Source organism: Sinohyriopsis cumingii, chromosome 12 (assembly GCF_028554795.1).
Source record: "Sinohyriopsis cumingii isolate HCF-2022 chromosome 12, ASM2855479v2, whole genome shotgun sequence".
Classification (NCBI taxonomy): Eukaryota; Metazoa; Mollusca; class Bivalvia; order Unionida; family Unionidae; genus Sinohyriopsis; species Sinohyriopsis cumingii.
The window spans coordinates 107,596,479-107,699,108 of record NC_142972.1 but is presented as its reverse complement, the minus strand read 5'-3'; the positions used below and the strand labels follow the sequence as shown (position 1 = coordinate 107,699,108).

At 34.7% G+C, this 102,630-nt stretch overlaps 2 protein-coding genes across 2 annotated transcripts; one reads left to right on the top strand and one right to left on the bottom strand.

The window, feature by feature from the left end:
• Positions 1 to 16,716: 16,716 nt before the first annotated feature.
• LOC149787215 (zinc finger protein 704-like) lies at positions 16,717 to 63,888 on the bottom strand. Its single transcript, XM_089977714.1, has 7 exons — positions 63,232 to 63,888; positions 55,398 to 55,558; positions 54,850 to 55,040; positions 24,171 to 24,271; positions 22,066 to 22,243; positions 21,356 to 21,517; positions 16,717 to 17,594 (listed from the first exon to the last, which is right to left on the bottom strand). The coding sequence occupies exons 1-7, from the start codon at positions 63,744 to 63,746 to the stop codon at positions 17,358 to 17,360; spliced, it is 1,545 nt and encodes a 514-aa protein (XP_089833840.1). The 5' UTR covers positions 63,747 to 63,888; the 3' UTR covers positions 16,717 to 17,357.
• Positions 63,889 to 64,561: 673 nt separating this feature from the next.
• On the top strand, positions 64,562 to 99,933 carry LOC149787214 (protein cereblon-like). The gene is made up of 6 exons (XM_089977713.1): positions 64,562 to 64,689; positions 78,102 to 78,245; positions 82,388 to 82,443; positions 83,303 to 83,382; positions 89,275 to 89,360; positions 96,481 to 99,933. The coding sequence occupies exons 1-6, from the start codon at positions 64,575 to 64,577 to the stop codon at positions 96,522 to 96,524; spliced, it is 525 nt and encodes a 174-aa protein (XP_089833839.1). The 5' UTR covers positions 64,562 to 64,574; the 3' UTR covers positions 96,525 to 99,933.
• The last annotated feature ends 2,697 nt before the right edge of the window (positions 99,934 to 102,630 follow it).

The following is a 102,630-nucleotide window of genomic DNA, read 5'->3' as shown; positions in this document are numbered from 1 at the left end:
CTCGGCCACTCGGTACTACATAATGAATTATCTCCATGTCTTCACTCCAAGTACACATAAGATTGCATCTCTCAAATGGTTGGTATATACACTACAGTTGAGATGACTACAATCTCTAAGGACACAGAGCACGTAATAAGCAACAACTGAAGAATAACAAGAGCAGAAGAATAATCATAAAGACAGTAATGACTGAACATGCACGCTGTGGACAAACATAAAATCAAGTAATTTCTAAATAATTCCATCACAAAACAGGTCCCTGGGTGGCCAAGTGGTCTAAAGAGCTGGTCATTGCTGATCATTGTCGTTTCAACCCGTGGATTCGGGTCTTTGGTTCAGTCAATGTGGGTATGTGAGAATGTTTTCCGTGGGTCGGTGGTTCTTACCTGGGTTTTCTTAGTTCCTCCTCCACCTGTTGTACTGAATGTCATGTATAGCCTATCATGCACTGAAATGAAGCTTTAAACCAACACATAGTAGTATGTATAGTGTCTTTGAACTCGTAAAATAAATCATAATGCAACATGTGCACATTTGGAATAACAGATAACCTACAGACAAATATGGAGGCTACACACTGACATCAAGCTTATAATTAGATCATAGTGATTTACGTTTGGTGTGGTTGAGTTCCATACCAATTATCGGTTGTGTGCATGTGTGTGTGATATGGATTTTAAACGTAGCTTTAAAAAAATTCAGTCACATCGCTGTGATGTCTGCAGTGTGGCAGTTTATAGAGGAGGTTAAACAAGACGTAATATATTAAATATATTAAAGTTATAGCTGAAAAATGATCTAGTTTTATACAGTAGGTTTACTCGCTTTGATATGCATCCACATAACCACCTTTCTAAGTGAACATAAAAAGGATCAAATATACTGAGTGTGAAGCAAATGAATATGTAACAATACAAAAGTCACTCAGAAAAGAAAATTAAATCACGCTGACGTAGTGTTTGTACGGTTAAGTTCCTCTCCCTGAGATGCATCCTTGTACCAATTGCTATGGTTGAAGCCAAAATAAGGTATAAGACGTTGATGGCATACAGAAAAGACGGCGGAAACAAAAGGTAACTGAAAACTGGGTTACATCAACTACATTATAGCATGACCAAGTTAAACTCCTTGAGACGTGGCCACAAATCTATATGTAGAATACGGAGTATTTAACATAAAGCTAACACTCAAAACTATCTCGGTGTGAAAATTAGGTCAAATTGATTTAATTTTTAGAATGGGTGAATTAATTTCATTCAAGTGCCTTCACATGCTGATTTTCATTAATGCAAGTAAGATGGGGTCCAAGATAATGTGGATGTTATTAACAGTTAGGTGAAATACAAACATAACTGGATTGTGAAAATTGGGTCATGCTGAATTAACTTTTATATGAATTAATTTCTGAGATTCATATACATACTAATTTCCAGGACAGTTGGTGAAACAGAATTCAAGATAATAAAGCTGTAATGACCAAACAGCTGAAGTTGCAAACGTCACTCAACAACCGAGAATATACAAGTCATTCAAATCTGAAAACTGGGTCATAATGACCCATTATTTTATGGTTTAGCTATTTTTGCTGAAGCGTATATCACATACCAATTTCAGGAATGTAGAGGAAATATGTTGCAAAATATACAGAGTGTGATGAATATGTGAACACACAAAAGTTACGGAAATGCACAAATTACATCACAGTAACTAGTCGGGTGCGGCAAAGTTATATGGTATACATGTAATACGGTTCAATTCGTTGAGGAGAGAATGAACAAAAAACGAACAAGTCATACTCCGTATTTTGTCATATGTTTACATTATCTATGAAGGAAAGGTTGTATTAAAATGTTGTTTTGCATGGCCCGTGATTTTCTATGAAATAGCAATACAACATGATACATTGTTTTCTGTGAAAAGGCAATATATCTTAGACCATGATTATCTGTGCAAATGCAGTATATGATATCACAGTCCACGATTTTCTTTGGAAAAAGGTAATACATGATGGCCCATGCTTTTATGTGAAAAGGCAATATATATTGGAAAATGGTTTTCTGTGCAAATGCAATACATGATATCATGGTCCATGACATTCTGTGCAAAAAGGCAATACAACATGGCCCATGCTTTTCTACAAAAAGGCAATATATCTTGGGCCATGATTTTCTGTGCAAATGCAATACATGATATCATAGTCTTTGATTTTCTGTGAAAAAGGCAATACAACATGGTTCATGATTTCCTGTGAAAATGCAATACATTATGGCCCATTATTTTTTTGTGAAAAAGCAATAAAACATGGCCCATGATTTTCTGAGAGAAAAAAAACCCAGTAACTCAGTTTCTCATAACGAAACGGTATTTATTTGGAAGAGATTATCCATTGACTTGCGCATCCTTGCAATGATCTATTTTCCCCTTTGCAAACTTTTTAAGAAATTCACTTGGATACTTGTGCTGAGTAAAATGCAAAACTAAATTGACAAGTCTGGGAAATCCCATGAAAACATACAACAGCAGTGGATCTTTTCATCAAGAAAAATGGTTGCCATTGGATTGCAAAACTATCATTATTCATGTAAATGTGAAGAAAATAATATCCGTTTAAAAGAAAAATTTTATTCGAATAAATTAAATCTAATTAGAGATGTATTGGAAAATGATCATTCAAACTACAACCATTTCTTTTTAGAGTTCAGCTATGTTGATGTCATTACTGCCATTGAAACATTACCGTAAAAATAAATGTGTAAATAGATGCTTATAAAACATAATGATGTGTACATAGACAAAGATGTGTGAATAGATGTTTATAAAACATAAAAATGTGTAAATAGATGTTTATAGAACAAAAGACGTGTAAATAGATAAAGATGTGTAAATGGATGTTTATAAAACATAAAGATGTTTAAATAGATGTTTATAAAACATAAAGATGTGTAAATAGATGTTTATAAAACATAACAATGTGTAAATAAATATTTATAAAACATAAAGATATGTAAATAGATGATTACAAAACATAAAGATGTTTAAATAGATGTTTATAAAACATAAAGATGTGTAAATATATGTTTATAAAACATAAGATGTGTAAATAGATAAAGATGTGTAAATAGATGATTACAAAACATATTGTTTAAATAGATGCTTATAAAACAAAAAGATGTGTAAATAGATGTTTATAAAACAATGTGTAAATAGATGTCTATAAAATATAATGGTGTGTAAGTAGATGTTTGTAAAACATAAAGATGTGTAAATAGATATTTATAAAACCTAAAGATGTATAAATAGATGTTTATAAAACCATGATGTGTAAATAGATATTTATAAAACATAATGATGCATAAATAGATGTTTATAAAACAATGATGTGTAAACAGATTTTTATAAAACAATGTGTAAATATATGTTTATAAAACATAATGGTGTGTAAATATATGTTTATAAAAGATAAAGATGTGTAAATAGATGTTTATAAAACATAAAGATGTTTAAATAGATGTTTATAAAACATAAAGATGTGTAAATAAATAAAGATATGTAAATAGATGATTACAAAACATGATGTTGTGTAAATAAAGATGTGTAAATAGATGTTTATAAAACATATTGATGTGTAAATAGATAAAGGTGTGTAAATAGATGATTACAAAACATGATGATGTGTAAATAGATGTTTATAAAACATAATGATGTGTAAATAGATATTCATAAAAGATAAAGATGTGTAAGTAGATGTTTATAAAACATAAAGCATAAAGATATGTAAATAGATGTTTCTAAGGCATAATGATGCATTTCCCCTAGAAGTGAATAATGTCATTTTATTATTTATCATTAAAAATTGAATATTTTACACAACCATGTATCTATATACACACATATGTGTGTATATAAATCTATGTACTTAAAATATGCAACAGAAATAAGTGAAACCTACAATTTAAGTAAATTCAACAAGCAATTTAATTCTCTACATTACAAAGTGAAAATTCAAGAGACACTTAGTTCATTGTGTTGTTGTTGTTGTTGTGGGGTTTAACGCCATTTTTCAGCACACGATAGGCCATATATGGCGGCCAGTATTAATGGTGGAGGAAGAACCCGGGAAAACCCCGGAAAGAACCACCGACCCACGAGAAGCTACTGGCATACTTTCTCACATATCTACATTGGCTGAATCTGAGACTCGAACCGGCGCAGACAGAGGTGAGATGGCAGTGATCCGTAACGGCGAACGCTTTAGACCACTCGGCCACTCGGGGCCCCTTAGTTCATTGTGAATAAATTCCAAAATAATAGAATGTTCTATCACATGTCAAAGACATATAGAATGCTCAAAATGAATTCCAATAGTCTTGAATGTCATGATGCACCACAATGATGAAATATGGAATATCTTTGAATGAAGTCACAATAATTCAATAATAGTGTGATAGTCCAAAATTAATAAGCGCTTCATAATTCCAATGAAAAATTTAAATAAATACTTCACGGATCACAACACAACTCTTAAGGATTCCCATACTGATCCTTAAAACAGGAATGAATTATTATTCTATCAATTCCATATTTATACACATTTTCACTTGACCACTTTTCCAATGGAAAGTTCCAGCCTACATATAACCTATAATCATGAACAAAAATTAGCCAAATAAGTATCCTGTTCACATTATCTAATTTACAATCATGGTCAAGAGTTATGCACACAATATATGTGTTATGTATGTATGTATGTATGTATGGATGCATGGATGGATGGATGTGTGTGTGTGTGTGTATATGTATGTATGGATATATGTATGTATGTATGTTTGTGTATGTATGTTTATATGTATGTACATAGTTATGTATGTATATATGTATGTATGTATGTAGGTTTTGTTTTTTATATTTTCTATTGATTTTGCCTTTATTACTCTAATAGATGGCCAGTAATCTTTATCATGTCAGTGCTGTGCATATATGTGACCATTATAGGTCGGTCATTTGAAATTGCATTTGCAAGATATCACTAATATTCCTCATGTTTGATGGGCAGAGATGCTCCACATCGAATCATCATAGGTCTGCCATAGCAACATGAAAAACAGTCATTAAGTTGTGAAGCAATCGCAAAGAACTGATGGGCACCACAACAATGCCTGTTGGATTTAAATTACACTTTCATTTGTTTTCCTCCCTCCTTTCTTCAAGGGAGCCATTTAAACTAAGTTGGTAGAAGGTAAGGCTCATTCCCTAAGGGGCAGATTTTACACCTGCCAATGCCACCCTGAATTCACTGCCTCAGTGTTATTACAAAGGTCCTTAACTCCAATTTTCTTGGCATGATAGAGTCAAATCAAGTGTTGAGAGTAACATGAAGAAAAAAAACCAAAGCCACCAACCAACCAATTAGTGTTCATTCTTTAGAATGTTTTCTTTTCTCCAAAAAGTTAGTCCAAACAAACAAGTACTGAAGTAATGAAGAGTAAGAAATAAATATAAAAGTCATCAGTAAGTATTATAGATTTTATTTTATGATAAAATTTCTACTGAGGACAAATAATGCTTTTTTCTGTAATATTTACAATATAAACAAAATACAACAAAATATATTCCTTCAAAAAGGAAAAAAAATGATCAATCGTATGTATCCTTTCACACAGAATAACAATATTTTGTGAAGAGGACAACATACAAACACACAGAAAATACTGACCTCTTAATCTACTGCTTTTTGTCAACATTTCAAGGCACAAAAGATTCTGTAAAACAGATATGTACTTGCCATGTTTATTTCTTTATTTGTAATTGCTGAGTTTATTTCTTTCTTTCTTTGTTTTGATGTTTAATGGCATTTCAACACTTGAAAGTTACAGTCATGAGGCAAATGGCATAAAAGCAAGCACTGTCGCACCCAAAGACATGGCCAAATTAAAAAATTCATACACCTTTCTTTTGTTTATTGGGTATTTTAAAAGGTAAAAATGTGATTCCCTAATGTTATTTATTTAGAATAAAAATTATTTTCAAACCCATTCTTGCAAAAGTTTCAGAATTGAAATTTAAACATTCCAGCAAAATAGACCTAATTACATAGTAATATCTGATAATTAGATACAATACAAATCCTGAAAATTTCCAACTCTGATTTAAGTTCCACAGAAACAATACAAGCTGTTCAGATCATTTTTTCTTTAATGAGATCAATAGTTTTCGATTTTTTATTTATGAAAAAATTATTCCTTTAACAAGAATTGTCTGAAATTCAGTTTTCTCCTTTTCATGTAGGCAATATATTGTTGCTCACACTCACACACACACACACACACACTTGCTTACATGTGCTACAATTATGGGTTTATTTGTTTCTTTTTTGCACTTGAGATCTATAACAAATTTCCAGTAAGCAACTTGTGGTGCTTTTATATCCAATGACCACCTATTATAAATGTTCAAAAGAAAAAGAATTCACAAGTAAGATTACAAGTTGTTTTAACACCAAATAAATGAAAATACACAGGAAAAACAAAAAGGAAATTATTGCACAAACATGTTACTTGAACTGCAACCTTTCACACATGACTGTGAATTACTCGAAAGATTATCCTATCTTTCGTGAATGTGTTTATATCAGTTGTACTCACTTATGTCAAGTCAAACTGAAAACTGTATTGATTCAGAACCACTATTGCATAATGAGCAAGCTGATCTGGGTTTATTGAGGTGTAATCAGCTAAACAAACAACATAGACTCTGATCTTGCTAGCACATTATGCCATGGTAGTGTCTATGTTTTTGGAAGTTCAGATCTGACTCCAGAGTCTACACAGGAGTCTTCAGTCTCCAATCACATGAAAAATTACCTAAAATTACCAGATTACCTTTATTACAATCACACTAAATGTTGATAGCATACACCTGGATCTGCCATTACATAAACCACCAGCAGATCTGGATCAACGAAATCATCATCACAAGCCATTATTCTGATCGTAGACATACAAACATAACAGGCTAGGATCTGAGAGTACATGTTACGGCAGATCTTGGTGTGGTTTGTTCAAAACTATATGTGACCATACGTGGTAGTGAAGTAAAAATTAGTTTACCACTGTAAAGTCCAAATTCCTTTTACTATATGATTCAATGTAACACAAGGAAGCGATTATTTCTGTCAGAAAAGAACTCTCAAAATATCAACAAATTAAAATCAATATTTTATATTTTCCCTCATGTATGTGGAGAGACTTATAAAACCCAGTCACGGTCAAAATATCACAAGATGTGCCTCCTGTCCAAAATGAAAATATTTAATAGGATCTACAATAGCTAGCTATTCCAGCTAATAACAACAAAAAAGGACCGTCATGCAAATTTGTACATGAGAATAAAATGCAGGCATCCTTCTTAAATAATTTGCTAAAACATCTTAAAATATTTAATACATATTTTGTCTTGATGGATTTTTGGATAAAAATATTTTGATAAGAATGCTGTTTAACATTTGATAAACACCTGTACATGTCAACTAAACCATTCATGAATATTCATGTTAAAATACGGCCCATTTTCTAAGTAAAAGACAGTCTACAGTCATTGAATGAATCTGAAAGACAAGCTAATGTAAATGGGGCTTTTTACCTGGCAAGTAGATGTTTTGAGATGGCTTAAAAAAGACTGACAATTTAAAAATATATGTGTGCTTATTTCGGATGATGTCTTATGTAAGAAATACCAAGTAAATAACAACAAAAATTAAATCTATACTAATTTGTAGAATCAACATTCTGTCCATTTAGTTTCTGTTTCAGTGATGTCTTCAGCAATGAACGGCATTAAAAAAAATTATGTTTATTATTCAAGAATAATTTGCCCAGTCTATTGTAATAGTAACTGTAAGCGATTTAAAGTAACTGATGTTTCTGTGGGGGTGGAAGGGGTTGGGCTATAACAATAGTTTTAAGACCAACTAAAGGATATATATTTTATGTATTAACAATAAATATTTCCATATTTTCAATGTAATGAAGAAAATACTTGTACTAAAACTAAACTAGTAGTACTAACTATAACGGATAAAAGAAACAGCTCCATAAAACAATGCTAAAACATCCTATCTACAGTATACCCTCATTATAATGTTCTCAATAAGAGCAAAAATATAAGTCCTTAAAGTGAGGACCTTCTTATAAGGAAATACATGATATCTATACAGTATTCCCTCATTACAACACTGTCCATGAGACTCAGAGTACACTACCCAATAGTCAGGCAACCCTACCATTAGGTATATGATACAGTACTCCCTTGTTATAATGCTGTCAATGCTAGTCATGTAGAACTCCACTTTATAGGAAGAATATCTTGTAATGAAGAATATGATACAGTACTCCCTTGTTACAGTTCTGCCAGTGGGAGCCCTGTAGTATTCTATTTGACAGTGAGACCACCTTATAATTAAGTACATGATACAGTACTCCCCTGTTAAATGCTGTTGAAGGGAGCCATGTAGTATTCAACTTTATAGTGAGTCCACTGTATAATTAAGTACATGATACAGTACTCCCCTGTTATAATGCTGCTGAAAGGAGCCATGTAGTATTTTATAGTAAGTCCACCATATAATTAAGTACATGATACAGTACTCCCCTGTTATAATGGGTCCATGGGAATAATAAATACTGTCTTATAGCTAGACCACTGTATCATGAAGTTAAATTCTGCGGTACATAATATGGTATTCATGCCCATACTCCAATATAATATGGTGTTATAATGAGGGGCATTATAGCAAGGCAGTGCTGCACTATTAAAAAAATTAATCAGTACACTACAAATTATTTACATTAATTAGCCTGAGGTTACTATGCTAATTGCAGTGATGTCATACAAAATATGAAGCGCCTTACTAGGGTGGGGTGAAGCGGGATGGGGTATGGTGAGAAGTACAGAATTTAGGACTATATCATGCACCAACTCAAAAAAGAACCAATTTAAGAATAAAATGTTCTAGATTTTTGCATTAATTTGATATGAAAATATGATGAAACCTGAGTTAATATTTCAGAGGACCATGTTTCCTACAATTTATCTGGCCTTTCACGCTTAAACAGACAAAGTAGAATAAACCCATCAAAGCCATATTTAAGTCTATGAAACAATGTTCGTATCAACTTGTATCAGAGTATGTTGAATGCTTACACACACACACACACACACACACACACACACAGATATATATATATATATATATATATATATATATATATATATATATATATATTAACTATAATGAACCTCAGGAACAACATGAATAAGAAACTTTGATGCTAAGTTTAATCATAAATGGCTAAAAAAATTGATGACGTTGAAAATGGATTTTCCATATGTTTACAAGGGGAGCCATGTTACTAACAATTTATATATAACATGTCCTTAAAGACACTGCTACCAAACTGGCTTCAATATTCTAGACAATTAGCAGAGAATAGAATTTGTCATTTTGCGAAGAAAGTCATATGGTTAATAGGGAAATTAACCCAAATACAATATTGATAGAGAATGTCTTAACAAATACATTCCTACCAAGTTTCGTTAGTGATTACGCATTTCTAGGTAAGAAGTCAATAACAGGAATTCCAAGTACTTGATATAAAAGTGAAACCATTGTGAAGGGATACAACTCTGAAAGAAACATTCCTACCAAGCTTAATCAAAACTGACTATGCCATTCTAACAAAAGTTGAAAATGTTTTTCCAAATAATTGCTGAAGAAGCCACACTGTTGCTAGGGGAATGATCCAAGAAATGTTTTTTATAGAACATACAACATGTATGAAGGACTAGATCAGTTAATAATTACTAACTTGATCTTAAGGTGAGGAGAGTTCAAATTACTCACATGGTCTTAAGACCAGATGAATTCAAATTACTCACTTGGTCTTAGGACCAGATGAGTTAATATTACTCACTTGGTCTTAAGACTAGACAAGTTTAAATTGTTTGTTTGGTCTTAGGGCCAGAAAAGTTAAAGTACACAAATGGCCAGATAAGTTAAATTTACTTCATGATTTTCAGTTTTAATTTTCAAATAAATTGCATTCTGCCATTTTCTATGCAGGCTGCAGCTATAGTCTAATAGTTTTTCATGGAATACAACCTGAACTGTCCTGTATATCTTTGGGGTGGGTTGGGTGGGGGCAAAAAGAGACATGGTGTTAAAAAATAATACAAGACAGTATTACAGCCAAGATATTCAATATAGAAATAATTAAGTTATGGATCTATTTTGTAATGACATTAAATAAAATCTATTAATTACCCCAAAATAAATGGGTACCTTTGATTTTGAAACTTTATGAGGTAAGCAGATGGGAGGTTTACTTTACCATATACATTATCAATAGATGCAAATAAAGCTGTATAAAATGCTGTAAGCTGACCATTATAATAGACTGGCACAAATGTGACATAATCCGTCTCAAGTAATATTATGACTCTACAGTTACCATATATACTCTGATCCTACTGCACACTACACAGACCAAGACCTGTCATCGCATAATGTGTCAGCAGATCTGAATCTATGCAGTTTGCTAGGAATAATCAAAGGAATGAACAATACAGACTTCGGTCTGCCAGTGCACTATGCAATGGCAGATCAGGATCTGTGTTTTCTACAGTTGGGCCAGACTTATAATAGAGTATATATTGTTGTAACATTTAGGCATTTGGTAGCAATGTATATAGGCAGAGTGCAAATGACAATTAGAAACTGAAAGAATTGATATTTTAGTGAGAGAAACAAAAACATTTTAATCCTGCATAAAAAAGAAATGTGTTTTAATGCTGATACAATATTTTTTTAAATTTCTGAAGACAATATGCATTAAAAACCTTTTTTTACACACAATCTGGGTCATCATGAGAAACAATGTCTAAAAATTTGCGTCATAAAGATCTTCAGAATATATCGTCCAACTGACTTTAAATTTTGTCTGAATATGCTGTCCATTTGACATTAAGTTGTCTGAATATGTTGTCCATTTGACATTAAAGTCGTCTGAATATGCTGTCCAAGTGACAAAAAGGCTGTCTGAATATGCCATTAAATTGACATAAAGACTATATGAATATGCTATCAAACTGACATAAAGGTTGTTTGAATAAGCTGTCAAATGGACAAAAAGGCTGTATAAATATGATGTCCAACTTACACAAAGTTTGTTTTAATATGTACTTTAACTGACATAAAATCATTAAAGTGTAGATATCATCTTTCAGCATAAAAACGTTTTTGTTTACATTTTGTGTCAAATTAACAATTTTTTCAGGGAAAAAACTTTGTATATTTCAAAATGCAGTATGTCGGATGTTATTAAGGAAAAGAACACAAAATGTAGAGCTTGAAACCCTTCTACAAATACAGCGGAGATAATGTGCCACATTTATCCACATTCCATGTATGCTTCACTGGTTTCTTACATCTCCACTGGGTCAATTGGTGACAACATTAACTCTGATGAATAACTGTGATATGAACTTACTCCTGAGTTCTCAAAGTGTTTATGATCAAATAGCTTTGCTATACAGCAATTGATGAAATGCAAGCTCCCATCTTCATTAAGTCTACTTTATTTCCCTCCTTCAAAAATTGTGCAAATTTTCAAAAGAATGATACATTCTCTGATGTTTATCATTACGTGTACTGAGCTAAACTCAGAAACATTTATTTCAAGGAAAATCAAGTACAGTAATACCCTTTATCAGACTCCACTGAAATGGAAGACCTTCAAATCTTGAGGCTGCAGTATGACTCCATGATAAAATGGGCTTTAGTTATGGTCTGTATACAAATTTATGCATCATATATGTATCAGTTTAAATTTTTTAAATCTATGTTCTGTTAGATTAACTAACAGAAATTCTAGTCTTGCTATAAAAAATTTGATATCCAATTATTTATTCATAATTTTTGCAGCAATATCAAAAGATGACCATTACTATAAAAGTCTGTAAGTTTTTAAAAGTGTACATTTATGACCATGTACAAACTGTAGCTTCCACTTTACAATATGATGGAACATTCCAGATTCAATCTACATCCAATAATCAGTAGATCCTACCTAAGGTAGCCACTAGGGGCAAATATTGTCCCCTATAAACTAGTTTCCTTTATATAAAAGTTGCATATATAGGTTCTCTTCAGCAAATGGGTTTATACATGTCATGTATGAGTTTCCCTTTATGTTCACAATGTTTGCAATACACTGCATCAACAAGATGGCCATTTACAATGATTGGAAGCCCTGGAATAGTAATACATATAAACTTACATGCAAGTTTATAGTGACTGTGATCTCTCACTCACTAACGAAAATATGAATTACATATATGATGGGTTTCAACTTTGAATATATACTCATCTAAAGGAAAAGTGAATACTCCATATGCAATGGATTAATATGCATAAAATACATGCTTAAATGGTCTGTAATTATAATGGGATTTAAACTTGAGAAATCTGCTAAATAAATTGCATAATAAAAGGTCTTCATCGGGTCTGAATCATAATCTGATCAAGAAGTCTATACTAGTATGGTATGTGTACTTTATGTCAGGATTGCCCCTGTACTGCATAAGTTACCTCCCTGTAGTGGATATAAAAATATATATATATATATATATATGTATGTATGTATGTATGTATGTATATATATATAATCAAGTACATAACTGACATCATTTTAAAATTGAATATTTACATAAAAGACCAAAACTATGTAGATTTTTATGTCGTAAATATATCAGCCAGAACTGAATCCAGATATTACATATTTCCAATAGCTGTATTTAATATGTACATCTACTGAAGGGGAGGTAATTCCTTGACAGACTGGGAAACATGGCGAAATACTAGAACAATAAGTTATTGAGGAAAGGTTTCAATGCTTTGTGACTCAAACTCTGTTAACTAATCAACATAATTATTTTTGACAGTTTGAGGAAAATCCATCAATGTGTATATAAGATAGAAGAGCATGAAAAAATTTCAACCAAAACCCTAACAAACTTGATGCTGTTGCTATGGAAATGTACACTATAACTTGCTGCCAACTCATGGCTTGTGGGGGGTTACTGGAGACAAATAAGATATTCATGAGATTATTAGGCATTAAAAAGTAATATATACACATTTCTAATGACGGGCAATAGAATATAGTATGTATATATGAAATATACTTTGTTAGAAATTTGAAACAGAACATATCACAAAATGAACCAATCACCTACAGTAGTTTATTTTCTGTGGAAACCATTGAATGTTGTACATTACGAATTGAGCTCTATTTACAACACATAATTTTACCGACTGAGCTATATTTACAAGGTGTTAATTAACCAACTGAGCTTTATTTACATGGGTTAATTATAAACTTCACTCTTAATTATGTCTCAATTATCAACTGTCAGATATTAAAAAGTTGTCAATCACTATCTAACTAAACTACTATAAAAATTCAATCACCGTTTAAATGTAGAACTTTAAAAAATCACCATATAACTGTAAAACCATAAAAATGACATAAAACTTTTTTAAAATCTCAACATTTTGATAAACATCTGACACTCTTAACCATAAAGTCACTAATAGATATTCTACATTACAGAATAATTTTAAATATGGAAAAATGACATCATCACTGTATAGATGCTAAACAAATCTATTTCACAGGATGCAAAGAAATTATAGAATAAACAGAATCAGAAATGTTATTGTTACTTTTGGGCACATTCAAATACTTTATAGAGTTCTAATTTAGACTGGTTTGAATTTATAGAGAAAGAACTGTAATGCTTATTTAGACTGGTTTGAATTTATAGAGAAAGAACTGTAATGCTTATTTAGACTGGTTTGAATTTATAGAGAAAGAGCTGTAATGCATATTTAGACTGGTTTGAATTTACAAATGGCAATATTCAATATTAGTAAATACTAGTCAAATTTAACTTAAGGGATTTTCTAAGCCTTGTAAAAAGTCTGCATAAAAAGGGATACAAACTATTTATAATTGCCACATACAAACTCTGTACATGAAGTCTTCAAGAAAAATAGATGACACAAAATTTCCTGTCATACAGAAATTTAGGTGAGTTCTGACTTCAGAATAAGCCAGCAAAACAGCCCTAAAAGTAAACAAACTGGCCCCAAAAGAGGCAATAATGAATGTCAAGCCTATGCTTGTCTGTCTGTTCAAGGCTTGGGCCAATCCCATACAGTTGGACACAATCTTGAATTGAACCCAGGGCTATCAGAATACTCGGTCTCATGTTACCAGTGTTTTCCCCAGACCACTAAGAAGAGCGGAGATGCTTGTGAGAGCATTTTATATGTGGTAAAGTTTCTTCTGAGAGCAATATCTCCACAAAAGCAAGCATTTATAAGCAAACAACATAAATCAAGGACAAAAATTGCATTGCAAGTGAAACCAATTTGGTTAATGATTCCAAGTTTATGTTCCAAATAAACATACTGAATGCTACCACATTACATTTAATTTCTTCTGTAGATATTTAATTAAAGTCAGACCCAAATAGGACAGAGCACTACCTAGGAGGAGAATGTCTCACTAAAACAGTATGGAGACAACACTGGCTACAATATGTTGAATTCAGCTATTACATGTGATTTTTTTTACATTTGTTTGAAAAATGTCACTAATATGGTATTTAACAAAGGTTTATAATTAATATATTGGACCAGTCTTATAAGGCCACTCCATCAAGAGTGAAAAGGTGACTTTATAAAAGGGATTGCTCCCATCACAAGGTGGATAACATCATATACAAGTGCCTTCTATGTTCAATGAAATTAAGATGGAAACAAAGTTCTTTTACGGGTAGCCCACTGGGGCTAATATAATAAGCTGGAAGTTAGTCACACCCATGAATGAGTATTTACAATGTATAATAACAAGTACTGGCCATGTCAAACAACAATAGAGTTCTTCTCTCATATATGACTTCTATTATTCAGGTCCCAGTTTCATACATGCTTAATATTTCTCCCGTTATCAACATTGTATGTTATCTTAGTCACCATAATGAGAGCAAACTTTCACAGACATATATTATGTCTCCTTAGTTATGAAACTGTATAAATGGGAATCTGTTATTTCTTGGAAAAATCATTGATGTCATTTTCAGATCTGTCGAAATGCTGAAATTCTGCTCATGTATAAAACAAGAATCTTTTAAGAAAAAATCAAAGCATACAAATGGTACTCTGATTCATTCTGACTGTTGAATGTTCAGTGGAAAATTAATTTGAACCAATCGATATTTTTTTTTAAATATGTGGGGAAAAAATATGCTTCATTTAGTGAAACTGAGACCCGATTATTGCTTTAATAAAATCACACGAGTGGAGAATTATTTTTGTTAATTAAAAATTATTTACAATAAATTACAAAGTGTATTGACCATTTCCCACTCATATCTGTAGTACCAACTCTAGTACACTCAACTACACAATGAAATCATCATGATATATTGGTGGAGGCAGTCCAGAGCTGCAGTGTGCTGTTAAATAATTGACTTAATTTCTGACCCATGATGCTACCATTTGCAATAAGCACATTAAGGATTTAGTCACTGTGTGATCCACAAACTGGCCTGGTAGAAATCAACTCATCAAGTGGAGATGAGTGAAAGCTACACTCAGAAATTTCACAGGCATGATTCACTCAACTACACTCACAGACAAGGCTGTACACTGTATTTATTGTATTCCAAATTTCAGGCAGCACATTAAACATTGCTGTTTACCAAGTTAGCTTTGTTGTTGTTGTTGTGGGTTTTAACGCCATTTTTCAGCACACGATAGGGTAAGTATGGCGGCCAGTATTAATGGTGGAGGAAGAACCCGGGAAAAACCCCAGAAGAACCACCGACCCACGAGAAGCTACTGGCAAGCTTTCTCACATACCCACATTGTGTCGAATCCTAGACTCGAACCCACGTAGACAGAGGTGAGATGGCAGTGATCTGTAACGGAGAGTGCTTTAGTCCACTCGGCCACTCGGAGCCCCACCAAGTTAGCTAACTGAAAGGGAAGTAGGGTTCAATAAAACACTTTCCAAACACTCATACTTCTGTGTTGAGTGATGGGAAACCAAGATTTATTTAAACATATGCCAAAATATACACTTCCATGACACAAATATTATTTCACAGCATTTTAATTTGAGTATGCAATGTTTATCTGTGTAAAATCCGAAATCTGGTATAATCTACTTGTATCTAAATTTTCAAAGGGTTCTTCTCAACACATCATCACTGATTTGTGGTGGAACTGAATGTTCTTATTACAAGACTGGTTCTCTTCTGTATTCACTGTTGACTGGTCTGGAATAATATACAAATCAGAAAGATTTTGGGATGGAATTCCTCTACTCAACACTAAGTCACATAACTGACCAACAGTTATGTAAATATATTCAACAAATAACAGTATGGCATATATAAATTCTTAGTATGACCCATCAAATGACCATACAATCAAATCACAAATTTGTCCTATGTATTTTGATTCAAGAAATTCATGGCTATTTAACAGGCAAGATTTATAATACAGGTACCTTCTTTCAAACAGTTATTTAAAAGCACCAGCAATACTCATGACAAATAATGAACCAGTCTGCAACAGTCTGGACTGGTTCTATAGGTATTCTCCAAACGATTAACCAGTCAGCCAAGCTAAATATGGGATTAATAAGATTATCAGAGATGGTGACATTACATCACTATGCAGCATCTCTTGCATGAAAACAGAGACTTGCAAATGTGATGACTGCATTACTTAAGGAACTCCTATTGGATTTGAAACACTAACATCCTGACAGTATTAGGGACACACTAGCAACAGTTAGAAATTATAAATTGATGAATAAAATGACTATGCTATATAGACATGTTTTAATGCTTTTTGTTTTTAAAATCAGTTGGGGGATAGAAAAGAAATGGGAGGATATGCAAATACTACAGAACCTGCCTTTCAGTTTTATCATCGGTCATTAACATATTTACATCACATATGAAAAATGTAAAATTATGAGCTTCCTGAAATGTTTTGAACAGATATGCCTGTTAATACTATCAAGGCACAGGCTGCAGTTTTAGAAGGCTATCACCCAAAATGTACACTCTGAAAACCAGAACACTCCAAATCTCAAGTTTCAAACTGCTGATAATCAACATAAAATGGCCGTTGTTCGGTCCTGTTCACAATTCCAAAATCACCATTCCAAACGGAATGGTATCAGTCCAGTTTTAAAATCTGTGTCACATTAAATTACTTAGTCCAAAAATCGTGTGCAGGCTTTCTTCCATTTGCATTGCGTGCACCACATGTCCCTATTCTCCATGCCATAAACTTTGCGACACTTTCGAACCTCACTGCGTGATTTCTTGTGGATTCCTGATGACTTGGGTGGGGAGGAGAGCATGTGATTTTTGGGAGACTGGGCTTGATGTTGTTGGAGTCTCTCTTGAGGTGATGGTCGTGCAGGCATTCTTATTGGTGGTGAAGTTGGCTGGATAATAATAATAATAATAATAATAATAACAATTATGATGATGATGATGATGATGAGAATAAAATTCTAGCAAAGAATTACAACATGATGATAGTCATGAAAGTAAAGTAGGGTATTTGACAAGACATTAATGTTAATACACATACTCAGTACTTTGTCTTCTGTCTACTGTCTGGAGTAAGTAATCACTCCACTGGATATAAACTGTAAAGCTGTGTAAGGAGGTTATAAACTGCAGTAATAAATAAACTTGATTATATTTTAATTATTTCAAATCAATTTAAGAAGCTAATAATATACTGATGTACCTGTATAAATAGGCCAAATCGTACTGCATTTAAACTGCCTCATGTATAAATAGGCCAAATCGTACTGCATTTAATCTGTCTCATGTATAAATAGGCCAAATCGTACTGCATTTAAACTGCCTCATGTATAAATAGGCCAAATCGTGCTGCATTTAAACTGCCTCATATATAAATAGGCCAAATCGTGCTGCATTTAAACTGCCTCATATATAAATAGGCCAAATCGTACTGCATTTAAACTGCCTCTTGTATAAATAGGCCAAATCGTACTGCATTTAAACTGCCTCATGTATAAATAGGCCAAATCGTACTGCATTTAAACTGCCTCATGTATAAATAGGCCAAATCGTACTGCATTTAAACTGCCTCATGTATAAATAGGCCAAATCGTGCTGCATTTAAACTGCCTCATATATAAATAGGCCAAATCGTACTGCATTTAAACTGCCTCATATATAAATAGGCCAAATCGTACTGCATTTAAACTGCCTCTTGTATAAATAGGCCAAATCGTACTGCATTTAAACTGCCTCATGTATAAATAGGCCAAATCGTGCTGCATTTAAACTGCCTCATCTATAAATAGGCGACATTTTACTGCATTTAAGCTACCTCCTATATTGTATGAACAGGCCAAATCATACTGCGTTTAAACTGCCTCATGTATTGTATAAATAGGCCAAATCATAGTCCATTTAAGCTGCTTCTTATATTGCATGGACAGGCCAAATCATACAGCATTTAAGCTACCTCCTATATTGTATGGACATGCCAAATCATGCAGCATTTAAGCTGCCTCCTATATTGTATGAACAGACCAAATCATACTGCATTTAAGCTGCCCAGTATAATGTATGAACAGGCCAAATCATACTGCATTTAAGCTGCCCAGTACAATGTATGAACAGACCAAATCATACTGCATTTAAGCTGCCCAATATAATGTATGAACAGATCAAATCATACTGCATTTAAGCCGCCTAGTATAATGTATGAACAGGCCAAATCATACTGCATTTAAGCTGCCTCCTATATTGTATGGACATGCCAAATCATGCAGCATTTAAGCTGCCTCCTATATTGTATGGACATGCCAAATCATGCAGCATTTAAGCTGCCTCCTATATTGTATGAACAGACCAAATCATACTGCATTTAAGCTGCCCAGTATAATGTATGAACAGGCCAAATCATACTGTATTTAAGCTGCCCAATATAATGTATGAACAGGCCAAATCATACTGCATTTAAGCTGCCCAGTATAATGTATGAACAGACCAAATCATACTGCATTTAAGCTGCCCAGTATAATGTATGAACAGACCAAATCATACTGCATTTAAGCTGCCCAGTATAATGTATGAACAGGCCAAATCATACTGCATTTAAGCTGCCTAGCACACTATATGAACAGGCCAAATCATATTATAATTAAGCTGCCTCATGTGCTGTAAAAATAGGTCAAATCTTACTACATAAAAATATAATATTGGGAGAACATAAATAAATCCATAAATAAAATAAATTTAACCAGGCTTTTGTGATGATAAAATAAATCCTTTGCATAGTAAATAATGTAAAAGCCTTTAAACAAAGAACAAAAAGGGGGGTATTAAGGGCATAGGCACTTATGAGGCTGTGTATGTTAAATGTAAACTGTGACCCTCAAGAATATGGAAAACTTGTTGGCATTTATCCAGACAGGCAAACAAAGAATGTGATAATTTCTCAAACCTACCTACACTTGAGGTTATAATAGATATCAAGAGCCATATAACCTGGGCAATACAGGAATCTCAACCATCTGAACAGTTCAGTCACTTCACTCCATTTCACACTAGAATGATGTAGGTTTTACATATCACCTTTCCTGTCTTGTAACGAATGTTTGGCAGGTGAGCAGGGGTTGGGTGGATGGGAGAGGGTGTGTCTCTGATTTAATTAGCAACTTGTGTCTTTCACTGATGCTAGTTTCATCTGACATCACAGATCCAAACTGTGGTCTATTTGGCCCAATGGGGGACTACCTTGTGTATCTGACTCCATTTTCAATGGCCTCGTGGCAACTGATATCCGATCTTGCGGTAAAACGATCACAGGTTAATAGGCACACCACAACTGTGCACAGCTTCACTTCACCCTTAACACCTGCATGCTGTTCTGTGTGTGTGTGCATGTGCGTGTGTGAGAGAGAGATTTGGATTTCTAGCATAGCTTTAACAATTTTCTGTCATATTGCTATCATGTCTGCAGTGTGATAATTTATAGTAATATCTAGCACTGAGGCATCATGCAGCAGACATGTTGCCTCATGTCCTACCCAGTAACATGATCCTGACACCAGGCTGACCAGTCCTAACACTAACCTCTTAATGCTGAGCACCTAGCAAGGCAGCTGCTAGTACCATTTTTACATCTTTGGCATGACACAGACAGGGTTCAAACCTGCAACCTCCCGCATCCATGGCAGATGCTCTAACTACTAGGCCACTAAAGTAGTTACATGCTGTACTTTACAGTGGGGTCTAATCAGATGACAACTAAACTGCCAGTGACTGCTGGTCACTACTTTCTGTGCTTATGGTGTATATTTATCTTTTCAAATCTAAGTCACAGCTGAATGAATATTACATGTATCTCCCTATCTCGTAAAACAGACAAGACTAAGATAATCCATTTTAACCATGCAATGATTTGGGAAATCCCAACACAGTGTTAGAATGTTTGGACATCAACAATACTTTGCCAAGTTCCTGGCTTTCTGACCCCAAAGGTGGGAATTTCCAATCCCATGTGACAGGTTATATTCTCTCAATTCCCATTTTAATACAGTATTGGACTGACAGATCATGTATCATTAGTAAATATGTAGAAATACTGAGAATTGTATATGTTTTTACATCAGTGGTAGGACATATTTTTCTTGATTCCTGGGTTGCAATACTTTAATGGAGTCACGCCAATCATGTAAAACAGTACATATCATATGCAGTACATCAGTTACTATGGTAGATATATTATATTTAGCTGCTGTATCCAATGGTTTTATTTCTCTCAACATCTTCATCTGCATGGTTTAATATACAGGTCATGTTTCAACTATGGCAGAATCCATCAGACTTTTTGAGGGTACAAATAGAAGAGTTCAAAGGTCAAAGACCTAATCATAAGAAAGGTAGCAAAACATGTTTAAATTTTTGTTGTAATGAATGGTTATATTTGAAATGTTGATACTGCTAAACTAATGGAAACATTACAAGTGTTGACAGGGCAAATTCACCTATGGTACTAATGAGCACACTCATGTGGGAAACTCCTATCTCACATCATTTCTCACATGGGTAAATTGTATCATGCATATCTATCTCAAATGGATAAACTTAATCACACATGTATTGGACACAATAAAATCATCGAGTTGTAACATGCCAGCATAAGGTCATTACTTACACTAGAGGAGAATGTTGGTATGATGCTGTTGTTGTTGTTGTTGTTGTTTTGCAATGAGACAGAACGCTTCATTTGAGGAATGTTCATTTGGGTAGAGCTGTCATACTGGATATGAAACAATCCTGTCCCTGAAGGCACAGACGATACCAACAGCTTGTTCTCCTAAACAAATACGAGAAATATAAATGACAAAATTTCAACCTTCCATGTACATAAGTCTATTACGTAGGTGCTTAAACATGCTATATTCAACCTTCCCTGTACAAAATATCCTGTGTAAGTGCTTACAAACACTAAATTCAGTGTGTTGAAACTGTTATTTTCTTATCAGATTTACCATGACTGTGACCTCTGCATAATCTGCACATCTCTTTATTAAATTAAATGCCACCCATCCACAAATTTGCAATATCCCATTTTGTAAGCAAGAATCAACACAGTCAAGAGGCCTCTTCCATTCTTAAGTGCAAGTGGCCCACAAACTTGGGTCAAGGTACATGGTCTAGACTAAATAAAAATCTGCAGGAAAGAATTTTTCTTCGTTCAGTCACACTGACCTTAGCCTTTGACCTTTTGACCACAAAATAGGCACGCATCTTTGTTTTCATAACTACAAGCCCATATTTTGATGAAAATAACACTTGATTAAAATAAAGCTGGAGAATAACTCATTGGCCTCTGGACTCTTTACAGAAAATGGTAATATTTACCTTCTTCTGATAATCATGATCTGGTATGGTGGACCCATTGACAGGCATGTAGCTGTCAGCTGGGTGGGAGGGTATGTACATATCTGAGATACCCTGAGCCACAGCATCGACATTCACCTCAATTTCTGTGTAATAAAATTCCTCCTCACCGTCAGATCCCGAGTCATTTTCCCTCAACCTGTGACAGATAAAACTGTAGTAAAACTGAAATCAAAGTATTAAAAATACCAATGGTTTGGAGGATGAAAGTGATATAACTTTATATATGGAGGACACAACTCTAGAGATGTCACTTTTCACGGTTGCCTTTAATAATGTGTACACACTCTACTGTATAATCACTATATTCTTCAAAATTTTCTTTTCTTTATATGTCTCTATATGATTTATATCAACATTCAAAGCATTACTTGCCAAAATATTGTACTTTTTCTATTAAAACCACATTCTGCTATTGTTTCAAATATTACCATCAAAAGAATATCCAAGGGAGATAACTATCAAGTATAATCATTTTCCTAACTTTAAGTTGCATCCCTTGGCATAGATCAACATGAATGGCTTGCTGATGTATACTTTGTTAACTATTTTCAGTAAGACCATAAAGTGAGTTATTTAGATTCTACAGTACCCAGATGTAATTAACTAGATCGTTAATAAAATCAAAATAGGAAAGAGTTAAATGTCATTCAGTTCAGTAATACCATAAAATCTGTTAATACAACGATACAGCCATTCAAAAATGGGGAATGGCTTGAGCTGTACAAACGTGAAATGCCTAGCTTATTAAAAAGCACATAAAAATACCTCACTAAAACCTACATCAGATCCAATTATCAGAAATGTAAACCCATGGACATGCTTATCTGCTATCAGTGTACGCCATTTAGAATCTAAGCAGCTCATCAGAAAGTGATAACACATTCATTAAAAGCGACATACCGCTGTAGAGTCATACCACATATTCATAAATATCTTTATGAACCTTTAAACATGCAAAATTACCAATTAACAGCCAATCAGAATAAAAGGTGTACTCATTCCTCTAAGTCTAGGGCCTAGAAATATTCCAATAACAATATCAAAACAATACCATATATATTCACTTATAAGACAAATCCAACTACAAATTGCACAGAACTAAATTTGACATCACGTAATGCACTGTAGATCTGGTCTGCGCAGATTGTTAGGAGAAATCAATAGAACAAACAACATATACCCTTACCTGCCAGAGCATTATGGGATGGCAGATGAGGAGTTTTGTTGTTTGCAGTTTGATTAAACTTATAAGTGAATATAATTGGTAATATACATTCTCATTTTCTGTCTCTGATTATATGTATTTATGTTTTTAAGTTAACTTAAATTTATAAGCAGCCCATCATCATGTTGCTTGAGCAATTTCCTCCAAACCTTTGTCCATGTAAAATCTCATAAATCATAATCTTTTGTAATTTAAAGACTCTGTAATCCAAACAGCATGTTTCATTAATAAATATGCAAATTAATCTTGAAACTTTAGGCAAATGAAGAACTCAAAATTACATCAGTGTAAAAAGATTTGTGGACTGATATTTGATGAAAATGACGAGAGCTAGTCAACTTCATTACTCAGTTAGCAAACTCCACGATACAAATCTAAATGTAAAAACTTAAGTCTTTTCATTGGAGCATCAAACATCACCTATTTTTAGCAGTGTTAAACAGCAGTCTCAAAATAAAAATGAATTCATACAGTTTTATTATTATATGCATCTTAAAACAGTGTACAGAAGGATATAGATTTTGGCTAATATTTGTTGGTTCATTCTTAAAAATACATTAATGGACACATCATGCTGAAAAAATGGGAGCTAAAAGCCTTTTCCCAAAAACACACTGATTCAGTCCACCTCTGTTGGCCTATGTGGGTATCAAACATGTGACCCTCAACCAAATGAACTAATGTGCTTCCCCACTAAGAATACAAAGCTAAACTTTAAAAAAAAGGAATGACCATGCTCTTGCCAACACAACCATGAAAGATCAGGACAATGCCAAAAAGTGACATGCTGGTCAGGCAATAAAGGGACAAATGAGTAACTATGACAACAGGAACCTACCCAAGATGTTGAGTGCGAACATGTGCCTCGATGCTGGAGTTTGTACTGCAGATTTTCCCACATTTTTTCCAGGTACACTTATACATTGTCTTGATCTGTTTCTGTAATAATAATAATAATAATAATAACAATGAGGAGGAGGAGAAAGAATAGGTTGGGGAAGAAAAGGAAGGTAAAGTGAGCGAGTACAAAGACTTTAATGTTATGTACAAATTGTAAGAAATATAAGACAAAAATAGATGATCAAAACCTAGAAATATGTTTATAAATAGCAAGGCCCATCACATCTACACTATTGGTAAATCAACAAATGTCTCACCAGAGGGTCAGCATGTTAGAATTGACAGAAATGGCATTCCAAGACTTTAGGTCCTAAAATCATTTTAAAAAATGCTGCTGTCATTTTTGGATCTGCTTTAAGGATGAAAAGTAGGTCAAAATAAATGAAATTAGGTCAAAGTCTTATTCTCTATATTCTGAGTCTTGGTGTCAATGTACTTCAGGTTATAACACTGAAAACTTAGCTTTTAAAAAGAAAATGTCCTCTGGCTGCAATTGAGCAAATATTCAAAATATTTATATTTCCGTATGCTTACATATGGGTCAACTGACAGCTTAAAAAAAAAAATCATGTGCCTTTCAATTTTTTTGTGTGAAAATGAAATATTGATACTGAATATGTTGATAACTGAATAAGTCTTGAGTAATCTGGAGATATTATTTTGTAACAATTTAACTGGCTTGATACTAGAAAAGTTTCAAAAACTTTTGAAAAGTGTCAGTCAGCAGTTTTTATAAAACCCAGAGCAACACTTATCTTTGACAGAGGGGTTGACTGTGAATTGAAATCTTTGACTTTGTTTTGAGGGAATGGAGTAAATGTGTGACCATATATATATATATATATATATATATATATATATATATATATATATATATATATATATATATATAAAACAGGATTTTAATGTCGTTACCTATTTTATTTTTGTTTTGTTTCATATCTGTATTTATTTGAAAAGCTACATCTTCCTGGCGTTCTGTTATGTTTCATTTTTGCATTTATTGAAAAAGGTACATCGTCCTGGCATTTTTATGCAATCATTTTTTTGTAGTTTTTTTTTTTAAGTTTGCTTTTCATTTTTATCAAAAAATATAACTAATATGAGGACTGATTGCCATTAGATGTTGAACTGTGGTTAGTATGCTGGACTCACGACCGAAAGGGTGTGGGTTCGAATCCTACCATCTGACCTGCCTGGGGCAACTACCGTGGTGTGTTTTAGGGCTTTACTAGGTACCTTACTCCAATTGTCTCATCTATAACCTACTTGTGTTGCTGTACCGTAAAACACCAAACCAAAACCAAGCCATACAATTGGTAATATATATTTATTACCCGATCAAATACTCACTATTATTACTGTCAGTACCAATAAAGCAAGAATTTGTCAGGTGTTTTCATTACCGTATATACCCTCATATACATCGAATCCAACTGCAAAAGCTGAGACCCAGATCGGTTTTTGCACTGTACATCGAGTTAACATCTGATGGCAGGTTATATTTATTACAGGTGAAAGTACAGCTACAGGTGGAAGTACAGCTACAGGTGAAAGTACAGCTATAGGTGAAAGTACAGCTACAGGTGAAAGTACAGCTATAGGTGAAAGCACAGCTACAGGTGAAAGTACAGCTATAGGTGAAAGTACAGCTATAGGTGAAAGTACAGCTATAGGTGAAAGTACAGCTACAGGTGAAAGTACAGCTATAGGTGAAAGTACAGCTACAGGTGATAGTACAGCTACAGGTGAAAGTACAGCTATAGGTGAAAGCACAGCTACAGGTGAAAGTACAGCTATAGGTGAAAGTACAGCTACAGGTGATAGTACAGCTATAGGTGGAAGTACATCTACAGGTGGAAGTACAGCTACAGGTGGAAGTACAGCTATAGATAAGCATTCCATGTCTTATTCTCTTTTAATTGGAAAAATTAATGCAAAGCTGAGAACCGCCCGCATTGGAACCTTTTTATCTCGAGATCAGTGGTGTCTCCCGTCCCTCCATTAACTCAACGAATCCCTGAGCACGCAAAATTATTATTGACTTCTATTTTATTTATATTTATTCACATATTGATTCTATCACAGTATTGTATATCTACGGTAATATTGCCTGTGATGACGTAACTGTACACTGGTTGAAACGGACAAGGCCATGTGGTTGCTAATTTCACCCTTTGATTCTGTCGGCATGGTGTTGTTTGAAGTTAGTCGTCGTGGACTGAACTGTGTACGAGAGTGATTCCGAAGGATTAAAGATGCTAATTGATTATGTCTGAGTTACGATGGAGCTCAGTCCGTGTAAAACAATAATCATTATTTTGATTCTCTCAGCAAGATATGTTCTGCTTCAGTGCATAAAGTTGTTGAGATGGATTAGAGTCTACGCTATTTATGATTACAATAAACCAGGATTATTCCCCAAAGCCAAAACTCTAAGCCACCGAATGTCACACGAAATTCAGGGCTAGATGGAAACGGGAGTTTCAGTGTTTACAATCAAGCTCAAAAAGGGACGTGAATAAGTATTCCGCTTTTCCAGTAAAGATTAAAATCTGCTTCGGTGGCAAGAACGACAGACAGCGTCGGGCAGAAACCATTTTCATATTAACCATAACAAAAAATATTATCTGAGCAATGCATATTCGCGGAATTTGCATCAAATGTGGATCAAGTTACACTTGCCGAGACACCATTTGCCAACTTTATAGCTAAACACAGTCTCTTGTTTCTGGTAACAGATCATTTTTTAGATCTAGTCAGACTAATGTTCCCGGACTTGAAAATCGCACAGAAGTTATCATGCAAACTGATAAGAACTTCTCACTTACTTAGCCTGTTGTTGCTCATACGAAATCAAAATCTTAACTGTATGATAATAATCGGAAGAAAAATAATAATTGATCAAATAAACTCACAATTATGAGCAAATGATGAAAAACACCAGACTTCTCATTTAAATGTTTGTAAATTTGAACGTAAATCAGACTTTAAGTACATGTCACTAACTGACAATGTAAGCCGTAAGGCCTGGGATATATGTGGTCTTTGCGTTTGTCTGTAATATTAGCAAGTGACAGTCGTTTTTCAGATTTGACTGTTATTAAAGCTTGATGATAGTGCTATAGATTACAACGTAAATGTCTGCAAATCAGGCTTAAAATTAGAGGGTGTAATGGTATAATGTACGGGGTGGGGTGGGTGGGTTCAAGTGAAGGATCCTTCTGAAATAAAACAACATTTGGCCCAGACAATACCACTCTTGAACAGTACTGGCAGGTTATCAGCAAACCTAATCTACACACAGGTGGGAAACAATATTTAAATTTCTTCATGGATTCGGTAGGGTTGTACTAACATTGCTTTATTGCAATGCTGACAAAGAAAGGACATTTTCCATTCGGAGAAAACTTCATGCTGACTCCAGTGGAAAACTTGATCCAATATCTAAATTTTGTTAAACAGTTGTAATTTTGTCTGTTTAACTTGATAAAAATCCTCCCTCTTTTGAGTTTAAAACTCGTGACAAAATTTTGGAAATCTGATCTGTCCTGACTTATCTCTTTTTTTCACAATCTGTATGCTGGTGTAATTTTTACATGTATGACCGTTTTTTTTCTGTTTTTACTTCCAGTTAACTAAACCAGGTTTAAATTTGTGATATGGCAGTCACCATCTGACACGCCAGTTCTTCTAATCAGTTTTATTCCGTGGCAAATCTCCCTCTTTAAAACCTCATTTTGGACACCCGCTGATTCACTCTTCTTACCTATAAATACATATTCCAAAATTAAAAATCTGAACCGGTCTAATTATGATTTTGTCCACTGCATATTTTTAAGGGCAATAATCACCATAATTGAAGTTTTAGCATCAAGATTTAACTTTAAACATTTTAAAAGGAGAAGATGGGCTATCTTTATGATTTTGTTTCGGTGGTAAGATAATTTGAACAGATGCATATATATTTAAAGTGATCTATTTTGTTACTGAAGATCTCTACATTATGAAACAGTATATGATGTGGGTCACATTCATGGAAAATTTCGAGCAAGACTTTGCAGCAGTGGCACTACATGTACATAATGAACAGACTCAGAGTTTAAGAAGCAAAAACAAGAGTCCATTGAAGTGACTGATGCTCTTTTGAAACAGATTCCTGGGAAAACTAGATAACTAGATAAGACCATTTGTTCCTGTTAACTGTTGACCATTGAAAACACCTCCGGTATTCTTTAGCAATAACAAAATTGCTGCTTAGCACCATTTTCATTCGGACAAAAGCAGGCATCATTAGAATTCCTTTGGTGAAAAAACCGATGTCATAGTGATCATCCATTTAGAGGGATTAGTGAAAATAATATTTTTAAGCGTCATTGTGGCAGCCATATTGGAAGTAAGACTGCCACCATTTCCATTTAGGTTCAACTAGATATCACTAGAAATCTTTTAAGGAAAACACCATGTTGATATAACCATCCCTTCAAGAGGAGTAGTGATAAGTTTGTCAATGATTCTGATGGTGGCCATTTTGGATATCCGATCAGCACCAATCTGGTTGTCAGATCAGCCATTTTGAATGTCAGATCAGCTCCATTTTTAATTTAGACTCGTCTAAGGTGGCGCTATACAGTTTCGCATTTTGCATAGGGTTAGGATTTTAAAGAAAAAGAATTTCCCCGGCTCTCCTCACTGGTTATACTGGCTATTTAAAAAAGACCTTGTATATCTTAGGTATAATGCAAAGAACCTTTAATTCCCTTTATTTTGGTGTATGACTGATGGGTGTACTATGGGTTATAGAGGATACAGCTTGGCCTTACTTCAAATGTGCACCTTTCAAAAAAGTGCTAGCTCTACTTGGTCATTTTCACTTCCTGAACTTCAGAGGTCAATTGTATAAAAAAGAGCCGATAACTTTTTTTACATTTTATGTATTTGGTAATTCATTCATTGTGCTTTCAGAAGCTGGTATTGTCTAGTCTGGCAAAATTCATTTTCCCTATTTTAATAGCTGCTATGTATAGTGCACTTTAGACTAAATCAGACTGATTTTTTAACACAAGGGAGCAGTCATTTTAGTTAGCAGTGTACTTAAATCGTGTAAAATTTCCAAAAGTACAATATCCAAAAGAAATATCATCCACATTACATTAATGTAGCATAGAGATATGCCAACATTCTCTCCACTGTGCATGTTTTAAATGCGAACTACTTCACCTTACATACATCACTCTCTCAAAAGTATATATTATCTGGTGAGCGCCACCTAAACATTACAAGTCTTTTGGTGAACCATCTGTGTAGGAGGTGTAGAGATAAGTTTCAAGATTTCTCATGTGGTGGCCATATTTGATCTAAGATCAAAATCATTTATATTTAGGATCAAGTAGAGATCATAACAAGTCTTTAAGTAAAACAAACCCATGTTCATATCACCATCCATGAAGGAAGAGTAGTGATAATTAGATTTTCAAGTTGGTTGCCATAGTGATCCTTGAAGCAGTTTAGGAGGAGTAATGATAATAAACTCAGGCAAACATACAGACTGACAGATGATACATGATGGACAAAAGACCATCCCATAGGTTCTATTGGTCATATTGGCTTCAGATTTATTAAGGACCAACTAGACATTTTAAGAAGTACTTTTGAAAATAACACATGTTGATAAGACTATACATTCAGCAGGAACTATGATAACAAGGTTTTCAAAATGGCTGCTGTGGTGGCCCTAATGGATGTCAGATCAGCACCAACTGGACATCACAAGAAGTTACCTAATGAAAACAACATTGGAAAGACTTGTGATAACATTTTATGGTGGCTGCTATGGTAGCCATGATGGATGTCAGATTGGTACCATGTTTGTTCAGCTGCACAGCATAGGAAATCTTTCAGTTAAAGTCCCGTATTAATATGGCCATCCATGTCGGAGGTGTAGCAATAAAGAGAGTTTCAAACTGGTTACTGTGTTGGCTATATTAGATGCTGGATTGGTAACATTTCATTTATCGCTAAGTAGATGTGATCAGCTCTCTTTTTGTGAAAAGCCTATGTTTATATGACCAACCATTAAGGAGTAGTGATAATATAGTTTCAAGATGGCTGCCATGGTGGCCATTTTGGACATCTGAGCAGTGCCATTTTCATTCAAAACCAGGCAAACATCTAACAAGTCATTTAGAGAAACATGGCGATACTGGATGTCAGATCACCACCATTTTTATTTATGACCAACTAAACTTCGTAAGAAGCATTTCATTGAAAACCCCATGTTCGTATGTCCATCAATGTAAAAGCAGTAGCAATAACAAGATTTTCAAGATGAATGTCTGAGCAGCTGCAGTTTTATTTAGGACTATCTGGACATCATAAGAAATACTTCGTTGAAAATCCCATGTTCATACGATCATCCATGTAGAATCAATAGCAGTAATAAGAGTTTCAAGATGGATGGTTTATCATCATTTATTCTGTGTGTGCTGTTGACTGACTTTTTTAATTGTCAGTGAGACTACCTATAAATCGGCAGTCCATACAGAGTTGGTAGAATATTCATTTGGAACATCACAGCCTTTCAGTGATGAAGCTTTCTATTTTAATTACTCTGATAAGAACAGTGGATCAAAGTTTGCTTGGCTGTCCAGTATGACAATAATCAGACATGATGTGTCTAGTTTATGAGTATCATAGCTGTTAATTTACCAATAACATATAATGATCAGTGACTGCTCCCCTCTTCTTAACCTTTTCTCCCATCTTATTATTGACTGCAAAATAATCACATAGAGTCCAATAAATATAAAAGAAACAAACCTCTCTCTGCAAAATTGTATATGAAAACTCCAATCATCTATATTACTACATTTTGCTTTTTGCTTGTGCCAATCTTTTGTTGGTAATTACATACGATGAAGAATTGTTAAATTTATGTGCATGTTAATGGGGAATTCTAATTCTGAAAATAAATGACATCAAAAATTTCAACTGAAAATGTACAAATCAAAAATCCTAATTGCAAGTCCTGCCATGTTTACTTCATTAAATCTCTCCCATTATTTTTAACAATCCACCCCTTTTTTATTCAAATGGAGGAGGCCGAGTCCCCCCACCCTTGCATTTTTTTTTATAGTTTAAGAATAGATACTGGTTGTTGCTTCAAAGTGTTGAGAGAGATGTGCTTTCTTTTCAAGGGCTTGAAATATGGTTGCATTGTCTTATTAGAGGATCATATTTTCCACTGGCTAAATACATGTTTTTAGGTTCATTTCATGCCCTCCATCTCTTTTATGAACAATTTCTATAGGATTTTGAGATCAGACTAAATTATTAACTTTAGATTCATGCTACTATTTGAGTATATGTATGGTACATGTTGAGTGTATGCATGGCACATACTGAGTATATGTATGGTACATGTTGAGTATATGTATGGTACATGTTGAGTATATATATGGTACATGTTGAGTGTATGTATGGTACATGTTGAGTGTATGTATGGTATGTCTTGAGTATATGTATGGTACATGTTGAGTATATGTATGGTATGTGTTGAGTATATGTATGGTACATGTTGAGGGCATGCATGGCACATATTGAGTATATCTATGGTACATATTGAGTGTATGTATGGTACATGTTGAGTATATGTATGGTACATGTCAAGTGTATGCATGGCACATATTGAGTATGTATGGTATGTGTTGAGTATATGTATGGTACATGTTGAGTATATGTATGGTACATATTGACTATGCATGGTATGTGTGAGTATATTTATGGTACATGTTGAGTGTATATATGGTATGGTACATGTTGAATGTATGTATGGTACATGCTGAATATATGTATGGTACATATTGAGTGGGGGCCCCGAGTGGCCGAGTGGTCTAAAGCGCTCTTCGTTACGGATCACTGCCATCTCACCTCTGTCTGCGGCGGTTCGAGTCTAAGATTCAGCCAATGTGGGCATGTGAGAAAGCCTGCCAGTAGCTTCTCGTGGGTCGGTGGTTCTTTCCGGGGTTTTCCGGGTTCTTCCTCCACCATTAATACTGGCCGCCATGTATAGCCTATCGTGCTGAAAAATGGCGTTAAACCCCACAACAACAACAACAACAACAACAACATATTGAGTGTATGTATGGCACATGTCGTGTGTATGTATAGTACATGTTGAGTGTTTGCATGGTACATGTTGAATATATGTATGGTATGGTACATGTTGAATGTATGTATGGTACATGCTGAATATATGAATGGTATGGTACATGTTGAATGTATGTATGGTACATGAGGAATATATGAATGGTATGGTACATGCTGAATATATGTATGGTACATGCTGAATATATGTATGGTACATACTGAGTGTATGTATGGCACATGTTGAATATATGTATGGTACATGCTGAATATATGTATGGTACATGCACTGCAAAGCAAATGGTTTAACATCTTTCATGTTCACAATAAAAACCTGTTTTTCTTATTTATTGGAACAAACTATCTACTATGGTAATGGGTTCGACTTACCACAGTATAGTTACAGCTGGATGAAAAAAATAAGAGTTATAGCCTGATTTTATTTTCAAAAGTACTCTTGCATTTTAACCAGGTTTTATTTTTTTAAAAACATTAATGAGTTTTAATGTTTTTATTTTTAATATGATATGTACAGGTGAGCTCAACCAGATTCTACCTTTTGTCAAAATGTGTGATAACAAAGACAGCAGCTTTGCCAGTAGAAAATAGCATACTTTCATAACTTGTGTAAAGACGGCAAATGAAACAATCACAAGCTAACTGAGGTACCGAATGCCCATTTATAATGGCTTGCATATAAGCAGCTGTAAACCACACATGCAAAATATGGATAAAGTTGAGGTTCAATTTTGCTTGATTAAATGGCATTGATTTTGTTATAGTATATTTCGTACATGTTTAGACATTTTGGTAAATGTTGTTGCCTTACATTTTAGTGATCTTAAAAAAAGAACAAGTTAGCTACCAAGCAAACGATGACATCTAATTGTTAACTTAAGAAGTACTTCTGTCAATTCTTAAATTGAAATGCACTTCTGTCAAATCTTAAATGTGCTTCAATTAATTCTTAAATAAAAATGCACAAATTCTTAAATTAAAATTCATTTCCATCAATTCATAAATCAGAATGCACTTATGTCAAGTCTTAAATTAAAATGCATTACAATCAATTCTAAACTTAAAATGTGCTTCAGTCAGTTCTTAAATTAAAATGCACGTCTGTCAATTCCTGTTAAGTGATTACAGACTATAATAAATCAACAAGCAATGAATCACCTCAAACAAAATAACATCAGATCTAAATATACACATTTCAAAATAAATGAAGTGTAAATGTGAGGTCACCCTAAAATGTGTGAGGCAGTGACAACCAAGACTAGTCTATAAAATAGGCACCAACAGCACATGTGTATGGAGGGAAATGTGGGCATTGACTGCCAAGTCTGGTCAATGACCCCAAATAGGTACAACCAGTTACTGTATATGTAAATATAAGTGTACTTGATAACCCCATAACACATATATCAGTATACTTCTTTGTGCATGTATGATCTTGCATGGAAAATGTCCATGTCCATGAACAATGTTGAAATATTGAGCCTTTTCCCGTCTGTAGGACCTACAAATTTCAAACTTCCCTGAGTTTTTCCTCCACCATTAATACTGGCTGCCATGTATAGCCTATCGTGTGCTGAAAAATGGCATTTAAACCCTACAACAACAACAACAACAAATTTCCAGACTTTTCCAATGTATAGTACATAAAGAAGTCCATCATATTTTTCCCTGCTTATGACCTGAAAATGAAAGGCCTATTCAATAGACAACACAGTTCTCTCATTTCCATGGATTTACTATGGCAAGATGCTGTAAATTTTTCTACATATTACAACCATTTAACATTATTATCATGCAATATAACCTAGAATCTGCATGGAAACTATGAAAATTACAGCAAGGTCAGTAATTGCTTCTACACTTTACAGTCAACATAGGTATGCAAAAGAACAACTGTTTAATTGGAAAAAGGGGACCAAGGATTTTAGCAACATTAATGATAGATGCCACCCAAATTGCTTGAAAAACAATTATCATAATTGTAAATAAAATTGCAGCCCCCCTCCCCCCATCTAGTTAAAAATGTAAATGATCCACTGCCAACCAATCAAAGGTCAGATATGTAAGACTGCCAAGAGAACTTGAATCAAATGCTTCAACATGGTCTCTACTAATGTTGGGGTGAGTCACACCTAATTCTCATCTATGCTGTAATATAAAGGTCACAGTGACTTGCATATTAAATGTAATTATTGTAATACTTCTCCCTTTCAGAAATAGCAAATGTATTTCAGGGCACATATATGGTAAAATACTGGATGGATACAATCGTATTCCAGTATATCCTGCAGCTTTTCCAGATAGAGGAATTGTTTACTCCTCTTGGGCCTCTTTATTATCTGTCTGTGTCATTAGACCAAAGGCCTTATTACCTGACTGTCACTAGACTAAAGGCCTTGTTATCTGACATTGCCACTTAACTAGAAACCTTATTATCTAACTGCCACAAAGTGGCCTTATTATCTGATTGTAACTAGGTAAAAAGCCTTGTTATCTGTGTTGCTTAGGGGGCACTCACCAATTAATATGTACTTTAGAGAGAGTGATGTATGTAAGGTGAAGTAGTTCGCATTTAAAACATGCACAATGGAGAGAATGTTGGCATACCTATATGCTACAGTAATGTAATGTGGATGATATTTCTTTGGAAATTGTACTTTTGGAAATTTACATGATTTAAGCACGCTGCTAACTAAAATGACTGCTCCCTTGTGTTAAAAAATCAGCCTGAATTAGTCTAAAGTACAATATACATAGCAGCTATTAAAATAGGGAAAATGAATTTTGCCAAACTAGACAATACCAGCTTCTGAAAGTGCAATGAATGAATTACCAAATATACAAAATGTAAAAAAAAGTTATTGGCTCTTTTTTATAGAATTTACCTCTTAAGCTCAGGAAGTGAAAATGACCAAGTAGAGCTAGCACTTTTTTGAAAGGTGCACATTTGAAGTAAGGCCAAGCTGTATCCTCTATAACCCATAGTACACCCATCAATAATACACCAAAATAAAGGGAATTAAAAGTTCTTTTAATTATACCTAAGATATACAAGGTCTTTTTTAAATAGTATAACCAGTGAGGAAAGCTGGGGAAATTATTTTTCTTTAAAATCCTAACCCTATGGAAAATACGAAACTGTAGAGCGCCACCTTAACCAGAAACCTTATTATCTGACTGCCACAAAAAGGCCTTATTATCTGACTGATACAAAATGCCTTATTGTCTGACTGCCACAGAAGGCCTTATTATCTGACTGCCACAAACAGGCCTTATTGTTTACTCCTCTTGGGCCTCTTTATTATCTGTCTGTGTCATTAGACCAAAGGCCTTATAATCTGATTGCAACTAGGCTAAAGGCCTTGTTATCTGTGTCACTTAACCATAAACCTTATTATCTGACTGCCACAAAAGGCCTTATTATCTGACTGCCACAAAACCCTTTAATAATATTTACAAGATGGCTGATGTGGCATATTTTATAATGGAACAGCAACATTTTCATTTAGACCAACTAGACCATGACATGAATGTCTGTGCAAAGATTCATGGCAATGCCCCAAGTAATTCAGGATGAGGGAGTAGTGATAAGAATCTTAGACTTGCAGATGGAGAGACACTGGATAATGAAGAACTGACAATAAGCATCCCATACCATTTTCTGGTCTATGATCAGTAAAGCTAACAATGGACTGAATATAATATACTTTGCCAAACAGTGGGCAATGATACCAATACTTTTTCCTTGTTGTGTATACAATTTTAGAATCCATGTAATTAATATTTATATAAGTGGAATACAAAATTTGTTTATTTATTTATTTATTTATTTATTTATTTATATGTCTTGTTAAAAAGAAAATGACTTCTACAATGATGCAAAGTGGGCATTCTCATTGGAGAGCTTTACTGTTGGTAAGAATCAAGTATTTACGTTTTTGATAAGTGCTGTCACTGATCATACAAACTGGACTGAAGAGTTCTCTACTTAACACTATAAGAACATTTTTGCACTATATATATATATATATATATATATATATATATATATATATATATATATATACACACACACACACACACATTCATACATCAGCTACTCCAGTTTCATCAGTGTATTAGGGGCAAAACATATACATATACATATATATATATAATTTTGCCATGATATTAAATCTAATGGTCACTATTGTTAGTAGCCAGTACCTAACTACCCCTTTTTCAAGGTGCTTACTTGGACATGAATGTCTCCCCAACATGAGTGTATTTTGAGTAACCAATAATATAGACAATGGTAACTGGAAGACAGATGCTGAGGCAATGGAAGTCATGATCCCAACAAAGAGATAACCACGGCAGCTGACCATATCTGTCCTGGACAGGAATCAAGCCAATTACCTGCCTGTTGTAAAGCTAAGCTACAAAAAAGTGATCTGTAATGTGGAGACAAAAACCTTCTACTACAACATCAGCTACTGATATTTCATCAGTGAACTAGTCCAGGGTCAAGACAACAGTAAATTAATCTAGGTGAAACACAGTTAAAAATAAAATTAAACCAGTCTCAATAAAATCTGAGATCTACTTATCTGCTTAATAACTAGATTTGACAGGCATCAATAAATGATTATGTTCTCATCACATTTGGAATTCCTCTTATTTTTAGCATATTATTAGATGCAGTTTTGCACATCCTGTTCAGGGAAAGTTATTGTTAGCAGCCATATTGTTTCAAATGACAGCCATATGGAAGCTCTAACTTTATCTGGAAATCCAATGGTTAACATACCATTACCAAAGAGTGGTGCCTAGCAAATCTACTTACTGCTAAGTATATCCTGACTTTAATCACAACTGAGGATGAAACAAATAAATGGCTCAAGAAACCTGACATTACTTGTGCACAAAAACTAGGTCAAACTGACCTAATTTTTATATGGTTGAGTTAAACTTCATGAAATGCGTCATAATAATTTACGCAAGTCTCTAACATTATGAGTGTGACAAATGCAAACCTGCCACCCCTTTCTTTTGCCATTAAGTATGACCTCCCTCTGCAATTGCTATCAAAAGCTGTCAGATGCTTTCACACAACTGATCTGAAGCATTAATGGAAGTAACCGTTTACAAGTTTAGAAGATGAAATCACCTTAGATAGACTCTAAATTGATCCTTCAAGATTAACAATAAAAACATTATTTAAATATATTTAAATATGATACTGAAGTGGTATTTTTATTACAAAGGAAACATGAACAAATTTGTACTCTTTTCTGTTGTTGACACTATATGTACTTGTGCATTATATTTGTGTACCACTGAAGGAAAGTAATGATATATCGACTTGTACACGTGTATTTGTGTGCCACTGAAGGAAGGTAATGTTATATGGAATTGTTCATTCTCATCATTCTTCCTTTGAGCTTAATGCCATTTTTGAGCAAAATATGCCATTTTAATGCCATTTTTGAGCACAAGACAGGCTATGCATTGCAGCCAGTATAACTGGTGCAAAAGAACCCAGAAAAACCCTGGCTACTGGCAACCTTTCTTGAATACCCGCATTGGCTGAATCTGAAGCTTGAACCAACATGGACAAAAGTGAGATGGCAGTAAAATGTTGGACACTTGAGTCCCCTCAGCCATCCAGGACCCTGACTTGTACATTGTATATGTGTACTACTGAATGAAGAGAACAGCAAATGGACAATAATGGTGTATGGACTTCACCCTGATAATTTATGTGTCACTGGTCTTGCCACACATCTGACAGGACTGAGTTTTGATAGACAAACCCCAAATGAGATACTGAGAGTTCCTCATACAAAACTGAGTTATTATTAGGTATTAAAATGTATGTTTTGCTGAGAAATCACAAGGAGGGTATTGACCTCTCCCTTATACCTTGAGTGTACATTATAACAGGTGTGGTATAGCCCTAGGGCTTTTAGCACATGGTACAATGTAACCTCTGCCGGCAACAGACTTATCTGACCTGTCAATCATCTTAACTTAACACCTTATTTTATTACTTAGGACCAGTGCAGGACTATAATAATAATAATAATATTAATAATAATAGTAATGCTTTTTTTATAGAGGTTGACTCATTAGTCAAGGACATTCTCTCGCGTTCCTCATAAGGAGAGTATAACAATGCACATTAGATGAAGATAGCAATAATTACTGCCTATTTTAACATGTTTAGTATTAAAATACTAAATTTCACTATCTGTTAGAAACACATACATGCTCATGATATCTCTTCTCAAATACTCTAATATTTTCAGCAGTGGTGGAAGCTTATTCCACAGAACTGTACCAGAGTATTGGAAGCTCTTTTTAAACTGCTCTTTTCTTCGTTTTGGTGCGAGGTTTCCATGTGATACTGATCTCAACTGGTAATATGTTGAAAAAGGCCTGAATAAGTCCTGAAGATACTCTGGTGCAGTTCCATGTAGACATTTATATAAAAGAACTGCCTTATGAAAATCTATCTTCTCGTATATTGTGAACCATTTGAGTTCTGTAAATAATACTTTTGAGGGATATTCAATAGATACATCTAAAATTACACATGCTGCTCGTTCCTGAAGTTTATAAATCCTGTTGAGCCCAGATTTAGAACAATAACCCATTGTTGGAAGAATATATCACTTGTAGTATAGACTGTGAGTTTCCATGGGTAAATATTTCTTGATTCTGCTGAGTAGGGCAATTTTGGATGACAGTGTTTTACAAAGCTTATCAATATGGTCATTCCATAATAAATTATTATCTATGGTCACACCCACAAGCTTTTCATATATGAACTTTTTCTAATGGATGATTATTTATTGCAAGAGATAGTTCTGGGTTCCCTGACTTTTTGTGATGTCCCCAAAATCATACATTTTGTTTTACCATCATTAATTACCATCCTATTTTGATGTGCCCAGTTTTAGACTCTAATAAGGTCTGAGTTTAATCTCATTTGGATAACTTCAGTATTAGAGCTAGACAATGTTGCATCTTCTGCAAACAAATCTGTATTTGTGGATTTATTACTTAATGGCAGATGATTGGTTTAGATAAGGAAGAGGAGAAGGCCTAAAACTGAGCCTTGAGGGACCCCTGAATGAATAGTGCGAGTTTGAGAGCTAATATTGGCAATGCTTACCTGTTGAGACCTTTGGTTTAGGTATGATCCAAATCAGTTTAAAGATGGATTATCAAACCTGTAACAGTTCAACTTTTGCAGCAGAATGTCATGATCAACAAGATCAAAGGCTTTCTTGAAGTCAAGGAAAACAATCCCAGTCATATGTCCATTATCCATTTCCTTCAGCCAAAGATCATATAATTTGGTAAGTTCTGTTTGAACTACCAGAATATGGTTCTGGTATTTGTAGCTGGGGTCATGTTACACAATGGGGGTCAAACATACCCTCAGCATGGGCTGATGTAGAAAATATACAGTAACTCCGAGTCATAATATTTAGTAATTACTGCTATAATTTTTCTCAAATTTTAAACCTTAAGTTATATACTACAATTAACAAGCAGGTGAAAGTTTATATATTTCAATGCATTTAAAAAAAATTGTGTAAAGGAGCACAATGCTGGGTTCAGAACAAATTTCAGAGCGGGCACTCTGTGTCTCAAATATTTCTGGGAGTAAACCATTTGATTACATAGATAAAGTTGGCTCACAAACAGGTGATTTAATTTCTAAAAGACAGACTGAATAATAACTAAATTAGGATCTTTAAATATGGAAAATGAAAATGATGGCTCTGCAATAATAATAATAATAATAAAAATACACGCATCAAATTTGACTGGTTCATGTCTCTATACCAGGAGTAGCAAACTGGACTGGCTCATGTGTGTGTGTATATATATATATATATATATATATATATATATATATATATATATATATATATGAAGAAGCAAAATTAGTGAAATGATTACCACTTGTTTGCATCAGCAAATGCTCTGAAGAGTGTGTACGCATGGAACCAGGGTGTTGCCACATAAGTAGTACATTCCCATCAGGCAACTTAACATTTACAATACTGATATATGCCTGTCAAATGAGTGCATGTTCCAATACCCACTGGTTCAGAATATCCATGATTTGCGGGTTGTCATAGCCTGGTACTGAGGTGTCATCAGGTGTGTGGCTCTTTTACAACTTGAAGACTAAGTAGTGTGATTTGTACACAATAAAAGTGATGGGTGGTTGCATTAATTTGACACCATCCATCTAGAAACTAAGTAGTCTGCATTGCAGACATAAATTAGTCACAAATGCCCAAATGGGCAAACAAAACTAATTTTTTTTTAAAAATAAAAAAATTGGACTGGTTCATGTATATATAGGGGGCAGCAAAATTGGACTGGCTCATGAATACATGCAGGTTGTAGCTAAATCGTCATCATTTAAATTATAGACATTTTCACCCATACGGGCATGTACATCTGGTTAGTGTCTACAAGCGGACTATTTAATTGATCCTGGGGGGAAGAAATAAGAACCTCATCCCCCAGGCATAGATGGCACTATTTAATTGAGCCGTCAGGTCATAGGTCAATATGACTGGCTTCATAGACCCTAGTGACCTGAATGTAAGACTATACTCGAGTGGAGATAAACCCAGCACACACTCGAGTTAAAGGTAGCAATTCAATCTGCATTAGCTGCGCTAGGTGTCAACCAAGTAGTATGTGATGCCAGTAGCGACTGGTCGCCACTATGACGTCACATCGGGACACATAGGTTTTTATTCCCATGTGGAAGGTTAATTAATTGTTCATGAGGAGAAGAAAAAGTGCCTCTCCCTTCATGTACTTAATATGTGATATGCACGTTTATTAATTTAATGTCCAGTGAGGGCAAGGAGGAAGGTTCGGTCAGAGAGGAGCTTGTTCACTAGGAAGGTACCTTGGTTTATCCAGGGTATACATTTTTTGACTCCCTTGCCAAATGGTTAATGAATTGTCATCTTGACAGATTTCTGGAGATATATTCTGTGCCATTTTTATTAACGACAGTACCGCACCAGTGACCACTTAGTGTATGGTCATGTAAACTTTTCAAGGCTTAATGGTGCACCGCTTTGTGCAGCTGGGCCTGATGGTCCTTGGGGTTTGGACCACATCATGTTTTCTGAAGTTTAGGGTCCTAACTAGTTTCGCTAGGTATTTGGTTGCCACATTGTGCAGCCGGGCCTGATGGTCCTTGGGTTTGGACCACCTTATAGGTATTAATTTTGGGGTTATAGTAAGGTTTTCTATCCTGATAGACTTTACCGACTTGTACAGTGGGGCCTGATGGTCTTGGGCTTTTTAGACCACGTTATATATTCCAGTTTTTTTGGTCTTATCTAGGTGTTCTAATTGTTTTTAGTGCCTTGAGGAGAGGCTGTGCCTTAATGCAGTTGCATTTGTTGTACTACAGATAATCTGTGGTCACCTTGCAGTAGGAAAAGATGTTAGTGTCCTTAATTTCATGTTGTAGGATTGTGATGCCCTAGAAAAATTATTAATTAAAAAAATTTGAAAGAAAGAATTTTCTTTTTTTTAAATTTAGATGAAGGGTTATTTGTTTATATGTGTGGGTTTAGGGTTGGGTTAAGTACTTGCTAATCTATATTTATGTTGGATTTATTTTCCTAGTTTTTTGGATGAAGCTGTTAGTATGTTGTTATTTTATTTTCAGGCTATGTATATTTGATTAAGACGGATATCTTTGTCAAATACTCAAAGACATCTGATCATATTTATTCAATAATTTTAAGTTTATTAGCATGTCTACTAGCTATGATAATTGTTCCTATTTTGTTTTATTTATGTGAAGTTATTTTATTTTCAGGCTAAACCTATTTTGATAAGACATATCTTTGCCGAATACTCAGGTCGCTAACACTTGTCAAAGACATCTGTTCTTATTTATTCCCTAATTTTAAGTTTGTTAGCCTGTCTACTAGTTTTGGTAGCTTTGGACTTATTTTGTTTTGATTATTATCCGAGCTTGTGGACAGTGTTATTTATGTGATGTTATTTTCAGGCTAAATCTATTTTGATAAGACAGATATCTGGTCTTGTTGTACCTTACATTTAGTTTGTTAGTATGTCCACTAGTTTGTAACTAATTGAATGGTATTTATTTATCGTTTAGCAGGTAGCTAAATTGGACTGGCTTATGTATAAATACAGGAAGTAGCAACATTGGACTGGTTCATGTATATATACAAGGAGTAGCAAATTTGGACTGGTTCATGTATATATACAAGGAGTAGCAACATTAACTGGCTTCTGTGTATATAAAGGGAGTAGCAAATTTTGACTGGCTCACGTATATATATATATACAGGAAGAAGCAAATTTGGACTGGTTCATGTATATATACAAGGAGTAGCAACATTAACTGGCTTCTGTGTATATAAAGGGAGTAGCAAATTTTGACTGGCTCATGTATATATATACAGGAAGAAGCAAATTTGGACTGGTTCATGTATATATACAGAGTAGCAAATTTAGACTGGCACACACACACACACACACACACACACACACATATATATATATATATACTCTGGGAGTAGCAAATTTAGATGTAAATAAATATAAAGGGAGTAGCAAATTTAGACTGGCTCTTGACTCATGTATGAATACACAGATTAGAAAAATTGGACACGTGTAGATGTAGAGTAAGTAGCAAAATCGAACTGGCTCGTGTATATACATGTACAGGTGTAACAAATATGAATACTTTACACCTACTTCTTCAACCGTTTAGTGTCCAACCACAGTACTTGTAGCCTAGGATGGCATCAAAATGAGGACTGGCTGATGTATATTTAAAGCAGACAACATAATTTCTGTTTTTATGGGGAAAGGGGTAGATTTTACTTGATTTTAAGCACAGTTTAAAGTACATAATTGTATAATGATTTCAAAGCATACATGACAAACAAAATGGAGATGCACTTGAATCAGCTTTCAGAGGTTAAATGGATGGATGCAAGCATATGTTGTTTTGAAATGCTTTATGCCACTGACAGAATATCTAGTAAAAACTCATGAAGTTTCTTGACCTCTGATATGTGTGTAGGCGGTTGTATTTGTTTTAATGTCATGTCATCACAATCCTGGCCATCATATAGTGTTGATAAAAATATAGGATGCAAAAGTTGTATAGTGTTGATAACAAATTAGGACGTAAAATGGCATAGGTAAATATTGGTAAAATCTAAGATAACAAATTATTAATCAAAGGTAAGCAGGTAAGATATTTAGACTTGGATTAAAGGTAAAGATGCATACACATTTTTGCAATATAAAGAAGACAATGGATAATACAAATCATGAATGAAAAACACAAAACAAAATATCTTAAGATAAAATCTGCATTGTGATACCATAAATAAATAAGTGCATGATGTTTTATTTTTGTACCTCAAACTGTTAACATATTAAGCAGAAACAATAAAAGCAGTACTGAGCTATGACTTTGACCTTAAGAATAAAACCTCAAATAAGCAATGTAACATGTCTTGTATAAAAATATTAAAGTTCATAAAGTTTCGTCCATTTATTTTAAATAGCTGTTGAGCAAGATCATAGAATGGTAATGAAGAGTGAAACATAAATAACTTGCATTTGACCTTGACCCTAAACATAAGACAATAAGCCCACCCTCAGTGGTACACCAAAATTGTATCCCTTCATCTCAAACAGCATCAGTGTAAAAGTGGAACACAAAGTGCAATGGAAAATTATATACATATATTGAGTTGTCACCATTGATGTGAGGATAAAACCTCAACTGGATATATTACATACTAGTGAACAAATATACCAAGTTTTATCTGATAATTAAAAAATGGCATTACTGTTACAAAGTGGAAGGAAGTGTGATGGAGAATGTAAAATATATTGAGCCACAACCTTCACCTTGAATATAAGACAAACACACCCCCACTTAGCAAGGAATACATATTCTACTGATTTTGTACAAGTACAATACCAAACTTCCTCCTTAATCTCAAATGGCTTTTAAATTCTACAGCAAATGAGAATGCTTAATAGTAAACAAAAATATTGAGCCACAGTGATGACCTTTGAGTTAGATCGCCCAAGATCATACATGACTTACCTTCAAGAGATGGTGTACAAAACAAAACAAATTATCATCCCTCACTTTAAAATAATTTTCAGGTTATCAAGTGGAAGGGAGAAAGTTAGTGAAATGCTAAATACTGAGACATGACCTTGAACTTGATTATATAACCCCAACTGTGGTATGCAACATGCCTTCAAGTGATGGCATATTAATATATAAATTTACTAAGTTTCATTTCTTAACAGCAAATGGCTTTAAAGTTATAGAATAGAAGGACAAAGTGATGAAAAGAAAAACAGTGAGCAGTGAACATGTTCTTGAAGAATCCCCAGATGTGATACATGACACACCTTTTAGTGATGACACAACATTTCTTCCTTCAATCCTGCAACAGCTTTCCAGTTGCAGTGAATGGAAATGTGTGACATATGGGTGGACAGACAGACAAACAGATTTTTGGAAGACAAAATAATTTATCCATTTTTCTTTGAAAAGATGGGAAATAATAATTATAATTACCATATACATACCTCACATGGTATTGTTATATATCAGGTAAACTGTAAAACCTTTTTCTATTTTAAGGATAAAATACAAATTTTGAGGTTTTGTCTACAATAAAATTTTCTTAAACATTAACAAAAATTGGCTTTCCTCTTCTTACTATATGTATATAGAAAACAGGGCAAGCAAAATTTCCTAGCAAAATTTTCAAATTTGTCTTTGGCTGCCAGAGTGAACATCGTTCCAACATTATGTACACAAATTAAGAAATGAGATTACCATATTTTATTTACCAATATTCCCCTACACACACTCCCAGACTAAGAGATGCTGGACATCCCTATTGTGTCCTCCACCATGTCCTAGAAGACAACAAATTAAAACAGTCTTTGTTTTGTTTTTGATAATCCCATGATGATATTCCAGCTGAGATCTTGGACTTTTTGAAAGTGTAGATCTAAAGATTCAAGCTCTCTATTTTAAGGATTTTATTCATGTTTACCTTCTTCATTGTTTTGTGTGACATTTTGTATGGACACCTAAACTTACTTCCCGGACCTTAAAGTCCTTAATCCCACTTAAATGTCCAAAAGACTCATTCCCAACCATGGATATAATAGCTATATATTTCTTCTAAAATTCCACTGGACTCAGTCCCTTCCAGTCATACTGAACTATGCAGATATACAGAATTAAATGTAAGAGAAATGAAATGGCTAATATGATCCAATATAAAAAGGGTAACAGACAAAATCTCCCTAGGACATAACCACATCGTAAGATGAAAGTAAGTACATGTACTACTAATCCCCTCTCCCTTTTTAGCCCTTTTTAATTGATCACAAATATAGATCTTTCTGAGTCCACTTGGTCCCTTTTAAGTTTTCTGACAGCCTCCCTTTTGCATATTAAAGACATATATTGTACATATTTCATGTTATATCTTAATAGACTTTTGATCTAAAGACTAACTGCATATGCATCTGTTAAGTCATTTCAATTTCATAAGTACATAGTTTATTGTATTTTACTATTATTATTCTAGGTAGTACTTTTAAAGCTAAACGATAATTTTATTGGATAAATACGAAATTCCATATTTAAATTAAACATGAGGTATACTGATGGTATGCCCCATTTCTTTTTTTTTTTTGTTCTCCATCCCATTTAAAAATAGACCAGTATATTTGTCACAGTTTAAAAAGTTTTAAAATGTTTAACTGGGGGAGGGGGTCTATGTCCAATGTTTCAGTGATTAAATCAGTTTGGGATTATGGCACTGGTATCACACTATGTTGCCAATATCATGCTAATGTGACATCAGACTAAAAATACATACATACATACATACATACATACATACATACATACATACATACATACATACAATAAGTGGTTTAAGCGTCCACCTCGGATACGGCAGGTCGCGGGTTCGAACCCCGCCCGGGTCATAACAAAAACTTATAAAAAAAATTGTACTAACAGTTGCCTCGCTATGCGCTCATCATTAAGACAGGTTAGCGTTAAGGACTGGTCAGCCTTGTGTCAGGACAATATGACTGGGTGGGACATGATAGATGTCTGCGGCATGACGTCCAAGTGCTAGACATCCATAAACTGCCACACTGCAGACATCGTAGCGATATGACTTTAAAAAAAATTAAAGCGACGTTAAAAATCCAAATCAGACCCACACATACATACAAAAAAGAACACCTGCAATAACAGGTAAGCAAATGGTGATTGCACTGCTTTACCTCTGATACGTCAGTACCCTACATATTTTGCAAGGTCAAGCTAACTTGTTGCGATGTTGTTGTTTCTATTTTTTTTTTTTTCCTTTTTGTTCACCACAAGCTTTCCTAACATGAATAGATTTTAACGTGTATTCAGTATACCTGAACATCAATACTTAAAACTGATGTTCACGTTCGTCACGTAACAAAAGTTACATGTACAGAAACATTTATATGCGTCAATTATTTGTATACCGGCTAGTAAATGTGATCACGTGATACATCGTGCGTGATACCGTGAATATACAGAACTGACCTAGTTTTCTACCTATCATGTATGAGAGCAATGACAAACTACATATAAATAATTTCATAAAATGCGTAATATTTTTAAATATGTCAACATCACGTGCCAGATTTGCACAACTGACTGCAATGAATAAGAGAATCATAAACGTCATATAGTTACTGAGTGATCTAAAAATAGAACTACTAGAGAAATCCAGTGATCAGCTGATACAAACTGGGTCAGTCCAATCTCTTTGTTTACCTCGGTCCAACCTTGTGACGTTATACATCTACTTGTGTTTACCCTGTTCCATTTTTGTGACGTCTGGAACTGGCCCATGTGCAAATGCCATTGACGGAATCCCAAAATCGCAACAATTATTCAGTGTACAGAGAGACTGATATAAATCAGCCAAATCGGAGACCGAGCTTAATAAAAACAAGTTCCAAGTACAGACATAACTCGTTGTGGTGTTCCATATTATTGTTGTTTTAACTGTACTAGTTCTCGTGACCAATTCAACATTGAATATCATGATGTATGGCGACTACAAAGTGCAAAATCAATTGTAATGTAATAATAGTACAACCAGTATGGAAGGGGTGGGGGTGCAATTCCTAGCATACATAACCTGGAAAACTAACAGATATTGTTCAGAAAAGAAACGCTGCAACAGATAACTAATTAAATGCTTATTTATTTTATTAAAAAATGTGTTTAAAAGTGATACATGTATGTATTAAAATGTTAAATATGTTTTTTTAGAAGTTGTAAATATGCTATCCTAAACTCATAATTAAAATAAGACTAGTGCATTTAACATTGGGATATACTGTCTATATATGGAAATAAAAATGTAGTCATAAATCCCATTTTCCCCAATTACATTTTTAAACAAATTTAGATCATTTTAAATTTGATGACATTGCAGCTATTTATTAGAAATAATGAATGACATGTATACTGAATATATAAAAGCAGGTGTTGCAGCAGTGTTTCAATATTGCACACATGGTCTGACCTATCAATTATACAAATGCTATGACGTGAAGAAACTTTCTAACTTACATAAACTAATATCATTTTTATGTTTCACTGTTGGTTTATTTATTCCCTCCCCATCCCCGCCCCCACCTGACACACATACACTCATTTATCAAATTTTATTCTCGCTACACTGCAGTTTAGTACATAACGCCATGTTCAACCACAGTGACTGCGTTATAGCTGGGTGGAGCTGGATTTATACTTGGTGTTAAATGATTTTATATCTCTTTAAGAAAAACCCTTGTAGGTAGTATGTTTTGAACTGCAGAATGAATATGAACTCACCATCATGTATTCAACTGAACTCACACTAGAGACATTGATCCATGATCCAGAGCCAATGGGTCTTTGTGTAAAGAAATTGTCACAAATGTTGTTTGTTGTAACATTTTTGTTGATACTAATATTTTGAAAACATAAATAAATAAATCTTTAAACATAATCCAGGGATAGAAGGACATTTATATACTGATTTCATTAAAATCTTCGAAATAAGTACTTTACTGATACATAGTTATACATGATTATGCAGTTTTAGAGTACATGATTAGTACAAATTCTGCTACCACTAATGGCGAAGACAGCCAGCCACAAATATGGAAACATAAGTCAGGACAATTCCAGACTTTTATAATAAAATTGATAAGATTGGAAATATGAATATTTTCGAATGAGGATGATAGTAATGGATATACATGTAGCTCTCTCTCTCTAGCTCTCTCTCTCTATATATATATATTGTTTACTTTTATTCATGATTGCAGGTTGTAGTTTAAGCTAATGGTCATTTGTTAAAAAAATTTTTTAGATACCTAACTTTTGGCCAAGGGTGTGGGTTGTATTTTAAAGCAATATTTGTGAACATGTTGATGTGACCATTTGATCGTAGAAGGTTCTTGAAGTGAACTTTTGACCCACATCCTGGTTATATTATTATACAAGTTTCTTATAAGCAGAATTATGTTATTCCTATGTTTTAGTTCAGTCTCAACAATCACTATTAGTTGTGTTCAAATACAAACAGGTAATTTGAGAGGAATCATTTATTTAAAAACGTTTTCATTGTTATTACAAAGTGCTGATTTAAATTCATTTTACTAAATCACTATTTTGGGATTATTTTGAATAATTTCAATGACATTCTGGATTATAGCACTGTAATACAACAAGATTGTCGGCACATCAGCAAATTAAATAATGGAATTCATTCAGAACACTATGTTTCTGGACCTGTGATACAGTAATGTCAGGTCATATTTTGTCAATTAAATATCTCATCTTCCATTATTACATGCTGATTGGCAACTAAATGTGATCATACAAAGTGCAGCACATCTTGTGCAATTCTGAAGCACAAAATACAAAAAAAAAATTTTAAGCATGAACGTAGCCTCATTTGAAATTCAGTGATGACAAAAAGTAAGAACATTTTTTCACTAAAGGTACAAATCATAAGAGATTCAACACTCTTTGTTCAGCATAGTGTTTTTCTGGCTTCTATAATGGATAACATATGCAAAGGTCAATTGGATTCCGAAAAAAGATCTCACTCAGCATGATGTTTTTCTGGATAACATGTCTAAAGGTCAGTCAGATTCAAATCAAGATCTCACTCAAAATAACGTTTTTCTGACTTCTATAATGGGTAACATATCCACAGGTCGGGGCCCCGAGTGGCCGAGTGGTCTAAAGTGCTCTCCGTAACGGATCACTGCCATCTCACCTCTGTTTGAGTCTCGGATTCGGCCAATGTGGGTATGTGAGAAAGCTTGCCAGTAGCTTCTCGAGAGTCAGTGGTTCTTTCCGGGGCTTTCCGGGATTCTTCCTCCACCATTAATACTGGCTGCCATGTATAGCCTATCGTGTGCTGAAAAATGGCGTTAAACCCTACAACAACAACAAATCCACAGGTCAATCAGATTTAAAAAAAAGATCTCACTCAGCATGATCTATTCCTGGCTTCTATATATGGCTAACATATTCACAGGTCAATCATATTCAAATAAAGACTCCCTCACCATGATGTTTATCTGGCTTATATAATCGATAACAAATGCACAGGTCAATCCGATTCAAATCAAGATCACCAATGTGATGAAACCAAATATGAGGTCATGCTATGTTAACCTTTGTTGACCTTTCCATTCCCCATTCAATTCCAAAGGTCCCCAGAACACGTACCTTTATCTGTACCTGTAAAATCTACCTGTTATAAACAGATCTCAGTTTTAATTAGATTTGATATACATGTAAGCTAAAGATTGTTTAGTACATTCTGCAAAACAAAGTTTTCTCTCTTGAACTGTATGATGCCAAATTAATAAATATTCAAAGGGCTAAAGTTTTTATAAAATTTCTTTGTTTCAGTCAATAGGTAATAGCACTGGATTTGTGTGCCCCACCTGCGAAAATTAGCTAAATTATAACATTTGTATCACCTTATGTGTGGAAGCCAGACACAATAGCAGTTATTTAAATAACAACTGCATAACAAAAATGGTACCTTGTAACAAAAGTGTGATAACCACTCAGTACTCATAATCAGTAAAAATAACAAACGCTTAGGATATGATAATCACACTTCATTTATAATCAGTACTTCAGAATCAGGGGTTGCAATTAAAACATGAAAAAAGAATGTTTCTGTTTTGTAGGGTTTTTTTAACAAACAATTAAGAAATATCCTTTAGGCATCACTCCAACCTGCATGCTGATTGAGTACAGCTTGAAGTAAATTTTTCTTCTGTCCTCTCTTGAATTCTGACTGTGAAAATGGCTGAAATTAACTTGTCATCAAAAGAAAATGTCTCTTTAGACACAAAGCAACAACCAAAAACAAAAAATGATGAATGTAACTCAATGTGCCATCATGCACAAACACTAAGGTACCTTGTGCGCCTTGAGAAAAAAAAACGAGCATGAAATAAATGTACGGTCAGCTAATCGAAAAGATCATTGTGCATGACATAATTTTTCCACAGACAGTGTTGCAAACTTATTTGTTATGGCAGAGTTTAGCGAGCAGCCAAATTTCATTACTAGTGATAACGATTAAGACGTTGACCTTGTTATGGTACATAATGCAAAAGGTCTGGTAACGTGGATGTTGATTTCTTAGATGATGTTAATTCTGATAATTCACACCTATTATACCAGCAATTTTAACATAAATTTGCAATATCATAAGGATATTGTTTCTGAAATTATTGATTTGCAGGAAGAAACCAAGTTACTGAACAAAGATGATTTCATATACATGTGAACTGATGTTTTAATTCACTGGCTTGTATATGTACATGTATTTCATCAGACGGTAAAATTTACTGGTTTATCTTTTTTCCCCTCTTATTATAACATGCATTTATAAAATTCTAATGTGTCTGAAAATGTATTACTATTACATATGTGCTCTATAAGTAATTATACCAGTATAAATTATTATGACAAATGTCATCGAAATGACATACATAAACATTTTGAAGAAAACATGAACAATGAAGTTGGATATAACGTATCTCAATTACAAGATTCTAAAAATCCTACTCCCCTCTGAAATGTTACAAGAAATCTTTTTGATATAACACAGAAATAAAAATATCCGGTTTCACAAGCTTTAAGTATTTTGTCGTATTTGTTGTAAGAGATGTGAGCCTTGCTTGTTTCATGTTTTTCCTTGTGATGTCTATGATGCCACTCATACTGCATACTATTTAAGGGCCAATCTCTTAAATCACATCAATTGTTTTAATTAACCATATTAGCATGCATTTTATGCACACAACTATCTGCCAGTTATTGCTGCTTTCTCTTTGGTGGTTGGATTATGCACTATGGATTGCACTGGAGCTCTACCATTGCTAGTTTTGCAAAACCAATACAAAAGGCAAGCATATCATAATCCCTGTGAACTGAAACTTGCCCAGCAAATAGCACAGAAAGGATTAATGGCAGCATGTCTTACATTAACCTGTTTGATTACCAAGGTATCTTTAAAGAGATTAAGTCCCGGATCTGCTTCAAAATCTTGAATGCTAAAGGCAATTTCGGCAGTTGTGTTTACTGCTACCAAATACAATACATGACAAGGGCAAATCACCATGGTGGTTCATTATAGATTGGGATAATTTTTGTGTGCCAATTATGAATTATGAATAAAATATCCAACATGGACTGATACGAATAAAATTGCCAATATCGAACACAGACTGTTAGAAATACAATATCAAACATGGACTGTTAAAAATATAATATCGAACACAGACTGTTAGGAATACAATATCGAACATTGACAGGAATACAATATCGAACATGGACTATTAAGAATACAATATTGAACATGGCCTGTTAGGAATAAAATACTGAACATGGACTGCTAGGAATACAATATTGAACATGGCCTGTTAGGAATAAAATACTGAACATGGACTGCTAGGAATACAATATTGAACATGGCCTGTTAGGAATACAATATTAAGCATGGACTATTAAGAATACAATATTGAACATGGCCTGTTAGGAATAAAATACTGAACATGGACTGCTAGGAATACAATATTGAACATGGCCTGTTAGGAATACAATATTAAGCATGGACTATTAAGAATACAATATTGAACATGGCCTGTTAGGAATAAAATACTGAACATGGATTGCTAGGAATACAATATTGAACATGGCCTGTTAGGAATAAAATACTGAACATGGACTGCTAGGAATACAATATTGAACATGGCCTGTTAGGAATAAAATACTGAAATTGGACTGCTAGGAATACAATATCAAACATGGCCTGTTAGGAATAAAATACTGAACATGGACTGCTAGGAATACAATATTGAACATGGCCTGTTAGGAATACAATATTAAGCATGGACTATTAAGAATACAATATTGAACATGGCCTGTTAGGAATAAAATACTGAACATGGACTGCTAGGAATACAATATCAAACATGGCCTGTTAGGAATAAAATACTGAACATGGACTGCTAGGAATACAATATTGAACATGGCCTGTTAGGAATACAGTATTAAGCATGGACTATTAAGAATACAATATTGAACATGGCCTGTTAGGAATAAAATACTGAACATGGACTGCTAGGAATACAATATTAAACATGGCCTGTTAGGAATAAAATACTGAACATGGACTGATAGGAATACAATATTGAACATGGCCTGTTAGGAATAAAATACTGAACATGGACTGCTAGGAATACAATATCAAACATGGCCTGTTAGGAATAAAATACTGAACATGGACTGCTAGGAATACAATATCAAACATGGCCTGTTAGGAACAAAATACTGAACATGGACTGCTAGGAATACAATATCAAACATGGCCTGTTAGGAACAAAATACTGAACATGGACTGCTAGGAATACAATATTAAACATGGACTGCTAGGAATACAATATTGAACATGGCCTGTTAGGAATAAAATACTGAACATGGACTGTTAGGAATACAATATCAAACACTGACTGAATATAATGGTGGCTAATTAGAGTCAAAACATTATGATCAAGAAATTTAATCTGTAATCTGGTTAAATCTTTGGTTAAGTGGTTGGTATAGCCACCTGTCATGCGGGTATCTGGTTCAAACCTCACACATCATGCAGGAGTACCTGGTTCAAACCCCAAACATTTCATGCAGGTGTACCTAGTTCACACCCCACAAAATGCCTGACTTTCTGCTTCAGTTTTATTAAATTTATTTATTTTATTTTTTGCCTTGAATTAAGGAAGATAATTATGTTACTACTGACATTTTCTGTACAAAATATACATAAACCACTACCAATATTATCAAGCAGGAGATCAGCTAATTCAACTATACATATTGCTAGCTAATATGTTTGACTGCAAAATAAAATGTAAAGTTGCTTGTTCAGAAAGAAAATCACAGCTCCCAACTCTACCACAAAATAAATTGGTTTGCCTCTCAAGTATATCATTTATTTACTCTACAGTAAAGTGTCCTGTATTGTTTAATAGGTTTGAGTTGGTGTTCTGTGACACATCAACACAAAAAGGTTATTTATGTGCTAAGGCAGATGAGTCAAGTACCTTGTCTAGCAGGATTAAAACACACATCCAGCTGATCGCGAGTCTGGTACAACAACCACTAAACCACCATGGCCCCCACCACCATTAGTCAATTTTAGCAACATACCATTAAGTACACCAGACATATTCTACATCTCCGAGCATGTTGTCATTTTTTTATGTTTAAAGCCATTTTCAGCACATATTAGGCTATACATAACAGCTAGTATATCTGGTGGACGAAGTACCCAGAAAAATCTGTGTAAAAAACAACCAATCCACTGAAATACTAGTGAGCTTCCTCACATACCCACACTGGCCAAGCCTGAGACTCAAACCCACACAGACAGGTGAGATGTCTCCAAGCCTGCATGGGGTGAGGGGAGGATGGCATTATTAGCAGAAGAATGCATGTCATTCCAGATCATGCATAAAGGAGGAAGGCAGCTGACAACATTAGGTGCCAAATATATCAATAATCATAAGAACAGTATATAAGTCAAATGATGTTGGTCAAGATTCAAAGGAATGCAGTTTGACAGCAAACAAACACAGGTACAATAAATTTTAACGTTCTTCATTATACCTTTCATCTTGATCCAACTTGAGACCTGAAAATTTTAACTCAGAACTCGCTCACCCGCCATAGATTGAGTTGGTGAGTTCCAACTGTGACACAACTCGCAGACTTTCTACTGTATTAAGCTTACCTCTTCTTCGATATCTTCATCCTTCACGAATGGCCCAAACATCATCCCTGTTGAAGAAGGATCACTTGCACTGAGGTGTGTGAAGGGTGGAGAGGGATCGCTTCGCTCTGAATGGTTGCTACTGAAGCCACTGCTTGAAGCACTGGTGGACAAGAGGAGGTTGTCTTGGTAGAAGACTGGTATGGATAGCTCTGAAAGATTTATTTTTCTTATTACAGTATGTGTCTTTATTTCCATGATCAGACCAGTCGTTAGATGTCTTGTTAATAGGATATGGGCTTAGTACTGGACAAAGAAACCATTTTCCAAAATTTATCCTGTTTTAGTTAGTAGTAAGTCAAAATTAAACAACCCCTCCAAGCTAATGTTATGGTTTTGCATTTCAGTGTTTTATAAATCATTTAATATGACTCACTGTTATCTGTAGGATTATATTTTGTTCAAGAAATTGTAGATCTGATGAGCACCCCCAATCAACCATACATTTTGGGAATCTCATTAAAATCTATCTGCTTAGTACTGATGTAAATATTATAAAGTCTCTTTACCTTTAGAGCCTTGGAACCGTGGTGAAACAGGACTGCAAGACAGACTCGTCAGTGCAAGGGCTGCAATGCTCTCATCCTCCAGCTCCATCTCCATGTTGTTCCGCACATTATTCTCTTTGTCCTCTGGCTCCAGTCCATCATGGCCAGACTGCCAATGTTGCCTGAAATATAAAAGTTAAATTTACATTCCTGCTTGATGTAACTGCTATTAATTCTGTGGTGTTGACCTTCAATCTTTTAACTATTGTGCCACCAAAGAGCTCTTTATAACACTTTTACGATGGTTAGATGCAAATACTAAGAGGCAAACAAGGATCCAAGTAACAAAAATTCCTACGGGGCAAACAAGGATTCCAGCAACTGAAAAGCCTACAAGGTAAACAAGGATTCCAGCAACGGAAAACCCTACAAGGTAAAAAAGGATCCAGTCAACTGATAATCCTATGGGGCAAACAAGGACCCAAGTTAGAGAAAATCCTATGGGGTAAATAAGGATCCAAGTAACTGAAAATCCCATGAGGCAAACAAGGATCCACTGATAATCCTATGTGGCAAACAAAGACCCAAGCAACTAAAAATCCTATGCAGTAAACAAGGACCTAAGCAACTAAAAATCCTATACAGTAAACAAAGACCTAAGCAGCTAAAAATCCTATACATTAAACAAAGACCTAAGCAACTAAAAATCCTATGCAGTAAACAAGGATCTAAGCAACTAAAAATCCTATGCAGTAAACAAAGACCCAAGCAACTAAAAATCCTATGCAGTAAACAAAGACCTAAGCAACTAAAAATCCTATGCAGCAAACAAAGACCTAAGCAACTAAAAATCCTATGCAGTAAACAAAGACCCAAGCAACTAAAACTCCTATGCAGTAAACAAGGACCTAAGCAACTAAAAATCCTATGCAGTAAACAAGGACCTAAGCAACTAAAAATCCTATGCAGTAAACAAGGACCTAAGCAACTAAAAATCCTATGCAGTAAACAAGGACCTAAGCAACTAAAAATCCTATGCAGTAAACAAGGACCTAAGCAACTAAAAATCCTACGCAGTAAACAAGGACCTAAGCAACTAAAAATCCTATGCAGTAAACAAGGACCTAAGCAACTAAAAATCCTATGCAGTAAACAAGGACCTAAGCAACTAAAAATCCTATGCAGCAAACAAAGACCTAAGCAACTAAAAATCCTATGCAGTAAACAAAGACCTAAGCAACTAAAAATCCTATGCAGTAAACAAAGATCCAAGCAACTAAAAATGCTATGCGGCAAACAAGGCCCAAGCAACTGAAAATCTTGTGCTCAGTTTGAATGAAGACAGATGGATGAAGGGCTTTACATTATTATGGCAAGTAGATTGAGTGTCAGACCGTTAATTCAGAGTCACAGTATTCGATACACACCCGTGACAGCCCTAGTTTCCTGTCATGGCACTTAGCTATTACATTCTCTGCATGACATATAACCAATAAATTCATTAAAGATGAAATCAATAAATTCATTCAACAACCAAGCAACAAAACAAGCAACAAACAATGCAAGTGTTATCAATAGTGACAAAAAACATCTTTGATATTGATTATAGTATCAAAGAGATGAGGTCTCAGAGAAGAAGAAGAAAAAAGCAAACAAAACCTAAAGAGACCTGGGAGTTGAATTGCTGGTTTATTAATTCACATGAGGATAAGTTATACCAATTGGTCTAGATTTATATTTATTCTGATGAAAACTCTTCAACAAACTGTTAAAGCATAATACAGGGTCAAGGAAGCTATCAAAAATGGTGGCTTCATCATTTGTATCAGACACATGTCTTTAAAACTTCAATATTTAGTAGTCTTGATGATAAAATACAGCGTCGTTAAAATGCTGCTTGTTGCTGTTTTCGGTTTAATGCCATTTCTCAGTGCATGATAGGCTTTACATAGTGAACAGTATTAATGGATGAGAAGGAATCTGAGGAAAACCCTGGAAAGAACCACTGATCCACAGGAAACTACTGGCAATTCGTCTCACATATCCACAGTTGCTGAGCCTGAGACTTGGGACCATGTGGACAGAAGCAAGGTGATCGGTAAAAAGTGAGTGCTTCTGACCACTAGGCCTCCCAGGGCCCATAAAAATGCCGGATAAAACTATCGAGTAATATTTCATGTTTTTAAATTTTCAGGGTGCTGAAAAAAATCATGTTAAGTCAGATATTTTAGACTAAACCATGGTGCAATCACTCAATTTATAAAGGAACCACAGTTCTCAGCGTATAGCCTTCTAGACACTGTCATAAAGGTCAATGTTCAAATCATACAACTGGGATAGCCAGGCTTGGATACCATGGTGTGACCTTGGACAGAGAAATAAATTTATACTCCAATTGCATCAGCACTAAATAACCTACTTGCATTGCTGTGCTAAAAAACAAAAACAAAACTCTTCATTTTTGTTTCAACTCCGTAACTACACAAAGAGCTAACCTAGAACATTCATCCAATAAAATAAAGCTATTTTGCCATTGACACGACTCAGATGTAAGCTGTGTGATACCAATTAATAAATGCCAGATCTGCCTTTCCTATGTTCACCAAAATTAAAGAATGTATTTAATTTCTCAAAGTGTCAAGATTACATTCACTTGTACTATATTTCTTAACAGTAAGTAGTTATGTATTAGAACTATCAACAAAAGCAAAGCTTGTGATTTTCTGCTGTAAAAGGAACAAATTATACAGTATTGTATAGAGTTCATTGATGCATCAGTAATTTTACAATACATGCACTAATAATAATGGGGGAGAATCAATACAATACAATACTTACTTTCTGAAAATTACTTTTACTCTTGAATCATCATAAAAGCTGTTTGCCTCTATATTCATTACCTTTAGAGATGTGCATCTTGGGTTGATTACAACAGTATGTATCATAGGTTGGATAAAACAATATGTATCTCAGTTGATTATAAGAATATGTATCTAAGTTGATTATATGAAGATGTATCTAAGTTGATCATAAGAAGATGTATCTAAATTGATCATAAGAAAATGTATCTAAGTTGATTATATGAAGATGTATCTAAGTTGATTATAAGAAGATGTATCTAAGTTGATTATAAGAAGATGTATCTAAATTGATTATAAGAAGATGTATCTAAATTGATCATAAGAAAATGTATCTAAGTTGATTATAAGAAAATGTATCTAAGTTGATTATAAGAAGATGAATCTAAGTTGATTATAAGAAGATGTATCTAAGTTGATCATAAGAAGATGTATCTAAATTGATCATAAGAAAATGTATCTAAGTTGATTATAAGAAAATGTATCTAAGTTGATTATAAGAAGATGTAATTTACACATTGTACATGCATTATACAGTGTACATTCATTTATACAGTGTACATTCATTTATACACTGTGCATGCATCTATACATTGTACATGCATATAATTTAACCCCTGCTACAAGAACATCAAACAGATGTCAGAAATTCCAGGAATGGTGATTACGTGTACATGCATCTAATTTAAAATTCTTGCACTTTGTGATTTGAGGCAAATTGGATTTTCTATCATTCAAATGTTCAACATGTTGTTTTTTTTTTTGTGAAATGTTACATGTACGCATATATGTAACTACAAATTTTGGCTTATGAGAACTAATTTTAAAATTAATTCGTATTATGAAAATACTGTGCATTTGTATTTTTGTGCTCCACCAGGCCACAGCACTGTTGAAATGGCATTCATCATTGCGATAATAGATGCCAGAGAAAAGGCTAGCATGCATGCTCCTCAGTTCTGCAATTAGCAGAGCTGCCAAAACCAATGATAAGAAAAAGGAGCCACATCACAATGATATATTCACACGAGAAATTTACATAATCTGAAATTTAAAAAAAAGCAAAAAAAAAACAGCTTTCAAAAAATAAAAGTAATTAAGTATTAGCAGTGTGCAACGAATTTCTTTTCAGACACTGGCCCAATGCAGGTGACTTTAACAAAAATAACAAGCCCTGTCTCAAATTCTTTAAGTCCCGACTCCTATTCTATGTACCCAAAGACTATTATATTTTTTGTACTGTTATTTATCACACAACTTTGCAACTGGTGTACTTAAATATAAAAAGAAATAAACACATCATATTTATACGGACGTGTGTTTGTTCAGATCTCAAATTATTTCACGTAAAGCAACGTTATACTCAAATGTTCTTACACGAAATTATTCTCCAATTGCTCTATCAAGGTCCTTACTCATCGGATTAGCAATGTTGAGATTCCTAAGAATCAGGAGAATGTTTTCTCTTGACACTTTTGATGTTGTTCCTATGTGCCGCTCAATATGTTTAACCAGTGTTGCATTACTTAATGTGTTTCTGCAGATATTATTTTTGGGTCGGTCTTTTCTTTTATTCTCACCTCCGCCAAAGGACGGCCGATTTTTAATGAAAGACTTAATAGCTACCAGAGACCACCTCTGATCTCTTTATTGTAAAAAACAAACATCCAAATGAAAACAAACCCCGCATTCGACCGCAACGATCCGTATTACAACAACAACAACTAATCGACTGGACCCTAACAACTTGTTGTGTACACATGGTAACCTTAATCCTTTAATCAGTGACGCAACATGATACCAGTCGCAATAACTGCTGCAATGGTTCCAGTCTCCGGTCGATTGGTTTTGGCTTATTTCTGTATTGCGTGGATTATACGTGTAAAAAAAAAAAAAAAAAAAAAAAGTTGTTTTATTTTAATGTTAATTGTCTAAAGCGGCATATTTCAAATCTAAAACGGTAGGTACGGCAGACGGCCTTATAAATGATACCACCGATCTTCAGACGGAAAATAGTAATTTCGTTTTCGTTCATCATCACTTGAAAATAAATTTCCGCATTTCACCAGCGCGATCCAAGTTTCCCTGAATGGCACTTGTCTAAGGACACACGAGGGACCTGATCTGACATTAGAGAAGTCCTGGGCGTCAGCCTACCAGACGTTTTGAGCACGAAATTGCCATTGTCAACATTACCTTTTTGATCTCCTGTTCTTGAATTGCATCAGAGAAGCACTTCTATTTCTTATATGAGGCACCAAAAACATTAATTAATGTACATTATGTTCTACAAAATAAGGCATGGTGTGCAGTGGAACTCACCTACTTGTCACCCTGTGGAGATATTTCCTTGCCCACTGGGCATTTATTGCCCTGCAACTGTTTCTTTCTGTCTAGTAGAATCAGCTGTTCAAGCAGCCCAACGTGTCTGACAGACAGCAATAAACATCACTGCTTCACCTAGATTCGCCTATTTACAACCTGTGTGAGTCTATTTATAACTTCTACAGGTAACCCACTATGTTCCAAGATCCAGTGTGTTACAGGTTAATTTCAGTGTTGTGGATTTTGCAAGTGAAGTAAGCTATGTAATGTTACCAAATATAACTACAATTCATTACTGATAACAAACAAAGAGAAAACACTAAAGCCTCTTATATATATATATATATATATATATATATATATATATATATATATATATATATATACGAAATATGCAAATATACACACACATCAAATTATTTTCTACAATATGATCAATCATGTAGTCATTTAGGTAAAAATGCACATATCATTGTGTGTATTTAGAGGTTATCTTTTTATAGGGCTTTGTAGTTTACATAAGGGTTTATTCTTCACTGATTATGTATTTAAATTATGGCACCTATATTACACCGCTCCAATGGTCTAGTGGTTAGAGCGTCCGTCTTGGAAGCGGGAGGTCATGGGTTTGATCCCCGGCCGAGTCATACCAAAGACTTACAAAAATGGTACTAACAGCTGCCTAGCCTGGCGTTCAGCATTAAGAGGTTAGTGTTAAGACTGGTCGGCCTGGTGTCAGGATAATGTGACAGGGTGGGACATAATGCTACATGTCTGCAGTATGATGCCCCAGTGCTGGACATCACTATAAACTGCCACACTGCAGACATCGTAGAGATATGACTGAAAAATTGTTAAAGCTACATTAAAAATCCAAACAACAAACACACAAGTACCTGGATTACATTCATATTAGATACATCATTGAGTCATAAATGTTACAAATGTTTTATGATTTCTTTGAGTAAATCATTATTTCCCTGATCAGATATCCATAAACGAAGCTACAAACAACCCATAGAGAAAATAACTACTTTCACTTTCCATACTTATTGGTAATACATATTTACTGCACAAGTTTGGAGAATGGGATGATTTAAGTGCAACAGATAAAAGTCAAGAAATATCACTAAAAACAAAACTTTTTAATTTCAATACAATTTTTTTTTAGTTTTTCCAGATGACTTGTTATTTTATCACAAATACAGTTATATCCCAAACAACAGCTAATCAGTGGTGTTTCAACCCTCACAACTTTGGGGTGCCAAAAAGTCCCATCCAAAATTTTTTGTTGATGGGGACAGCCACAGAATTAATTTCTTGGAAGGGGGGGGGTCAAGTTTCTTGCAAGGCTACTTAATTTATTTGATATAGATGTTTTTTCTATGTAGCAAGAACATACTGAAAATATATATATATACTTAAATTTCATTAGAATTTATGCAACATGATGGTTTCCTGGTGTCCCTTATTTGACATCGCCATTTCACAGTACTGTTTACCAGATCAACATATTTTCTCTGGCACTTTCTACTTTTGCTGTGTAACTTCACTGTCCAGTAATGGTAGAGGGTAATAAAAACTGGAGGACCAACTGGCGGTCTAGACGCTCAAATACATTAGTCAAAATATACCTAATGCCCAAAACTCCTTAAAGTGAAATGGTAATGAGAGAGAGTTGTTGTTGTTGTTGTTGTATGGTTTAACACAATTTTTCAGCACAAGATAGGCTATACATGGCAGCCAGTATAATTGGTGGAGGAAGAACCCTGGAAAACCCCGGGAAGAGCCACTGACCCACGAGATGCTACTGGCATGAGAGAGAGAGAGAGAAAGAGAGAGAGAGTACACCCATAAGATTGGCTGACCAACTAAAAGCATGGCTAAAACAGATCTACTTTTCACCTGGTCACAAGTGATGAGTCAATAAGGACAGGTAATTATTTTTCTAAATTAAAAAACAAAACAAACCCAGATGTAATTATTGTCAAAAAGTGAACATATGATATGCAGGATGAGTAGAATTATCATATTTCTGTTTAGGCTTGCTGTTATAGGGTTTCACCATACATGTGTGTGTGTGTGTGTGTGTGTTTGTGTGTGTATGGCGTGTGTGTGTGCATTTCAGTAATAATCCTACACTCAATGGAACTCAGCATTGGTATGTACCATCAAACCTTTAAAGAAATAACTAATGAAAGTGAAACTAATGAAAGTGGCCTTCCTACAAATATATAACGCAATGAATTATATTTAAAAATTTATATTCTGGTGATAGATTATTCAGCATGCATGAACTTGCATTGTCAATTTAAATTATTTTGTATTGTCTGGGTGAATCTTAGCTACAGTTTTGTTGTTTCCATGTGAGACAACAGTACTGTGATCAATAGTTTCATAAACTTCTGGGCTATTTTTCTGAAGAAAAGAAATAGGTAAAATGATATTGGTCTGATCTCTTGAGCCACATGTGAAATGAGCCAAAACGTATTGTTCACCGTCTAAGTGACCAAAAGACCAGTTGATCATAAGGGAAAAATAATATATAGTAGAAAGTGAGAAAAAAAAAAAAAAAAAAAAAAACAAAGCAACAAAAACAACACAACTGAGAGTGGTAAGTGCAAAGTATCACAACAATGCACCACAATGGTAAGTAAACAATTTATCCTTACCCAGCTGTGACCGGTACATCTATCTCCCGCGAGATGGGACCTTCCCTTTTGGGTTCACTCAGCTGGAGATCAGCCAGTTTTGAGTAATCAGTGTCCTGGTCTACGAGCCTTGCCGATTTCCGGCTTTGTAACAGACGGACGTCATCCAGTTTTTTGCTGATCTCCATCTCTTCACCGGTGTGGAATCTAACGTTAATTAGAGCTTCGTCCATGGTCCGGTCGTGGTCTACGACTGTCCCGCTAACCTCCCTCCCGTTGAGCGTGACATACACTTTCTGTCCATTTTTCAACGCAACACATGAAATTGTCTGAAACCCCGGCCCAATTATATCTCTTGCTGGAACATTTTTTTCGAATCCATCATCGAACACGACCGTGTACACAGCCTCTCTAAAAGGCCCTTCTTCAGCATATTGCGACCGGATCACCCCCGGGTAAAACCGGCCATCTTGCCTGAGTGCGGCTATTTTGGTGCCGACAATTGACCGTTTCGCGAGTCTACGATTTCCAAACATGATTGAATACTCACATTTGGTCAAGCCAGCTTGATAGGTCAATCACCGGTCTAAAAAAATCTTACACTTTCTGGGCTCTTTCCAAACAAAAAATTCTACAAAAGTCTAATTTGCTGATGTAACCATATGCCGGTATTTGCGCCGGTTTGTTGTGATTTTTGCTAAATGGGCGGAGCTTATTATCGATATCAACAAAACCATATGACTAGAAAACTGTTAGTGGATTGGTAAAAGGTGTACACACCTCCAATATATGATTGGATTATACCAAAACCATGAAGGACAAGGTTACTGACCGACGACACGTACACCGAATTTAAGCAAAAATCCCAGCCTTGTAACAATTTTAAAGGCAAAATACAGTTTATTACTGTTGTTATTTAATAAGCGAGCAGTAATCTTATAAAAAAATGCAAACTTGTCGTAATTTTTTCGATTTAACCTAGTTTCATCATCGGTAAAGAACTGTCAATCAAAGCCAAGGTGCCCGGTTTGTTTGCGCTGAGTTTGGAAATATAACATCTTCCTGTTAGGACTAAACTTTGACATTTGAAAAAAATTATATCAGAATTAGTTTACCTCCTATATTAATAGTTTCTATTCATTTAAATCTATGTTTTATTTATTACATTATATATTTATTAAATATGACTAAAACCAATGAGTTTAAGCATGGCTGGAAAATATTGACGCAAAATCCGTGCAATTGCCGGAAGAGCAGGCAGTAGGTTAATTGGCTATTTTGTGATTGGTCAATAACGAGGTTAGTTACACGAACTTCTGCTCTCAGCTGTTCATGTAATCATATCCCAAAATGCATTTTTCAAAATGTCAGCCTCCTTAAAAAAAGAAAAGTGTTTCCACATGGCAAAATATGTATTTAATTTTATATGTGTATACATAACACTTAATGCCATAACCGCATTTGCTGATGAATTTCATGGTAAATAATCGCTTTATACATTACACCTAATTTAATTTTTTTTTTATATATGTCTGGTTAAAATTCGGAAATGGCTACATTCCTCATTTGACGTTCTCTTGTCGCTGAAGTGGGGGTTGGGGGTTGGGAAGTAAGTCTTTTGAAATTTAAATTAATTATGTGTTGTCTCCGCCTTTAGGGGGTTTTAAAAGTTTGTCACATTGATTTATTGAAAATTGGACATGAGCCATATTGTTTAAATTTCTTTGTAGGCGGAAGCACGCGCTGAATCTGTGTGTAGTTAGTCCTACATGTTAGTCTTTGACGCTGATATGTATGTTGCGGGCGTCAAAGTCTTACAGCCGCACGAACGGCGCCGAATAGCGTGTTTTGATGTCGACTAACATCGTTACGAAAGTCAAGCTTTCAGGAATAGTTCACACAACTGACAACTAAAATAACGACGCTTTTCTACAAAGTCGTAATGTTTTAGTCAGACTTTACTTAATCTGATGTCTTTTCTCTAATAAATTCAAATTGTCACAAAAGAAATGGACCTGTTTTCAAGTTGGCCTACATTTCAGTTGGCTGGAAAGCGATGAAAGCCAGGAATGTGAAATCGGGTAAAGATGAACTATTATTCTTTAACGAAACGAATAAAAATATATTATGCCTATTGGAACTGTAAGCAACGGTTCATTTTGTTCAAGAAATATATCCCTAACATGTACCTACTTGAACTTACACTGGTATGCTTCGACTAACATCGCATTGCAACAAATTCAGATGTATGTCAACAGAATGTGAAAATGCGTCCATTTGTGATATTTCATTCCTCCAGGATAAAGACAGCACAGGAAGTATATTAATTACACATAAAAAGTGGAAGAGTGTCGATTTAGGCTGCCAAGTATGTGAGATGTTCTTGCAATTTTTATTACTCATTCCGATGTCAACGACATCAGAAGACGCTATACAAGGCCATTATTTGGATAGTAATACATAGCATTAAAACAAAAACGACATGTGCTATGTCTTACATTGTAGGACTACTGTAAGGGTAGTCCTACAAATGTAAGACATAGCACATTTTGTTTTTGTTTAAGTGGTATGTCTTACTATCCAAATTACGGGTTTATATAGCTTGTTCTGATGTCAACGAATAGTCAGAGTTTCAGGAATATCTCACACAATTGGCAGCATATATCGACACTTTTCCACTAATTTATGTTTAATTAAAATATTTACTGTGCTGTATTTGTCATGGCGGAATGAAAATATGACAGCAGCAAATGGACACATTTTCACATTCCATTTACATATATTTGAATTTGTTGCAATGTGATTGCAATGGTAGTCGATGTATGCCGAAGTATGTTTAAATAGGTTCTTGAATGAAACGAAATGTTGCTTTACAATTCCATTAGGCATGATATATTTTTATTTGTTTTGTTAACCCTTTACCTCATAGAGCATAGTTACAAAGTGCAGCATGCTATAAATAGAACACCTGTTACCTATATGATCCCATACGCATAAACCTGCCTGTGAACTGTTAAGCAGTATAGTGTATGTTATGTTTAACAGCAATTTTAACCATTTTACTTTTATGGTAAACATCTTTTATATATGGAAAAATTTAAGAGTAAAGTCCGATTGTTATAGCTGTGCAATTAATTTTCATGGAAGAATTTTTTATGTCCTTTAAAATCTTGAGAGAACTCATTCGCCGTCATGTCAGTGAGGCTGTGTGACCAACCATAGCTGCCATTTCCCGTACTCGAAATTTAAAAGTTTTTCCTCTGTGTCTACATCACTAAGTCATCTGAATTTGATAATTTATAAAAACTAATTGCTGCCTACATCAATGTCAGAAGCGTTACCTAAGTTAGTGAATCTTTCATGGTTGTGATTCTAATCGTGAAAACTTCATACGTACTGAATGGAATCCACGACCACCATTTTGGAGAGTAGAGATTACGACCCAGTTACTTTAAATAGCAGATATCGACCAGTGCATAAACAGTGGCCACGTGATCTAATGTAATTGTCATTCGCAGAAATGAATATAGTATCTAATTTTCCCCTAAGGTGGCGATACGAAAACCAGCTCAATAGGGCTGATGTTTACAGCAAGCATCAAAAGGCGCTTCTTTGCGAATGGAGTCGAGGCGTCAAAAGGCGGTTCCATGCGAATTGAGTAGAGGCGTCCAAAGACGCTTGCATGAGGTAAAGGGTTAAAGAATAATATTTCAACTTAACCCAATTTCGGCATTCATGGCTTTCATCGCTTTCCAGCCAACTGACAAAAACGTAACTTTACTTTGTAGGAAAGCTTCATTATTGGTTGCCAGTTTTGTGATATTTCTGAAAATTTTACTTTTGTTATACTGTTAGTCGAATAAAACACACTACACAGTGTCTTTATTTAGACAGTAAGACCCATCACCCCCTAGAACAAAAATATCGGGTGTTGTGTCTTACGTTCTAGGACTACTGTAAGGGTAAATATTAATATTATTACCTTATTACATCTAGCCTTTATGTTATGAACAACTAAATATATGCATGTAAAAAAAAAAGAAAAAATGTGTGCATGGTGCAGACAATGTGAGTTTAAAGTTATAAAGAAATTCACCCATTTGGGAAAATTATTTGATTGTGCTACCGCCGTTACTTTGTACCAGCAAGGATGGAAAAAATTGATACCAGATCATATTTTACATGTACAAATGCTAATCAACCAGTCTCATAAATGCATGGAGTATCACTTGCATAGGGTGCAGAAAATTATATTGCAAATCATACTTTAGAGGAAGAAGTGAAATGAATGAGTTTCTGACCTCACAGGAGCTGGACAACATTATAAGTCAGCATTGTAAATTTTATCCAATATGTGACTCAGTAAATTATCAGGTCAGCAGCATTAATTGTAGCTAAAAGTACCTAGTTCGTTTGACATTAAGTATTTAAAATAAATTCGGTACTTTCAAGTCCCAGTTTGTGAAACATGGAATTGCCCATTGAAATGTAACTCCCTGTTTCTTGATTTCTTTGCAGTAGTGTTTGATTTATCTGCATTTGAATTTGAAATATGTGCTGTAGAAAGCAGGATAGCTTTTGATAAGTAATCTTTTGAGATTGGAATGTTGTTATTCTTCATCTGCAATACTTGTTCTGGGAACTGGGGTAGAATTATCATTAGTACCTTTTTTAAAATAAACAAGACCTTATCGATCACTGTACCATGATTACAGATTCTTCATTGCAAACAAATGAAGTAAAAAGTGCATGGATTAACATTGTTTATAAATGACATTGTTGCTTCTCTATTTATGTTTGTAGTAAAACTTATTCTTAACTTAGACAAGATCTGCCGCTTGCTTGACAGTGCCTAAAAATGTCGTACACTATCATTAAGTTTGTTGTAGAGCATTTTTTGAAGAATTTATATAGTAATCTTCAATGGAATTTTTATGGACATGGCAGAACATAAATTGAATAACCACCATTCAAAGGTCCATATGTGTAATCAAATTCTTCAAAATAAATTACAGCTATAGGTGCTAAAAGTGCCATGGTATGTGTAAATGAGTTATGTGAGTTGTACTATAAATGTATCTTTTTTATATGTGCCGTAATTCTGGCTACGTACTATATAGATTACACTTTTTATGCTTTTTGTCACTTAAAATAGCAATAATTACCTGTATACCTCTCGGGGTGGTTGTTGCTTTGGAGTTTAGCACCATTCTTCAGCGCAAGATAGGCTATATATGGCTGGTGGTGGGAAGACGCTGGTAAGAACCACTTACCCTTGGGAAGCTACTGGTTGCTTTCTCATATGCCAGCATTGGCCAAGCACAAGAACATAAACCCATTCAGTCAGAGGTGAGATGTCAGTGATCGGTAGAGGCAAGCGCTTGAGGCCTCATGGCCACCTGAGGCCCTGACAGGCTTATACTTGGTTGTATCTATCACTGAGTGACATAATGGCTTCTGGTTTTAAAGAGCAATCAAATATGACACATATGTCAGATCCAGCTTGTTTCAGTCTCAGATAAGTCATCCCACAATCCTCTCCAGCTCATCAGTCTCTGTTTTGTCTTCCAACAGTTCTCTCCAACTCACCAGTCTCTATTTTGTCTTCCCACAATCCTCTCCCAACTAATCAGTCTCTGTTTTGTCTTCCTACAGTCCTCTCCATCTCATCAGTCTCTCTTTTGTCTTCCCACAGTTCTCTCCAACTCATCAGTCTCTGTTCTGTCATCCCACAAACCTCTCCAACTCGTCAGTCTCTGTTTTGTCTTCCCACAAGCCTCCTCAGCTCATCAGTCTCTGTTCTGTTGTCCAACAAACCTCTCTAGCTCATCAGACTGTTTTGTCTTCCCACAATCCTCACAAGCTCATCAGTCTCTTTTGTTTAATCTTGGGAGTACAGGAAGGTGTTGCCATCCATTGCAGACTTTACCAGTAAGGTATGTATGGTAACCCCAGGATGTTTCCATGGCAGCTATCTTTTGCATATGTGTTCTTTGAGAACATTAAACTTCAGTTTGCCTTTGATAGATTTTGATCACTTTTGTGGCTTAATAGGTTAAAGCATCTTCCTTAGATGCAGCAGGTAATTGGTTCAAACTCCAGCTGAGTCATACCAAAGACTTGTTAAAATGGTACTAGCAGCTGACCTGCTTGTGCTCAGCATTAAGAAGTTAATATTAGGATTGGCTGGCATGGTATCAGAATAGTGTGGACATCATTATAAACATCCCCTTGCATTCATTCATATTCTTCCACCTGCCTGCATCCACATAGATTGTACTAACCCCTGCATCCACATAGAATATACTACCCCCTGCATCCATACAGAATGTACTAGCCAATGTGTTTTCAGACTGTACTATCCCCCATGCATCCACACAGACTGTACTACCCACTGCATCCACACAGAATGACAATCAAATGCATCCACACAAAATATACTTCCTTCTGTGACATCACAGATGCACTACCCCCATGCATTCACACAGACTGTACTACCCTCTGCATTCACATGGAATGTACTCACCCCTGCATCCACATAGACTGTACTAGCCACTGCATTTGAAGACTGTACTACCCCTGGCTGCATCCACACAGACTGTACTACCCAATGCATCTACACAGAATGACAACCCTTTGCATCCACACAGAATATAATTCCTTCTGTGACATCACAGAATACACTACCCCCATGCATCCACACAGACTGTACTACCATCTGCATTCACACAGAATGTACTACCCCCTGTATCCACATAGAATGTACAACCCTCCTGCATCTACACAGATTGTACTACCCTGCATTCACACAGATTGTATTACCTCCTGCATCCACAGATTGTACTACCCCTATATCCACACTATATACTACCCCTGCATCCACACATATTGTATTACCCCCAGCATCCACAGATTGTACTGCCCCAGTATCCACATAATATACTACCCTCTGTATCTACACAATATACTACCCCTTGCATCCACTCAGAATGTACTACCCCTGTATCCACACAATATACTACCCCCCTGTATCCACACAAGACAATACCCCTTGCATCAACACAGCTTATACTACCCCTTGCATCCACACAGAATGTACTACCCCCTTCGGTCACACAGAATGTACTACTCTCTGCATTCACACAGAATGTACTACCCCCTGCACCCACATAGAATGTACAACCATTCTGCATCCAGACAGATTGTATTACCCCCTGCATTCACACAGATTGTATTACTCCCTGCATTCACACAGAATGTACTACCCCCTGCATCCACATAGAATGTACTAACCCTTGCATCCACATAGAATGTACTCCCCCTGCATCCACATAGACTGTACTACCCTCCTGCATCCTCACAGATTGTACTACCCACTGCATTCACAGACTGTACTACCCCCCTGCATCCACACAGACTGTGCTACCCACTGCATCCACACAGTGAATATACTTCCTTCTGTGACCTCGGGGCCCTGAGTGGCCGAGTGGTCTAAAGCGTTCTCCGTTACCGATCATTGCCATCTCACCTCTCTTTGCATGGGTTCGAGTCTCGGATTCAGCCAATGTGGGTATGTGAGAAAGCTTGCCAGTAGCTTCTCATAGGTCGGTGGTTCTTTCCGGGGTTTTCATGGGTTCTTCCTCTGCTATGTATAGCCTATCATGTGCTGAAAAATGGCGTTAAACCCTACAACTACTACTACTACTACCTTCTGTGACATCACAGAATGCACTACCCCTTGCATCCACACAGATTGTATTACCCTCAGCATCCAAACAAAATATACTATCCCCAGCTTTCGCACAGAATGGTTTACCCACTGTGACCTCACAGAATGTTCTTCCCTATTTGACCACAGTATGTACTTCCCTTTGTGACCTCAAAAAAATTACTGTATCATCCTGCACTGCAGTCCACATGCAATGTCAATGTCAACTATTCTTTCTTCATGGGTCCTAGGCAGCAGTTTGGATTTGCCTACCTTTGGGCCCAGCAAATGACCCAAGGTGCTGACCTTTATAGGTCACTGACATCTCATCTCTGTTCATGTGGGTTAAAGTCTTGGCTCAGCAAATGTGAGTACTTGAGAAAGCTTGGGAGTCCTGTGGGTCATTGATTCTGCCCAATGTTTTCATGAATTCTTGCTCCATCAGATATACTGGCAGCCCTGTATAGCCACAAACCAAAATCATAGCATCTACCCAGTGTACAGAGCTAATAGGGGAGTGGAAAAATCATAGTATCTACCCACAGTGTACAGAGCTAATAGGGGAGTGGAAAAATCATAGCATCTATCCACAGTGTACAGGGCTAATAGTGGAGTGGGGTAAATTAGTATATGTGTGTACATTGGTTGTACATAGTTGGTAAAGATTTGTGTTTAGCTCATGTTTTTTGCACACTGTATGAATAATACTATGCCTGGAATCATGAGACTTGCTGAGAGGATACTTCATGACAGTATAATACCCTCATTACAAATGTTAGTCACTGACCAGTGTTTCATTGTTCACTAACCTTGGTTAAATTGTGTAGTTTAAGCTCAGTTCTCATGTTCTGTTCATGAAAAATTACCAAGCTATATTGTTGAAAAAGTAGATCACTGTGATCTACATTTCACATTGTACTGGCTTTGGTTATATTTTGGCATTTAGTTCATGATCCCCTAGGTTTTTTGACATCATGCACTAGGGCATGATGTCCAACTCGTTCACATTCTCCTGACACCAGGCTGACCAGTCCTAGCACTAACCTTTTAATGCTGAGTGTGTTGCGAGGCACTGCTAGTACCATTTTTGATGTAGCTTTAACAATTTTTCAGTCATATCGCTATGATGTCTGCAGTGTGACAGTTTATAGTGATGACTAGCACTGGAGCATCATGTCGCAGACATGTAGCATGATGTCCCACCCAGTCACGTTATCCTGACACCAGGCCAACCAGTCTTAACACTAACCTCTTCATGCTGAGCACCAAGCAAGGCAGCTGTTAGTACCATTTTTGTAAGTCTTTGCTATGACTTGGCCAGGGATCGAACACACTACTTCCCGCATCTGAGATGGATGCTCTAACCACTAGGTCACTGGGGCAGTGTTAGTGACATATTCTTACCACAAAAGAAAGTAATTGTGATTTACATGTCATGTTTTTCTGGCTTGCTTTGTACTCATAACAACATTGCTGTTTCATATTCAGAGTTTCTGTATAATACTGCTCTACCAGGGATCATGAAACTTGGTGACAGGATGCATATTACTGGACCCTCATATTAAATGTAGGTGACCAGGACCTATATTTCACATTTCAGTGACTTTAGTTAAATGTGACATTTCACTGTTCTTATCATTAAACTAGCTGATTTTATGCATCTCTTTTAGAGCTGTACCAAAATGGTCCCTGTGACCTATATTTCACATGTTACTGGCTTGGTTTGGTTGTTGACATGAGATTTTTTAAATTGCTTTTTGCATTTTACCCTATCTAGAATCATGAAGCTTGGGGATGAATCTAGCCAAGAAGTACTTTTTCCTTGCAGTAGTAGGTCATTTGTGGACCAAATCTTATACTTTGCTTTCTTGGATTAAATTTTATGATTAATGTTCATTTCCCAGGCACTGTTCATGCTAAAATTGCAAAGGTGATGATGATACGCATCTCTGTTACTATTACTTTCTTACAACAAAAGCTGCTCATTGTGACCTATATTTAAGTTTTTACTGGCTTTGGTTGTTTTATCATTTAGTTGCAGGAACACCCGAGTTTTTTTATATATTATATACATACTGTTTTAATTACAGTCTTGATGACTGTATGCATCTTGATAAGATCTATTTTCCTTTTGCCAAAAAACGATCTATGTGACCTATATTTGATGCTGTTATTTTCTTAAATTTTGTTGTAAAAATTTCACTTCTTGTGCATTGTTTATCTTCCTGTGATGAAATTTGATAATTAGATGCAATTCTGTTATAACCACATTGACTGCTCCAGTGGCCTAGTGGTTAGAGCAGCCACCTCGGAGGTCGTGGGATCGATCCCCGGTCGAGTTATACCAAAGACTTACAAAAATGGTACTAACAGCTGCCTCGCTTGGCACTCAGCATTAAGAGGTCAGTGTTAGGACTGGTTGGCCTGGTGTCAGGATAATGCGAATGGGTGGGACATCATGCTACATGTCTGTGGCATGATGCCTCAGTGCTAGACATCACTATAAACTGTCACACTGCAGACATCATAGCGATATGACTGAAAAATTGTTAAAGCTATGTTAAAAATCCAAATCTCACACACACATACAACCACATTGTCAAAACCAAATACCATTTAATGTCAGCAATGTCAGGCTTTTAGGGCAGGACAACAATAATAGCTATTATGTCTGCAGTGTGGCAGTTTATAGTGATATCTAGCACTGTCACATCATGCCGCAGACATGTAGCATGATGCCCCACACGGTCAAATTATCCACAGTGTGTCATCTCAATAGTGTCTTTCTAGTCAAAACTAAAAGTTAAAACTGTAAAGTGTAATTTATAATGATTAAAAATTTAATTAAAAAGATAATAGATTGCAATTTTCCTCCTTAATTTATGACCCAAGTCTTTTTGTACTTGATTTATTGCACCAATCTTTGCCTTCTATTTTTTTTCCATCATTTATTAGCCCAGTCAGTAAAATTCCTCTGTTTTGAATTATGGTGGATTCCATTTTAATGTGGTCATCAGCCATACATTTATCATGAACGTGAGATTATTGTGGAGCTGGCTTGAATAGTTCAACCTTTATGTACCATCAGAGATCATCAGTGACTGTGTACTGTGTTATTAATTAAACATGTTCTTGTAGTACTGGCTTGATGGACTAAATTTCCAGCAGTGTTGCACCTATGATCCCTTAAGCAAGAAACAGTTTTCCTGTCCACAACTCAAATGGGCACACATAATTTGAAATGGTATAATGTTTTAATTTGTGGCATTCTGGGATTCAACAGGCATTATAGTGTGAAATAAGGCCATGGCACGTTAGCGCATCAGACATGCCTGCAGGAAGATGTGTTATTGTGTATCATGCACCATAAAATCAGCATTCAGAGATTCAGGGTAGCTAAGTTGGAAGAGTATCAGACTTGTAAAATCCAGATGTTGACTACCCAAAAGTCCACAGAACAAGCAATATAGAAGATTATGGATTAGCAGAGAGGTTTCAAAAGCCAGCAGAGAATAAACATACAATAGTACAGGTGGCCTAGTGGTTAGAGCGTCCGCCTCGGATATGGGAGGTCGTGGGTTCGAACCCCGGCCAAGTCATAGCAAAGACTTTTAAAAATTGTACTAACAGCTGCCTCGCTTGGCGCTCAGCATTAAGAAATTAGTGCTGGGACTGGTCGGCCTGGTGTCAGGATAACGTAAGTGGGTGGGACTTCATGCCACACATCTGCGGCATGATGCCCCAGTGCTAAACATCACTATAAACTTTCACACTTCAGACATTGTAGCGATAGGACTGAAAAATTGTTAAAGCTACATTAAAAATCCAAAGCAAACACACACACACAGTATTGTGAATTGAATCCCAGATAAACTTAAAAGATCTTTCACAAGTAGTGTTCTGAATGAATTCCAATATTAAATGTGTGAATATACCAGTGGTCTTGAATAGGTTGGTGTGCTAACAGTCTTGATGTATCACAGTGACATGATCCAGAATGACTTTGAACGAATTCACAATAATACTGCAATGATGATTTGTCAGAAATATGAGCACTTTGCAGTTCCAGTGAATAATATTTTTTTATTCCTATCAAATTATTGCCGTACATGAGTGATTATGACAGTAAATATTTCAAGAGACTGAATTTAAAGGATCAATGAACAATTTTGTTGATCTAAATCTTACATATAAACCTAAGACAATAAAATTACCAGGATGTGGGTCAGAAGTTATCTTCCAAAACTATGTTTCTAAAAAACAAACGACCTTGAACTCAGACATCAGTACTGGTAAATAAACTACTTATAACCTACAACTAAAAAGGAAGTGCACAAAAAAAAATCAATCCTCAGTCATATGGACAAAAGTCAAGGGCAGAACGTAAATATGTATTGCGCCTGTAAGTGATGTTTGGAGAGGTACTTTATACCGGAAAACATGAATGTTTTTTATATGGCCATATGTATTTTAAAGTAGAAAGAAAAGCTAGTGGTAAATAAAAGAACCACAAGGAAGTACGTTCAGTAGAGATGTTTTAAATTGCATTTCTTATTAAATGATAACACCATCCCTGCAGGATCATGGAGGTAGAATAGACCCAATATGCCCTCCCATATTACTAAGAATTAACAAATGAAGGAAGAAGCCACAGTGGCTCCATGGCTGACACACCACACTCATGACTGAAATGAGATTTGCTTTGAAGATAGCATGAATCTGTCAATTGAGTGTCCTTGAATTGACCCTGCTTCAGTCTTTTTGTGCCTCTTTTAATCGATCCTGTTTCATTCTTTATGAATTCTAGAACTGACACTGTTTCACTCTCTTTATCCTAAAACAGACACTGCTTCATTCTTTGTGTGTCTAGAATAGACCATACTTCATTCTTTTTGCAACCTAGAATCATTGGCCTGCTTCATTCTTTGTGCCTCTTAGAATCGACCCTGCTTCACTCAGTGACCTGAAATGGTCCTAGAATAGACCCTGATAAACTCTGTGTTTAGAATATCCCCTACTTTTTTCTCTTTGCATCCTAAAATAGACTTTATATCATTCTTTGTGTCCATAATAGACCCTACTTCGTTCTCTGTGTCCTAAAATAGATTCTGCTTCATTCTTTGTGTGTCTCAGAATACACCATACTTAATTCTTCATGTGTTCATTGTATGTCCTATAATAGACCCTACTTCATTCTGCATGTCTTAGGTTAGACCATGCTTCATTCTTTGTGTGTCCTAGAACAGACCCCACTTCATGATCTGTGTGTCCAATAATACACCTTACTTTATTCTGTGTCTGTTTAGAATAGACTCTACTTTATTCTCTGTGTGTCCTAGATTAGCTCCTGCTTCATTCTTTTTTGTGTCATAGAAATTGCTTCATTTTTGTGTGTCCTAGAATAGATCCCACTTCATTCTTTGTATGTTCTAGAACAGACTCCACTTCATTCTTTGTGTGTCCTATAAATAAATACACATTATGTACTTCATGCTGCTTGTGGCATGGAATAAACCCTATTTTTTTCTTTGTTTCCTGGAATAGTCCCTATTTCTTTGTGTTTCCTGGAATAGTCCCTATTTCTTTGTGTTTCCTGGAATAGTCCCTATTTCTTTGTGTTTCCTGGAATAAACCCTATTTTTTTCTTTGTGTTTCCTGGAATAGTCCCTATTTCTTTGTGTTTCCTGGAATAGTCCCTATTTCTTTGTGTTTCCTGGAATAGTCCCTATTTCATTCTCTGTGTCCTGGAATAGGCCCTATTTCATTTTGTGTGTGTCTTGGAATAGACGCTACCTTTTTTTTTTGGCAAGTCATTTTATTCCAACTTCAACAGCACTGAATAACCTCCATTTGTTAATGTGCCATAAAGGAATACAACAAACCATGATAACATCATTGAAGATGAATGGGATTAACACGTGGTATTATGATGTGAGTGACTGATGAAAGGTCTTCTACAGGTTGCCTAATATGATTGCCCAGTCATGTTGCCTAATATAATTACCCAGTCAGGTTACCTAATCTAATTTCCCAGTCAGATTGCCAAATATGATTGCCCAGTCAGGTTGCCTAATCGAATTTCCCAGTCAGATTGCCTAATATGATTGCCCAGTCAGGTTGCCTAATATAATTACCCAGTCAGCTAATCTAATTTCCCAGTCAGATTGCAAAATATGATTGCCCAGCCAGGTTGCCTAATATAATTACCCAGTCAGGTTGCCTAATCTAATTTCCCAGTCAGATTGCCTAATATGATTGCCCAGTCAGGTTGCCTAATATAATTACCCAGTCAGGTTGCCTAATCTAATTTCCCAGTCAGGTTGCCTAATATAATTGCCCAGATTGCCTAATATGATTTCCCAGTCAGGTGGCCTAATATAATTGCCCAGTCAGATAGTTTGTTAGATAATCATTTTACATACAGTTTCATAGTATTAGGGTTCAATAAATTGCCAAACAGAATACAAATGTTTTATGTGTTTTGTGAAAGACATTAGCAACAGCTCACGTGATTTTTGTATAGAAATTTTCATTGAAATTTAAATTGACACTGTAAGAAATAACATTTCCTACCTACTCATTAAAATGTGATTGTAAAGGTTTGTCCTGTGTGGTGAAGCACAAAACACAAGAGTATAGAGCAAAGACACACTTCAGGTGAAGCACAAAACACATGAGTATAGAGTAAAGACACACTTCAGGTGAAGCACAGAACACATGAGTATAGAGCAAAGACACACTTCAGGTGAAGCACAAAACACTAGGGTATAGAGCAAAGACACATTTCATTCCTGACTCCATTTGGTATACCAGTATGTTGACACTTAGATGATCAACCAATAGTTCTCAAAATTGTAAGGCTTTCTTTTTGGGATATGTTTACTATTTACATAAAATTATCCTCACCCCACTAGACAAGTGCCCTTGCGATGGATACAGTTTTGAAAATCATTATGCACATTCGCAGACCACCCTAACTTGTATCACAGGATTGAAATCTTTATCTTCATTGGTATAGAAGGAGTTGCTCAGCATTATTAATGACTGCCTGCATAAACAAGCTTGTTTTATAATCATACTCATTCTCAGAATACAATGATTGTAATAAAAGGCAAGTAGATTTGCTGTTGCCATGGAATTAGCTGTAGTTATCGATATGTTTTTATTTCATTCTTTATTTCAGATTATTTCCTATGCAGGAAGTGTGGACAAGAAGTATTTCGTTCTATAGACTTGGTAAATGTTCCAAGTCAGGAGGCATTTCGTAGGAGAAATGACACTTATGGAGAAAAATTAGCATTAATTCAGCTGTTTAAAAACCCTCAAGGTAAATGTGTGATTTTATGAAACACATTAATGCAAGTTAGGGAATCCCAAATTGCCTCTTAGTCTTAGAGCAAATGACTGTCAGTTACAAAATGTCAAACATGAGGCTTGTAGGCATTTGTGTGGTGGGATGACAAACTTTGTAAATCAGTGTCATCCACAGTTGTTCTTTTCAGCAAAATCAAGAAATATTTACCTACTGAAACATGCATTCTATACTACAGTTCATATATTCTTCCAACAATGGATTGATGTTCAGCTATATGGGGAAACTTTGCCTGATCTCAGTTGGACAAGATTTATAAATTTCAAAAGAGGGAAGTTGACATTATTGCAGATATACATCTGCTGATTATTCATCAACAAAATTGTTTACAGAATGAAAAGAGTTTACAATATAAGTAAGGGTTGATTTTTATCAGGCAATTCTTGTGTATAAATATCTACATAAAGTTGCAGCAGAGTATAGTTCATAATGTATTCAGATCTTGTTTAAAACATTACTAACTGAGATCAGCATCACATGGAAACCTTCATCCACCAAAACCCAGAACAATTTAAGAAAGGCTTCTACTACTGTGTTACAATTCTGTGTAAAATACTTACATTGTATGTAAAATGTGCAGTAAATGTACAGTATTTAAGAAGAGATATCATGAGTATTTTGTTGCTAATAGATTATGTAGCATTTAATATTTATATTTCTAAAGAAATGCTGAAATAAATAGTAATTACTATTATCTTTTGTACAATGCACATTCGTATACTTTCTTCAAAGGGTCTTAAGGGAGAATAGTTCTGGACTAAGTAAGTTTAATAATAATAATAATAATAATAATAATAATAATAATTTATTTATTTATTTTTTTGTATTAAAGGTATTCCAAGAACTGAAAAAAATTAATTAAGCAAATTGGATGGGCTGCATTTTACATGTATACAGTAATAAAATCATACAATAGAAATAAATTGACTGACATCATAGCAGTGATGCACTTCATCCTCTGAAAAAACTGTATTTGCAAATTTGCCTAATTTAAACACATTGGGACCAGAAAATATGTCCAGGACTGCCCTGTGATTTAGTGTGTAAAGGCTGGCTTTACCTGTAATATTATCAAAAGAAATGTTTTGTTCTGATCTGACAATTGAAAAATCAAACTTATAGGTGGTTTTATTAAACAGTCATCAGATTTTACAGGTGGTTGCATTAAACAGTAATTAAATATTTAGAAACATAAACTGTACATGATTGTGAATTAGTACATGTTTTAAAAGTATAACCGAATCAAGAGTATTGTAATAGCGATGGATTGATGATTAAGCCTGGCATCATTATTATGTTCTGCCTAATGCTTGGGGGCCTCCGGGTGGCAGAATTGTCTAAAGCACTTGCCTTTACCAATCACTGTCATCTCAACTCTGTCTGCATGGGTTCAAGTCTCAGGCTGGGTCATTGTAGGCTTGTGAGAATGTTGTTAGTAGCTTAGTGTGGGTCAATGGTTCTTTCTTCACCAGTTGTACTGGCTGCCATGTATAGCCCATCTAGTGCTGAGAAATGGCGTTAAACCCAAAACACCCACATCAACCTAAAGCTTGCACTGTTTGCTTATCTGATTAAATTTGATGAGGTTTAAGATCACCACCATAAAGGCACATCAGTGATATAATAAATAAGCCCCACCCCTACCATGTATATATTGATATTTAAAGTTACCTAGTTTATTTATTGTTGGGCACTCTATGATTAGGAGGCAGCAGTGACTCCCCTATAGTGGTTTTAATGCATTTGGCATATGTATGACCTGTTTTTGAGACTGGTTTAATACTGTATTCATTGATAAAAGTCCTGCAATAAAATTGTGATGTGTGGCTTTTAACTAGCTAAGCATGCTTGCATTGAGTAGGCCCGCATCAGAGACTTATGACTGTGTTGTTCAAACAAATTGTGGAAATATGCGGCAAAATTGTAATTCTCTTGCACCCAGAATGACCAATAAAAGCATGTTTTGCCAATTTATATTATCCTGTTCACATTTCTTTTTGTTAGGCACATAAATCTGTGCAGGTATTGTGTGTGATGTACAGTCAGTCTCACCAGTAACACATGTAAAATTCTGACTGGTTCTGGGGCCCCGAGTGGCCGAGTGGTCTAAAGCGCTCTTTGTTACGGATCACTGCCATCTCACCTCTGTCTGCGGCGGTTCGAGTCTAAGATTCAGCCAATGTGGGCATGTGAGAAAGCCTGCCAGTAGCTTCTCGTGGGTCGGTGGTTCTTTCCGGGGTTTTCCGGGTTCTTCCTCCACCATTAATACTGGCCGCCATGTATAGCCTATCGTGCTGAAAAATGGCGTTAAACCCCACAACAACAACAACAACAACTGACTGGTTCTCTTACATTTGCATGCCTCATAAGTTCTTCTTAATGAACACTGAGGCCCTGTGCCTCATTTGGTTGGCCTCTAGAGTTAATTGAGAACATGGCCCAGATTTTATACCTTGATGGACCAAGAAAGGTGCACTTGATAAAATATTTTTTTGTGTGTAAGATTTGACTTCAACTTGGGATATAAATTTATTTACGAATATGTAATTACATGTATTATGTCAAATGCATTTTACAACTTTAAAAAAGAAATGAATTATGTCAGATGTAAGTTTTTTAGGCAAACAGAAAGATAATAGCTAAGAAAAATATGGACAATGAACAAAGAAAATGGAAAACACTGTTGTTGTTTCACACTTAGTAAAAGAAAGGGATCGGGCAGGAATACATAATAGCTAATGAAAAAATGTTGTCAAAAAGTTTCCAGGGTCCATACAAGTAAAAGATTTTTTTAACTCCGCCATAATCACAGGTTGAAAAGGTTTTTATGCACACTTTAGCCTTATATTGCAACAGTACGGCTTTAAATTTATACATTTTGAGTACATGTTCCATGTTTTAAGTCTATTTATTGATTTTTCCATGGTTGAAGCATTATTAGTGATTTTCTGTATGTTTAGTCTTAATAGTGATTTTCCATATGTGAAGTCTTATTAGTGATTTTCCATATAGGAAGTCTTATTAGTGATTTTCCATATATAAAGTCTTATTAGTGATTTTCCGTATGTTTAGTCTTAATAGTGATTTTCCATATGTGAAGTCTTATTAGTGGTTTTCCATATAGGAAGTCTTATTAGTGATTTTCCATATATAAAGTGTTATTAGTGATTTTCCATATGTTTAGTCTTATTAGTGATTTTCCATATATGAAATCTTATTAGTGGTTTTCCATATATGAAATCTTATTAGTGGTTTTCCATATATGAAGTCTTATTTGTGATTTTCCACATATGAAGTCTTATTAGTGAATCTCCATAAATGAAGTCTTTTTAGTGATTTTCCACTTGTGAAGTCTTATTAGTGATTTTCCACTTGTGAAGTCTTATTAGTGGTTTTCCATATGTGAAGTCTTATTGGTGGTTTTCCATATGTTTAGTCTTAATAGTGATTTTCCATATATGAAGACTTAGTGGTTTTCCATATATGAAGTCTTAGTAGTGGTTTTCCATATATGAAGTCTTATTAGTGGTTTTCCATATGTTTAGTCTTATTAGTGATTTTCCACTTGTGAAGTCTTATTAGTGATTTTCCATATATGAAGTCTTATTAGTGATTTTCCACTTGTGAAGTCTTATTAGTGATTTTCCACTTATGTAGTCTTATTAGTGGTTTTCCATGTTTAGTCTTATTAGTGATTTTCCATATATGAAGTCTTATTAGTGATTTTCCACTTGTGAAGTCTTATTAGTGATTTTCCACTTATGTAGTCTTATTAGTGGTTTTCCATGTTTAGTCTTATTAGTGATTTTCCATATATGAAGTCTTATTAGTGATTTTCCACTTGTGAAGTCTTATTAGTGATTTTCCACTTGTGAAGTCTTATTAGTGAGTTTCCACTTGTGAAGTCTTATTAGTGATTTCCATATGTTTAGTCTTATTAGTGGTTTTCCATATGTGAAGTCTTATTAGTGGTTTTCCACTTGTGAAGTCTTATTAGTGATTTATCATATGTGAAATATTAATGATTCTGTATGTGTGAAACCTTTATAGCAATTTTCCAGTTGTGATGTCTTATTAGTGACTTATTCTTTTTTTAGGCATGTATTTTGAAGTAGTCACAACAGCTACAGCTAATGTCCATTCACAAGAACTGGTAAGCACATTCACCGCTATTTATTTTGTGTGTGTTGTGTTCATGCATCAGCATATATGACAAATGTAATGATGTATTCATTCTTGTAATTATTAGTTTCATTTACCATAGCTCATAGAGTCTCATGTAATAACAGCCCTGGCTTTCTTGTAATTATTAGTTTATTTTATCATTGCTCATTAAGTCTCATGTAATAACAATCCTGGCTTTCTTGTAATTATTAGTTTTATTTATTATTGCTCAATGAGTCTCATATCATAAATGCCCAGACATTCTTGTAATTATTAGTTTATTTTGCCATTGCTCATTGAGTGTCATGTCAAAAGCCCTGATATTCTTGTAATTATTAATTTTACCATTGCTCATTGAGTGTCATGTCATAAAAGCCCTGATATTCTTGTAATTATTAATTTTACCATTGCTCAGTGAGTCTCATGTCTTAAAAGCCTGAACAATCTTGTTATTATTAGGGTTTTTTTTTAACCATAGTTCATTGAGTCTCATGTAATAACAGTCCTCGCTTTCTTGTAATTATTCATTATTTAACCATAGCTCAGTGAATTTCATGTAATACAGGCCCTCAGTTTTCATGTAATTATTAGTTTATTTTACCCTAAGTCAGTAAAGCTCATATCAGACAGGCCTGGCTTTCTTGTAATTACTATTTAATATTTACCATAGCTCAATGAGTCTCATGCCATGCAGGTCCCAATTGTTTTGTAATTAACAGTTTATTTTACCATAGTTCAATGAGTCTCATGTTATGTAGTGAAGGATTTAATTAATATTTTGACAGATAGAGCCAAGTTATCATCATTGTCATTCTCATTACTTCAACAGTTTTTACCTATTTTACCAGTCCTTTGGTGAAGCGACCTGGTTTCCTGGATATGCCTGGAAGATTAGCCACTGTCCACGATGTGGTCATCACTTGGGATGGTAATTATCATAGCTTTGTTTCAAGTCAATGGTTAGGGTCTATTAATGAATTGAGCTTGGGTGGGTGGGAGGGACGAGGTTACACAAGTAGTTTTAAAATAATAGCATAAAAAAGGTAGGGTCATTATTGTAATGCATAGTGACTTTAAATAATTCTAATAGGCATACTTGAATTTCATTGTTGTGTTCACAGCGACTTTAAATAGGTCTAATAGGCATACTTGAATTTCATTGATGTGTGCACAGCAACTTAAAATATGTCTAATAGGCACACTTGAATTTCATTGTTGTGTTCACAGCGACTTTAAATAGGTCTAATAGGCATACTTGAATTTCATTGATGTATGCATAGCGACTTTAAATAGGTCTAATAAGCGTACTTGAATTTCATTGTTGTATGCACAGGGACTTTAACTATGTCTAAAAGGCATACTTGAATCTCATTGTTGTGTTCACAGCGACTTTAAATAGGTCTAAAAGGCATACTTGAATTTCATTGATGTATGCATAGCGACTTTAAATAGGTCTAATAGGCATACTTGAATTTCATTGTTGTATGCACAGGGACTTTAACTATGTCTAAAAGTCATACTTGAATTTCATTGTTGTGTTCACAGCGACTTTAAATAGGTCTAATAGGCATACTTGAATTTCATTGTTTTGTGCACAGAAACTTTAAATAGGTCTGTTAGGCATGCTTGAATTTCATTGTTGTGTGCACAGGGACTTTAAATAGATCTAATAGGCATACATGAATTTCATTGTTGTGTACACAGCAACTTTAAATAGGTCCAATAGGCATACTTGAATTTCATTGTTGTATGCACAGGGACTTTAAATAGGTCTAATAGGCATACATGAATTTAAGTGTTGTGTGTACAGCGACTTTAAATAGGTCTAATAGGCATACTTGAATTTCATTGTTGTATGTACAGGGACTTTAGAAAGGTCTAATAGGCATACTTGAATTTGATTGTTGTGTGTACAGCGACTTTAAATAGGTTTAATAGGCACACTTGAATTTCATTGTTGTGTGCACAGCAGCTTTAAATAGGTCTAATAGGCATACTTGAATTTCATTGTTGTGTGCACAGCAACTTTAAATAGGTCTAATAGACATACTTGAATTTCATTGTTTTATGCACAGGGACTTCAAATAGGTCTAATAGGCATCCTTGAATTTCATTGATGTATGCACAGCAACTTTAATAGGTCTAATAGGCATACTTGAATTTCATTGTTGTGTGCATAGCAACTTTAAATAGGTCTAACAGGCATACTTGAATTTCATTGTTTTGTGCACAGGGACTTTAAATAGGTCTAGAAGGCATACATGAATTTCATTGTTGTGTGCACAGGGAATCTAAATAGGTTTAATATGCATCCTTGAATTTCATAGTTGTGTGCACAGCAACTTTAAATAGGTCTAATAGGCATATTTGAATTTCATTGTTGTGTGCACAGGGACTTCAAATAGGTCTGATAGGCATCCTTGAATTTCATTGATGTATGCACAGCAACTTTAAATAGGTCTAATATGCATACTTGAATTTCATTGTTGTGTGCACAGCAACTTTAAATAGGTCTAATAGGCATACTTGAACTTCAGGAAGATTCAGTTTTGGATTTAAACTTGCACTGAGATTTATGGATTTAAACTTATGCTGGCATTTTTGGATTTAAACTTGTGCTGGGAAAGTAGTTGTTCTTCTTCTTTGTTTTGGTTCAGCTTTGTAACCTGTGATAAATCAGAAAAAATATATCCTGATTTCACTTATAAGTGAAGCTTCAAGATAAGACTGGTTAACAAGAAATATATCCTAGACCTCACTTATGCTTTCTTAAACTGCAATTAAGATAATTTGACTCAATTTGACAGAAAGCAATATTTTTACAAATGATTCCAATATGTTGTCAATATGGCTGCCATTACTAAATATAGAACAAAATGTCTCACTCAAAAGCCTGACACATGCTTAAAAGCCACTGTGTCAAAATATCTGGGCTTGTATGATTGTCTGATTTTAAAATGCATCTTGAATTCTTTAGTAATGACAACCATATTGGATGCATTGCTGCCAAGTGTCCCGTATTTTGGACCTGAATATGGGTGTACTTTTTTTAAAAAAAAATAACTTTTTTAACTTAAGAAAAATATATAAAAATTTCCTTGCAATTTTCAGTTTAGAATGGGCACTTGGTTCCATTCTGATAGTAATGAATATAGGAAATACATTTCTACAGTGTGACTGGTTCATTCTAAATCGAGGCTAAGGCTACCATGCCTGTCTTTATCTGCCATATTGGATTTCACAAACAGTCTCTGCAGTCACTGTATCTCATCTTCATAGTATTCAACTTCTAATTATGTTGAATAAGAAAGCAGAATATTCAGAGGTTTCTCCAGGAGAGGCAAGAAAACAGAACTGGAAAGACAATTGTGCCATCTTTTTTTGTGATACCTTCTAGTAAAGGAGAAAACTTTATGTTTTGCAAATTGTGTCATGTGATTTTGCTATTGGACATGGAGGCGCCCATGAAATACAAGAGCATGAAAAAGCTAATTAACATCAGCTTGCTGCTTCATCATTCACCACTAAGCCTAAACTTACGATGTATATAAATATCAGAGAGAACCTTGATGTAAATCGATCAAAATTTGGTTTGTTAAATTTCTTTTAGAAACGAACCTTCCTCTTTCAGTTAATAGTGTTGCTGGCGATTTATTTTGCACATGTTTTGCAGACAGTAAAATTGCAAGGGATTACTCATATGCTTGAACAAAAACAGTTCAGTAAGAAAATCACCCCAAATTGAGATCATCAGTGAAAGTTGGTACATTGGAACCGTTAATGATTGAAGAGAAAAAACATTTTGTGGAAAAGGCTCCTATAAACAGTCTGTGTCTGAGTGTGTTGCACTCTTGCACCTTCTGAATGGTAACCCGAATGGAACATGATGCCCGTCCAGAAGGTACAAGTGTGCAACACATGCATCTTTGACATAAAATAATTATGTAAGGCACTGCCCTACTGTACTGATGGTTGTATATGTTGTAAATAGTTAGATATCAACTTTAAAGGTGTTTATTCCAAGAGGCTTTCTTTTTATAGTAATAATGGCCATTTTTGATAATAGAATGTCATCCTTTGCATCTCAGTGCAAGAAAATAACCACACATTTTTAGATAATTAATTTTGACTGCTATTCAGTTGCATTATCATACTGTAGGTATATAAAAAGAAGTGAATCAGTCAACAAAACTGTCATAAGGATGGTATTATTCATTTGCTTACTTACATACAGTTGACTTGAATGGTTATATAGGTAGCATTATTTACATGTAATTGATTTTAATGGCTATTTTTGTACCATTATTTATATATTATTGACTTGAATGGCTATTTAGGTACCATTACTTAATTGTAATTGACTTAAATGGTTATTTAGGTACCATTACTTACATGTAACTGACGAATGGCTATTTAGGTACTATTACTTCCATAATTGACTTGAATGGCTATTTAGGTGTCATTATTTCCATAATTGACTTGAATGGATATTTAGGTATCATTACTTACATATTATTGACTTGAATGGCTATTTAGGTATAATTACTTACATATTATGACTGGAATGGCTATTTAGGTATCATTACTTACATGTAATTGACTTGAATGGCTATTTAGGTACCATTACTTCCATAATTGACTTGAATGGCTATTTAGGTATCATTACTTAACATATTGTTGACTTGAATGACTATTTAGGTATAATTACTTACATATTATTGACTTGAATGGCTATTTAGGTATCATTACTTACATGTAATTGACTTGAATGGCTATTTAGGTGTCATTACTTATATATTATTGACTTGAATGGCTATTTAGGTATAATTACTTACATATTATTGACTTGAATGGCTATTTAGGTATCATTACTTACATGTAATTGACTTGAATGGCTATTTGGGTACCACTGCTTCCATAATTGACTTGAATGGCTATTTAGGTACCATTACTTTGATAATTGACTTGAATGGCTATTTAGGTACTATTACTTCCATAATTGACTTGAATGGCTATTTAGGTACCATTACTTCGATAATTGACTTGAATAGCTATTTAGGTACCATTACTTTGATAATTGACTTGAATGGCTATTTAGGTACCATTACTTTGATAATTTACTTTAATGGCTATTTAGGTACCATAACTTCGATAATTTACTTTGATGGCTATTTAGGGGTCATTACTTACATATGATTGACTTCAAATTTTTCTTTCTTCAAGCAGGACATAGAGATCACTTTTCCATTGTATTGACTTTTCCATTGTATTGACTGTCAACCATAGCAGACCATATACATCACTTTTCAATTGCCTTTTGAGCCAACAGGACATTCAGATAGCTTTTACATTGTCTTGACTGTTAAGCAAGCAGGACATAGAGATCACTTTTCAATTGTCTTGATTGTCAGGCAAACAGGACATAGAGACCACTTTTCCATTGTCTTGACTGTCAAGCATAGCAGACCATAGAGACCACGTTTCCATTGTCTTGACTGTCAAGCAAAGCAGACCATAGGGATCACTTTTCCAATGTCTTAATTGTCAAACAAGTTGGACATGAAGATCACTTTTCCATTGTCTTGATTGTCAAGCAAGCAGACCATAGGGATCACTTTTCCAATGTCTTAATTCTCAAGCAAGCTGGACATAAAGATCACTTTTTCCATTGTCTTGATTGTCAAGCAAGCAGACCATAGAGATCACTTTTCCATTGTCTTAATTCTCAAGCAAGCTGGACACAAAGATCACTTTTCCATACTCTTGATTGCAAGCAAGTAGACCATAGAAATCACTTTTCCATTGTCTTGACTGTTAGGCATAGCAGACAATAGAGATCACATTTCCATTGTCTTGACTGTCAAGCAAGCAGGACATTGAGATCACTTTTCAATTGTCTTGATTGTCAGGCATAGCAGACCAAAGAGATTTAAAAATCATATCTTTCCAAAATTTAAATTTGTTGGATGTTACAATGTACCCAGAATTCATCATTGATGTCAACGATATTTTGTATGCACAGATAAGGATCAAGCATATACTGCCGCATAATTATGTCTCTTTGTCCATCTGTCAATCTGTTATATCTTGAACAGTTTTGTATTTGAATCAGTTCTAGGATATTTGTAGCACAAAGTAATGTTTCTTTATATGTAGTTATGTTTTCCTAAATAGAACACCATCAACCCAAAATTATGTCACTGTGACCTAAATTTCACAACAGTTAGGTTTAATGTTTAGGTCACTTTCTCAGACATTGCTAGCTATAGAGTGAATCAACATTTTAAATGAATATATGAGGACAACGCATTATAACTAAAACCAGGTCACTATGACTTATATTTTATACTTAAATGACTTTAAGTTTTTCTTTTATAATAATTTATTTCAATTTTATATAGATTGTAACTGCAGGGTTATACAAAAAGGGGATGATGTGGCATTTGTGTTGTATGAGCACATTTGTAATGCATAGTTTTGTCTCATATTTATTGTTTAGATTATTTACCAATCATTATGTTCCATGATGGATATTATTGTGGAAGGTTTAATGGGCACATGATTAATGGGGTCAAACTATATCTACCTCATAATTTATGCGTATAACTAACAAACTTCAATAAGTACAAAAAATAATGGACCTTTTGATATTCAGTTATCATCACAATGGAGTCACACTTGAGGACAATGTCAGTGCATTGTAAGAATCAAAACAAATTATTTCGTTGGATAAAATCAGCACAATTAAGTCCTTCTGATAAACAGGAATTTTTATATATACTGATTAACACTTCTAATCTAAATAATTCATTTGTTGCAGGGAGTATGTACCAATGGATTCCAGCACTGCAGAAAATCCAAAATCATTCTTTGGTCTAATTTTGGGAAATCTTTTATTTGAGAATGGTAAGACAAGTAATGCAGTTTTCTATGTATTGTGTGTGTGTGTATGTGTGTATATATATATATATATATATATATATATATATATATATATATATATATATGGTAGCACCAAGAAGGATGTGTGTTTGTCCACCACAAGAGATCAGCACTTAATGCATCTTAGAGGATTTATAGTCTTTGTGTGATCTTTTGGTCATCCTTTAATAAGTATGGCCTTTTCTAAATAAGTTATTTTGCTACCTTTTTTGGTGAACTTTTCAACCTTGCAGTTATCTTAGAAAACACATTTTATACAATGTTATATATAATATTAAACACATTTTATACAATTTTATGTATTATATTAAAACATTTTTTGTACAATTTTATATATAATATTATTAAACACATATTATACAAGTTTATATATAATATTAAACATTTTATACAACTTTATATATAATATTTGACTTGTTCTTTTCATTGTTTTCTTTGATTCATTGCTCTACCCCGTTGATTCATTGCTGCAACCATTATCTGGCCCTTACCTGATATAGTTAATATATTGTAACGTGCTCCACCCCGGGGGTTAATTTCCTGGCGCAAGCTTCCTTATATTTAGAGAATTTCTTCCTGTTTCGATGGTTCGGCAATCCTCAAACTGAGACTTTGAATTGGTTGCAATAGTATAATGTACTGGTAGTACATAGTACGTCGTCTGATAACAGACGAAATCTCTGTAGAAATAATGGCTTCTTATACTAGCTACTTATATGTGAGGAAATTATTTATCTGAGTATATAAACAACATAAAATCTGAATGAGAAAAATAGAGGATTTATTTTAGTCTTAACATGCCAATAAACACTTCAATATAACAGAATTCACATATTCTCTTCCTAGTCAATAAATAAATTAGTATAACAGAACGTACATATACTTATAACCAGCAGTCTCAACAGTTAGTATTAAATAATAATATTGATCAAATATAATTTACTGTAATACTTTTATAATGTTTATAGGGGTAACATTCAAATCCCAATACAAACGAATTCAAATGAATAGAATTAACAGGCGAAACGGGTGACCATTTCTTTTACGATAAAAATATAAAGTCATACAAATGTACTGAAATAGCGTTATGGAGGCCCTATATCCCTACGTAAGAGTATTCAACACTTTATCTTTGGCTTTGATTTTCCTTAGTACATAAATTTATTATTAAATTTTTATATTGCATAAATGAATGTTTATTTTCTAATATTATTATTTCTACTTAGAGAATGATAACATTCCCTATCACTTTTGGAAGCCGATAATATATTGTAGTTGTATACGAACCCGATGCCGGTTGAAGGGAAACTGACTGGTTTGCGCGACACCCATATTTATAACCTTCGGTTGCACTACACAGTGTAACACTCCACCAAAATAGTACATATTGTTAACAAGTATTTAAGACTCAATAAATACTAAATATCATTAAATTATTGAGATACAAAACAAACATTAAATGCTAATTATATTATTACAATCTTGATTGCAAACTTATGGTCAAACACTAGAATTCTTGTGTCACATGTATAAACAGTAAACATTGGCCTCCAAACAAGTTGGTGGTGCAGGAAAATTAGAACATGCACCATCCTAATGCGTTATCCTCGCAGGTGAAGGTAAGTTCATTATTTTCTTGTTGAGCATAACTTATTCTACGTAAAAACTAGTTATATCAACAGTTTATTGCTGTTCAATAATGACTGCATATACCGCGTAGTGGAAATCTGAGGTGCCTCCAATACGTAAATTTCCTCCAAAACAAAGATGGCGGACATCGTGAAATACCTTGAACATTGTACATAATGTGAATGATACAGAACATTTGTTTTGTAATACATGGAACTTAACATAGTCTCAGAATATCCAATTGCATATGAAACTAGTATATGTGTGATTTACAACATTGAAACAATGTAAACCATTGATATGACACATTGGAGGTACCTCCAGTACATAAAATGCCTCCAAAACAAAGATGGCTGACATCGTGAAATACATTGAACGTTGTACATAATATCAATCATACAGAACAGTTGTTTTGTAATACATCGAACTTAACATAGTCTCAGAAAATCCATCTGCATATGAAACTAGTATATTTGTATTCATGTAAAATTCCTAACACTATTTTGTTCCTATGCAAGATCTTGTTACATTTTTGGGCAGCTCTGATTTTCTTTCTTTCCCTTAATGACAGCATATAATCTGCAATCTGACAGTTATATTGATTTGTGTTGACAGCTACTTAGAACACTTTGCAGACACTGACAATTATATTGAATTGTGTTGACAGCTACTTAGAACACTTTGTAGACACTGACAGTTATATTGAATTATGTTGATATCTACTTGGAACACTCTGCAAACTGACAGTTATATTGAATTATGTTGACAGCTACTTAGAACACTCTGCAAACTGACAGTTATATTGAATTGTGTTGACAGTTACTTAGAACACTTTGTAGACACTGACAGTTATACTGAATTGTGTTGACGGCTACTTAAAGCACTTTGTAGACACTGACAGTTATATTGAATTATGTTGACAGCTACTTAGAACACTCTGCAAACTGACAGTTATATTGAATTGTGTTGTCAGCTACTTAGAACACTTTGTAGACACTGACAGTTATATTGAATTATGTTGACAGCTACTTAGAACACTCTGCAAACTGACAGTTATATTGAATTGTGTTGTCAGCTACTTAGAACACTTTGTAGACACTGACAGTTATACTGAATTGTGTTGACGGCTACTTAAAGCACTTTGTAGACACTGACAGTTATATTGAATTATGTTGACAGCTACTTAGAACAATCTGCAAACTGACAGTTATATTGAATTGTGTTGTCAGCTACTTAGAACACTTTGTAGATACTTTTGAAATGCTATGAAAATTACAGTTTCTTGTCTAAATTAACCTGCATGTTATTATTCCTACGATTTTCAAAAAAAGGCTGATGTTGTGTGATTCAGCTCATTGCAGGCGTGCATTTTAAGTGCTACTTGGCTCCTCATACACTGTAAATAACACAAACTTAAAACCTTCTGATATGGTTGGGTGTAGTTTCAATATGTACACAACAGTCTTAAAATATATATTCTTCCCGGGTGGGTGGAAGTTGAGGATCGGGAACACTATACTCCTGGCATAAGGAAGGACGTATAATGATATGTTGTTGTTCATCCATCCATCTGTTCCCAATTTTGTTTATGTATGGTAACTTAGTTGTCTGCCATCTATGCTAATTTTATGGTCGACTTGCACATGACGTAAGGAAAGAATCTGATTTGGTTCTTAAGAGCACAAAGATCAAAGTCACTGACTGAAGGAATGAAATGGTTTCAAGGTCTCCAACATCTTCATTTACTAGGGGTGAAACGATTCATTGATATATTGATGCATCGATACTTTTGCTGTAACGATACACATATTGATAAAAGAGATGGAGATTTGATATAAAACGATACTTACTGTATGCAAGTTATTTTAGTCTTCACCAGTCATAATAATTGATATTATGGTATTCTTTAAATTTAGAATTCACCTGGAAAAGCATTTGCAGACACAGGCACTAATTTGTATTAGTAAAAATGAAAAAGACTTGAGAATGCTTGCTTGCAATCTACAAATTAACACCAAGTGACATGGTTTGTAATATTCCCTCTGCCCCAACTTCCATGCTAATTATCTTTACCCAGCAGCATGTTCAACATATACGATTCATTCCAAGAACTCCCACAAATTAGTTGAAAGTCCTGCATATGAAAATGTACTCAACGAAGTGAACAATTTTATTTAACCGTTCTTCAAGACTGATATGAATGGTTGTTAAACAAAATTTGAATGGCAGATTGTGCCACGGAATAAGCATTACAGCATAGTTTGAACCTTCAATCAAGGAAGTTTTACAAACGCGTTTTTAAAATACGGGCTACCTTTAAGACTCAAAATGTTTGATTCCCGCTGTGGTTCATTAAATTTTCATTCGGCAAATACTGTCTGATAATAGTGATGATGACAATAATTGCTGAAGTTATTTAGTTTATCAGTATATTGGAGCAGAGGTAATGGAGATAACAGTGAGTGATTTTGAGCCCCAAAATGGTGTGCAGTATGAGTCAGATGTACATGTTGGATGGACATAAATAAACAGCATGCCAAACAATCTCCTTTTAGCAGTATTGCAAAGTTAAATGTAGAAAGGGCAAAATACTGGGCCTAATTAAAATACAGACAATTTAAAAGTAGAATGTAATTACCATTTTTTTATCACTCAGTTTAGCCTTGCGAATCATATGCTACAAAATCATATAATCCATATTAGGGTTAAGATACACTGAATAGGTAAGGATGGAAAAAAACGGGATTAAGAAGTTGTTGTATGGTTTAATGCCATTTTTCAGCACATGATAGGCTATATATGGTGGCCAGTATTAATAGTGGAGGAAAACCCCGGGAAGAACCACTGACCTACGAGAAGCTACTGGCAAGCTTTCTCACATACCCACATTAGCTGAATCTGAGACTCGAACCCACGCAGACAGTGAGATGGCAGTGATCCGTAACAAAGAGTGCTTTAGACCACTCTGCCACTTGGGGCCCCCGGAATTAAGAAGTAAAGATATTTATTTGAATACCCCTGTCTGCACAAGCAAACTAAGGCATAGATGGACTAAAAACCCTAATACAGCATCATGGAACAGATACAAAATCTGGCATAGTAGTCAAGAAAGTAATTTCATTTTAGTGAAAAATCCTATTTTGGAGCAGATGTTTCCAAACATAATATGTGAGCCAAAAAAGATCAATTTCATAACATCTTCAAGCTGACAAAGCTAGCTGTGTATATGCCACTTCAGAATGAAGCACAGAACAATATTCATACACAGATAAGGAACAGAAAATGCTCAGAAATAATTAACAGTTTAATGCTTACACAGCATGAAGATTTTGATTTCAGTAGAGTTCTAAGAAAGTGGTGCAAGAAGAAAGAGAGACAGATATTGAAGTGTTAGGTAGATATTGAATGATGGCAGTTTTCTCTTTCCACTCCTCCTTTTCTACTCCCCTGTATTTCGGTGACAAAAGGGAGGGGCGGGCATTAAGATTAAGACCTGGCAGCATCTCTCTTTAAATTGTACATGGGGAACAAATTTGAAATCTCTCTTTTTATGCAGAGATATTTAACAAGTGAATGAAGGTGCTGATGGATTATATAATTTTTTTCTCCTGTGCATCAGTATGTATCATATTGCTGGCTGTGTATCGTGAATCATATCGATATGCGACTCAGGTATATCATTTCACCCCAAACATTTATCATTTAGTATTTTGGGGAAGGAAACCCTATCAATTTCAGGTTCAAAAGTGAGGGTCACATGATTGACAGAAGAAGAATGCTTTCAAACAATTCCAAAAATAATGGTTTCCTGAAAATTACTCAAGTTCTCCGCTTTAAGCTTTTAGACTGGCATGAACAAGAACCCTATTAATTTTGGGCACAGATGGTCAAAGTCACTCTGACTAAAGAAGAAGACTGTTTTCTGCAGAATAACTTCATTTATCCATCAGTTGTACTTTCCTTACTTTGTGGCTGACTTTCACTTTGTGTAAGGAAGAACTGTTGATTTGGAATCAAAGATCAAGGTCACTGCATGCCATACCACAATCAGACTTTGCAGATGGCTTGCACTTGGGGTAAGGGAGAAGCCAGTTGATTTGTGTGTCAGAAGGTCAAAGGTCAGTGTCACTCTGGGTGAAAGGAAAATGGCTCTTGTGCACAATTGACATTATCTATATAGAGGACTACTGTACATGGATCATGCATGTGTGCTATTTTTTTTTTCAGACACGGAATTATTGTTTAAAATGCATGGAATTAAAGAGTAAACAAAATTCCAAGTAACTTATAAATTCATAAAAGCAAGTGGTTACAACACAGTTTTGACTTAGATCATTAAAAGCATGATAAATGCAGATTGATTTTCCTACTTTCCTAGAATTGTATTTGTATATTAAATATATTATACTGACACTTTTGTATTGTATTACCATATATACACAGTCAAACCTGTCTACTGTAGCCATCCAAGGGAAAAGGCAAAAGTGACCTTTGCAGACAGGTGCACTTTTTGAAGTGCAGTAGATCTTTATATATACCATGTCTTGCTCATCAAGCAAAAAAGATTTAATTTACATACTTGGAATGGTCACTGCTGATATGTGTCATTGATCGCAGAAGGCTGGGTGAAACTACTGCCTGGTTACAAAACACCAGACCACTGTCTAAGGAAGACAAGTGATCACTTATTACATTACATTACAGGACGTTTGCGTAGGAAATTTGCTTGGGAGTGGGTAAATTAGAAAGGCTTCTGTGACCAGATGACCATTGAACTCTTGTAACCGTTAGGTCAGGTTTGACTATATGTATATAAAAAGTCGTGTTATTAGGTCATAATTTACTCATACCTGCAGGAAAAATATGAGGCACCAGAAGGGATCATACATTTTGCATCTGGCATCCAATTATATTATAATGGTGTTTGCTGTATTGTTACAGTATCGGGGAAGAAATTCTTGTAAAATCCACAATGGTTATTGTAATCATAATTACTTCATCACAGTGTAAGTCTGTCTTTTTCAGTTGTTAAACTTTTTATGTGACCTTGTGTAAGGTAAATTTAAACCTTGTGTGAAGTCTTCACTTAGATAAAAGTATATTTTTTTTTAAAGTTACTAAGATATGTGCTTTTTATCTAAAAGAAAGGAAGAACAAATAGAAAGAGACTGGTTACCATATATACCTGCTTATAAGTTAGCTCCATGCAGTTTCCTTAAAGTAATCAGCAGAATAAACAACATGGACCCTGATATGCTGGTTCATTATGCTGTGGCAGATCTGTATGTAGTTGTGGTTGAATTGACATATTAGTGGGTATATACAGTAAATATCAGTAACATGTGATTTATGCATGGTAGAAAAGACAAATTGGAAATACCTTTGAGTGAATTATAGACAGATTTAAATAAAATAACCTTTTCTAATCAGATATAATTTTATTTCTTGTTTTCAGAGGCAGACAATTTAATTTTAATACCTAAGTCATACAGGAGCTGACATTAAAGATCAATTTCATGCATGGGATTGGAGTGTATGTTACCTGGAAAAAGGTTTTGTAATGTTCATTAATGTTTTTGCAGTGTTCATTAAAGTTTTTGCAATGTTCATCAAACGTTTTTGCAGTGTTCATGAAAAGTTTTTGCAATGTTCATTAAAAGTAATTGCTTGTAATTTCAATATTGTTTATACTTACATATGAGTTGGATCCAAAGGCAAATTATGTAGATTTAGATCTGCCATCCCATAATGCACCAGCAGATCTGGATCTATCTATGCAGTTTGTTTGGACTAATCAGGAATCTGCCAGTGCATTATGTAATGCTAAATTAGGATCTGTGCTGTTTCCATTCAACCCAACTTGTACATGGGTATACATGACAACCTGTTTTTGTTATTACTATTTATTTGCTCTGCATTTTTGTAAACTATTATTTATATGCATATATGTTGATTCAAAATTTAAGACTATATAATATAGTTCTGGAACGCTGTGAATTCATATATTGTTTATGGATTTCAGTTTTCAATGTTTCCAAAAAGGAAAATAAAATCTGCATTTAAACTTGTGGACTGTGGGAAGTGTTTAATTTTAAACAGAGCGATGATTGTTTATTGAATCTTGAAATGTGTTGTTTTTTAATGAAATGTGGTTGCACCACAAAACTAGTAGGAGTAAATGCCATCTCTGAAGAATATATACATATTTAAATAATGACATTTTCAGAGAGTAAAATATTTGAATTTGAATCCGACAGATGCAAGGTTTTGTTGAAGTGCAGTGTATGTTACAGCTTTTTCTTTTTCCTTGTTTCAAAATAAATAATTATGTTGTTGAGGTATAAATTTTAAGCAGCTAAAGTTTGTTGAAAACTAATGTTTATATAACATTTTAAAGACATCTGTGATAATGTAATACTCTGGTAATGTAATACAGTGTGGTAATGTAAAACAGTGTGGTAATGTAATACTGTGGTAATGTAATACAGTGTGGTAATATGTTTGTCTAAGCTACAGATATGTTTTATGATAGATTGATCATTTCTTCCCATTATCTGTCTGTCTGTCTCTCTATACCTGTGGCTGTCCATATTGTGTGTTCAGTTAGTACTATGATTTCGGATGGATTGGATTTATTCTAAAATTTTGCTAAATTAGTTTTGTAATATTTAGTTTTATGTAAAAATGCCATTTTACAGATAAGTTTAAGATTGGTTTTGAAAAACAGTTGCATCTGTTCCAATGCTGAAAGTTAGGAAGTAATAGGCGAGGCATTAATGTTCACTTGTATGCTTTGAAGCTTTTTTTGACTTATAAAGAAGAGAATTGTTTTTGAAAGTTTTGTAAACAAGTTTAAGAGCATTACTCTATTTCCATACAGAACCTAATTAAAATAAAGTCCGACAAAAATTGGCATCTTATATGGCAAGAATCTTTCATAAGGTCTGTTCCATTTAAACATACATGTTATGCGGGGAAGGTATATGTCATGATATTTTGATAACACAGAGTTCATATTAATTCTAAATTGCCTCTATAGGTGAGTATCCCACATTAAAAGTGCCTTCCCTGGGTCCCATGTATGTTTTACTGAACAGCCCAAAGCAAATATGTACATATATTTAGAATTTTATCTCGATTTATTTTAGCAATTTTCATGGCTTCTGTGAATTAGTATCACTATAACATCTTCAGAAGTACAAAAGTCCTGAGTAACAACACTAAATTAAACAAGCACTTTGAAACCTCTGGTCAAGGAAGTCAACTTTTAATGTGAGAGTTGGTGTCTTTAAAGGGAGTGGTGGCAGTTGTAATTGTCTTATGTGTCAATAACTGACAAATTTAAATTATTTCTCCTGTACAGCTATAGTGCTAAGAGATGCTCTGTTTATTTTTACACAGTCAAGATGAAGATGGTATATTGGATTTAATTTGTCTGTGCAAACACATGTTCATGCATGTGTTTGTGCATCTGTTTTATGTCCATTTACGAATATGTTCATTGATCTGTCTCATGTTCTTCCATCTGTCCTATACAGATTCACCTATTGACATCATACTGTCTGTTGCATCTTATGATGTGTAAGTATTTTCGCACAAAAACAGAGTTGTAGAGACATAACCTTCCAGGATTATTAAAAGTTGGTTTTAAGAAACCATGTCTGAGCTCAGACTCCACCAAAACTTACATGGGCATGGGGAAATGCATGGGTGAATGTACTAGTATTACTCGCCCTTGCTTGGTCACTGTGACCTACATTTTTGAATTTATTCAAAACTGCTTAAAGGTTTACGTCCATATTTCCTGTCGATGTTGTAACTTCCATATCACTATTCTTGTTGGCATCAAATTTCACTCTGTGTGTATCTTAGAATGAGCACGTGTGACTGTAACACACTTTCTAGATTATAATTTTAAATTGGCTTAATTCGTTCACAGTCTTCAGTTCAAATACAGTTGTAACCTATAGCCACAGAACTTAAATCGAGGGTACATCTTTGGAACATGATACTATTAGTAGGATGAAAATCGCTGTCATGGAAACATGGGTAAACACCAGCTTTGTTTGATTACTGATTTATGAAATGACCAAAATAATTTATTAGTTTCCTGCCATTTTGGACGTTAGATTATTTGAAATGTAGTTACTGATTTGACAAAAGATCGTGCAGGCAAAGTACTCAGTTATCCGCCAGTCATCAAAATGGTTTGCAAAATCTAATGAAGATCATGAAATTTTATCCAGTTCTGAATTTATCTGGCATTTTCAACTACTTCTGCTAATCCTATCTTGTTAGTTGGTGCTGATCAAACAGTAGCAGTGGAAAGTTTTTTTTTTCTCCACAGGTGCTAAGAGAAAGATACATTTTGATGTAATTGTCTTGTTGGTTTCCATTGGTTTTCTCTGCATATCGCTTGAATCATAGATGTATAATTACATAATAAGTTTCTTTTTCCTCATATGTTTAACTTAAGTGGAAGCATTTACAGAATTGTGTGGAAGAAAAATATTCTTATGTGTAGGCACATTCTGTTTGTACTAGTTTGAAATAATATTTGTTCTTGTATAATTATGCAATATTAAAACAATATTGTGTAAGTTATTATTTGTGTACATTAATTTAATTTAATTGCATTAAGGCAATACAATTCAATTCAAAACTTCTCAGTCTAGCACTTTGTTTTCTTTTGGTGTTTTCTTTTGGTGAGTCGCTAATTAAATATTGCACTATCGTACATACATAGCATCTATACCCAAGTCTTAAACCAAAGCCTAATTGGTATATTAGGCACAAATTCTTAATCTTGTGTACATGGAATTTACTAATAACATTTGTAAATGTCAAATACAGTATAATGTTTTGAGATGTATTGATAAGTCTATGCAATAAAATTGTTATGTTATGATTTATTGTCACAGTTTTTCATATTGTATGCATAATAAATCGGGAAGAATTCTTATATCTGTAAAACAAGTATAGAATGTTTTTATATTGTGGGAACTAGTGTTTATTGATTATGAGATACGCTGTTTAACCCTTTACCTCATGCAGGCGTCTTTGGACGCCTTTACTCCATTCGTATGGAAGCGCCTTTTGACGCCTTTACTCCATTCGCATGGAAGCGCCTTTTGACTCCTGCTGTACACACTGCTGTAAACAGCAGCCATTTTGAGCTGGTTTTTGTAGCGCCACCTTCGGGGAAAACCCCCCTATTAGATACTACATTCATTTATGCGAACGACAATTACGTCTGATCACGTGGTTGCTATGTATGCACTGGTCGATATCTGCTATTTAAAGTAACTGGGTTGTAATCTCCACTCTCCAAAGTGGCAGTCGTGGATTTCATTCAGTACGTACAAAGTTTTCAAGATTAGAATAACAAGTATGAAAGATTCAATAACTTAGGTAAAGGCTCTGATATTGATGTAGGCAGCAGTTAGTTTTTATAAATTATCCAATTCAGATGGCTTAGTGATGTAGATGCAGACGAAAACCATGTAAATTTCGAGTATTGGAAATGGCAGCTACGGTTGGTCACGCGGCTTCACTGACATGACAGTGAACGAGTTCTTTCTCGATTTTGAAGCACATAAAAAATTCTTCCGTGAAAAATAATTACACAGCTGTAACAATTGGACTTTGCTTTTAAATTTTTCCACATATAATAGATGTGTACCAAAAATGTAAAATGGTTAAAACTGCTGTTAAACGTAACATACACTACATTGCTTAACAGTTCACAGGCAGGCCAATGCATATGCGGTTGGCTAGGTAACAGGTGTTCTATTTATAGCAGGCTGCACTTTGTCACTATGCTCTATGAGGTAAAGGGTTAAGGCAAGCTTTCTCACATACCTGCATTGACTGAGCCCAGGACTCGAACCCACGTGGTAGACCACTCCGATGGCCTATTGTTTAGAGCGTCTGCCTCAGATGCGGGAGGTCGTGGGTTTGATCCCCAGCAGAGTCATACCAAAGACTTATAAAAATGGTACTAACAGCTGCCACACTTGGCACTTAGTCCTAACACTAACCTCTTAATGCTGACTGCCTAGCAAGGCAGCTGCTTGAACCATTTTTATAAGTCTTTGGTATGACTTGGCTGGGGTTTGAACCCACTACCTCCTGTACAAGAAAGTTCTCTATGGCAACCGTCCAAGAGGTATAAGCATAATTATTGCTATTTTAAGTAGCAAAAAAGCATAATTTGGGTGTAAACAGTTTTATCTGTATATATCATACCAGAATTACAGCATGTCTGGAAAAGATACATTTATTTTTTGCTACTAATTTGGTTCTACAGCTGGTCAAAAGACTTGTTGCAAAGGGCAAAATTCATATGGATTAGAACCAGAATACAAAAACAAAATATACTGAAAAATTCTTTATGTTCAGTACCCGCTTTAACTAGTTAACTCATTAACCCCTAGAGGTTTTTGTCATTTTCACCTGAAATTAGAGTAGGAAACACATTTTGGGGGCTATTTTGCAATACATCCTAATACATTGACTTGCAAGAGATTTCTGGTTATCACAATGCCTAGTTGTGTTAAAAACATCATTTTTCATCGGCTATTTCTCGTGCACATGAGCAGAAGAGTAAATGTTGTAGTTCTTATTCCTATGTTTTTGTGCATAACAGATCCATCATTTTCGTATCAGGACCACTTTTTATTCCAAATGCCCAACTTATCCTACTTTTTGCAAAGTTTCGCCTGCCTGTGCAGTTCAGACTGGTTTGCCATAGACCTGAGGCCAAAAAGTCTCAAATCTGGACATAAAATCGAATTCTGACAATGTGCAAATTTTTGGTGGAAAAAAATCTGGTCCAAAAATAATTACGTTATTCCCTACGTATTTTGTAGTGCAACTTGAAAGTCCATATTATTTGGTATCATAGTAGAGCTGCATCTGTCTACCATTCTATAATACCATCCACTTGAGCGTATCTTAAATGACTTTGATGCTGCAGAGCTAAGAAGTAGGCTACTACCACCTTACGTGTAAACGAGGCACCAGGGGTTAACGAGTTAACATAACTTTTGCTGAATGACTTAACTGGAATTCTGCAGTGAGCATGATCATGTGCTCAAAGGCTGTATTTTTTTTACTCTTGTATTCTTTTACAGTTTGTAAAGTGTTGTTTTGTCCATTTTTCTCATATGATTTGTTTTGCATTAAAAAAGATCCATCTGCTCTAACTCGCACCATAAAGCATTTTGCTAAACATCTGGTGCCATTTTATGTAAAAGTATAGACTGGTCTGCTACCTAACTAGCTTATCAGTATAATGAATCTGCAAGACAAAGTTCATGTTTGAAGAAACACTGTTTGTTTTCTTGGAAATGGGTCATATACAGTTGCTATAAATATCAAATAAGGAAAATACTCGTATGCTATTCTTACACAGCAGTCACATTTTGAAGAATGTTCTCAAATTTATTTGAGTGGAATTAAAGAGGTGATAATAAAAATGACAAAAACAACTTTATATTACTTTATTTTATAAAATTTGTTGTAATAAACCAAAAAAGTAATCCATACACAGGCTAGCATAAACGTAATTTGATAATTTGGTGGAAAAAGCATAATGCTCATG

What these genes read in the sequence shown, in the direction of transcription:
- LOC149787215 (XM_089977714.1), bottom strand. Translation starts at nt 63,746, where the DNA reads ATGTTTGGAAATCGTAGACTCGCGAAACGGTCAATTGTCGGCACCAAA. An exon ending in ACGGTTCCAAGGCTCTAAAG is followed by an intron (nt 55,041 to 55,397) that starts GTAAAGAGACTT and finishes TAAATCTTTCAG; the next exon opens with AGCTATCCATACCAGTCTTC. An exon ending in TACCAACATTCTCCTCTAGT is followed by an intron (nt 17,595 to 21,355) that starts GTAAGTAATGAC and finishes ATTATTATCCAG; the next exon opens with CCAACTTCACCACCAATAAG.
- LOC149787214 (XM_089977713.1), top strand. Translation starts at nt 64,575, where the DNA reads ATGTCAGCCTCCTTAAAAAAAGAAAAGTGTTTCCACATGGCAAAATAT. An exon ending in ATTTGCTGATGAATTTCATG is followed by an intron (nt 64,690 to 78,101) that starts GTAAATAATCGC and finishes TCTTTATTTCAG; the next exon opens with ATTATTTCCTATGCAGGAAG. An exon ending in AAATCTTTTATTTGAGAATG is followed by an intron (nt 89,361 to 96,480) that starts GTAAGACAAGTA and finishes TCTTGTTTTCAG; the next exon opens with AGGCAGACAATTTAATTTTA.